Below are 118,952 nucleotides of genomic sequence, written 5' to 3' on the forward strand. Positions count from 1 at the left end.
AATCCTCCGCAAGGCTGAGAAGTTCGAGAGCTGGCTGGCACAGTTTCACTTGCTCATGGTGATGAGGCCGGACCTCTGTGGCTTGGCGTAGAGGACAAGCCCGCACGGGGGCATTGTGATTTCCAGTGTCCAGGTTGCTGGCAGATAGGGCATAACCTCGGAGGAGGTGTAATGCAATATTGTGCCACGTGACCATTTAAGCCACACTTGAAACAGTTTGCCTGTGAGGTTGTCTTAGGCTGGGCTCTATCAGGGTAGAGCCCTGTGGTTGGCATCCCTTGTCCCCATTCCTGTGACCTTAGGGCAGCTGCTAATGCCTGGGCCTGTAGATTGTTGTAGCTTTGTCTATCAGGAAGACTCAGCTTTTTGGGCATTAAAACTGTAAAGGCTATTTTCACCAATTCCCATATAGGAGTTTGGGGACCATCCTCAACCTTTCTTAACTCTTTCCTAATATTTGGTACTGACTGAGAGATAAAATGGGTAAGCAAAAGGATTAGTAGAAAAGGAACCTAGCCGCTTTTCTATCTGAGAGAGGTTTGGAAGAGAGAAGGGAACACGGAGAGGATTGGGAGGGACTAGCCCAGTGTGCAGAGGGGGTCCTAGGGTAGGGAGTTGAGGTAGGAGGAGGAGTGGAAGGTGGGTAAGGTGGAAGTTGACCTTGAACCAAGGGAAGTGGGCTCGAGGGAATGGGGGAGGAGCCAGTGCCTCTGGCAGCGTGGTTCTGTGAGACACTGGCTACTAAGAGGGAAGGGGCGAGGACAGAGCCCAAAAATCATGGAATCATGGACATATGTAAGCTCTGTCAATTTGTCCTTACAGGGACAATTTTTTTTTTTTTTTACTACCGGAGGGTGGTAAGCTCAAGACTTAGTACATAGGGAAATTAGCCGTTTGGGACACATTGTTTCAGACAGGCTCAATTTTAAAAAGATTTTTGTAGGAGGCATTACAGGGGCAACAGCAGATCTGGCTTTGAACTGTAAAGTACCCATTTTAGAGTCTATGCCCAACCACGTGACCTAAGTCCACTCCAGGGTATGCAAAAATGGCTCTTAGGTCCAAATGGGGCCGTGGAAATTGAATGCCTGGCATCCCAAAACAAACAGATCTCCACCTCAGCCAAGGCCAGCCCCGCTGGTCTGACCTGCTGTTGGGAATCGAACCCCTGGCGTGGGCTGCAACTTCAACAGAAATCCGAAAAACGACAAAAATAAGAATGAATGGGTCCCCCCCAAAACCCTATAGCATAGACAAGAAAAGGGACTCACCAAGATGCAGCCGCTGTAGCCCAGGTAGCGTGGCGTAGAGAACTCAGATTGTAGACTAGGAGGCTTTCAACACACTGCCAGCAGCGTGGATAGGGCCTGCCCTATCTTGGTGGGACCTCCAAGATGTTAGGAATAGTTTCCTAATGTGAGCTCTCTGCTGACGCAAAATCCCAATCAAACCAAATCAAAACAAGCCAAATTAAAAAAAAAATCCAGGTTTAATGGGAGTTCTGCACTCTCGGGTGGCCCCGAGGGGCTGCAAACGCGACCACCAGGAGAAAGGAAAAGAGACCACGTTTTCCTCTTTTGGAAATATTCATTTAAATACTCTTGGGAGTGGTCCTGACCGCCCTCACCCTCAGGGAGGGGTCAGGACCTGGCCTGCTGGGATCTGGAATCTAGACCAATACAAACTCTCAGGCCTGGAGATTGGGATAGATGCAAGGGGCTGGGGTCTACGCTCCTAACTGAACAGTAAGGAGAGATATCATTAAAAATTCAACTGCATGAGGGCAGCATTTGCTCTTAAAATGTCAGACTCTGTGTGTAGCTCCTCTTTCCCTTTACATATAGAAAATACGGCCCGGGGGCTGGAGAGATGGCTCAGTGGTTAAGAGCATTGCCTTCTCTTCCAAAGGTCCTGAGTTCAATTTCCAGCAACGACATGGTAGCTCACAACCATCTGTAATGAGGTCTGGTGCCCTCTTCTGGCCTGCAGGTATATATATAGACAGAATATTGTATACATAATAAATAAACAAATATTTTTTTTTAAAAAAAAAAGAAAGAAAATACAGCCGGGCAGTAGTGGGGCACAGCTTTAATCCCAGCACTGGGGAGGCAGAAGCAGGTGGATTTCTCTGAGTTTGAGGCCAGACTGGTTTATAGAGCAAGTTCCAGGACAGTTGGGGTTATACAAAGAAACCCTGTCTCAAAAATCCAAAGAAAAAGAAAATATGGAAGCGGGGAGATTTTTTAATTCTTTCCAAGTGTCTTAGTTACTTTTCAAGCTGTGAAGAGACACCATGACTAAGGTAACGTATAAAGGAAAGAGTTTATTGGGTGGCTTGCTTACAGTTTAAGAGGGTGACTCCGTGACCCTCATGGCCTAGAATATGAGCGAAAGGCATGCTGGTGGATCAGTAGCTGAGAGCTTAAGAGTTGAGACAAAAATCCACAAGGCCTAGAGAGAGCTGGGCATGGACTTTTGACATCTTAAAGCTCATTCCCAGTGACACACCTCCTCCAACAATGCCACACTTTCTAATCCTTTCTAAACAGTTACACCAACTGCTGACCAAGCATTCAAATACATGACTTAACATTCCAAGCTACCAAAACCATAAAAGTTCTAGCTAGACCTGTCAATCACCTGATGAAGAGATCATGCCTGATCCACTCTCTGTAGTGTAAAGTGATAGGAGGAATAATTACCCCTTTACATGGCTACTGTACTATGAATCCCTTACCCTGTCTCTAGCGCAGTTATGTGGAGCTATAACCATGCGGCTCTGCTAGGGTCTGCCCACTTTTCTGCGTCCTAACTCTGAAATGTGTTAACATTTCCTCCCCCTTCCCTCTCTTTCTTCTCTCTCCCCTTTCTGCCCCATGCTGGTTATGCCTGGAAATTCTTTCCCAAATACTCTGAATTTTCTCACTCTTTTTCTCTGAAGTTGTTCCCTGTCCCCACTTCCACCATGTGGCTACTTACAAACTATGTGGTTTTCTCTTCCTTTTCCAGTGAATTAAAAGCAACCTGTCTTACTCAGAGTTCAACTGCTGTGAAGAGATACCATGACCACAGCAACCCTTCAAAAGGAAAACTTTAAATTGGGCCGACTTCCAGTTCAGAGGTTTAGCCCATTATTGTCATGGCATGAAGCATGGTGGCGTGTAGTCAGACATGGTGCTGCAGAGGTAGCTTAGAGTTCTAACTAAATCTGGATGAGCAGGCATGGAAAGCCAATAGGCCAGGCTTAGGGTTCTGAGAACTTAAAGCCTGCTCCCAATTACATGCTTCAGCTAACATGGCCACACCTACTCCAACAAGGCCTTACCTCCCAGCCCTTACCAGGTAGTGCCACAAAACATTCAGATATATCAGCCTGTGGGGGCCATTCCTATTCAAATTACCATATAACCCTTGAGTTGAAGGAATCCCTGATCTGTGACAGGGAAATGGTGGGCAGTTATACAAGCAATAGCAATGCAGTACGAATGATTACTATAATAGAAATCAGAGCTATGTGGTAGCTTACACTTCTATCTCAAACACATGACAGACAGAGACAGGGCAATTGCCAGGGGCTCCTTAGGTCACAGAACCCCCTAAAAATGGCTGAGGTGCCTATTAACACATCAGAGTGGACACTAGTCTGCTCTCTCGGCATCAGTGCCTGTGGCTCCTCCCAGCTCTCCCAGCATCACTCAGTGCCTGTGGCTCCTCCCAGCATCACTCAGTGCCTGTGGCTCCTCCCAGCTCTTCCAGCATCACTCAATATCTGTGGCTCCTCCCAGTTCTCCCAGCATCCCTCAGTATCTGTGGCTCCTCCCAGTTCTCCCAGCATCCCTCAGTATCTGTGGCTCCTCCCAGCTCTCCCAGCATCACTCAGTGCCTGTGGCTCCTCCCAGTTCTCCCAGCATCCCTCAGCGCCTGTGGTTCCTCCCAGTTCTCCCAGCATCCCTCAGTATCTGTGGCTCCTCCCAGCTCTCCCAGCATCACTCAGCGCCTGTGGCTCCTCCCAGCTCTCCCAACAGCACTCAGCACCTGTGGTTCCTCCCAGCACTTCTCACCCTGCCCCCTACCCTAAATGTCTCCCTCCCAGAGACTGGGGTTCTGTGCTCCTCCTCTGCTCCCCACCCCCAAGTCATTTTGGCTACTGTGGCCTTGAGGGCTCTTGGCCCTGGGAGCCTCTCTTAGTTGGTGGCTCCTCTCTTGCTCTCCCTGCCCACTCTCTCTTCCCATGGTCTGGTTTAATCTGCCAGCCATGTGTAGCCTGGACTCTTCTCTCTGCCTGCTTTCTCCCTTATAGCTATGATAAAAATCTACCCCATACTTTAGGAGTAGTCATGTCCTTATCCTTTTATTTCATTTTTTATTCAGACCTATAACGCATAGTGAGTTCCAGACAAGCCTGAGGTGCATAACAAAACCTTATGTCAACAAAAAATAACCAGCCAACCAATCAACAAAACACAGTAGACATTAAAATAAAGCACCATAGGACAACTGAATCTAAGCAACTGATTTTGCCTGGAGGAGTTGGGGAACCATAACAGAAGGTTTATCATTTCAAATTAGGTTTTTAAGGATTTATTTATTAATTTATTACATATACAGTATGCTGCCTGCATGTATGCCTACAGGCCAGAAGAGGGCACCAGATCTCATTGTAGATGATTGGAAGCCACTGTGTGGTTGTTGGGAATTGAACTCAGTTATCTCTGGAAGAGCAGCCAGCGCTCTTAACCTCTGAGTCATCTCTCCAGCCCTCAAATGAGTTTTTAATGAGTTAATGAGCAGGTGTTTCACAGGCAAAAAAAGGGGGGCGGGAATTTTTTTTTGTTTGCTTTTTTTTTTTTAATCTGCTTTTCAAGACTGGGGAGGTTAAAAGTACTGGCTTCTCTGCTGGCACCTGGCACGCACATAGTGCACGGACATACATGCAGGCAAAACACCCATGCACATAAGATAGTAAAACACCTTATTTTTAAAAAGCAAATAAAATCTCTACTTTGCCGTATTTATTTTTAATTATTTTGCAGTGCTGGGGATTCAAAATCAGGACTCATACTAGATGAGATTCCATCTGTGAGCTATACCACCACACACACACACACACACACACACACACACACACACCTGTTTATCTCATTTAAAACATGAACAACAATTGTTATTCTAAACTTTTGATCCTTGATGTAACAGGTTTGGCTAGGCATGATTTGAAGCAGACGAGAAAGTTTGCAGTACTGAGACTCCATCCTTGGTGAAGACATTTTTCTGAAGAGCATCGATTCATTCAGAATGCGTTTAAAATTCAGTTGTACGGCTCTTTCCCTTCTCTCTTCTTTCTCGCTCTTTCTCTGTCTCTCTCTTTCTTCCTTCCCTCTACACCCCCTTTTAATAAAATTCACATTCAATCTCAAAAAAGCTTCAATTGTACCTAGCTTTATAATTTTAAAAGATTTGCTTACCTGTATCAGAATATCACATTGAACCTTACACATGTATATAATTATATCATAGTAAAATATTCCGTGATGATATTCATAGACATCTAATAGCTGAGAATAAACTTGTCTTGATTTTAGGTTAGAAAAAAATGTTAATCACAGGCAAAGGAACATACGATGATAGGAGCAGCATTATTTTAAAATATTAAAATTTTCCTCGATTCTTCTCTGATTTATGTGGCATTAACATAACTACATAATGGTGCGAGAAACTATAAAGATTTTATTGGCACTTGTTTGGGTTTTGCCAGTGAACTCACCCTGATTACCTGTTGTGTGTATCTCAAATTGAGTTCCGTAAAACATTTACAGCATACCACTCCATTTCCTACATTTTCCACAGAGACAAAAATTTAGCGCTCACAACTTTTAAATATAACAGCATCAGGATGTGAAAACTTGTGTCATTTATACCCCCCACCCCCCCCAACCCCCCCACCCCCCGCTGCTGGAAGAAAAGGTGATAAAGGTACTTCTCAGCAGGATCTGAGATTTGGCAAATTCCTTCCCCCAAGGAAAACCACTTTCAAAGATATCCTCGGTAAGTGCTTACTAGATTAACATAAAACTGGAAAGGTCACGTGTGTCCACACCTTCGAATTCACTTGTAAATAACCACTACTTTCTCTACTTCCCTACCCGGGAGCCAGGCTCCTGGCGTCACAGGTGCCGAAGGGCTTACACTAAAGATTACAGAGAAACAAAGGACGTCGGCGCCAGAGGGAAAACAAAAATCAGTCTGGGAAGGAAGAGCAGATCTAAAACCAGCTACTACAGAAGTCTCCAAGATAGTGTATTAACTTTATTCGGTCTTCCGCTACGCCTGTCCGATTTGCTTAAACCTTGGTGTTAGTCTTTATCTTGTGGGATAGATCTCTTTGCTAAGCACATGATAGGTGTTAAGCCAATGAGGATATTTAAAGAGAAGTAGACATTAAATCCAAGCTTCACGGTTACTTTTAACTTTCAAATTTTGGCTCTCCAGCCAAACGGTTTCTTATGATTCCTGAATTTCATTACTCACAAGGAGAAACAGCTTTAATAGGCACACCCTCTAAGTCATTAAATTACCCACACCACACAGCTTGGAAGTCAGATAAGGCAATGTTTGGGTAGAGTCCTGCAGAGATTACAAATCTTGAGCAGAAAACCCCAACACAGAGTGCATAGTGAGTTCAAATGTATTGTAATTAAAGTCATCCAGATGGTAGTTGGATTAATCAATGATGCGGCAGTATTTATCTTGGGATACAAGATTCTGAACTCCAGAGTGAGAAAATCCCCAAGGTGGGGGTGGAGACAGTTAATAAGCACCCCTGGGAAAGGCCCATTCAGCGAGGGCTGGAAAATTCGTTTGAATTTGAATCAATTTGAATAGAAATCTCCCCCAGGAAGCAGGAACAAGGAACCAGATCCTCTAAGCCCAGCTAACTTTGGGCAGGAAGCGAGTACTGCAAAGCAGCAGCCAGTCGTCTGCGGTTTGGGGCGCAGAGAAAGCAATCACGGGAATCGAGTGTTTGTCCTCCTTCAAAGAATCCTGGAGGGTAGAGTAACGAACTCCAGGCATAGCGTTGGCAAGCCTTTCCCGCTCCGCACCCACGCGGGTGCTCGAGGGCGTAGGCCTCGTCTCCACCGCCAGGGTGTCCACGGGGCAGCCCTCGTCCAGGCGGCCCCCGAGGCCGCTGCCCAGAGCGCGGGGCGCCGAGGGGGCGGGGCGATGAGCGGGCGGAGGGCGCGGGAGGTGCATCCTGGGAAATCCAACAACATGGGGCGCCTGGGCTGCGGGCGCCGTGGCCGCCGCGAGTACCGGCTGCAGGCGCCGCCGTTCGCCTGACGTCCGAGCCGAGGCCCCGCCAGCTGCAGCCCGGTTCCTCCGGCCCAGCCTCCCTGCGCCCCCAGGCCGGCCGCGCCATGTGAGGGGCGCTCCCGCCGCCGCCTCTTCCTCCCCGCGCCTCCCTCCCGCCCCCGCCGCCTCAGACCCCGCCATGGACGCGCACTACGCGCCGGCGGGCTTCGCGGAGCCTCCCGCGCCCCCCGCCAGCGCCGCCACGCAGCAGCCCGCCGCCCCCGCCTGGGCCTACGAAGCCCGGGTCCCGACCGCCGCCTCCAGCCCCGGCTGCAGCGGCAGCAGCCCCAGCCTCAAGGCCAGGTAGAGAGGGTGGGCTCGGGGTCTCACTGGGCCAGGAAAGGCCGCGGAGGCGCCGGGGCCTGTACCACCCCTCTCGGGGCCAGGGCCGGGTGGGGACCTTCGGGGAGCCTTTTCACCAGGGACTCAGGAGAGCCGGTGGATGACTCCTGGCGGGTGGTCCGGGCTGGATGGGGGCGCAAGGGGCAGGATTCTCGCCTGGGGCGGGTCGTGGCGAGAAGCTGAAGGGAAGGTCGGGTGGGAGAGGAGGGGCTCAGTCACCCCTCGGTACTGGACTCCCACTTGGTGAAGTTTAGGTGAACTCGGTTTCTGGGGAACCGGGACTGACTCAGGGGGGAGGCCTAGCGGGACATCGCAGAGCCCCGGGCAGTGACATTCCATTGTATTGGAACCTGGGTGGCCGATAATGTGTTGGGAGCCTTGGCATGGTAAAGGTGGGGGCGATGGCGGGGACGAGGCGCGGAACCGTGTTGCTGACACTGGGGGACCTGGGATAGCTGGTCTGCAAGGGAACCCCCAGGGCGGGTCGCGAACGCTGAGCAGGGGCTGGGTGACATATGTTTGCAGTGGTGGCTCTGTTCCACGCGTTCCAAGTTGCTCTTGGGTTTCCTCTCCTTTTAACAACGGCAGGAAGTCAAGTATCCCTCTTTGCTGTCTTGTGCGGGAGGGTGACTGACTGTTTGAGGGCTGGTGGTCAGAGAAGGCTCTAAAGGTCGAAGACCCAAAATATGTTTCTCCATCTCGGCTTCATTTTGTAGCGCGGGCGTTCAAGAGTCTTTGCTCCAGCATGGCCAAAGGACCCCAAAATGTGGACTCCTGTTTGATATTTAAGCTCGCGGGAAATGTGTAGTCGTACCATACTTTGAAACGGTCCCGTTCGAATGATAAGTGGAAGGCGTGGTCTGGTTTGGAGGTTTTGGGTGCCTGGTATTTTTAAAGCCGCCTCCCCTGAACAATACTGAATCTGGTAGGTGCCGCGTCTGATTCAAGAACAGGGGAATCCTGGCTTGCTAATTAATGACTTCATCCTCAGCTACCAACAGGGAGCTTCGAAGCCTCTATGATCTCACCAGGTTTCTAAATCATTTTGACGACACGAGTGAACTTTTTGTTTCACTCTACACTTTAGAGTATTCTAATTATCTTTTTATTTTTTTGAAAATGCTGCTTTCGTGATTTAGAATAGATGTGTAAAGAGTAGCTGGTCTTTGTCTTAGATTGTATCTTGGAATTATTCTGAAAGAATGAAAAAGTCGTGCTTCAACGAAAGGATAATACACCTCAGAAAATCTTAGCCCTTTTGTTTGAAAAAGCCAAGATTTTTTTTTTTTAAAAAGTGATATTCCAGTTTTGAGCTAACTGGTGATATGCTGAGGTCTTTTAGAAATAACTCATAGTTTTGTGTTCTATGTAACTAAGCCATTTTGAAGGATTTTAGTACGAATATTTGAACCTTGATTATTTTGGGTGCTAGGGGTTTTTTTGTCATTTTACATAGAGCGTTTTCATTGTCTATGAAAATTCACAAGTTTCTCTTCAGTCAACAGCAATGTGCAGCGTTTCTTAGCTCAAGTAAAAAACTCTTCTATTAGGCAAATAGACACTGAAATGCTGCCTAGTTATTGTCTGTTATTTCTTTGAGCAGAATACCTCCTAGACAAGAAACAAAAACTGACTGGCCATATTTTCCCAATGTTATCAGAGTAACCCAGAACGACTCCCCAAGACTGTTTGAACACAAGCTTAAAAGACTTTTGTTATTTTTTTAGATGTTAGTAGCACTTAAATGCAACCCCCTTCCAATGCTTTAAAACATTTTTGGAGGGTTGTGGTCAGTTAAATTATGGCGTGCAAAATGCAGCGTTCCCCCTCCCCCACAAAACCTGCTTTGTTAACATGTTGTGTTAGGATCAGGCCATCTGTACAGGGCTGCTCACACTTCTTAATTGTACTTTACTTTTCTTCAAATCTGGCAAATGTCCTCTTTGATTTCAGTTACATCAGAAGTACTGTATCTGTAATGTGCTTTCAGAGTCCTTAAAATATCAGGCATTTTGGAAGCTTAATCATATTTTTACAATGTTTTTTAAGAGTGTTTGATAATTCATGTATCAGTTGAATGTTTTTGTCTCCCTTTTGTGGCAGTTTCTTCTGAAGGTGCAAATGAACACTAGCTGTGATGATGTAACATGGATATTTATCCAGAAAGAATTAGCTTGTCTGTCACTTTATTTCCTGTAACTTATGCAGAAACTGACAGATGGCAATGGCATTCACTTGTTACTGACATGGGATTTAACATCCTACTTTATGTCTTTGCTTCCTCCTAAAAATGCATTTTCATCACTCAGTAGGAAGGTGCCTGGGAAATCATGAGCTTGAAATGATATTTTTCTTTGATACAGCAGCTCCGTTCGATATTGCTGTTTTTTGTTTGTTTTTGGCTAGTGTTTTTTACTTTTTGAGACAAAGCTGTCCTGGAACTCACTGTGTAGACCAGGTTGGCCTCAAACTCACAAAGATCCGCATGCTTCTGCCTCCTGAGTACTGTGGGATTAAAGGTGTGCACCACCACTGATTGCTGAAAGGTTTTTTGTTTTTGTTTTTAAAAATTTATGGAGAGGATTTTGAACCCTAAATGTTCATAAAGTAACACTTGATAACTACTTGTGTAGTTTGGCAATAGGTCTTATACATTTTGGGTTGTTTGTGTCCCTCAGGTTTAGAAACCAAATGAACATACCCTTTGCCTATCATCACGACCTTTTGGGGGTTGTTTGCTTTTGTGTTTTCAGTGGTCAATATGGATGCTTTAAGAGAGAATAAGTTAAAGGGAGTAAGAAAAAGCTAATCTGCCTTTAAAATTCGGGAGCTTTATAAACCATGTAAGTGAAAGATAGGAGCTTGTATCAACCCAGAATGGAGATGAGAAGTGAAGGTGTATTTAACAGTAGCACGGCTAGACAGGCATGGAAACCTATAATCCTAGGAGAAAGAAGGTTTGTTCTGAGTTCAAGGCCAGCCTGGTTTACAATGTCTCTGCCCCACAAAAGGCAATAAGGTTTGGTGACAACACACAGAACTCCTGGGTTTCTGGACTGAGCAACTATATGGCTAGAGGTGTGGACAAAGATGAGTCTGTAAGGAGAAATAGAGGTAAGATGGGTGTAAAAGCATGAGCTCATCATTAAATGACCTTTACATAGTCAAGTAAAAGGTCAGAGAGATGGTGGAATATGTGACTAGGTTCTCACAGGAGGTTTGAACTGAAAACAGATAAGGTCATCTCCTTTGAGATGGCATTTAAAAACACATCAGTCCCAGGCTTTGAGTAAACAAGAGGGATTAGTTAGAAGAGGAATTAAAAACTAGTCAAGAACAAGGAAAAGCTGTGGGCCAGAGATGATGAAGGAGAACCAGGAAAGTGCAGTGCGATTGAAAGAAGAATGTTCAGTCCATAGCGAAAGGACATGAAATAGGATATTGGTGTTGTTTGCTAGATCAAATCTTGAAAGCTAGCTTAACTGTCATGTGAGTGAGCGGTGCCATTAGACTTAACCATGCAGCATCACAGTGTAACGGCTAAACATAGACGTTCAAAACTCAGTGCCCAAGATTAAATCTCAGCCTCATCACCTAGAAGCCTTGTGACTGCAGATGTGTCTGTGCCTTAATGTGTACCTGTACCTTAGTTTCCTCATCCATAAAAGGAAAGTGGAAAGGTTGGACAGATGGCTCAGCAGTGAAGGGCATTTGCTACTCTTGCAGAGGACCCAGGTTTGACTCAGTTTCCCCCACCACACATATGACTGCTGACAGATCTGTAATTCCAGTTCCAGGAGATTTTGATGCTCTTCTCTGGGGGCACCATACATGCACATATATTCATTCAGGTACAACACCCATACATATAAAACTGTATTTTAGAAAAACCTGTTGCAAAGGATTTTTGTGCAAAACAAATAATTATGTGTGGCTTAGAACAGTGGCTAGTACAAATTAATTGTTCATGAAATAAATGTCATCAATAGCAATAATACTGTTTCCATGAGTTAATAGTTTTTGGAGTTGTTTTGTCTTTTAAAGATTTATTTATTATGTATACAGCGTTCTGTCTGTCTATATGCTTACTCGCCAGAAGAGGGCACCAGATCTCATTACAGATGGCTGTGAGCCACCATGTGGTTGCTGGGAATTGAACTCAGGACCTCTGAAAGAGCAGTCAGTGCTCTTAACCTCTGAGCCATCTCTCCAGCTCCGAGTTAATAGTTTTTGAACTCTAATAGTAGAAGTTTGATTGAAATAACCTTTTGTTAATTTGGGATTGTCTTTTCTTATAAATTGTGCTCTTGTAAGAGCTTTTGAAAACTTGAAGGACCCTCTAGCTTTAAGACTTTAGTCCAAGCAGTCAAGAGACAGAGGCAGGTGGATCTCTCATGTTCAAGGCCAGCCTGGTCTACAGAACACGTTCCAGAACAACCAGGGATACACAGAGAAACCTTACGACTCACTCAGGCTGGCCATGTAGTTCAGTGAGTAGCTTGCTTGCCTAGCATGCTGTAGGCCTTGGGTTCAATCCCAAGTACCACATAAAAACTGCAAATGGTGACTTTGTGTGGGGTAGGTGGGAGTTGCAGTGAACAGTATAGGTGCATCTCAGTCCCCTTGCACCCTATAGCAGGGACCAAAGTGAAGAGTTTGGATGTTTGTAGTTATTGAAGTATAAGGATATGGGCCGCTGCTTGCCTTCATATTTCCTTGCTGTGTTCTCTGGAGTGAGTACTAAAGTACGTCTGCCATAGCATACATGTATTTTCTTTTATTCATTAAATTGGTATCTGAGTACCTGATAGATGTGAGATACTGTAGCCTTTATTGTCAAATATATTTCTTTAGTGAAAACTCAAGAATCTTGAACTAAATCTTGAACTAAATAAATGGCATGCATTTATTCATTCATTAGATTGTACCAAGTATCTGAGTTCAAAATATTAGACCAAGTTCTACAGGGTACTGCAGAAATAGGAAAGACACTGCCCTGCCTCTTAAATAACTTGTGATTTACAAGGGCGACAGGGTAATTAATATACTTGTTACTTCTCTGCTTCGCTTCTAAACCCTGGTGTGAGCCGGGCCTTAGAGGTCCATCCTTCTCTCTCCACTCACTCAAATTCAACTTGATATGAATGAGGTGACATTCAAAATTATATCTTTATTTCTGTACCTGGTGCCTTACATCTTCATGTGGATATCGAATAGGTGTTTCGAACATAGTAATTCTAAAGCATGATTATCTTTTCCATCTTAGTAAATGCTGCTACTGTTTACTATAATCTTCACAGAAACTGTTGTGGTTTTTTCCTGTTGCTTTCTTTGCTTCTACTTTAGGCCCTCTAAATTTTGTTCTAATTATTTGTTGTGTGTGTGAGAGTGTTTTGCCTGCATGTATGTCTGAGCACAAGGTGCATGCAGTGCTCTTACACGTCGGAGGAGGTCTAGGATCCCTTAGAACTGGAATTACAGATGGTTGTGAGTCATCGTATGGGTACTGGGAATCAAACCCAGGTCTTCTACAATAGCAGCCAGTGCTTTTAACCTGGGCCATCTCTTTAGCTCCATTCCACATTTTGTTAGGTATAGATGGGCAGAGTTAACTTTTCACAACTCAAATCAGGTGATGCATTATCTTGATTAAAGACTTCCAGTGTTCCTCAAAGTCAAACAGATCAGATCCTTGGCCTATGAGGCCCTCTGTTTGAGCCACAGCTAATTCTGAACTCTTCTCACGTGGTACCATCCCTACAGTCAGACTGACTTTTTCTCCTGAATCATGCTGAAATTATGGCTTTCTTTTCAGCTGGAGTTGTCTTTGCTTTGCTGTTTCTGGGTGGCTCAGCTCTTTCCCAGATGTTTTCCTGACTGCCCTGAAGGAGGAACCTGGAACCTGGTAGTAGTTTTCATCAGAATACAGTTTCCCCTTCACGTCATCATCTTTGAACTAATTCTACTGGTTTTCCTGTAATTTTGTGATGTTGCTACTCTTTCCCCATCTCACTAGCCCTACTACTAGAATACAAATTTCACGAGACTAGGATTCATGTAGTAATTGACAGCATAAGCTAAAGAATGGGTTTGCATTTTGACTCAATTGGTTTCAGTATGATTTTCAACAAATTTCTTATGCCTCAGTTCCTTTTATAGAATACAAATAGTTTCAGGTTCTTAAGGACTAAGTAAAGTAACTTAGAAAAGCATTTAGAACCATTCATCATACAGAACAGTGCACACCGCAACATGTATTACCAACACTGCTGCATTCTGAGTGCTAAGATACATTCAGTGAATGGAATGGCTGCTACCAGGCACACACTTTGTTTCTTTTTGGGAGAGGTACAAATATGTCTGGGAGTACTTAGATTAAAAATTGTTCCTATTTAAGATGATCATGAAACATTTAATTAAATTGCATACAAACTGACTTGTATTGTTACTGTTGCCTAATAGCAAGGGATTCACAAAAGGAGGAGCTTCCAAGTACAAGTCCCCAAGAAGAAGGACTTGGACTCTGTTCTGCTATTTCGGGGCTCTTCTTTGAACTGGCATAGCATCACTTTAGTCAGTCTGTCAGTTTGTGAAGTCTCTGGTTAAGTTGTCATTGTGGGAGGGAGACTATACATAGGTATGTTTCATTGTGGGGGCTCACCAGAGTTATACTACCACGGAGTGAGCACTATATTTTAGGGGCTTTAGAATTTATTCTCTGTAAAGATTAGGACATTTTAGAGAAGGATGATAGTGTGGATGAGTTGGCTTTTGTTTTTAACAGTTTATTTTTATTTATGTGTATATATCTCTGCAAATGTATGCCACTTGTGTGAGTGCTGGACCGTGAACTCGAGTCCTCTGGAAGAGCAGCGAGTGCTCTTAAGTTTGAGCTATCTTTCCAACCTCAACCCCCACTCCCACCAAATTTAAATAAATCCTGCTGAGTATCTGTCTCTTTCTTTCTCTCACTGTCCCTCCCTCCCTTCCTTCCTATCTTTCTTTCCAACACTTTCATTTACTTTGAAGTATTTGTTCTTAGATGGCAAGACCAGAGAAGTGTGAATTCAGTAGTTTGTTTTAGAGTCAGTAAAGAAATTTCAGAGATAAAAGATTTTAGTGAGTGGAGTGTTTATTCTCAACCTTAACTGAAAACTGTAGTATTTACTAAGTGACAGATGTCAATGCACTGGCCTAATAATTTTAGTATGTGTGTTTGCTTGCATACCTGGTACCCTCAGAGACCTGAAAAGGGTGTTGGATCCCCTGGAGTTGGAGTTACAGATGATTGTGAACTACCGTGTGGGTGCTGGGAATTGAACATGGATCCTCTGGAAGAACAGCAAGTGTTCTCAACCACTGAGTCATTTCTCTAACTCCCGTGAGTTGATTTAATAGGATCAAATTGGCAGTTAATTGCAGAATTGTTTAGAATTAGCAGAAGTAGGAAACAGATTTTGAGATGAGAGACAATGTACCACATCAGTCAAGAGGGAGGTGATAGAGATTTATAATGATGCATAATGAGTCAGTGAGCCAACTCCATCTGTAAATGTGCTCTCTTGTAAGCTTGGTGACCAGAGTTCAATCTCCAGAAACTCTCCAAAGGTGGTTGGCAGGAGAGAACTGACTCCATTAAGTTGTCCTCTGACCATCATGTGTGCCCCATCGTACGTTTGCCACTTCTACAATAAAAATTAGAAGAAAAAGGAAAGAGTCAATGAATAAAGAGACAAAAGATAAAATCACCTGAGATGGCTGGCAGTGTACATATTAAAGGATAAAGAAGGGTACATTTTAAAGCTGCATAACTAGAAAAAATGGTGCAGTGAACAAAGAAGTTTTACTACACTTAATGTTTTTATTAATTTGAGAATTTCATGCTGTATTTTGATCGTACTCATGCACCTTCTGTTGTTGGGGTTTCTGTCCTGCCCAGGTCCCGCAGTCCTTAAGTCCCAAAGGAATCATACAGAGGTCTACATTAGTTATTAAACTGATTGGCCCATTAGCTCAGGCTTCTTATTAACTCTTATAGCTTATATTAGCCCATTCTTATCTGCACTACCCACATGCCTCAGTACCTTCTTCAGTGAGGCAGTCACATCTTCTTCTGTGGCTGGGTCACAACTGAAGACCAAACCTTCTTCCCAGAATTCTCCTGTTCTTGTCATCCTGCCTCTACTTCCTGCCTGGCTGCTAGCCAATCAGCGTTTATTTAAAATATAATTGACAGGGTACAGACCGTTGTCCCACAGCATTCTCCAACCCTATTTTTTTGAGATAGGGTCTTAGTATGTAGGCTAGTTAGCCTTGAATTCTCTATATAAACCAACTGACCGTGGTTACTTATTCACAGAGATCCACTTCTCTCTACCTTCCAATTGCTGAAATTAAAAGCAGGGGCCCCTTTTATTTTTCCAAAGGTATATGTATTTTTAATGTGTGTGGGTGTTTGCCTGTATGTACGTCTGTACCGTATGTATGTACTGCTTGTGGAGGCCGAAGAGAGCATACCCCAGAACTGGAGTTACTGGAAACTGAACCTGAGTCATCTGGAAGAGCAGCCTGTGTTTTAATACTGAACCATCTTTCTAGCCTCACCACCAATGGTTTTTGTTTTGTTTTTCCCTCGAGGCAGGGTTTCTCTGTAACAACTCTGGCTGTCCTGGAACTCTGCAGACTGGCCTGCAGCCCACAGAGATCCACCTACCTCTTCCTCACAAGTGCTGGGATTAAAGTGTGCACCACCACTGCCCATCCACCATTGTTTTTTTTTAAGTGACAGAAATTGTTCGCAAGTTTGTCAGCATTTAACGTGAGTTTTGTGTTATAAAAATGTTTGTATTCATGTCATTGTGCACTCACATGTGTGCATGCTTATCTGTGCGTACATGGAGGCTAGGGTAACTGGTGTCTTCCTATTACTCTCTACCGTAGTCACTGAACCTGGAACTCATAGTTCAACTCTCTGACTGGCCAGTGAATTTTGGGGTCTGCTTCCTACAATGCTGATGTAACAGATGCATACCACCATGGTTGGCTTTTTTTTAATGGATGCTGGGAATCCAAATTCAGCTTCTCATGTTTGAATACCAAGTACTTTACCAATCTCCCTAGCCCACCACCTATTTTGAACTATGTATGCATTTTGTAAACATGCTGATTGACTTTTGTCTGTAAATGCTGTCCAACTCTTGTAGGCGGTAGAGATTTGGTGGCAATTAATATACACAAAAGGTCTTTGTTCCTAGTTAGTCATAGTTATAATTCTATCATGCTTAGGAGGAGCTTAAGTTCCAGAGCTATGTAGGGAAACCTTGTCTTAGGGAACAAAATGAAAGTTTTGTGGGGTTTTTGTTTGTTTAATTTGAGATGGAGAGTCATTTAGCTCAGGCTGGATTCACGCTGGCTGTGTAGCTGAGAATGACCTTGAACCTCTTGATCCTCCTTCCACTTCCCAAGTGTTGGGATCACTCATGAATGTGCTACCGTTGAGCTTGTTGAGCTTAATTTAATTCCCTAGCTGCTAGGAAGTCAGAGGGGCAGTTAAGTGAGAACATTTTCTCTTTGAGGAAATAGCTAAGGAAGCAGCATGTGCAATGTCCTAAGGCAAGGAGTTTGACAGTTACCTTCCCTGGTACAATCTTAGTAGTGTTCCTGCAGAGTCACCTGAGGACTTGCTGAAAATACCGGCTGCTGGCCCAGAGTTTCTCAGTCAGTACATGTGGGATACAGCCCTATAATTCCTAAGTTCCTAGATCATTCTAACTAAGGACCACACTGAGAACACTGATGTGGATCTTATCTCTCTTGGCAGCTTGGTTAAGTTAGAGCTATCTCTTCACAGAGCTTTCTTGACCACCAAATCTATTTTTAAAATGTAGGTATCTTCCTGTGGCTATGTGATTGCAGATGCTATAGAGGTGTCCACACCATAGCAGCCAGGGCACAGAAAGCTGTGATCCTCCTGATTTGAGTGCTTGGAGCCAGCGGGTCCTCTGGGAGAGCAACAGGAGAAGCAAAATCTGAATCATCTCTCCAGCCACCCCTCCCCCCATTTAAATAGAACCCTTATTTACTTTGAAGTGTATGCTTAGCTGGCTAGGAGTGAGTTTGGGGGTTTATATAGACAAAGGTTTATATAGGCAGAGATAAGGTTTTAGGAGGTGACATTCTCAGCTTTAGCTGAGAGCCAATAGCAAGTATTAGGTTCTAGGTGTTGTGCACTACTCTAATAATTTTTGTGTGTATAAACTCAGCTCCTCTCACTGTGCAATAGGTATTATTGTTAACCCATTTTATAATGAAATTGAAGCATAGAGAAGTTAGCTTTCTTAAGACCATAATGTTAAGTGGCAGAAGCAGTATTTGAACTTTGGGTGTGGGAGAATATGTTGTTAATCACAAGGTGTTTTGGTTCTTCAGGGAAATTCCTTTTGTGAGGTGGAGGATCTAGGATAAAACAGAACTGTTAAAAAGTAAAAATGTATGGTAAGGATGGAAGACTTTAAAGACGGGGCTTTGGGGCGTAGCATCTGCGCTGAGGGGTCGGCTATGCTTCCGTTTGTTTAAAAGAACTGGGATTATTTTTCCTAGAGCATACTTTTGGTAAAAGTTTTTAGACCAAGGCCATCGGTTTCTACCAAATTGAGCAATATGCGATAATATGTGGAAAATACAGAAATATTAAGGTATGTTATTATAAGTACCTTTCAGTATACAGTTTTCTATTAATTTTTTCTCAGTTTCCTATGGAACCTCCACAGATTCTGCCTTATCTTCTCATTTTTAACTGGACACACAGGTTTTTCATTATGTGTATTAATTACTTGTTGCTGTGATAAAATACTTTAAAAGACATTTTAAGGAAGCGTTTGTTTTGGGTTATGATCAAGACTTTCAGGGAAGATCTGGTGGCAGAAGCAGGTGGAGGCATCCACAGGGAATGTGATTCATTCTTAGAGCCCACCCCACAGAAAGGTACTACTCATGTTTAGGGTGGATGTTCCCTGTGGTGATACTTTGTCTGTGTTTCAACAAATAATTAAAGCTTGCCTGAAGATCAGAGTGCAGAGATAAGCCACTAGAGGTCAGGGAGTAGTGACACACACTTTTAATCCCAGGATTCAGGAAACAGGCAGGTGGATCTCTGTTAGTTCTAGGCCACCCTGGACTGTAGGAAATTGAGCCACTCTAAAAGAGAAACAGCCAAGTGATGGTGGCTCATGCCTTTCATCCCAACGCTAGGGAGGTGGAGACAAGAAGGGATATGGCTGGGCAGAGAGGAATATAAGGCTGAAGGAGACCGAACTCGAATGCAGTCTGCAGATCTAGTCTGAGGATGCAGTCTGCAGATGCAGTCTGAGGTTTGGTAGAGAGACATTCAGTCTGATGATTTGTAGAGACAGGTTCACCTCTTTAGTCTGAGCACTACTGGCAGAGGTAAGAACTCTAGTGACTGGCTGCTCTGCTTCTCTGATCCTTCAGCTTTCACCCCTGATAACTGACTCCAACTTTTTATTATTAAAACCAGTTAGAATTCATACTACATCTTCCTATCTTGATTGATCTAGATAATCCCTCACAGACATACTCAGAAACTTGTGTTAAATTTGATTTGATTCAAAAATCTCATCAAATTGACAATGAAGTGGACCGTTACAATTCTTCCCCTTGTCAACTTGACAACTTTTGAACATCACTTTTAAGTTAATGCCTTTCCACTCCATATACCTATAGGCTCATCACCATCTCACTGAAAAATGAATTCAGTCCAACTTCAAACGTGCCATGGTATTTAACAGTTCCAACATTGTTTAAAAGTCCAAAGTCCAGATCTTATCTGAGATTCAAGGCACTCTTACTGTGAGTGCCTATAAACTGAAAAAGTTACACTCCACTGACGATAAACGTTCTCATTCCAATAAGGAAGAACAGGGCACAGTAAGAACTGTGGGATCAAAGCAAGACCAAAACCCAGCCAGGGAAAAAAGCGGATCCTGCAGCTAAACTATAAATTTTGAAGGCGTGTGCTAGCTTTCCATTACTGTGACAGAATACCTAATTACAGCATATTAATTCATGAGAAAAAATTTATTCTGGCTCATGATTTCAGTTCATGATAGCTTAAACCTTGAGCCTGTGATGCCACAAAACTTCTTGGCAGGAAATGTGGTAGATTCAAAGCCACTCACTTCTTGCTAGAAAGTAAAATTGAGAGGGGAGTCAAGTTTCATTATGCACTTCAAAGGGACATCCCCAGTGACATAATTTTTTTAAGGCTCCTCTCCCTTGACATTTAAGATCAATACCGGGGGCTGAGGGAAGGCTTTGCAGTTAAAAGGCACTGTTCCTCTTGCATAGGACCCAGGTTTGGTTCCCAACACCCACATTCTGCTCACAACTATCCTATAATTCTAGTCCCAGGCTCTCTTCTGACCTCCCCAGGCACGCAAGTGTGTAGATAGACACATGCAAGTAAAATACTCATATACATTGTGGTGGTTTGAATAAAAATGGCTCTATAGGCTCATAGGGAGTGGCACTATTAGGAGGCATGACTTTGTTGGAGCAGTTATGGCCTTGTTGCAGGAAATGTGTCACTGTTGGGGCAGGCTTTCATGTTTCCTATGCTCAAGATACTGGTCAGTGTCACAGTCCACTGCCTATTGCCCGTATATCAAGGTGTAGCTAGCTGTGGTGAAATGTTTGTATACTGTGTAAAGATAGAGTGATGTGATTGGTTTAGTAAAGAGCTGAACAGCCAATAGCTAGGCAGTACTTCTGGGCAGAAAGAAAAAAGTAAGAGGAGATAATCAAGGTGCACAGAAGATGCCTGGAGACACGGAGAGGAAACAGGAGGTGCAAGATGGAAGAGAGGTAATGTCATTGTTAGGACCTAGATTAATATAAATGGATTAATTTAAAAGAGCTAGTTAGGAACAAATCTAAACTATAGGCTGAGCTTTCATAATTTCATAATTAGTAAGAAGTCTCTGTCATTTGGGAACTGACTGGTGGGACAGAAGAGAACTTGTTACAGCCACCATCATGACTACCTGCACATCACCATGCTCCCACCATGATGATAATGGACTGAACCTGAAATGGTAAGCCACCACCTCAATTAAATGTTGTTCTTTATAAGAATTGCTGTGGTTGTGGTGTCTCCTCACAGCAATAGAAACCGTAACCTTATGTCTATACATAAAATATAAAATCTGATTTTTGTTTTGTTTTTGAAACAGGCTTTCTCTATAATAGCCCTGGCTATCCTAGAACTTGCTTTGTAGACCTGACTGGCCTTGAACTCACAGAGATCCACCTGCCTTTGCCTTCCAAGGCAAGGATTAAAGGTGTACACCACTACTGCCCAGCTCTATAATTATAATTTTTTTTTTAAATATCAAATGGTGAGATGGGTGTCTCACTATTGTAGCCCTGGATGGCCTTGAACTCATAAGAGATCATCCTGCCTCTGCTTCCCAAGTGCTGGGGTTCAAGTACTCAACCACCATGCCCAGCTTAATTTTATTACACTTTTTATATGTATGTATATGGATATGTGTGCCACAGTACTTGTGTGATCAGAGAACAACATGCAAGAAATAGTTCTTAACTTGCTGAGCCATCTCTCTGGCCCTGATTATCTTTTTCTATTGTAGCTACAGTACCTTGTAATTCTGTATATTTGTTGATTAAAGAAAAAAAAATGTATGCTTCTCTACTATGTACTTGTTTTTATTATATTTTGTAGACTAAACAATTGTATGTTGTGTAGTCTAATATTTTATGGCAGAAATCTTGTGTGTGTGGCAAAAATCCTTATGCTAGTATGTTTTACATGTGTATATTGAATAAACATAGGTTCTTGAGTTAAAATTTTCCCTTAGTAAAAATTTTGAACATAACCAAATAAGTACATAAGAAATATTTTATAGCTGCAGTTCCAGTCTAGGAGCTTTGTATAAATAAATATATATAATATATTAAAGCATTTTTTTCCTTTTTAAGGTTTATTTATTTGTGTGTGTGTGTGTGTGTGTGTGTGTGTACAACAGTTGTACCCTCAAAAGACAGAAGGAGGGGTATCCCCTGGAACTGTAGTTATAAGCTACCTTTGTCAAAGTCTCTGAAAGAACAGTATACATTCCTCCTCCTCCTCCTCTTCCTCCTTCTCCTTATCTCCTTCTTCTCCTTTTTTTGCACTGGTGTGAAGGTTTTGCATTTGGGGTTGCAGACAGTTGTGGATGCTGGGAATTGTGCCCAGGCCCTCTGGGAGAGCAACCAGCTCTCTTAACCACTGAACTATCTCTCCAGCCCCAGCAGTATACACTTTTGACCACTGACTCATCTCTTCAATTTTCCCCTCGCCCTGTGTTTTATTTTCAAATTTTTACTTAGAGAGAACACAAACCTCCTTATATATGTGTACCACATGTCACCTGATTTAATTTGATAGGCATTGAACCCAGGTCCACTACAACTGCTGAGCCATCTCTCCTCCCTTTCTGCCCTTTTTACGTGTGTGTGTGTGTCTGTGTCTGTGTCTGTCTGTCTGTCTGTCTGGGATTAAAGATATGCACACCACCACCTGTTACCTCATAAGAGTTTTTAAACAAAGAAATTTAAGATCAAAACTAAATAGAGGCCAGGCAGTGGTGGTGCACGCCTTTAATCCCAGTACTCAGGAGGCAGAGACAGGCAGATCTCTGAGTTCGAGGCCATCCTGGTCTACAAGAGCTAGTTTCCAGCTTCAGAAAAACCCTGTCTTGAAAACCAAAAACAAACAAACAAACAAACAAAAAAACTAAATTAAACAGACTTGAAAACCAAAAAAAAAAAGACAATTAGATATAGACCATAAATTGTCATTTTACACATGTTTTTTTCTTGCTTACTCTCAACTTTTCCTATGTCCTTTCTACCATTATTTTGTTTCTTGCTCTAGTTGACTTTGCTTTGTCCTAGCCTCTGATCCACAGGAGGGTAGAGAGGAGCTATATAATATAATTACATGATTAACATGTACATATTTTGGTTATGGTTACTCCCCAGTTTCTGTGTCTGAGCTCAGTGTAGAATTTATAAGTTTTGGAGATAACAATTCCTAGTTTAGTTCTGCTTTCTCATTCTCTTTGTGGGTTCATTTGTTATCTGTTCCTAAATCTGTATTTTTTGTGATTGACTGTAAAAGTGCAAACTGTGGTCTAGCAGTGTTGGCGCACGCCTTTAATCCCAGCACTCGGGAGGCAGAGGCAGATGGATCCTTGTAAGTTCGAGGCCATCATGTCTATAGAGCGAGGTCCAGGATGGCCAGAGCTGTTACAAGAGAAACCCTGTCTCACACACCCCGCCCCCCCACCAAACAAACAAACAAAAAACCCTGTGAATGGTGACTTGTTTTCTTTAGATAGAATAAACATGGTCCCTCTAATGTTTCCACATTACCTCTCTATGTAGACCAGACGGTTTAGAACTCAAAGAAATTGAGCCAGGCAGCAGTGACACACACCTTTAATCCAAGCCCTCAGGAGGCAGAGGCATGCGGATCTCTGTGAGCTCGAAAACCAGCCTCGTCTACGAGTTTCAGGAGAGGCTCCAAGGCTTACAAAATACTTCTTACGTGTTTAATCAGTTTACTTGTTTTTCCATCAGCACACAGGCTGCGTTTTAATCTCCTGTTTAGCCAGCAAGTGCAGCTCCACAGTTACTGACCCGCTTTTCTGTCAGTGCTCAGGCTGCTCAGGCTGCAGCCTGCTGGGAATTTTGTTCCTGAAGGCAGTGGCTGTATTGCTGCTGCTAAATATAGCTTTTAATTAAATCTGTCATTCTCTTTATCAGTAAGACATGGGAATCAAAGGCTGGGGTGAAAACCTGCTAGCTCAGAGAGGTTGAGTAGCAACTAGCTGACCTTCTCTCTTTGCCAGCATCTCCAAAAAGAGAGTGTCCTTGTGCTCCACCAAAATAAAAGAACCCACGCTACACTAAGTCCCTCCCTACTTCTTCCTGTGCATCTCTCTACTGACTTACAGATAACCTTTGACACTATGAATACTTTATGTCAACTAAGTGCTAACTCGGCTTTCTGACCCAAGCTTAATTTTACTTATTTAAACTCAAACTCCAGGTTTACAGTGTGATCAAATATCCCACAACATTTACTCTCACAACATCCTGGCAGGGCCAGGATATATTTTATAGTTGAGGAAATGAAAGCTTGTGTGGTTAGCCTCAAGTCACAGAATTTGTGTAGGCTGCACCCTGAGAGATAGTGACTGCACAGAGTGGACCAAGTAGTTGATCCAGTAGTTGATGGAACCAGATGCAGAGATTCACAGCCAAGCACCAGACTGAGCTCCAAGAATCCAGTTGAAGAGAGGGAGGATGAAATATATGAACAAAGGTGTAACACCTGCATCAGTTCGCACACCACTGTACCATACATGAGCCGGGCAAGGGCCTGGAGATTGAAAGAACACACAAGAAACCTGGGTCATTCGAAAGGAGATCAAATTTAGGGAAAACCTTAAATACCTAGCGGCTGCACAGTGGAATACCCCCCAGGCAGGCGGGAAATTACCATGCCCAAGGTGGAGTCAACAATGCCCGATAGCTAGCTAATCACCAGGCAGGGCAGAGGGAGCACAGGAACAAACAGAATGTTTTAGCTGGCTGACCAGAAACTGTCCTCGAGATGAACCCCAGGAGCAGGGGTAGACACATGGACCTTACACAAGGAGATCAAGATCATGATGGAGAAATCTAGAGACAGCTGAACCACGCTTATGGAAACTCATGAACTCTAGACTGGCAGCTGTGACTCCTCCATGGGACTCAACTAGGTCCTCCATATGTGGGAGACAGTGGGACCAGGATATTGCCCTAGTGCATGAGCTAGTTTATTGGAGCCCATTCCCTATGTTGAGATGCCATGCTCAGCCTTAATGCAGGGGGGAGCTGTATGCTTTAATAAAGCTTGCCTGAGGATCAGAGTGCAGAGCTAAGCCAGTAGAGACCAGGCAGTGGTGGCACATACCTTTAATCCCAGGACTCGGGAGACAGAGGCAGGAGGATCTCTCTGAGTTTAAGGCCACCCTGGACTACATGAGATTGAATCTGTCTAAAAGAGAAGCAGCTCGCACAAAGGTGATTCCAACACTTGGGCTCGTACGTCTTTAATCCCAGCACTAAGGAGGTGGAGACAGCAATGATATGACTGAGTGGAGAGAGGAATATAAGGTGGAAGGAGACAGAAGCTCAGTCTGAGGTTCACTCCTGCAGTTAGAGAACAAAGTTTGAGGAACAGTCTGAGAACAGGATCACCCCTTCGGTCTGAGCATTGGTAGAGGTAAAAGTCTCTCTAGTGGCTGGCTGCACTGCTTCTCTGATTCTTCAACTTTCACCCCCTAACTCTGGGCTTTATTATTAAGAACAATTAGAATTTGTGCTACAGGGAAGAACTTGATCCTGCCTTAACTTAATGTGTCAGACTTCGTTGACTCCCCATGGAAGCCCTTACCCATTGATTGGGAGGAGTAAATGGGAGGTGAGCTGGGCAGGGGGTGAGGGGAAGGCATAAGGAGGATTGGAAGGGAGAAGTGTAGTTGGAATATAAAATGTAATTTAAAAAAGACCTGCAGTCTAGTTGCAGAACCTGTACATTAAAAAACAAAAACAGAACCCAATAAAATACTTGTTGCAGAGATTCTTAATTATTTTTCATATTTTTAAATAAATAATCATTCTTAAGCTATAGGGCTTTGTTCTTTTAAGTCTCAGCCATGGTTAGCTAAGACAGTTTTGTAGAATGTTTGACTTGTAAGTGTGCTGCACATTTTAGGGCACAAAACAAGGTTAATTCAGTAGGTTTAGTGTTTATGTTTGTTCAGATTTGAAGGATTTATTTGTGTGTGTGTGTTGTATGTGTTGTGTGGTGGTATGTGCTTGTGTAAGTGAGGTACTCAGTTCAGAAGAGGAAGTCAGCATCAGATCTGGAGATGGAATTACAGCCAGTTGTGAGCTTGGGGTGCTGGATCCAAATTCAGGTCCTATGTTACCTCTCAACAGCTGAGCCATCTCCTTCCCAAGACTTTTTTAATTGAGAAAATATTTTGTTTTGCTTGTATGTATGTGTGTGCCTGGTGCCCATAGAAGCCAGAGGAAGGTGTCAGAAACCCTGGTTACCTGGAATTACAAATTGTGAGCATGCTGGGACCTGAACCCTGGTCTTCTGCAAGAACATCAAGTGTTAATCACTTAGCTGTCTCTCCATTCCCAAATTTTATACTGAAAAATAGAGAGAATGTTTATTTTAATTGAAAATGTTAGAACTATGAGGAACTTTGGGCCTTAGAGCAGAGAACCAGTGCTCGAGAAGCCATAGACTCCGCTCAGAGTTGCAGCGGCAGCTGTGAAATCAGGACCAAGACTTGGGCTCCTGACTGCAGTCCCGGGTTTTTATCTTCCTCAGCCATGGAAAGATGATATTGCAAAGGATTGAGAGAAATGAACTTTAAAGAAAATGTTGTTCTTTGTATTCTAGTTTCCAGTGGCTAAATTCTTTAACACAAAGAGAACAAAGTGACATAATTTCTTAGAACAAAATCAATCATTGATTGCTTAAGAAACTTAACACTTGTATGCAAGTTCTAGCTTGTTATCTAGGATTCAACGCATTTCACAGGGCTTTTGATTAATTGATTTTTAAACTTGGAATGTGCTTTATTCCTTAAGCATTATAAACATAGAGTTAGGCTACCAAGGGAAGGCTTAGCAGATAAAGATGCTTGCTGTACAATCCTGAATTTCAATTCCAGAACCCATTTAAAACTATAGGGAAGTTGTAGAGAACAAACCTCACAGATGTCCTTGACCTCCACGTAGGTATTGTGGCATCCCCCACGTCACAATAGTCATTCATTAATGGAACTTAGTGTTCTCGGTTAGCGCTAATTGGATTAAAACTTTAGGGAAAGATTATACTTAAAACAGGCTAAAGTGGCAATTAAGTAATGGTTTTGGTTTTGAGGAGAAAATTTTATTAAGTTTAAATGACAGCAACTAAAGAAAGACAGTAGTTTCTCATTCAAGGTTTTGGGTCCCTCCCATTCATTATTGTGTGTTGTAGGTGGACTTTTCTTTCCCACAAGCCCAAATAATCAACACAGAGACTTAATTGTAAATGCTTGGTTGATAGCTCAGGCTTGTTACAAGCTAACTTTTCATTTAAATTCACCCATATTTCTTATATACCCTCTGCCACATGGCTCATGGCTTATTGCCTCATTTTCTGTATGTCCTGCTTCCTTTTCATCTGTCTGGTGCCTCCTGACCCCACCCTTCTTTCTTCCAGAATTCTCTCTGCCTGGAAAATCCTAGCTGTCAATCAACTGTTAAACCAATTTGAGTGACAAATTTTTACAGTCCAGTGTACCAAAAGGACCATTCCACAGCAGTGTGGAATGGAGATGGAGGACTGGGACACATCTCTTTGTACATTCTCTTTTCTAGGCCTCAGCTCAAGGTAATGTTTACTGTGGTGGTGGTGGTGGTAATAAAGGTCTTAGGAAAGGCTATATGGAACCTTAAATACTTATACATCTTTTTCTAAGCTGATCCAAATACAGGAATTAGAAACAGTATCTGTGTTCTGAAGAAGTTTTTTTCACTCTATAGTTAAGAAAAAACAAATTGGCCATTGTTTAAAACTACTAGGAGTGGTACTTTTTTTGTGGTGTCTCCTCAGCCATTGGCTGTCAGAAACTCACTAAAATGGACTATGAGCGAAAGCTTGTTAGGTTCTGTGAGAAGTAAGTACATGGCCACAGGAGTAACTGCGAATGCTCTGGGTGAAGAGTGGAAGGTTGTGTCATCTGGATCAGTGTGGGAATGACAAACAAGGGGTTTTGACCTATGGCACAGTGTGCCTGCTGTTGAATAAGGTTCATTCTTGTTATAAGACCAAGGAGAACTGGAGAGAGGAGGTGCAAATCTGTTTGAGGATGCATTGTGGATGCCACTCTGAGTGTTCTCAATTTGGTTTCCTGGACTGAGAGATACTACTGTGCCTCGTTGGCTGGGACCTAAAAGAGCTAGTAGAATTAGAAAGTCTTTTAATCTTTCTAAATTATGTCCTCCAATACGTTTCCAAAAAGCCCTTAAATAAAGACGATAAGAAACCCAGGACTAAAGCACCCATGATTCGTTGTCTTGTTATTCCACATGTCCTGCAATAAATATGTGATGAATAGCTCTACAGAAACAACGTAGTAAGAAAAGCAAGGAGGCTTCAGAGTGTGCTAAGCTTTTGGCCAAGATAATGAAGGCAGCCAAAGAAAAACACCAGAAACAGATTGCCAAGAGATGTAGACTGTCCTCTCTGAGGGATTCTGCTTCTAAGTCTGAGTCCTGTAGTGATATTTTAATAAAGCTTGCTTGAAGACCAGAGTGCAGAGCTAAACCGCTAGTTAGCCATAGAGGACAGGCAGTGGTGGCCACACATTTAATCTCTAGTGTCCTGGCTGCTTTGTATTTCTGATCTTCATCTTGAATTCCAGTATGTGTCTCTGGGTTTTTATTATTCATCTGTAAAGTCCAGTCAAAAGTAAGTCTCTTACAAGTAACAATCGTATCTTGAAGGAAAAAAATTACTAGGAGTAGTGCACAACCAGCGAAGTGTAGTTCACTCCTGTAGTTCTATCAGTGGAGAGGCTGAGTCAAGAGAGGCCCCAAGTTCAATACCAGCCTGAGCTACAATAGAGTCATGCTGTTGCAACAAAATCAGCTTCAAGGACTACAGACTGGTAGCTCATTAGAATGTTTAGCCTTCTGAAAATTTATTTTAAAACTGTACAGATATATACAGAGTAATTAATTTTTGTGATAGGGATTTGTCTTAGGATTTATTTTTGTGATAAAAAACTATGACCAAAAACAACTTGGGGAGCAAAGATTTCATTTTAGTTTGTCTCAATCACATTCCATCTTGAGTGGAAGTCAGGGCAGGAACCTGGGGTCAGAAACTGAAGCAGAAACTGTAGAACTCTGCTTACTGGCTGCTCTACATGGATTGCTCAGCGTGTTTTCTTATACAATTCAGGATCGCCTGCCCAAGAGAGGCACTACCCACAGTGAACTGTGCCTCCCCACAATAATAGTTATTGAGGAAAATGCCCTAAAGGTTTGCCCATGGACAATCGGATATAGGTATTTTCTCAACTGGGGTTTTGCTTCCCAAATAATTCTAATTTATGTCAAGTTAACAAAAAAACAGGCAAAGGATAAAACTCATATCCTTGCACACATACTAGGCAAAGCCCCCAATCCAAGTGTTTTTTGTTGATTTCCCAGTGCTGGTATTCCAAACAAGGAATGGTGTATATTGAACAAGTATTGTGCAAATGAGCTATTTTATATCCCCAACTCTGTGTATACATGTTTAAAAAATGATTATGCAGTGTGTAGAGATGGGCCAGCCACAGGAGACTGACGTGTGTGCAGTAAGGCAGATCTACCATAGACTGTCTTCTTACTGATAATGTTGCACAGAAACAGTTAGCAGTGGTCACTGGATGGTCACAGGTTGTACAGCTGTCAGTATTGTCCAATTCTAAAGTATTTTTCTTATTCCATAAGGAACCACATTCCTATTAGCTGCTGCTTCCTGTTCTGTCCTAGCCCCAGTCCCTGACAAGCAGTGATTTTGTCTCTCCATGGTTTTGCTTACTTGGGAAATTTCATACAAATGGAATTTTGTATGACCTCATCTCTTTTGTGTTTGGTTTCTGCTTAGTGTTTTCCATGTTCATCCTTTTTGTGTCTGAATGGGGTACCATTTTATGTCTGTCTCACATTTTGTTTATTCATTTATTAGTTGGTGGGCTTAAAGTTTGTTTTTGTTAGGAAAATGCTACCAACATTCATGTGGTTTTGTGTGAATCTTTCATGTCTCTTGAGAGTAGAATTGCTGAACCATAGAGTGAAAGGAGCATGGGGTTTAATTGATCTTAATTCTGTGAACTGTTGTTAATTAAAAACTAACTTTATACCATATATAATCTTTGTTCATTCAAATAGTTACCAAATACAAAACTGCAGTCCAAGTGTCCTGGTGCACACCTTTAATGCCAAGATTTAGGGACCAAAGATTGGCAGATCTCTGCCTTTAAGACTGTATAGTAAAACCCTGTCTTACACACAGCTGGATCTCTGTGAGTTTGAGGTCAGCCTTGTCTACATAGTTCCAGGACAGTCCGGGCTACACAGAAACCCTGTCTTGAAACCACCACACACATACACAGCTGGGCACAGGCAACCAGGATCTCTGAGTTTGAGGCCATCCTAGTCTACAAAGAGAGCTCCAGGACTATATGTAGAGATCTCTCTCCAACTCTTATCTCCTCCAAGAAAGAAAAATAATGTAACTTGAAATAATTTGTTTAAATACACACAAAACAAAAAATACCTAATTTATAAATAAATTAATAAATTTATTAATAAAATTTGGGAAAGCATTTTTCAATGATATTTGTTGTATTGCTTTTTGTAACTTAATTTTATTTTGAGTATTGCTTCTGTGTATGTGTGTGTGTGTGTGTGTGTGTGTGTGTATGTGTACCACATGAGTGCTGGTGCAAAAGTGCCAGGTTATTAATTTGGATATGAGCTGACCCCGTGGCTTCATGTTTGAATTTTAGGTTCCCAACATTTAGCAAGATGCCTGTCAACTGAGTAGATGCTTAGTCAATGTTACTGAACATAAAATTTTAATTACTTGTAAGAATCTACAGTGTTATCAAATATAAATCTTTGTGCTAATGATAAAGCAGTGAACAGAGCAAAGACCTTGTTCTTGTGGAGTTGACATGTTTGTTAATTATCTAATAAGCAAACCAGGAAAGGTATAGTATAATGAATATTAGTAATCTTGTGGAGAAAAATAAAAGAGGGTTGGGGAATGAGAAGAAAGAATGGGGGAAATAATAGTAATATACCCCTTGCCCCAGCCGCTTGGAAGCCTGAGTTGGGAGAATCATGAGTTTGAGGTTAATTTAGACTGTATAGGAGAAGATACTTACAAAAGTCAAGGCCTAGGAATGTAGCTTAGTGTTATGTGTTTGCCTGGTGTGTTCATCCCCTGGATTCAGTCTAATGTTTGTGGATTCAGTCTAATGTTTGTCTATGTGTGTGAGGAAGGAGAATCCCAGCTATTTATATCATGTTCAAAAAATTAGCTCCAAGTGGAATCTGAAATCCAGATGTTTTGAACATTGCATAATCCTCACACATTTGTTGATGTTAGAGTGTTTGAATTTTGGATTATATATTTTCAGTTTCTAAAAGTATGCAGATAGTTCAAAAATCATAGACACTCTGAAGTATTTTCTTAATTTTACAATCTAGAATCACCAGGGGAAAGTCTCCAAGAGGGATTGTGTAGATCAGTTTGGCACCTGTGTGTGTGAAGGCGGGGAGGGTCTTTATTAGGTTAATTGATGTAAGTAGGCGTCACCACACCCTGGGTCTGGGTCCTGGAGGAGATGGCTAGCTGAGCAGCATATTCTCTGCTCCTGACTGTGGGTGGGACTAACTGCTCCAAGTTCCTGCTACCATGACTTTTCTGAAATGATGGGCTTGTGAACTAAAATAGACCCTTTTTCTTCTAAGTTGCAGGGTATTTTGTCACAGCAATAAAAGAAATTAAGAGTATCTTTCCACTTTTTCTTTCCTGCTGAGAGTTTGAATGGATGTTAAATACACTACCATCTACACCCTCAGTTCCTGTTGTTAGAGACTAATGAGCTATCCAAGTTGTACTCTTAAAATTTTCAAAAGAAAACTAAAGGGAGAAAAAATACGTTGAGACACTGGGTTAGATAAAGATTTTTACTTTAGCGGATGGTGATGTGGTGCACATGAGAGGAAGAGACAGGTGGACAGGTGGACCTCTGTGAGTTCAAGGCCAGCCAGGTCTACAAGAGCTAATTCTAGGACAGGCTCCAAAGCTACAGAGAAACTCTATCTCAGGAGAAAATATATATATTTCAGCCAAATGTCAAAATGTATTTAAATTAACACTGATATTTTGAAGATATTTTTAGAAAAATGAAAGCTATGGGTTGGGATAAAATATTTGTATCTGACCAAGGAATTGATTTTTGTTCTTGTTTGTTTTGTTTTTTTGAGGGAGGGTTTTACTCTAACCCTGGCTGTCCTGATTCTTGTTTTCTCTTCTCCAGTAGCCCTTTTAGGGTCTCACTGTTCAAGACTCTGGCTGGTCTTGAACTCACAGAGACCAACAAAAGAGGGTAAGGTGGGTATGGATATAATTGAGCATACACACCTTTAATCTCAGCACTTGGAAGAAAAGGCATGTAGTCAGATTTTTTCTTTGTGCTGACAGCTCACAGAAAATGGCATGAAGATTTATTATTAATTATGAAAGTTCGGCCTATAGCTTAATGCTTGTTCCTAAATAGTTTTTATAACTTAAATAACTCATTTATATTAGTCTATGTTCTGTCACTGGCATTACTTCTCTCTTATCTTGTACCTCTTGTTTACTCTCTCTGTCTCCTGGCATCTCCACCTTTCTCCTTCCCAGATTCTCTCTGTCCCCGGAAGTCCTGCCTAACATCTTCTTACCTAGCTATTGGCCATTTAGCTCTTTATTAAACCAGTCAGAAGATACATTGGCAAACACACGTCTTTGCAGTGTAAACAAATATTCTGCAACACAGGCAGGTGGATTTCTGTGACTTTGAGGGTAGCCTGGTCTACATAGAGAATTTCAGATCAGTTAGTACTATAGCAAGACACTGTCTCAAAGGATGGAAGGAAGAAAGAAAGATACATTATACACTAGAAAATCATTACGAAGCCCATTGCTTTGTACACTTAATATATTCTAATAATTTTTAAACGCAGCTTATTTCTGAAAATTTTACACTTACAATTTTCCTCCTAAGGTTGACTGTGAATAAGTAAAATATGAAACTGCAAAACAATCTGAATAAAACTGGGGAAAAGATTTGTGTTTTGGTTTTGCTAAGACAGGATCTCACTTTAACCCTTGCTGGCCTAGAATTTACAAAGATCCTTCTTCTCCCTCCCATGCCTGGCCTGGGCAAAACACTTGGGTAAAACTTTGTTTCTTGTATTCTCTGGATATTCTCTGCCAGGTGAGGATCCTGCTCTGTAGGTCAGCTATTTGCTCTGGTGACGGTTCCTTTGATGTATTGGAAGGAATCTTTTAGTTTTATGGAATCCCATTTATTTAATTCTTATTTCCTGAACTACTGAAGACCATTCAGAAAGTCCTTATCTGTGCCTATAGCCAGGTTATATAAAAAGTCAAAAAATTAAATACTACACACTAGAGACTGAAGAGATAGCTCATAGGTTAAGAGCACTTCCTGTTTTTGCAGAGGACAGGGTGGTTCTCAGCACTGACATGATGGCTCACAACTGTCTGTAACTCTAGTTCTAGGGGGGTTCCACACACTCTTCTGGCTTCCTAGTGCTCCTTATGTGTACATCATACACATACATTCATGTAGGCATAGACACATACACATAAAAGTAACAAATTTAAAACTACATACTAAGGTAGTAACCCAACCAATAAACAGACCAGTGAATTAAACATTTCTGTTTAATATTCTTAGCCGTCAGAAAGAGTATATCAAAACCACACTGAGATTGCATTTTACCCCAAGTTATCATCAAGAAAATAAAAGATGTAGAGGTTGGGAGAAGAGGGAAAACCTTTATATACTATCTGTGTGAATATGAATTAGTCCACATGCTGTGGAAATCATTATTGAGAGCCCTCAAAGACTTCATATCACCCTGCTATACTACGCCTGGGTGATATAGTTTAAGGCGTCAAAGTTAGCATTGGGCAGAGATACCTGCAGTGATGGGTATCTTGTTTAGACTATCAGTATTCATGTTAGCCAGGTTGTGATACTGGCTTAAGTGTCCGTCACTGCATGACTGGATAAGCCAAATGTGGTATAAGTAAATGCTATACATGTTCAAAAAATGTCATTGTGAAAACATTGTTTTATATAGTATTTATTATCAGATACTTAAATTTAATATATTCATAAAAGTATAAGACACAATATAGAACTTTCTTCCTTTTTTTTTTCTTTATTTTTATTGAGACAGGGTTTGTGTAGTGCTTGCTGTCCTGAAACTCACAGAGATTTGCTTGCCTCTGCCTCCCAAGTTCTGGGATTAAAAGCATTTGCCACTGCCTCCTTGGGGACTGTTTTCGAAGAGGAAGGTAAACTAGGATGGAGGCAGGGATGGAAGATGTGAATCTGGTGAAATATGAAATGCAGAGCATTATTCTGTCTAACCAATACGCTAACTTAAAAAGTTGTTTGGTATTGTCTATATAATGATTAATTTGCTTTGTGCTTATTAAACAGATATTAATTTATAGAATTTAGCGAACCTGGTTCTTAAAATGGGTATATTCCAGTATATAAACTATAATAAACTTATGCATGCATTCCCATCCCTAACTGTGAAGTTTATTTCTGTTTTATGCTTTGATTTTTGCTAGTTTCGTGTGTTTTTTGGGTAACACAACTTTTGCGACTGCTAGTTGCTCTCCTGTAAATATTCTGATTATCTCATTTGGGTGTGTGTGGGTGTGTGTGTGTGTGTGTGTGTGTGTAAAATTATTTTATATATTGTACTTTGTATTACGTACTTACTACATTTTATAACATAGAGTATATGTGTTGTATTATATATTTTAATACTGTCCTCTCTCATTTAAGCTATGAAGATGGACATCCCTCACAGTCTGAATCAGATATCCTTCAGAGACAGACATTTGCAGCCTCTCATCAGCTTCCTGGTTATGCTCCCACACCTCAAGCAACTGGTAATAGTCCTTTTGTTAAGTTTATGACTGTGGTTATACTGAGTGGATAAGAAAAATCAGCTTTCACATTTTGGTCTATAAACATAATATATAAGACATCTATTTCATGGAAATGTTATAAAATGAAAATGAGATAATGTTTGGCTTTAATGATAATAAACGGACACATTTTTCTTTCTAGCACCTTTGTAGGTTTAATATATACCTAACCAGAGTCACACATAGTGGCGCACACCTTGAATCCCAGCACTTGGGAGGCAGAGGCAGGTGGATCTCTGTGAGTTCAAGGCCCATCTGGTCTATATGAGATCCTGTTCAGCTAAAACCACATAGTGAAGTGCTGTCTAAAAAAAAAAAAAAAACACAAAACACATACATACACACACACAAACCTATAGAAATTGTAAAGAAGAATGCTGTCTTGAAATGTGAGTCTCTTACTTGACATTTCCTATGAATGGTTGATTTTTTTCATAACAATTATGTGTCTTGATGTTGGACAATTCAAGAGAAGTCAGTACTTAAAGTGCAAGAGATTTCTTCAATGAATATAATTTGGTTTAACAAAAGAAAGAAAAAGAAAACTTTACAGTGTTAACAACATCTCTGTTACTTTTTATTTATTTGTTAGATGTAGTCAATTTAGGATTTTAATTTTAAAGTTTTGTACATCTTACTTCATTATTTTGTGTGAGGAATTTGGAGTAAATTAACTGCCAGAGGGTTATATACACTTTTACTAACTTTTATTTTCATATGGCATTTATCCAGTTTTCCATGTGTAAACTTACTTTTTTAATTGTTATAGATATGAATTGCTGTTTATTTTAGGAATTTGATTTTGCTTTCAGAAAGCAGGCTAAAAGTCAGTCTGTGATAGTGCTTACCTTCAACCCCAGTACTCAGAAAGCAGTTCTCTCTGAGTTAGAGGCCAGCCTGGTCTGCAGAGTGAGTTCCAAGACAGATAGGGCTACACAGAGAAGCCCTGTCTTGAAAAAAAAGCAAAACAAACAAAAACAAAAAAGAAAGAAAACTAATTTTAAATGTAATTTTATTTTATTTTTTAATTGATATTTATTGAGCTCTACATTTTTCTCTGCTCTCCTCCCTGCCTCTCCCCTCCCTCTTTCAATCCTCCCCCAAGATCCCCATGCTCCCATAAATGTAATTTTAAGAGTTTACATACAGATCCAATTTTTAAGGCTTTTTATTAACCCATAGACATCTTGATGGGGTAAAAGTTGTCTTTCACTACTGTGTCAATATTTATTTAAATGCCTGTGCTATAATTACCTAAAGATTTTTTTATGTTTTCTTCATAGGCATGCATTCCTCAGCAGCAACTGAGCTATTTGTTACAGGACCCTTGCCAACCTCTGGAACACTTCCGCCACCTGTACTATCCGCTTATCAGCATCCTGCGACTTTTAGCAATAGAAACTTTGCGACCACCTCACCTTTGGTGCTTCAGGATTCATCTTTTAACACTACATCAAATGGAATTTTAAGCCCTCATGATCCTTTGCTACAAATTAAGACTTCCCAAGGAACTGTTCCAACTGCTTTGGCATTTGAGCGCCTGGGCAGTTCTGCATTAAGTAATAGCATACCACCTCAATCTTCAACATATCGCTCAGCTCAAGAGTCAGCACCACATCTCTTACAACCTCAGTTTAGTTTATTGCCTTCAACACTTGGGGGAGCCCAGCAAACCCCTCAAGGATACAGTTCAACTCTTTTTACTAGTTCTGCTGCTTCCATTGAAAGAGCCCTTCTTCGAGAATGTAGTGTTATTAAACACCACCAGCGGCCTTCAGATACCCAGTCTATTCAGGCACAACTGACTGTTTCACAGCTTCCCTTACATAGTTATCTATCAAGTGCAAGTATTGGTAATTTTCAGGAAACATCCAGGCAGTCAACTTTATCCTGTAGCTCAATTCGAGATTCTACTCAGGTGAGCAATGGAGCATTGCAACAGAAGACCCCTCAGGTCTCAGCAGAACATGCTCAGTCTTATTCATCTGTAATTCCATCATCAGGGTATCTTCCTTCTGCTACAAAAGTAGACGCTTGTTCTACAAAACAACCACTAACATCAAGTGTGATTCCTCCTGTACAAACACTAAACTATTCTAAACCTTTACACAACCAGAGTTCTGTAATATCAGGTCAAGCACAAATTTATTCTACAGCACAACTACCTAGTCTTTTATCAGTCAGTCAGTCCCAAAATTATGGCTTAGTACAGCCACATAATGTGCCATCTATTGTTCATTCACAGGTTTATAGGTCCAGCAGGGTTGAGAAATTGCCATCCTTATACAAAACATTGGCCTTTTCTGGGTCTTCTCAGCCTGTAACCTCTGAAAATCAGACACTTAGTTATTCATCCAATCAGCAAGAAGTATTATCTTTAGTTACAAATGAGAATTACCCTGCTCAAACAGGAGACCTGGCATCAGTCAGTCAGCCTCAGAATTATTCATCTGGTCACTCTCAGGGTTTGTCACCAGTTAGCCAAACACAGGTCAGTTATTCATCTCAATCACAAGTTTTATCAGTTGTTAGCCCTTCAGAAAGTTATGCATCGGTACAATCTCTGACATTAACAGCCCCTTCTCTTTCTTATTCTTCTGCCTCCCGGGGTCAGAACTTGCCAGATTCTAGCCCAACACCAAATTATATTTCTATGCATTCATCCCCAAACACTCATACCCAAGGATCTTCACCGCCTCAGCCCCAAAAGTTTTTGCCTGCTGTGCAGTCATCTTTTGCATCCTCTACTCGTGGTCAGGCAATGCAGAATAGCATACCTTCCCCTGATCCAAAGACTTACGCTGAGAGAAAACTTGACTCAAATGTGTATACATCTTCCGAGCAAAATGATGATTTTCCAATGCAAAAGTTACAGGCATTGCAGTCACAGGCTTCTCTTGAGTCATCAAGCCAAAGGCTGCCTGATGGAGAAGTGAATGCTCAAGAGTCAGTTTATAAGACGTCAAAGTCAGATGACCGATATTCTCAGAATATAACCAGAAACAACTCCCACCTTGAAGACCAAGTTGTTGGAGTTGCTCTCCAGGGTTCAAAACAAGAAGAAAACATGGTTGGTACAGTGACACAACTTAACCAGCAAAGTGGCCAGCCCAATAATGCAGTAAATACTGATCTTAAGAAGGCAACAAATTTAATGCCAGCACCACAGATAAGGTTGAATACAAAAGACCTCAACCAGCAGCATTCTCTCATACATAAGATTCATGAAGCCAAGGTTCAGGAACAGCATGATCTAATTAGTGCCTCATCTCAGATACAGATTTCAAATCATGCTTTGGGGCATAGTCATCAGACTCTTCCTAATACACCAGTCCTTTTAGATTCTGCCTGTGACTTACAGATTCTTCAGCAGGCTGGGATTCTACAGGCAAGCCTAGGACAAGCAAAGACATCTTTACAAGTACAGCGTGTTCAGAGCCCCCAACAGGTAGTCCACTCTTTTCTTCAGATGGATGGTCACATCATTCAGAGCAATGGTGAGCATCCACAACAGCAGCTCCATCCTCAAAATTCTGAGATTATGAAACTAGACCTCCCTGAACCTTCAAAACCTTTGCAGCAGCTAACAACGAAGGGCCCTTTCAGTGAAGCCAATCAACATGATTCAAAGAATCAGTTTGTTTCTCTTGGATCAATGTGCTTCCCAGAGGCAATGCTTCTCAGTGATGAAAGAAATATTTTATCAAATGTAGATGACATCTTGGCAGCTACAGCAGCAGCTTGTGGGGTTACACCTTCTGACTTTTCTAAGTCCACTTCAAATGAAACCATGCAGGCTGTTGAAGGTGGTGATTCTAAATCTCATTTTCAGCAGTCATTAGATGTCAGACATGTGAATTCAGATTTTAACTCCATAACAGCTACAGTAGGAAAACCACAGAATATTAATGACATTTCCCTAAGCGGAAATCAGGTTACTGTAAACCTTTCATCAGTACCCACCCTTCAGTCAAAAACAGTCCTCGATCAACAGCACATGGAAACACCTGGTCAGAATATACCCACAAAAGCATCTTCAGCCATGGTTGGACCAGGTCATGAAACGCAGGAGCAAAGTGCTGACCCATTTAAGAAACAGTTGGCTATGAATCATGAGTCAAAAGAAGATAGTGAAATTGCTGTTGAAAGTGCATTGAATAATAACAGAAACCAAGAGTTTGTTTCTGCTAGCCAGAGCATAAGTGGAGAGAGTGTAGCATCAGAGAGTGATTTTACCCTAGTAGGTGACGACAGCAGTATGTCGGCGAACCATCGAAGGAACACACTTGCACTGCTTGCCATGGCCCAGCCTGGGGATGCAGCTGGTGGCAAGACTGAAGATGAAAAGCAAGAAGCAGCATACTTTAACCTTCCAAAGAAAAAAGCTAAAGGAAAAGGACAAGGTAAAGAGGAAGAGGACAGTAGTCAGAAACCACCGAAAAAGTCTGCTCAAAGCAAGCGCCAGAACCCTAGGGGTGCAGACATGTATTTACCGTACACTCCCTCTTCCTCAGAAGGCTGTGATGAAGGTTACCAGCATCAAGAAAAAATGAGGCAGAAGATCAAAGAAGTAGAGGAAAGGCAGCCAGAAGTCAAAACAGGATTTATTGCTTCTTTCTTAGACTTCCTGAAGTGTGGGCCCAAGCAACAGTTTTCTACCCTTGCTGTTCGAATGCCTAGTAGGACCAGGCGGTCAGGAACCCAAGTCACTCATCCTTTCTGTGCCCCACCACTTGCAAAGATGTCACCTGCAACACCTGTGCCATTAGCGTTTGAGACTGGAGGGGTCAGTCCATCAGAGAAAGTTGACAATGAACTCAAAAATTTAGAACACTTATCTTCCTTTTCTTCTGATGAGGAAGATCCTAGCATGTGTGGCCATGATATCTATAAGAAAATCTCCGCTCCCTTATCTGCGTTGGATACCACTTCTGATAAGACAAAGAAAACAGGTAAAGTGTTAGACAGATCCACAGCTGCGACACCCTGCCGTTACTCTTTCAGCTATGCATGCATTTTAACCTCTCTAGTGTTAAGCACCTTGCAAGTATGTCTTAGGGACAAGAAAATGTCTTCGGGCTTTGCTTTTTGATATTACCTTACATGTAGAATTTTGGTTATACCACAAATATCACCTAACACAGTCGCTGTCTGCATTTCTACAAGTGTACAGCTATCTTAAGGCAGTTTTGGAATAGGAAGCATTATACCTCTTGTATAATATTTTCTTAATATTCCAGTTTTACCCAAAGGTTAGCATTTTACTATTAGGTGTGGTTTTATACAAAATGCATATTAATCTGTTCAAGAGAGAGCTTCAGGATTCTGTGCTGGTTTCTCACTATATTCCCATATCTTGGGATAGATACCTCACTTTTTCCTTCAATTAACATAAGAAAGGTTTTGAGAAGCAGTATCTTGAATAAATAGTTAACAGGGAAGTACATTCTTTCTCTCTTTTTTAAAATAGAATCTCATTTTATAAACCAAACTGACCTTGTACTCAGTGCTGAGATTAAAGGTGTGCTCCACCAGTTCAGTCACAATTTACTATTTTAAGGAACAGATTAAGGAAAAATACTACAGCAATTTATATAGCCAATACCTCTGTGCCAGGAAAAAGGGTTAGGAAATGTGCACACAGAAAGGGGCTGCAGAGATGGCTCCAGAGTTGAAAACACAGTGCTTTCTCAGGGGAGCTAAGTTTGATTTCTTTAGTACCCATGTTGGGCGTATGACAGCCACCTGTAACTTCAGCTCTAGGGGGTGTCTGATGCTTCCAGCTTCTTTGGGCACCTGCACTCTTGTACCTAGTTATAGATGTGCACATCATTAAAAATAAGTAAACTGAAAGAGAGATGCACATGTGATTTAACTGAGGGTATGTGAACTACTCCCACGTAACTAGTGACAAGTGACAAGGCCAGCTGTGAACCTAGGTTTCAATGATTTTAGAACCTGTAATCCTGCTAAGCTCTTGTATAAATAGGAGTTGTAAGACAAACTCTTTTGCAATATACTTATCTCAAATTGAGGCTATCTTCACTTAGGTGATTTGAAACAATTGGTATCCTAGATAGTTAACATAAATGTCTGATACTAAATATGTTTAAAGGATTCTTATTTGGAGTTTCATGAGATTTTCTTAAAAAACAAAATCTTGTATGGTGATGCACCCATTTAATCTCAGCACTCCGGGAGACAGAGGCAGAAGGAATTCTGTGAATTTACATAACAGTTCCTGACTAGCCAGTGCTGCTTAGCGTGAGACCTTGTCTCAAAAAAAAAAAACAAAAAACAAAACTTGCCCGGTGGTGGTGGCACATACCCTAAATCCCAGTACTCAGAAGACAGGCATGTGGATCTCTGAGAGTTTGAGACAAGCTTGGTCTATGGAGCAAGATCCAAGACAGCTAGGGCTATATAGAGAAACAGACAGAAAAAGGAAAAAAAATTCCTTTTTGAGACAAGGTCTCACTGTGAAGACCAGACTGGCCTCATACTCACAGGTATCCACTTGTGCTGAGATCAAAGATACATACCACCACATCCTTCAGAATTTTATGAATTTTGTAAATGACTTGGTAAATAATCCATAAATACAAAGAAAAAGCAAATATTACTTGGTATTATTACTCAAGTATATCTTCTAAAAAATTTCTGAAGAAGCCAGGTATAGTGGCACATACCTTCAATCCCAGAACTCTGGAGGCAGAGGGAGGTGAAACTTGGTGAATTTGAGGTCAGCGTGATCTACATAATGAGTTCCAGGAAAGCCAGAACTATATAGTGAGAGACACACACACACACACACACACGCTTGAAAATATAAAAGTAAATAACTAATAAATAAAATTTGAAAAGAAAGAAATGTTGATTCTTTCTTCAAGAAAAACATTTTACCTAGAGTTTCTTGTGGAGAGAGGTGCAGACAAGGTGGATCAGTGGGCTAAGGCAGTTATCAGGAAGTCGACAGTTTGGGTTTGATCCTATCCTCGACACAATGTAAAGGTGGAGAAAGAACCAACTCCAAACAAGCTTTGTAGCACACAACGCACACACAGACTATACACAATAAACAAAAATATAAATGCTTTAGGAATTATGAAAGTGATGGATGGCTGAAACAGGCATATCAAGATATTAGTGATTTTTTTTAAGGTTGGGTTATATACTTATAAGATGGAATATTCTCTTTCTATTTATTTACATGCTAGGCAAGTAATCTACCACTAATCTAGGTCCCCAGTGGTAATTTACTTGTTATGCTTTGATTTTTTTTTGTGATTAGGTGCATGTTTAGGTTTTTTTTTTTTTGAGATTGTATCTTTTCTCCGTTTTAGCTAATTTGTTACATTATTATGAGGCAAACTGTGAAGCCTCAGATACACAGGGATTGCCAGCCTCTGCCTCCCAGTCACTGGAGTTAAAGGTGTGTGTCACCATACCCAGGCCAGGTATATAAGATTTTTCTAGTTAGATTTTCTTTTTCCATGAAAAAAATGTATCCTTTTTTTCCCATTTAATGATTCCAGTTTTTAACATTGGCATCCCAATTTTGTTATTGCTAATGTTTTAAAATGTATTTTTTTCTATTTCTGTGTTTTCTTTTGGAACAGTATTTTTTCTTAAGCACTATAAATCACGTATGGAAATATTCAAACATGCAAAGCAAAATATTCAGTAAATTTTTCATAAATTTGAAAATATAGATACTGTCCAAGCTATCCATATTTCATGAACACCATATAGTAATTTCATGAGCAGAATTAGCATTTAGCAAAGAAAGGAACAAAGGAGGTACTCACCTTCCTAAATAATTCTCTACTTAAAACAGAAACTAAAACTGAATGGACACTGACTTGCGACAGGGTAGCACTGAAAACGAGGGAAGGTGGCTAGAATGTGGAGCAAAGGAGGAAAGTTTTCATAATAAACGCTGTTCTCTAGAAAGCATACATAGTAAGTTAAACCCACCATATAACCTATGAGCTCCCCACTAGGTGATTTGCTTTGCTTTTACACCTGCTTGTTGTATATGTAGATACACTGTACTTAGCTTTAATATCACTAGTAACACATTATATAGCATTGCTTCATTTTAGTCTCAGCACTTGAGGGAGAGACATGGGTTCAAGGCTAACTTTTGGTTCATTTGGATACTTGTTTGGTTTTTAATATATTTATTTACATCCTTTGTTTTGGGATAGGTCCTCATGTATCCTAGGCTGGCTTAGAACTCTATGGCAAAAGATGACCTTGAACTTCTGATCTTCCTACATCTGCCTTCTGAATACATTTTTTTCATCTCTATTAAATGAACTTTTATGTGTTTGTTGGTGTTTATTTGTTTGAGATAAAGTTCTAGAACTCACTGTGTAGATCAAGCCGACCTTGAAGTCACAGAAATTTACCTGCCTCTGCTTCCTGAGCGCTGGGATTAAAGGTGTACACTATCATGTCTAGCCTACTTACTCAGTCCTGACTGGCTGAAATTTAGTATATAGGCTAAGATAGCCTTGAACTCACATATTAAAGTTGTGTGCCACCATGTTTGTTTATTGATAAATTTTTATATTTTTCTCAGATATGTTTATATCCATGGGCCACTTTTAAAAACAGATTATTTTACATGTCTGTGTGTGTGTAATGTGTGTCGGTGAGTAGCTGCCCATAGAGGTCAGAAGCTTGTTTTAACAAGCTTCTGCAACTTTCAACAAGCCTTTGCAACTAGAGAGTTAGAAGGTTTGTGGGTCGCCCAATGGGAGGTGTCAGGATTTGTTCTCTGATAGAGCAGTAAATGCCCATAAACACTAAACCATCCCTCCAGCTCCCTTTGCCCATTTTTAAAATTGATGATTTCTCTTTTTATGATACAGCTGTAAGTGTTCTACATATATTCTGGATACACGTCTCTGGTAAACACCTAATTTTAAACACGTCATTCTCATCTATTTGGCTGGTGACAGCAGTTATAAGATTTACATATTTAATGAGGTCACCATTGTTTTTCTTTGGTCCCATAGACACTTGGTAGTATGCTAAAATTATAACCTAAGGTGGTAAGGAATTATGCCAGTTTGTCTTCAAATAATTATATGATTTTAGCTTTTGCATTAGGTAAGTGATCTGTTTTTATTTAATTTTGTATACAACACAAGGTAAAGGTTCAACATCACTCTTTCATAGGGGCTGTTAGTTGTCCTGATACCATTTGTTGAAAAGATTCATCTTTTGCCCTTTAATGCTTTGTCATTTTTGTGAAAATCATTTGGTCATAAATGCAGTGCTATTTGCTGGGCAGTGATAATGCATGACTGTAATCCCAGCAATCTGGAGGTAGAGGCAGATGGATCTCCGGCTTTGAAGCCAACCAAGTCTACAAAGTAAGACGGCCAGAACACAGAGAAACATTGCCTTGAAAACATATTTTCTCTCTCTCTCTCTCTCTCTCTCTCTCTCTCTCTCTCTCTCTCTCTCTCTCTCTCTGTGTGTGTGTGTGTAATACCTGTCTGTCCATATTTTCTTGATTATTGTTGCTTTTTTAATGTCTTTGAATAATATTTGATAGTATTTACAGTATAAATTCTGTAAATTTGATCCTAAATATTTTATTTGCTTCAATAAACATTCATTACAAATATATAGAAACAGATTTGATTATATATTTGCCTTAATGTGTCCTGCGTCCTTTCTGATCTTGTTTATTGGTTCTAATAGTTTTTCAGTAAACTCCTTAGGGTTTTCTATGGATACAAGGTCATGTCATCCACAGATAATTTTCTTAGTTCTTAGGGGGAAACACTCAGTATTCCTCTTTAGATATAGTGAATATTAGCTGTGGGTATTTTGTAAATATCTTTTAACGTTGAGGAGTTATTAATATTATTTCCTTCATAGAATTTAGCAGTCTCAGGGGCCTGTGTATTTTCTTTATAGGATGATTTTTAAATTTTGCTTATTTGGCTGATTATTTTACTTCTATTTTTCATTGTTCGTTAGTTCTTTTTAATAGTTTATATCTTCCTAGAAGTTTGTCTATTTCATCTAATTTATTTAATCTGTTAGTATATAGTGCTGTTTTGAAGTAATTGCTTGTTTTTTGTTGTTGTTGGGGGTAGTGTTTGGCTGCTTGTAAGTCTGTGCACCATGTGTATACCCAGTTCCCATAGAGGCCAGAGAGTACGTCAGATCTCCTGAAACTGGAATTAGAGACAGTTGTGAGGTACTGTTTAGTGCTAGAAATCTAAGCAGGATCCTCTGAAAAGTAGCCCAGTGCTCTTAACCACTGGGCCCGTCAATATCCAGTTATCTTTTCTTCTAGGAGTTATTAAAGCTTTGGTTATCTGATTCTTTCCTATTTTCTATCACGTTTGTGTGTCTCTTCCTTTTGAAATTATCTTTCTTGTGTTTAATGTAGTTTGAGGAACTGATAGATAGGTGGTAGGTCATAACTGCAGGTTTGCACTCCAGTCTTCCTGTCCAGATTCAATTTGCACATCTTTGATTATTAGATTAACATCTGTTTTCTTTATTTCTTCTCATGGAATTGTTTCCAAGCAATTGATTACAAAAATAACTTATGCTAAGTTTTTGGACCTTTCTCCAAACATTTGATTGTTTAAATATTTGTCATTGGTTCTGTTTGTGTTGTTTAGTTTCAGAAGCTCTAACTGTGACAACTCCTGGTGTATCTGCTGAGACTGCTGGTGCTGCACCCACTTCCTCCACTGCTGGTGCAAAACAAGACCTTCATTTGACTTCATCTGCTGTAAACACCCTGGAAAATGCAAACTCCACAGAACCCCCCAAAGCCATCGAACTTGATAGTCTTCCTTCAGACCAGTTTGCGAAAGGACAGGATACAGTTGCAATAGAAGGTTTTACAGATGAGGAAGATATAGAAAGTGGAGGAGAAGGCCAGTACAGAGAACGTGATGAATTTGTGGTAAAGATAGAAGATATAGAGACATTTAAGGTCAGTGAATGCTCCCAGCTTAAAGGACCTGGAATGCATGTCTTTTCATGATTTCAGTGGCATACTTGTTATGCTTTACAAAACACTAAAAATTTTATCAGTATCCTGTTACTGTGTTTTATAACATTGCACTGGATGTCATATTTTTAATTTAATTACTTTATTTAGCCTCTTACTCTGTAGCCCAGTTTGGCACTATGACAAGGGCTGTCACACCCAGCTGGTGTTGGCTTTTTGGAATGGGGGTCTTATATTGTGCAGGCTAGCCTTGAACACCCATGAAGCTGAGGATGACCTTGAGCTCCTCTAGCTCACCTATGAGATACTGGGATCATAGGCTTGTACCACCTTACACAGTTTTATGCAATCCTTTGGACTGAATCAGGGCTTTGTGTATGCTAGGCAATCACTTTACCAACTAAGCTACAGCTCAAGTCCAAAATTACATCAGTTTTGTTAATATTTTTTCAAGACTTCCAAGTGAGTATAAGAAAATGTTTATATAATTTTAAGAAAATAGCAGAACTAACACAAACATGAAATTGGATGATGTTTTATAATTTTGTTTTGTTTTTTGAGACAGTGTTTCTCTGTACCTTGACTGTCCTGGAACTTGCTCTGTAGACCAGGCTGGCCTTCAACTCACAGAGATCCGCCTATCACTTCTCACTACCTAATAGAAAGTCTTGGTGGGGGTGGGGGGGGTGAATCCAGAAACATCTTTCCTCCAAGTTAATTTGAGCATGATTTTCAGGAAATAGTGTTTCTTAAATCACTATCACTGAAAGCAATTTTCTTGCCATAATCACTCAGTGTTCCTACCCCCCACACACACACCTTTTTTGCATATTTAATTAAGGCCTTGAGTTTGATACTACTACTACAAGGGTATGTGTAGATGGGTGTTCATTATTGTAGAAACTCTGCCAAAGATAAGAAATGAAATGTTGTGCTAGAGATAGTGGTACACACTTTTAATGTCAGCACTCAACGGCAGATAATCTATATAGATTTAAAGTCAGCCTGGTACATATGATTTCCAGGACAGTCAGGACTACATACAAACTCTTCCTCACCTCCCCCCTACCACACACACACACACCAAGAGAAATGAATGAAGGCTGGAAAGATGGCTCAGAGGTTACAAACACTGGCTGCTTTTCCAGAGGTCCTGAGTTCAATTTCCAGCAACCACATGGTGGCTCACAACCATCTATAATGAGATCTGGCACCCTCTTCTGGCCTGCAGGCATACATGCAGACAGAACACTGTATACATAGTAAAATAAAATCTTTTAAAAAAAGAAAATAGAATAAAAAATTATATTAAGATTCCTCCTCACAGTAACATTCCATAAATATAAACATGTTGATATTTTCCTAAATATAATTAATTCTGCTTATTGTAGGAAGCTTTAAATATAGGAAAAGAGCCCCCAGCTATTTGGAAAGTACAGAAAGCTTTGTTACAGAAATTTGTTCCTGAAATTCGAGATGGGCAAAGAGAATTTGCAGCTACAAATAGTGTAAGTAAAATGTTTGACTCTATCAGCTTCTCTAAACTGACTGTCCGGGGTGCAGTGAGTGGGTTTAGATGCACTGACATTGTTTCTGCTATTGCAGAGGACCTGGATTGCAGCTGTAGGGGATCCTGTGCCTTCTTCTGATATCTGAGAACACCTGCACTCATATGTACACATGTACACAGATCCACATACCTAAATTTTAAAATAAATTAGTGAAATAACAGAGCTGGAAAGATGGCTCTGCAGTTCATAAGACATACTGCTCTTGAGAAGGACCTGAGTTCATGTTAGGAAACTGAAAACTTCCTGTACTTCCATCTCCTCTTTGGGATCCGCATGCACTTGTGCATGTTCCTTCTCTTGCTCCTCTTCTCACTCACGCATTCCCTCTCAAACAGATACTGTCTCCCCACCCCTGCCCTTCTCAAAATCAGGATAAAACTAGTCTGGGTAGGGGTATGTTTTGGAAAATGTAAAGGGTAGCTGGCAGTGAGGTCAATAAAGTACTATTTATGTGTATAAATTATGTAATTGTATAATTCTAATACTTCCTTCCTTAGTATCTTGGATATTTTGGAGATGCAAAAACTAAATACAAAAGGATATATGTGAAGGTCATTGAAAATGCAAACAAAAAGGAGTATGTTAGAGTGTGTTCCAAAAAGCCAAGAAACAAGCCTTCACAAGCTATCAGGTATTTGTTTTGTATGTAATATATTTATGTGCTTATTTGAGCATTGTTAGCATATAAAGGATCACATGAGGATGATGCAGTCCCTTTTGCAGTGACTCCTTTACAAAGAATTAATTGGGTGCAGTAAAGTAGGTACCTTCTTCTTTGCCTGGGTCTTTTGGTGTGACAGAGGTGCAAATGTTTTGGATCTACCTCTTTGTGAAAGAACCTTTCTGAATGTAAATGTCAAGTTTATAATAAGGTAATTGGGTGATGGGACACACACAGACACAGTAGAACTCCTATAATGGATCAGTGTGCCTGGGTGGTCTGCAGCATGAATTTGGAAGGTAGTTGGTATGACACTGATGGATATTGGATGTGCTATAACTCTCGGTACTCATCATTCTGCTTATCATGTAGCTCTATTTTAATTAAGATCATCACCTGTTTTCAGCTACTGGCCCAATGGTCATGATGTTGATTTTTTTTGTTTGTTTGTTTGTTTTTTGTTTTTTGAGACAGGATTTCATTGTATATATAACCTTGGCTGGCCTGGAGCTAGCTCTGTAGACCAGACTGGCCTTTAACTCACAGAAATCTGTCTGCCTCTGCCTCCTGAGTGCTGGGATTAAGGTTGTGCACCACGACTACCCGATGTCCTGATGGAATTTAACCACACAAATTTCTAGATTTAGCGTAGGAGTTCAGGGCTTCTCAGACAGATGCATATACATGTATTCCTTCATCAAAACCTAGTTCCACTAGAGTATCAAGGCTAGATTTGGCTTTGTATACCTCATCTTCTCTGGAAAATGAACCATAAGGGATTTGATGTGCTAAAATTGAGTTAATAGCACCTTAATAACAGCATAACGTGCCAGTGTCAAGCAATCTATTTCAAGAAAATGCTGTGGTTAGTCACTGTTGAATTGTACAGCACGTGAACTTTTTTTGGAACTGTTGTCCTGAGTTTATTTAATCTTCTCTTATTAATAATCAGATTGTCTCTTTTCAATTTTAAGAGATTTAATGATGTTAATGAAACTTGTTTTAACATTGCAGAAATGTTCCATCTAAGCCAAGTAGTAGCAGTAAAACTTCTGATCCACCAGTATCAAAAACTCCAACTACAAAAGCCCCTTCTACAAAACCCAAAGTTAAACAGCTCAAAATGAAGGCTGAGCCACCACCAAAGAAACGGAAGAAATGGAAAGAAGAATTTTCATCATCACAATCTGAATCATCTCCTGAGGTCCGTTCTAGCAGTAGTGAGAATGAGGGTGAGTTCCCCAAGAAATTAGTATTTTGACTCTTTCAGTGTGTAGGAATGGAGCAGCATAGTGATGACAACAGTTCAGATTGGATTAGTTGACTGGATAATTGTATTGTCCAAGTTCGTGTGTAGCAAGTTCTAATAGGTCTTAATAAGAAGATACCCATCATTTTCTCTGAAGTAGATTGGTGATGCCATGAGCAGACATGTCTCACTGTCATAAAAAAGAGAAAAGAACCTATATTATTAAAACAGCTTTAATTCCATATTTTGTAGTTCTCTGAAGTGTTTGAAGATGACCTGTCTATCTAAAATATATGTTTGACTTTGAAAACATACTTAATATGACTACAAACTCAATTGTAATAGGTGATTAATTACTTACCTACATTTTCTTATTCTAAATATTTGGTAATAATAACTTTCAAGGGCTAGAAATTTGCATTACATTGTTAAATGAGTTGCATGGGTACCGTACCTTGAATAAGACAGAAATGTATGTACAGTATGGTCTAACAAAAATAATCTCAAGAACTGAAGAGATGGCTCAGCAGTTAAGAGCTGCTCTTCCAAAGGTCCTAAGTTCAATTCCCAGCAACCACATGGTGGCTCACAACCATCTGTAATGAGGTCTGGTGCCCTCTTCTGGCCTGCAGGCATTCACGCAGACAGAATATTGTATACATAATAAATAAATAAATATTTAAAAAAAGAAAAAAATAATCTTAACTTTGTATCAATATATGAAAAAAATCCAAGCCAATGTAAGATATTAAGACTAGTAGTTGCTTTTTTTATTTAAAAGTAGATTTAATAATCTACCCTTTTATTCTATCATATGTATCCCCCCTTTTTTTAAAAAAAACAAAAACTCAAGAGCCTAATCTCTTTTGTTCAACTTCCTTCCTGACCATAACCAACAACAGCTTATAACCACCCCCCTAAACAATGACAAATATCCATAACTGATTGAATGACCAAAAACCGTCCACCTCACCTCTTGGGAATTCTTGTTGTATTCTTGAATTTACTTCCTGCTGTCTGGGTACAGTGGCATCTTTAAAGGATTCTAAAGAGAAAGATTTAGCTTAGTTGTCAAGTCATTGGAGAGGTAGCTATCATTTGTTGTCCAGTCTCTGTGTAATGGAAAGATGCAGGGCTTGTCTCACATCCTGGCTAGAGTGGTCTGTAAGGCTGAATCATCTTACTTAGCTAGCCACCTTGAAATCGTCCTGAGCAGTTTGCAGTCCAAAGCTGATCTTTAGGTGGTGTTTTTCAGTTTAGTGGGCTCCTATATGTAGCACAAGTTCTAATAGATTTTATTAATAAAAACCCAGAGTCAGATATTGGGTAAAATACTGAGAGATCAGAGAGATGAATGAGCAAAACCACAGACACCTTACCTACTCAACTTTCTGGCAGAAAAGAAACTGAGCTCCTTTCTCCTCCTGCCTTATTACTTCCTCTCTTTGCCCAGCAATTTCATTTCCTGTCTGTACAGACCTATGTTTAGCTAGTGTCTAGCTCCACCCTCTGATCTCCAGACAAGCTTTATTTGTACAAACCACAAGCTTTGTACTAATCACACCCAATGCAGTACATTTGACCTCTGTAAATTTGATGCCTTCTAGCCTGAGGAATGCCAATTGCCTACTAATTGTGGGGATTACTAAGAATCGTCCTAGTCATCAGGCCGGTGAGATGACTCAGTGGTTGAGAAGATCTTGCCAATTCCCAGCACCCACATCAGGCAACTCACAACTACCTGTAACTCCAGTTCCTGCACACACACACACACACACACACACACACACCTCATTACACATATACTCATAGAGGCATGTACGTGTGCACATAAACAAAAATAAATAAATCTTAAAGGAAAAAAATTGAGCCAGGCATGATTCATGCCTGTTGAGACAGGTTGATGAATCTCTCTGGTTTCAAGGCCAGCCTGGCCTACATACTGAGTTCCAGGACAACTGGAGCTTCATAATAAGGCCCTGTCTCAGAAAAACAAAAACAAAAAAATCCTGTAGTTTATGCCAGAAGGAAAATGGAAACAAATCTAGACCAAAAGAATTCAATCTATAATAAATTAGTACAATATGAAGTACATCTACCAATATTTGCTATAGTAGAAATTAAAACATGTACAATGCAAGAATACACAGCACACATTCCATTAGCTGTGGAAACATGGAGTATAATGCAAGAAATTTTAAGCAGTTCAGCAGAGGTCAGAGGCTTTTCACATTAACTTGGTCACTACCCAACTTTTATTTGGAAACATATGATTTCATGTAGTTGTTTCCTTCCACAGTAGCAGTTTTCAGTTGTTGGTATAGAGACCATGTGACCAGAAAACCTAAAATATTCGCCATATAACTGTTGTGGGTTTTTGTTTGTTTTGCTGTTATTTTTTCAAGACAGGTGCTCACCATTGCCTGGTGTCATATGACACCATACGACTCTTTACAGGAAATTTTACTGGCCATTATTCTTCTAAAATATGGTGGTGAGTTGGTGGTGGCATACGCCTTTAATCCCAACACTTGGGAGGCAGGTACATCTCTGTGAGTTCTAGGCCAGACTGGTCTACAGAACAGCCAGGGCACACAGAGAAACCTTGTCTCAAGAAAAAAACAAAACAAAACAAAACAAAAAAAACCAAGCAAACCAAAACCCAAACAAACAAAATAAGCTAAAATATAATGGTGAAGGCAAAGATGAAGGGAAAAGGGAAGGAATTTCAAGGCACACTAAAGCTGCAAAGCTTGGGTTCTTTATGAACAAAGCAAAGTTTTTGGAAGAATTTAAGTAAGAAGCAACATGATGAAATTTAACTATTAAACCTAGTTTCAGGCAAAAATGGTGTCAGAACCCAAGTAGTGGCAGCAGGAATGGAGGAAACAAATAATAGAAATTGAGGATTGTAGCACAAACAATAAAACCTAGATACAGATATTGGTGTTCAAGTTGAAGATCAGAAAAGCAAAGCAGCCAGCCACTGGCTCTTAGCTGTACCTCAGACTGAAATGGGCGATTAAAGGCATGCACCACCACCGCCCAGCTTCTATGGCTAACTAGTGTGTGCCACCACTGCCTAGCCTGTATGGCTGACTACTGTGGCTAGCCTTCCACTCCGATCTTTGGGCAAGCTTTATTTATTACAACACAAATAAAATGTCACTATAGAGGATGTCATCTGTACTCACATGAGGAATTAGTTGGTTATTAAGGATATAATTGAGATTGATAGGTGTTATTGCCTGAAAGCTGTTCATAGAAGCGTTTTGATAAAATTGGAGCCAGAATATATAAAGTCCTCAGTATTGAAATCTACTTTAAATATTTTGGTTTTTTTGAGACAGGGTTCTTTGTAGTCTTGGTTGTCATAGAGTTCACTATATAAACAGGCTATCTTAGAACTCACGAAGATCCTCCTGCCTTTGCCTCCTGAGTGCTGAGATTAAGGCCATGTGTGGTTTTTGTTGTTGTTAATTGTCCTCTGATCTCTATATGTGTTGTGATAAACATGCATTCTGTGCACACATACAAGAGAAGTAAGTGTAAATTAAATATTCATGGTAGAAGTGTGTATATGTGTGCCTGCATGTGTGTATAAGGGCATGCGCGCGTGTGTGTATTTATAAGGAAGATATATATTTAAGTCGTCATTTGTGCTTTTTCTGTTAACAGTACTCATTCCTTAGAATAAGAGGACTTGGGTTCTGAATTTAAGTATACAGATTCCTCAAGTAACAAGAAAAATTTTTCTTGCATAAGTAACATGCAGACCACTAGATGTCACTAGTTATGCAGCACATTTTGACTCTTAAGTCAGATAATATGGATTTATATGCTGATTCTGTTTTCACATTGCATGCATGCATGCCTGTGTAGGTGTGTATATGCTACAGCATACACGTGGAGGTCCAGGGAGCACACTTGGGGAATCAGTTCCCTCCTGCCATGCTGGGTCCAGGAATCAGTCCAGGTGTCAGGCTTGGCAGCTACTGTCTTTACCATTGAACTGTCTCACAAGCTTGTAGTTTTGTTGCTGTTATTATTTTATTTTGTTTAGTCTGTCCTGGAACTTACTGTGTAGACCAGGCTCACCTCAAGCTCACAGAGATCAACCTGTCTCTGCCTCCCAAGTGCTAGGATTAATAGTGTACACTACCATGCCTGACCTTACATGATGGTAATTTAAAATTTTCAGAATATTTTTATAATTTTGTAGTAAATTGTGATTAACAAACAGGCTCAATACATTTAGATTTACTAAGTAACAATTAAATTTTTAAAATGTTAAAATATCTTTTGAATGATCGATTGCTTATTAACACAGTGGGTTTTTTCGTGTCTGTTGTACATTTAGTTTGTTACTGTACGTCAGTTTGGCTAATATCTGAAGAGAGCATGATAGCAGAAAGTGTGTTGTTAAGAAGATAAGAATTTGAGTCGTCCTTTCAGATACTTAAACTTGGCAATAGACTTTTCCCTTTTTTAATTTTTTATTTTTATTGAGCTATATATTTTTCTCTTCTCCTCTCCCCTTCTGCCCTCTTGCCATGATCCCCATGCTTCCAATTTACTCAGGAGATCTTGTGTTTTTCTACTTCCCATGTAGATTAGATCCATGTATGTCTCTCTTAGGGTCCTCTCTGTTACTAGGTTCTCTGGGGTTGTGAATTATAGGCTGATTTTTCTTTGTTTTATGTCTAAAAGCCACTTGTGAGTGAGTACATATGATACTTGTCTTTCTGGGTCTGGGTTACCTCACTCAATATGATGTTTTCTAGCTCCATCCATTTGCTCTTTTAATAATTTCTTTACTTATGTTGATGAGTGTTTTGCCTGCATAAATGTATGTACACCATGTGTGTGTCTGGTCATGAAGATGCATAAGATCCCCTTGAACTAGAGTTACAGATGGTTGTGAATGACTCTAGGCACTGAGAACCAAACCCAGGTCCTCTACAGGAGCAAGTGCTCTTCTTAACCACAGTTCTTTCTCTGAACTCTGTTCATGCAAATACTGATTAGCTCTGTGATGATCTTATAAAAATTCATACATTTCATTTTTTATATCTAAAAAGTTTTGCTTAATATTTGCTATTATTAAGTGTATGTTATTCAGTAGCATTAATTATATCATTGTGGTACCGTCAGGACTACTTATTCCCATAACTCTTGTCATCCCAAATGTTTACTATATCAACAATGACTTTCCATTTTCCCCTATTCCAATTGCTGGCTTCTGGCTGTCCTAAAACTCACTCTGTAGACCATGCTGGCTCAGATTAAAGTCTTATGTCACCACCACTTGGCTCCATTGCTTGCTTATTATTTGAATGGTTCCTTGTCCTTTTGTCGTTTAATTTAGAATTTTTTGATATTTGTCTCTGGATTGAATGTGTTTTTGAAACAGGGTCTCTGTAATCCAAGCTGGCTTCCAATTCTCTGTATAGCTCACGACTGCCTTGAATTTCTGATCCTCCGTCTCAGTGCTGTGATTACTGTGTGCTTCACTTCATCTGTCTATATTCTTGGCTTTAAGCCTTTATTGCCTATATGATTTGAAATTACCTTCCCATTTTGTAGGGTGTCTTTTTAAATAACTTTAAATTCTGAGGGAGCCCAAATTACTGCTTTTGTTTCTTGTGCTTTTGCTGCGGTTAAAATTCCTTGCTAAATTCAAGGAAATCGGGTCTAAAACCTCTTATGTTTTCTTAGAGTTCTGAGGCTTTCGGTCTTATATTTTAGAATATTTACAAAATAACATTCAGAGTTGAAGGTGTGGCTTATTAGTAGATCATTTGCATGGCATTCATAAGGTATTGTCTTCAATAATCTGTTGAAAAATAAATCAGTAATTTCACTACTGATATCAGTAAGGCCTTTAAATATTGTGAAGCTGTCCAGCTTACAATAGTGGGTGCAAGTTTTCTAGAATTCTAAATTTTACTTGTAATGAACTTAATTTTATCATTAATACTGCCAGTTTTTAGAATTTTCTTTTGGTTTTGGTGTTGGTTTTTAAGATAAGGTCTCACTATATATGTAGGCCTTGCTGTCCTGGAACTACTATGTAGTCCAGGCTAGCCTCGAACTCACAGAGATCTGCCTGCCTCTGCCCTCACAATAGGACCTTATGCCCACAGAGGTCAGAAGAGGATTTGGATCCCTTAGAATTTGAGCTCTGTTGAGCATTAAGTAATCTATTTCTGGGGGTATTTTCCACCCATTTCCGTTTGTTCAGCATATTCTTTATAGTTCGATTTGATCTTTCTATAACTGCCTGAACTGTAGGATTGTGTGGTATACCGTATTATGCTTTATATTATAATAAGCAAAAAAATTGTTTTTATTTTCTTAGACACATATGCTGAACCATTGTCTGTCCTTATTTGTGCAAGTATGTACATGATGGCCATAACTTCTAATAAATGCGTGATTACTAAATCACCCTTTTCTGAGCTCAAGGCAGTTACCCATTGAAAACCTGAGTAAGTGCCAATGGTGTGGTGTACATATTTTAATTTTCCAAATTCTGTATAGTGGAACACATCCATCTGCCAGATCTCATTCCTTTGAGTACCCTTTGGGTTACTCCCTGCTGGTAATGGTGTTTGGTTATAGAAAGAGCAAGTAGGACATGTCTTTATAATCTCCTTAACTTGTTGCCATGTAATAAAAACTCCTTCTTTAATCCTTTGCTATTTAACATGATATTTCTTAAGGAATTCTGAGGCCTTCACCACACTTCCAATCAATAATCAATCAATTTCTGCATTACCTTGTACTAGAGAACCTGACAGACCTGTATGGGATCGGATGTGTGTTATGTATATGGGACAAAGGCTATTCCTGATTATATTTTATTTTGACCCTGTATGAATAATGAAGTAGATTCTGTATCATCTGGTATAAATTCAGTGGTTTCATTAAGCAAGACAACTCTTTCTGCATATTGTGAATCAGTAACTATATTAAGAGCTTCTTTAAAATCCTTTAGCACCATGAGAATAGCATATAATTCTGCTTTTTGGACAGAATTATAAGGGTTTTGTTCCACCTTACTTTTATTTTCTGATTTGTAATCTGCCCTTCCTGATTTATTTACATCAGTATAAAATGTATGGGCTCCAGTTATTGGTGCATCACATGCAATTTGGGGAAGAATTCAAGTAGTTCTCTTTATAAGGTTAATTCTATCACTTTTGGGATAATTGCTATTAATTTCTTCCAAAAAAATTAGCACAAGTTCTTTGCCAAGGTTCATTATCTTCCCATTAACTTTTTAATTTCATCAGCAGTAAAAGGAACTATAATCCCTGCTGGGTCTATATTTGCTATTTGATGAAGTCTCAATATTCCTTTTAAAATTTATTCAGAGACTTTTTCCACATAAGTTTTTAATTTTTTTTTCTTGGTTTCTTTGGTAATAAGATCCATTCTAAGATAATATCTCCCCTCTGCATTAAAATTCCTGTGGGGGAAATTCTAGGCAGCAGTATGACTAGGATACAACTAAGATTTGTATTCACCCTATGTGCCTCCTGTAATTTCTCTTCAACGACCATCAATTCTTTTTCCACTTCAGCTATTAATTCTTGGGACTATTTAAGTCTTTATCACCATCTAAGGTTTTGTTTAAATGAACTTTTAGATCAGGTGTTACCCCAACAGCTGGTTGTAGACTGGAAATGTCTCCTAATAATCTTTGAAAATCATTAAGAGCCCACAATTGGTCTCTCCTCATTTGTGCCTTTTGTGTTCTAATTTTCTGTAAACCTATTTTATAACCTAAATAATTGACAGAATCTCCTGTTTGTATTTTTTTTCAGGAGCAATTTGTAATCCCCATCTTGGGAAAACTTTCTTTACTTCTTCAACCAACCTTTCTAAAGTATCTGCATTTGTGTCAGATTAAAATATTGTTCATGTAATAGTAAATTATAGACTTAGAAGATTGCTTGCGTATTATTTCCAATGGCTGATTTACAAAGTACTGGCATAGAATGTGGCTATTGAGCATTCCCTGTGGGAGGATAGGTCCATTGGTATCTCCTAGTAGGCTGAGAATTTTTATAAGTAGGCATTGTGAAAGCAAAATTTTTCTCTATTATTTTCTTGTAAGGAGTGTATAGTGAAGAAACAATTCTCTAAACCAATAATTATAAGGCGATCCTTTTGGTAATAGAGAAGGCAGAGGAATTCTAGACTGTAGAGGACTCATAGGTTGGATAACCTTGCTGACAGCTCTTAAACCTGTCAGCATTCTCCCAATTTCCAGATTTCTTTTTAACAACAAATATGGGAGAATTCCAAGGGCTGGTTGATTCTTCAATATGGTGAGCATCTAATTGCTCCTGTACCAGCTATTCTAAATCCTGCAGTTTGTCTTCCGTTAAAGGCCATTGTTTAACCTATATGTGTTTCTCAGTTAACCATTTTAAAGTCAAGGCTGTTAGTACCTCTGAAGGTTTCCTAGTTGCTTTGTGTTCTTGTACAACCTGAATGGCTGGTGACCTTCGTTTATAATATCTTATAATATGCTTCCCTGAAACATGAGTTTTGGGAAGTGCAGGAATGTTAACTTGGATATTCCGTTGCTGTAATAGGTCATGGCTCCATAAATTAACTGTAATATTAGCTACATAAGGCCTCAGTCTTCCTTTCTCTCCTTCTGGCCCTATGCATTCAACCCACCTCATGCTTTGTTTTACTTGAGATAGGGTGGAACCTTATCTACCTCTTGAAGAGGCCAATCTGGATGCCAAGATTCTGGAGTAATGATTGTCACGTCCTCACCTGTGTCTAGTAATCCCTCAATTACAATGTCATTTATACGCATTCTTAGCTTTGGTCTTTGATCATTTATAGAAGTCTGCCAAAATATATGTTTCCTGTTTCCTACTGGAGTTTTTGACTCCGGGTCTATTCCATCATCCAGAACAGTATGGTTTTTTACAGTAGACACTAGATTGTCTTATTTTCCTGGTGAGACATGTGCTCCACAGTGACTGGGAATGACTGGACCTTGTTTGACATTGGGGCCTGTGAGAACCCCTCAAGAAGTTTCTCAGTGGTATAGGGTTTCCTTGTCTGTCTCTTGTCGACCTACATTCATTAGTTCTATGTCGGCCTTTGCCAAACCTCCTACATATACCAGAAGGATGAGTCCTCCTATTCTTGCCATTCCTAGAGGAAACATTATTCCTAGGAATTCCTTGTCTACAGTCCCTTCTTAGGTGTCCTATTCTTCCACAATTAAAACATTTGACATTTTGGTGTCTCCTCATGCCATTGGAAATTTCTTCTGCCCAAGCTTCAGTACTATAGTCAAATGTTTCAACATTCATTGTATGCAAGATCCATTCATCTATGGGTGCTGATCTGACCTTTAAAGACCCAAGGATCTTCTTTCATTCTATGTTGGCATTTTCCAAAGCCAAGAATCAATTAGTACATGTCTATCGTCAGGATCTGTCACTTCTAATTGTACAGCCTTACTTAATATTTGTAATAAGTCAGTAAAGGGTTCTCTCTGGCCCTGTTTAACCCTCGTATCTGACTCAATCCGCTTTCCTGGTTTCTGAATCCTGTCGCAAGCATTTAAAGCTGCTGTGCTACATGGGGGCAAGGTACATTCATCATAACGAGCCTATTCCTAAGGATCAGAGTAATGACCCTTGCCAAGAATTTGATCTTAGGAAGTCTCAAATCCTTTTGCTTTCCCCTGTTGCTCTAAAATTTCTGCCTCTTCTCTCCAATAACACTTTCAAACCAATTGAGCTCCATTTTCTAGGACCGCTGAGATTAATTGAATCCAATCATGTGGAGTTGCCTTAATGCTTGAAGCCCATGTTTTCACCATTTCCCTGACAAATGGTGAATGTAGCCCATAAGAAACTATTGCTCACTTTATTTCTTTTAGATCACTCATAAGTATTGGTTCCATGCATATTCTTTGACTACCTTAGGATACTTTGTGCCAGATGGTCTTTCTGAGAAAATTACCAGATATGCAGTTGATGAGGCTAAATTCTGACCTTGTACCTTCTGTGACTGGTCATCAATTTCAATAAATTCCTCAATCTTTTCAAATCTTTTTACTACTGCCTTTTTTAATGTCTGAATCTCCTGTCCAGTGTTCAATTCTAATGTCATCACTGAGGATTCCAAGGTATGAAACTTGTCCAATGAGGATAATGTATCATCATAACTTTTCAGCAGATTTTGATAGTTAGATTCAATAGCACAAATTCTTTTTTTTTAAATGTCTTCCCACTTCCTTTCTTTTTTCTTTTTTTAAGATTTATTTATACATACAGTATCCTGCCTGTAGGCCAGAAGAGGGCACCAGATCTCATTATAGATGGCTGTGAGCCACCATGTGGTTGCTGGGAATTGAACTCAGGACCTCCGGAAGAGCAGTCAGTGCTCTTAACTGCTGAGTCATCTCTCCAGCCCCAATAGCACAGATTCTTTTTTTATTATTATTATTTATTTATTTATTATGCATACAATATTCTGTCTGCATGTATGCCTGAAGGCCAGAAGAGGGCACCGGACCTCATTACAGATGGTTGTGAGCCACCATGTGGTTGCTGGGAATTGAACTCAGGACCTTTGGAAGAGCAGGTAATGCTCTTAACCACTGAGCCATCTCTCCAGCCCAATAGCACAGATTCTTTAAGATAATTTTGTCAAATTGATGCTATCCCTCTCTGTAGTATTGAGCCATTTTTTTAATGAGCTAATATTGGAAAGAAAGCTAATTCCTAGAATCAAATAAAGGGATGTAGAAGGAAAATCGGATAAGCCTTGCAGATTACTTTCCATACTATAAGCAAAATAATTATTGAGCCTCTGGATGTTATCAGTCATTTTTTGTAGTTTTTCAGATCTTACCTATTTTAAGGCAATTACAATAAATTGGAGTAGGTATAATAATAGTTATTGACCAGTAGGTGTCGCAGTTGCCGCCCCATGGCCAAGAGATGCTAGCAGCAGCCAACAGCACATGTTGCTTACTTAGGTACTGAAAAATATGCTTTGTTTATCAAATTAAGAGCAGTGATGTAGGTGATCAAACGATTCTGAGAGTTTGGGTTCAGGAAAAAGAGAAAACCTTTCCATCAGTGCATGTTGCAGACTGCGTGCACCGTGGGGATTTCAGGTGGCAGTGTGTGGGTCGCGATCCAGGGAGTGCTGAGCGGCAGCCTGCTGCGTCTGGGGTCCGGCTTGAGCCACAGGCATGAAAGTCAATGCCCAATGTGCCATGCAGCTTGCGAACTGATCCCAAAAAGTATGGACTGGTCTCTACATTCGGGATGATCCAGATGATCATGGACGCTACAAAATAATCTTACACTAGTTCAGAATTAAGTATAATAAAGGGGTATTTATTTAGGGGAGATTCACAAATCACTGTCCTAGATCACAGTCCTCTGCATGAATGGGGATCTGGAACAGAGTCTAGCAGCCAGAAGCGAGAGCAACCGCAAGCTGTAAAGCAGCATTTTATAGGATAAGAGACCACACCCAAGTGGGCTGCTATCTTAAAGGCTATTGGCTAAAGGAGCTCCCACAGCATTAAAAAAAAATTAAATACATGCCACTAGAATTCTGTAGTAATTTTATGTGTAGAAAAGAAAGAAGAAATATGTTTGTTCATGGTTGTCTTAATAGTGTTTCATTTCATTTAGTATTTTGTTTGGTTTTGGTTTTTCAAGACAGTGTTTCACTGTGTAGCCCTTGCTGTTCTTAAACTAGCTCTGTAGACCAGGCTGGCTTTGAATTCACAGAGATCTGCCTGCCTCTCCTCTCTCCCTCTCCCAGCCCAGCATGCTGGCATTAAAGGCATGTGCCACCACTGTCCAGCTGTTTGGTTTCTTATCAAGAGTTTCAGTATGTAGCCTTAGCTGGCCTGGAACTTATGCGGACCAGGTTGGCCTTGAGTTTTTAGAGTTCCTCCTGTCTCTGCGTCCCTTCACTATGCTAACTCTTTCCTACTTTACTCGACATAGAGAAATCATCGAGACTACAGCTACAAGAGGTAGCAGCAGGTGTCTAAGGTCACCTGGGAAGCTTTGTATATGTGTAAACTTTAATACCATTCTTAACTCTACTACCAGCAAAGGTTCTGCTTGAGAAAGCTACCAGTCTAGGCTTTGTTCTGTATTACAAGCTCTGCAGTGCTGGCCTGGTGATACACATCTATAAGATCAGCACTTGGGAGGTTAATGCTTTTGAAGACTGCTGAATGCAAAACCCTGAATCATCAGAACAAAACAAGCTCTACAATGATTTGCTCTTATGTGGGAACTAGGCCAGCCTTAGACTTGGTAAGTTGCTAGACCTTGAACTCCTCTTGTTCATTCTGCCTCACCTTAGTGCAGGTACTGCCACAACTATTCATCTGGGATATTTCTGTCTGTTTCTGTGCTAATGTGTCTTTACATATGTGCATGTGTAGGCCAGAGATTGGTTTCTGCTACCTTCCTCTGTTCCTTGCACCTTACTTTTTGAGACAGGATCTTTCATTGAACCTGGAGTGTGGTGATTGGGTAAGACTGGCTGACCAACAACCTTTAAGGATCCTCCTGTCTACACATTACCAACACTGGGATTAAAAGTGTGTGCCATCTGCTGGGCAGTGGTAGAACTCACCTTTAATCCCAGCACTCAGGAGGCAGACAGATTTCTGAGTTCGAGGCCAGCCTACTCTGTAAGAGCTAGTTCCAGGATAGGCTCCAAAGCTATAGAGAAACCCTGTCTCGAAGCGGGGGAAAAAAGTGTGTGCCGTCAAACTTGACTTTTGTTTGTTTGCTTGCTTTTTTTTTTTTTTCGAGACAGGGTTTCTCTGAGTAACAGCCCTGACTGTCTTACGACTTGCTTTGTAGGTCAGACTGGCCTTGAACTCAGAGATATGCCTGCATTTGCCTCCCAAGTGCTAGGATTAAAGGTATAACCATTGCCCGGCTCCCACTTGGCTTTTTAGTGTGGATAACTGAGGATCTGAATTCAGATCTTCATGCTAGCACTTTACTGACTGAGGCATCTCCCCAACTCTGCCTGGGTTGTCTCTAAACAAAGAATCAGGAAGATTTAAATGGAAAGAAATTGTGTCTTCAGTCTTGTTTATAGGCTACTGTTAGAAAGAAAAATAATATTAAAATTGTCAGGAAGGAAAAATTTAGTGTCTTTTCTCTTTCTTATTTGTCCTAGAATTTGATTCTCCAGCTCCCTTTGCCACTCGTTTTCTAAACACAAGAGCAATGAAGGAAACTTTCAAGAGTTACATGGAGTTGCTTGTTAGCATTGCTCTGGATCCAGACACGATGCAAGCACTAGAGAAGAGCAATGGTATGCCTACTAAGGAGCACACTCAAATTGTTTTTGTTTAAATGAATTTTCCCACTGGTGTCTATTTTATTTTGTTATTTATTCCTGGGTTTGTTGTTTTTTTTTCTATTGTCTATTTTATTTATATATATATATTTATTTATTTTGTTTGCTTTTTGAGACAGGGTTTCTCTGTGAAATAGTCCTTACAGTCCTGAAACTCACTTCATAGACCAGATTGGCCTTGAACTCACCGAGATCCAACTGCCTCTTGTATCCCAAGTGCTAATAAGTACTGTGTATGCTACCACACTTGACATTTCTTACCCTAATGCTTGCCTGTTACTTATTAGTACACTATTAAGGTATGGCTTATGTAATATATGCCAGTGCTATACTGGGAAATTAACAGTCTAATAACCTCAGGTATTTAATACAATATAAAAAATGATTAACTTATTACCATTGTGTTTTTACTCCCTCCCCCCTTTTGTTTTGAGGGGAGGTTGAGACAGGGTTAAAGGTGTCACCTTTTCTAGCATACCCATTTTGACTTACTTCTGACAATAGGTACACCAATTTTTCTTCCCCTACTTCATCTTTGCCCCATATTACAGTAAGTTAAGAATATCTCAGCTAGGTGTAGTGGCGCACATCTTTAATCACAGCACTCAGTTGTCAGAGGCAGGTGGATCTCTGTGAGTTCTAGGCCAAAAGTTCAGATCAGCTAGAGTTATAGTTTGACAAATAAACTAAGGAAATCTCTAAGCAGAGTTGTAGTTAATGGTAAGGCACTTACCTAACTAGTGTGTGCAAGGCCTTGGCCCCATGTCTAGTTAGTACTAGCCAGAAAAACAAATCTTGTTCATATTCAGTGTTTTATAGAATTTTAAAATGTTTGTATTTTGTAGTATTATTGCTAGATAATAAATGAGGTTTAGAGAAATTGATTATCTTTCTAGTGGGCATCCTTTTGTTTTACTTGAGCCAAGGTGCCAGGTGTGATGATGTACACATTTAATCCCAGCACTTGAGAGGCCGAAGTAGGTAGATGAAGGTAACCTGGTCTGTATAGCATATTGCATACCACCTTGGGCTACAAAATGAGAACTTTCTTAAAAATGCAAGACTGTGGCAGCACACCCATTGCTGTGAACAGTTGCTGCTTTCTCATTTGCTGTGATATAATCCGCTGTGCAAGCTGACCTCTCTTTAGCCCTGGCTATCTAGAATTAGCTCTATAGATCAGGCTGGCCTTAAACTCACAGAGATCCTCTTGCCTCTGCCTCCCAAGTGCTGGGATTAAAGGTGTGCACCACCAGTGCCCGGCAAATGCCTCTTTCTTTCTTTCTTTCTTTCTTTCTTTCTTTTCTTTTCTTTTCTTTTCTTTTCTTTTTTTTTCTTTTCTTTATTTTCTCTTTTTAACCTTTTTCTTTAAGATTTTATTTATTTATTATATATACAGTGTTCTGCCTGCATGTATGCTTACAGGCCAGAAGAGGGCACCAGATCTCACTACAGATGGTGATAAGCCACCATGTGGTTGCTGGGAATTGAACTCAGGACCTCTGGAAGAGCTGACAGTGCGCTTAACCTCTGAGCCATCTCTCCAGCCCCAAATGCCTATTTCTTAAAAGCTGTATTTTACATAAGCCAATGAATTTAATGTCTTCTAACTTACCAATGGTTTAAGGGGAAAAATGGGTATTAGAAAATATTTATGTTGATAGTTTATCCTATTGAAATAAATTCTTATTTCAGACGAGCTACTTTTACCACATATGAAAAAAATAGATGGAATGCTGAATGATAATCGCAAAAGACTTCTCGTGAATCTTCATCTGGATCAGCCATTCAAGGTACTTCCACTTGGTGATGCATTAGCAAACCCCTGTAGTAGTCAGTCCCAAGCAAGTAGAAAGAAAAATGCATTAAAGTCATTCTGTAATTTTATTTTTTGAGCACTGTTTTTGTTTTGTTTTGTTTTTGTTTTTCTCTAGAGCTGAGAATTGAACCTAGGACTTCGTGCGTGCTAGGCAGTGCTTTGCCACTGCTCTATACTCCTTCCCAGCACCACTGTAACTTTCTTTCTAAATGTAACAAGAGTTGTTTATTCTTTATGAGCTTGTTTATGTGTTTTTATGTTTTATGTGTTTTATGTTTAAATTGATTTTTTTATCATTTATGTTAAGTTCCTCCTGTAAAAATTTTTTAATGATTCCCAAACTTAATTCTCTTCAACTCCCATATTCAAGTCTTGTATTCCTTTTATTTCTTTTTTTTCTTTTTTTTTTCTTTTTTTTTCCTTTTTTTTAAACATTTCTTATAGTTTATTTAACTTTTATTTTATGTGCATTGATATGAAGGTGTCAGATCCCCTGGAACTGGATCTTCAGACAGTTGTGAGCTGCCATGTGGGTGCTGGGAATTGAACCCTGGTCCTCTGGAAGAGGAGTCAGTGCTCTTAACCACTGAGCCATCTCTCCAGCCCCTATTTCTTTTTTTTCAAAGATATATTTTTATTTTCTGTTTATGAGTGGGTGTTTTGCTTGCGTGATCTTCCTGCAAAATGTGCATGCAGTCTTACAACTTGCAAAAGCTTTCATATTGTGGGCTGGAGAGGTCGCTCTGCACATAAGATCATGTGCTGCTTTTACAGAGGTCCCACATGGTGACTCACAACACCTGTAACTTCTGCCACACTATTCACGTATATACGTTCATGAAAAACACCACCGTAAAAAAATAAAATAAACCCTGAAAATAATTTTAAAGTCGTTTTAAACTTACACATTTTATCTATAATTAAAGATTAACTGTGTGTGTGATAATATACCTATAATCCCAACACTTGGAAAGCAGAGGCAGAAAAATGAGGAATTCTAGTTTTTACTGTTAATGTATCTTAATGACATAAGTTGGTATTTTTGTTATGTGAAATATAGAATTGAAAGATACTCTGAATTCAGAAAATTTATCATAAAAGCTATTCAGTCCAGAAAACTTTCCAGACTTCCTTTTAATGTGTAACATCTGGGACTATTTGATTATGTCAACATGGGCAAAGTTTGTTGTTTTCCATTGATGGTAATTGTATATATTTATATAAGTTCAGCATTCTTAAGGTTGAGGCAAGAGGATGACCTTGAGTCCCTGTCAGGTTGGCCTGCATAATAACATTCTGTCTCAAAAACAAATACGAAAAAAATAATCTAAACAAAAGAAATATGTAATACAGAGCTAGAGAAGTAGGGATAGATATATATTTCAGTGAATTGTAGAGTATTTAAAACACATTAGGTCCCAGGTTCAGTACTCTATACAGCCCACAAATAAAGGAAAGATGTACTCTTTTCAAGTTCACAATACCTATTTGTGGAAACTGGAGGTCTGGAAGAGAATAGTGAAAGTTAAATTACATTCTTACCCATAACTAACAGCAGCACTTTTAACCCTTACTGCATAATAAGGGTTATATAGTAATGAATAATTCAAGGTCCTGTTAGCTAAATCTACTGTTAGGAAAACTATGATCAAAGTCACCACATTTGTAAACAGGGATCATTTTGTTACTGCATTTAGCTTTTCAGGTCACAATTACTTACCAAGCATGTAAGAACATAAAAGTCAGTGGGTTTAAAAAATAAAATAGGCGGTTCTGCCATGTGACCACTGTATCATCCGTGGTGGCACCCTGTCTGTGGTCAGACCAGCATCACACTCTGCTTTAGGATCTTTTCTCATAAGTGCTTTATGTCCAGTCAGAGAAAGCCAGAGGAGGGCAGCCTGAAACACAGCAGTCTTCTTACTGTCTTCTGTCCTTCTTGTCATTTAGAATCTGATGACTTCCTGGTACCTGGTTTGGCTCTGGTTCAGGGTTTTTAGTCAGGGTGGAAGCGGTATTGTGAGAAATGCATATATTCCTATTTTCCCTATTTCACAATCAGAGAGGCATTGCTAGTAGTAACTCAGGAGTTCCTTCAGCATGGTGTGCTGTTGCTCAAAAAAATCAGGCCATATAATTAGCCCAGATTCAAAGAGTGGGGAGACAGAATCCTTATTCTTTGGGAGAAGGTTCAAAGGATCCATGTATGTGTATATAAATTTTGAATGACTAGAAATTCAATTAGTTTTCTTCTGATGTCAGTTATTATCCTTCATTATTTTAAAGAATGCATTGGAAAGTTTTCCTGAACTTACAATTATTACTCGAGACTCTAAAGCAAAAAGTGGAGGATCTGCTATTTCTAAAATAAAAATGAATGGCAAAACTTATAATAAGAAAACGCTAAGGACTTCTAAAGCAACCACTAAGTCTGCACAGGTAAGTACATATTGCTTAATGAATAACCTTTTCCAGTTAATCCAGTCCCATGACACCATGGAAACTAGCAGATGTGCTATCGTGAGGTGTCGTCTTTGGGGGGGGGGGGATAAGCAGCTATCTTCTGAGGAAGGGGCACTCTTATTTCTCCTTTGTGTGCCGTGAACTGTACCTGGCAATAGTGAGTGTTCACAGAATTTATAAAATAGACTAATAAGGGAAATCATCTGATGTTTAAGTTTATATGTTTGCATATAGTTTTAAAGCTATTTTTAATTTATTAAAAATATTTATGTGTAATGTGTTTAAAGTATGTATGCATTGTGGAGTGATGAACAAGACAATTTATCATTTTTTACCTGTTCAAAGTTACTTGTGTATAGTTTGGAAACACATGTTTTGGTGTGTGTATACGCTTCCTAAGATTGGATTTTTTTTAAGATTTTATTTATTATGTATACAGTTTTATCATAGATGGTTGTGAGCCACCATGTTGCTGCTGGGACTTGAACTCAGGACCTCTGGAAGAGCAGTCAGTGCTCTTAACCTCTGAGCCATGTCTCCAGCCCCAGAAGATTGAATGTTAATATGTCTATAAAGTCACTAAAATGACATCTGTTTATCTCTACTGTATAAGTAATTACAAACTTTTTAGAAAATAATTTAGCAGTATAACCGCTTCACATCAAAAACTATATTTAGTAATTCAGGCCTGGTAGTACATACCTGAATCCCAGGGTTTGGTAAGTGGAAGCAGAAGGATCAGGAGTTTGAGGACAGCCTCAGCTACACTGCATTTTCAAGGGTAGCCTGGGTTGAGACCCTGTCTCAAAAACAAAGGTATTTCTTGTAAAATTCATTCACAAACGCAAAAAGTATGTACTTACTGCAAAGTAGTTTATAAGACTGGATGTGGTGTCATACACACATCCCAGAGAGAAGCAGTGGGGTATCTGTAAGTTCTTGGACAGCCAGGGTGATGTAGAGATACCCTCCGTGTCTCAGAAACAAGACTGTGATATTTAGTACTTTTCTGTTTTTTCTTTTCTTTCTTTTCTTTTTTGTTTGTTTGTTTTGTTTTGAGAGGTCTCGCTATGCCATTCTGGAACTTGCTGTATATACTAGGCTTTGCTTCAAACTCATAGAACCACCTGCTTCTGGAGTACTAGGATTAAAATCATATGCATGGTGCTTGGTTTAAAATTATTTACTTATGCAAAGAAGAGATAGACTCATTGATTGTCTCTCAGACCACTACAGCAAGCACTTTGTGTATTTGTACTGTGACAAATACAGTTCTAAGAACTAGGGGACTGGAGAGGTGGCTCAGTCACAACTGTATACATAATCAAAAATAATAAAGTAGATCTAAAGAACTAGGGGTATCATAGTCAAAAGCTAGTCAAAAATCCATGCTTTCTTATAATTTTTATTTAAGGGATAAGCATGGAATGATATACCTACAATAAACCCAAAGTTTTCTAAGTTATAGGTTAATAAAAATGCTGGAACTGCTGTGCGCTCGGTGTGTGGGTCAATTTGTGTTTGGTGATTCCATTATTGTCAGAAAATTAATGTTGCTTAAATATTTAAGCCTAGCCTAGGGGAAGAGCCTGAAAGACTATGTAACATGCCACCATCCACATTTATCTCTGAAGCCATAATAGAAATCTTTTACTCTGCATGTAGACTGGTAATCCTGGTAACAATTACATGTTATACTTGGGAGGCAGGTGGCAGGAGGATCAGGGGTTCAAGGCCAGCCTCCGCCTCATGGGCCTAGTTTTAAGAATATCCCACTGCTAGGGAGGCAGAGGCAGTTGTATCTGAGTCTCAGGTTAGCCAGAGCTACAGAGTGAGATCCTACCTCAAAAAAATAAGGCTTTTGTTATCTTATATGTTTCTATTTGGATTTTTCTATAGTACTAGTTTTTCAAATAACATATACTTATTAAAGGATGGATTAAAATATTATTTATATTTAAGCTTCTTCTATGTATATTCATACAGTCTCATACCTAACCATATAAGACAATTTAAAGGTTGTCATTCAACATGAAAAGTACCTGTAAACTTCTTTCTTTTTTAGGAGTTTGCTGTTGATCCAGAGAAAATACAATTATATTCATTATATCATTCACTCCATCACTATAAATACCATGTTTATCTAATATGTAAGAATGAGGTAATTTTGTTTTAATTATTTAAAATGAAATAACATGTTTTCCTGGATTTTCTGTTTGTTTTTAGGGTGTGTTTTTGTTTTTCTTTTTTTTTTTTGTTTTTTTCAAGACAGTTTCACCCTGTAGCCCTGGATGTCCTGGAACTCACTCTATAGGCCATGCTGGACTCAAGCTCACAAAGATCTGCCTGAGTGCTAGGATTAAGACATGTGTCACCACTGCCTGGCATCTGAATCTTCTTAAAAGAGACTCTAAGCTGGGCAGTGGCGGTGCATGCCTTTAATTCCAGCACTAGGGAGGAAGAGGCAGGCAGATCTCTGTGAGTTTGAGTCCAACCTGGTTTACAGGAGCTAGTTCCAGGAAAGGCCCAAAGCTACAGAGAAAAACCCTATCTCAAGGGGAAAAAAAAAAAAAAGAAGAAGAGGAAGGGAAAGAAGGAAGGAGGAAAAAGATAGAGACTCTAACTACAGTGTGTGTGAATGGATGCTTTAAAAAGAAGTACAAAATGTATGTGCACTTACTTGCCTAGATTCTTTTGTAAGTAATGCCCAGATATATCAAACCCTCCTCACCTGTTAAGATAAAACTGGTGCTCTGTGGTGGTGGTGCACGCCTTTAATGCCAGCACTCACAAGGCAGAGGCAGGCAGGTCTCTGTGAGTTCAAGGCCAGCCTGGTCTACAAGAGCTAGTTCCAAGACAGCCAGGGCTGTTACACAGGGCTATCTCCAGAAAAAGGAAAAAAAAAAAAGAAGAAGATTAAAAACTGGTAATTTTTGTAAGTTGGTAGCATTTGATTACAATTTCATAATACATGGTGTTTTGAGCCAGGCATGGTAGCACGGTTGTAGTGAGGGGCTGTGGGCAGGCCTGCTTTTTATCCCGCCCGGTTCCTGCATAGCTAGCTTAGCCCCGGAAATAACAACACACAAATTGTATTCATTTAAGCACTGTCTGGCCCATTATCTCTAGAGGGTTAGTTACTGACTAACTCTCATATTTTGATATTAACCCATTTTTAATAATCTGTATAGCACCACAAGGTGTGGCTTACCGGGAAAGATTCAGCATGTCTGACCTGGTGACTGGCTCCATGGCTTCTGCCTCATAGCCCTCTTCCCAGCATTCTGTTCTGTTTACTCCGCCAACCTAATTTTCTGTCCTATCAAGGGGCCAAGGCAGTCTCTTTATTGACCAATGAAAATAACACAATAGACAGATAACCCTCCTCCATCACACGGTCCTTTAGCTCCAGCACCCATGATGATCATGTCCCCTCCCCCCCCCAAAAAACAAAACAGGAAAGAAAGAAAGATTAGAATTATAAATTTTTTAGTGTTATAAATTTGAGATGGAAAAGTCATATGTGACATCAGCTGTTTTTTGTTGTTGTTGTTTTCCTCAAAATAGGGTTTCTCTGTATTACTGGCTGTCCTGGTACTCACTCTGTAGACCAGGCTGACCTTAAACTCAGTGTTTGTTTGTTTGTTTTTCATTTTTTTAAGGCTTAATTTTATTTTGCCTATATGTATATATGTGCACCATGTTTGTGACGTGTCTTCAGATGTCAGAACTAGAGTTCAGACAGTTGTGAGCCGCCATATGGATGTTGGGAACCAAACCCAGGTCTTCAAAATCAGCAACTGCTCCTAACATCTGAGCCCTCTCCAGCCTCATAGTATTGAGTTTTGTAATTACCAGGTTTAATTAGCACAGAGCTGCCCCTGATGTGTTGGGCAGTAGCCTCATATAGACAGATGGTCATAAGTCTAGAGGAGAAAGCAAAGATGGTGATACGAGCTATGTTGACTGTTTTTACAGTGATTAGACGGAGTTGACATCAGTATTTGTCCTTTGGGTGCGGGGGTGACTGGAGACAGCTCAGAAGTTTAGCACTGGCTGATCTACCAGAGGACCTGGGTTCAATTCTTAGCACCCATATGGTGGCTCATAACCATTTGTAATTCCAGTTCCAAGAAGTCTGACACCCTCATGGCCTCTTGTAGGTATTAGGCACGCAGGCAAAATATAAGTTTATATAAAACAGTATTTATCATCTGGGTCAGCCAAGAGAGTATCTTCCGGTGCATTAGTAAAGCCTTAGAAAATATTTTAGTCATCGGATGGTGTCGGGAGGCAGAGGCAGGCGGATCCCTGTGAGTTGGAGGCCAGCCTGATCTACAAAGCAGGTTCCGGGACAGCCACAGATGTTACTCTGAGACACCCTTTTTCGAAAAACCAAAAAGAAAGAAAGCTTCTAAGTCTTAAGAAAAGTGATCTTGTGTAAACTAATTCAACAAATTATTTCTTTATTTTAGATATCGTCTGTTCAGAAAAAAAATGAAGATTTAGGACAGGAAGAAATTGTTCAACTTTGTATGAAAAATGTAAAGTGGGTGGAGGACCTATTTGAAAAATTTGGAGAACTTCTAAATCATGTGCAACAGAAATGTTCCTAACATTTCCACAACATCCCACCTTTTTATAGCACTAATGAAATGTCATATTGTCACAGATAATCACATCTCCAGCAGTGGTGTCTTGCAGACATACCCAATACCATGGGGGACTTTGATCAGGACCTTGCTGAGGACAATGGTGCTGCCACGGAAGCCAGTCATTTTATCCTAATGAATGATTTTTCTATTTTTTAAACTGTGGGGTGACTGAGTTTTCATTTTCAGAAGCGTCTTTTGACAAAATGATAAAGCATGCACTAAGTATACCTTTACTGCTAGAGAGATGACACTGAAGTGGCCTGGCTCCCCGTGACTGGTGTCAGGACGAAAGAAAAGAGGTGGCAGGTATCATTCATGACTGGCCACGGTGTGGAAAGTATTGTACATTTTGTAAACTGATCTGGTATGGTGTGACATCCTATATGAGAATGTCTTGAGTTTAAAACATGAAACTCAGAAGCTGCGCTCTGCTCTATCGAGTCCTTTAACATGTCCAGGAAACTGGGTGTGGAACTGTGCAATCCTGTGACTGCTTTTTGTGTCAAGTTCAATTGTGATGATGGAAAAAAAAGTGACGTACTATTTTCCCTGTTTTAAAGAAAAGTATTTTTGTTTATAGTGTGTTTTTTTTTCCTTTGGAAAATTTTCAATTGTACATTTTATTATTTTACTAATAGTTTTATTTTTCACAGAGAAAATGTGGTTTTAATTTTTCTATCCATACTTCATTGTCTTCAGTATACCCTGTGTAGGTACTTATCATTTGCATTGTAGATTCTGTCTTGAGGTAGCCATTTTTGTTTTGCCTTAGTGTTACTTGGAATATTCATTTGGTGCTAGAATTAGTTTAGCTTTATAAATGGGACTGTGTGAAACACTGCACTAATTTCATATTTCATAAAATAAATTTCTTACCAAACTAGCACTTGATTTATACTGATTTGTCAAAGTAAAAATCAACTACTGCCAGATGGTAGTAGCGCACGTCTTTCATACCAGCACTTGGGAGGCAGAAGCAATGCAGGTGGCATTCTGTGAGCTCGAGGCCAACCTGGTTGAGTTTGAGGCCAGCCTGTTCTACATTGTATGCTTTTAGAAGACCAGAGCTACAAACTAAGACCTTGTCCTGAAAAAACACAAACAAAAAAACAAACAAAAACTTAACTGCTGATAATTTTGATGCCCCATTGGGTAAAGGCTCTTGCTGCCAAGCCTAACAGTTTGATTCCCAAAGCCCATACTTGGAAGAAGAGAACCAACTTCTGCAAGTCCTGTCCCCTGCACGCACATACATACACAAACTAATTAATAAGACGGTATGCAGTGTTACACACAGCTTTCCTAGCTCTCAGAACTGGAAGTGGAATTCTCCTTTGGTGCCTTTAACCCTTCCGCACCCTAGTGTAGCTTTCTTAAGTTTGATGACATTTCAAGTGGTTTAGCTGAGACAGTGAATGTATTAGGTTCATCATGACTTTTTGTTTCTTTTTGCTGCCAATAGGATGCCTTGTTTGTGAAGAAAATTTAATAGTGTCATTCTAAACGATCGCCATTTTTATTATTCTAAAAAAGTAACTCATACCTTTTTATTTCACCACCGTTTAGTGCCTTACTCCCTATCTAAAAAGCAGTGTTCCTGTTCAGTGCCCAAGTAAGACACACTTACATGGATAAGCTTGCTGTCTTGGTTTTTCGCAGACAGTAAACTGACAAGAATTGAAGTTAACATGCCACTTCATTTAAGAATAAAACACTGTTACATTGGGTGAAAATAAGCATCTGAGTTACGCTAACATATTTACTTCTGGTGATTTTCCTATTAAAAGCAATATCCTTAACATTTGTACCTGATATTAGACTCAGTAATACCAAGTAATGGAAGTTACTCTCCAGGGTCAAATGTACCACTTCTGAAAGTTTTAAAATGTTTATTTGACAACAAAAGCAACCTATCAGGCTTATTTTATGTAGCTCATATGGGAGATGCCCATGGCAGGAAAATCATGAGATTTGTTTTACAAGCAGAGGAGAGCAGGAAGCAGCCATATTCCATTCTTATTATTGACCCTGGGCACAGTAGGTATGTTTCCATCATAGCGTTGGCATGCTTATATACTTTTACCTTCATCTTGAATTATAAAGTATGAAGTATGTTTGAACTTCATTTTCACAAATGAATATAAGGTTAATCTTACCACAAAAATACACATTTCTATTTTTGTTTTTTGTTGTTTAAAGCAGGGTCTCACACTTTAGCCCAGGCTGTTCTAGAACTCACTATGTAGTCCAAGTTGGCTCCAAGTTCATTGCAGTCGCCCTGCCTCGTCTCCAGAATGCTGGGATTATAGGCATGTGCCACCATGCCTGGTTTTCCATTTCTTTTTGAACTGCAGTTGCCCTCCATCAGTTTATAATTGTATTCCCCTTAGAAAAATCAATTCACAAGTCCTCTGATCCTCCCTCAGAGACCCTGTTGTTTAGATGCATTCTCACCTCATTTATTCTATATAGCATAGGAAATATCAACCTCAGGCCTTAGCAAAAAGTAGAACTATATTATACCCATTTCTCTATAGGAAGCTGAATAAATAGTTAGTTGGTTAGTGTTTGCCAGGGAATTTGAAATGTATGGTATAGGAAAGCAGGTTGTAAAAAAAGATGAAGCACATGTTGCCATGATCTAGGAAGATGTTAAGAAAGCGTGAACTCTCCTACCTATAGCGATCTGGTGTTGGGATGTAGCTCAGTGCAGAGGCTCTGGGCTTCCTCCCGTCCCCCATCCCTCAGACGCACATAGAGATCTAGAGTGATTTCATGAAAAAGGTATTCTGTGTTGATATTTGTTACTAGCCCAGAAAAGTGGTTGCCAAAGGGGCCTCCTTGCTATTTTGATATAACTTAGTTACTACTTGAGCCCTAATATGTCTGAGTTTATGGTGATTTATCACGTTAAGTTGAACTAGAAGCTATGATTTTGCCAAATTGAAAGTATTGGTAAGATAGGAAATAATCCTATTCTTAAATGTTTAATACATTTTCATATAATTTTGAATGTTCTAAATTTATCTAAATTTCTAAAACATGAAATTTATAGATGTGTTTACACTTTAGGGCTATTTTCAGAGCTTCACATTTTAAAACTAATTTTTCTGTTTACTATTTATTTTTCTTGAAGCAGATAAATTCCAACCTATAGCTGTAAGGATATACCCATAAGTTGTTTTGGTTTGTGTGTTGGTGTCCTTTGCTGGTTCAGATGAGTGGTTCCCGAGTCTCTTCACTTTCCTTGTAATCCGATCTCTCTGCACTTGATTCCCTGACGACGTCAGCTCGGGTTATTAGTGCAGCTTTGTTTCAGATGTGTAGGTTACAAATCTTAATGTATTTGCAGAATGTAATTTTTGTTTTAAATGTTTTGTTTCACAACAATGCTTTTGAAATACAGTGAAGTAGCCCAGGCTAGCTGCTCCTGTGTCAGGTGTACTTGATAGCCCAGGCTAGCTGCTCCTGTGTCAGGTGTACTTGACACAACCGCACAAATGAACAGTGTGCAACTCTTATTTGTGCATTGACTCAGATGCACAACTTTTGACATCTGTGTTCACAAATGCACGTTTTCAAAATAACCTCTATTTATAAAACAAACAACTAAGCCTAAGGATACAAAGAAGCCTGCATTTGTAGTCCAGAGTTTTCAGCTGGTCCATTATACCATGTATGGAAATGTGAAAGACAATTTTGTATATTTGTTACTAACTCAGATCATTAAAATGAAAACAATTTTTTAAACAAAATCAGAATGTGCGTTTTTTGTTTGTTTGTTTGCTTGCTTGCTTTTGTTTTTTGAGACAGGGTTTCTCTGTTGTAGCTTTGGAGCCTGTCCTAGAACTTAATAGACCAGGCTAGCCTCAAACTCACAGAGATCCTGAGTACTGGGATTTAAGCCGTGTGCCACCACCAACCATCCGGCCTTTTGGTTTTAAGTATCATCATGTTCCCATTCCTCAGAGAATACATAGGGTATTACTCGTGTTGGTTGCGGAGTACCAACATTTGGAAGGCAAGGACATGTCTTAAGTTTGAGACCAGCCAAGGCTATACATTATAAGACCACGTCTCAAAGTGAACTAAATGCAGCCTAAGCATTTCAAGCCAAGTTATTGTCAGCATTTAGTCCTTTGTAACTAGTTTAGGCTACTAAAACCACTTGCTTTTAATCCCTTTATTTTACACAGAAAAGGCCTTACTGGAATGTGGTGGTTTGAATTAAAATAGGCGCCATAGGGAGCAGCACTGCTAAGACTACTCCCTATGGCATAGTCTTGTTGGAGGTTTCCAAGCTCGAACCAGGCCCAATGGCTCTGTGTCTCCTACTGCCTGGGATCCAAGTGTAGAACTCTCAGATACCTCTCCAAGCACCATGTCTGCCTGCATACAAAATTTCTTCCTTCCATGGTGATAATTGACTAAACCTCTATGCTGTAAGCCAGCCCCAATTAAATGTTTGCCTTTATAAGACTTGCTGTAGTCATGGTATCTCTTCAAAGCAAAAGAAACCTTAAACAGGTGCTATAGAAATGGCTCGGCCATTAAAAATACCTGTTCTTGCAGGGGACCTAGGTTTGATTCCCAGCACCCACCTTGCAGCTCATAGATATCCATAACTGCAGTTCCAGGGGTCTGACATCCTCTTATGACCAACACAGGCACCAGGCATGCAAGGTGTAACGTTTACACACAGACAAACATACAAATAATATTTAAAAAGTAATCAGTTACCTGCCAAAGTACTGACCCTATCCCTGAGACCCTGTAATGCCCTGCTCTGCTCTACTAGCTCTGAAATTGCTATTCATTCTACTGTTTTCCACACAATACTTTTTTTCCACACAATCATTCGTGGGCTGGCAAGAGAGCTAATTGCTTAAGAGCACATGATCTCCTAAAGAACCCAGGGTACTCTTCCCTGTCTCCATCAGGCAACTCACAACCACCTATAACTCCAGATGATCTAACATTCTCTTCTGACCACCAGCACCAGGCACACATATGCTGCACACACATACATGCAGGCAATACACTAAAAAAGAAAAGTTATTCTGGGCGTTGCTGGCACATGCATTTAATACCAGCACTTGGGAAAGTCAGAGGCAGGTAGATCACTGAGTTTCAGGCCAGCCTAGTTTACAAAGCATGTTCCAGGACAGACAGCTACACAGAATCCTGAAAGAAGAGAAAGTTACTCAAATGATCTGCATTGCAAAGCTAAAGAGTAGCTCTTACATTATGTTGCTTCATTATTGACATGTTCTACCTTGGTAAAATGTATTTCACATCTGGATTAGGGGTTTCTGTTGCTGTGAAGAGACACCGTGACCACAGCAACTCTTATGAAGGAAAACATTTAATTGGGATGGCTCACAGTTCAGAGGTTCAGTCCATCTTTATGATGGGAAGCATGGTAGCATACAGGCAGACATTGTGCTGGAGAAGTAGCTGAGAGTTCTACATCTTGCATGCAGCAGGAATTGGTCTGAGACACTGGGCACTATCTTAAGCATCTATGAGACCGCAAAGCCTGCCTCCACAGTGACAAATTTAACAAGGCCACACCTTACATTAGTGCCACTCCCTTTGGGGGCCTTTGTTTTGTTTTGTTTTTTTGTTTGTTTGTTTGTTTGTTTGTTTTTCTAGACAGGGTTTCTTTTGTGGCTTTGGAGCCTGTCCTAGAACTAGCTCTTGTAGACCAGGCTGGCCTCCGGAGTGCTAGGATTAAAGGCGTGCCCCATCACTGCCCAGCACGGAGGGGGAAAGCCATTTTTTTTCAAATCACCTCAGCATCTCAGAGAAGTTATCTGGGGTCAGTTATTTGACCCTGTCCTTGAGATAAGGACAGGTAAAACACTCCTTGCAAACCTGAGTTTGAGCCCTGGAACCCATGTAAAACTATAAGAAGAGCTGGTCTCTACAGAATTGTCCTCTGTTCTTCACATGTGCTCGTTGGCATGCTTGCATCTTCACCATCATACACAAGATTTAATTAAAAATAATACTTCTACATTCTATATTTGGAGACAGGGTTTCTCTGTAGCTTTGGTGCCTGTCCTTGGAACTAGCTCTTGTAGACCAGGCTGGCCTCTCACAGAGATCTGCCTGCCTCTGCCTCCCGAGCGCTGGGATTTAAGGCGTGGGCCACCACCACCCGGCTAGAAATATTTTAATAGGAACAAAAAGTCTATTCTTTGTTGTTAATGAAAGAAAAAGTTGGGGGGGGGATGGAGAGACAGCTCAGAGGTTAAGAGCACTGACTGCTCTTCCAGAGGTCCTGAGTTCAATTCCCAGCAACAACATGGTGGCTCACAACAACCTGTAATGAGGTCTGATGCCCTCTTCTGGCCTGCAGGCATATATGGAGGCTGAACACTGTGTACATAATAAATAAATAAATGTTTTTAAAAAAAAGTTGGTGTGGAAAAGACTATATAATCTTTTCCTCTAAAAAGTTGATAAAGTTTTTAGAGGAAAAACTTTGAAGATGCAAGTTGATAAAAGTTGAAGGCCTAAAATATGCCTTCAAGTCCCAGTATGGAGGAAGTCACAAGGCTTGGCATTATGGATTCCTCTCTTCTGTTGTTCAGCTTTAAGTAAATCATTTTCAAAAAGAAGCATGTTAATCAAAATGAAAAGTATACTCCATAAGGTAAAGCTGAGTGAGGTTAGTGATAATTTTTAGTTATGTATGTATCTTCATCTGTGCTCAGTGGTTTCAAATGAAAGAAGGTACAGTTACCTATTGGTCTGTTAAACCTTACCTACTTTCTGAGGTTACTCGGGAGTCAATGTATTTTACCCATAGCTGTGCTGCTATGGAGATTATTTACTTTGGCTTCTAGACATATTTAGGACATGGAAACAACAAAACTCGGTTAACTTCCCTCTGCCCTCTTACACTTCATTGCTTTTGACCACCACCTCCTTTTTTTTCAGATGTGTATGAGGGTTTTGTTTGCACGTATGTATGCATATTTTGTGCAAGATGCCCAAGGAGGACAGTAGAGCTCTGGATCCCCTTGAACTGTAGTTTTAAACTGCCATGTATGTAGTTTGTCCAGTTTATAACTGGGAACTGAAACCAGGCAGCATATGATCTTAATCACTGAGCCACCTCTCCAGTCCCCTCCCACCTCTTTTAATAAAGTAGCATACTGTTGTGGAATATTTTTTAGATGCGCTTATGCTGTGGAGCATTTGTTTAATGGTGCAAAGATATGTTGCATTCTTTTATGTTGCATTTGTTTACCTCTGTGAAGCATTGGCACTTTGTCTAAAACACCTGATTGGTCTAATAAAGAGCTGAATGGCCAATAGGCGGGCCTGGCAGACACAGAGAATAAATAGGAGGTGAAATCGGGGAGAGAAAAAAAGGATCAAAGAGCAAGAAAAGGAGAAGGAGGGGAGGACTCCAGGGGCCAGCCACCAGCTCTACAGCAAGCCACAGAGTAAGAAGTATACAGAAATAGAGAAAACTAAAAAAGCCCAGAGGCAAAAGACAGGATAATAAGAACAGCTGGCTAGCCTGGCAGTGGCGGCCCGCACCTTTAATCCCAGCACTCAGGAGGCAGAGGCGTGCAGATCTCTGAGTTCAAGGCCAGTCTGGTCTACAGCGCTAGTTCCAGAACAGTCCAAAATTACATAGGGAAACTCTGCCCCCACCCCCAAAAAAACCAAAGGTAATTAAAATTAAGTAAGGGTTGATACCAAATCCCATAGTAATGATAGCAGTTTTCTTTTAAACAGTCTCACTATGTACCAGACTAGTCTTAAACTCAGAGTAATGCACCTCTGCTGGAATTAGAGGTGTGTGACCACACCTGGAGAGGAAGAAACAGCAGTGAGAAGACAGCCTTTGCAAACTGAGGAGAGGCTCAGAGGAACGACACCGGCCAACTCGCTAATCCTGTTTAGTATTATCATGGTCGTTTTTCTTCAGGAGATGTAAACATGTGTCTGTTCACCCCGGATAGAGCACCAGTGATAGACCAAAGGTGTGCTTCCATGCAAGTGCAGCTTGGTGAACCAGAGTTGATCCGGCTCGCTTACAGGTGCATGCATCACTGAAAAGCCCCACTCCAGTATGAGGGATGGCTGTTTTTTGTTGTTTTTTTTTTTCCGTGTGTATGTGTATTTGTCTGCGTATGAGGAGGCAAATGTCAGATCCCCTGGAGCTGGGTATAGGCAGGAGTGATATGCATGATATGGGTGCTGGGAACTGAACTTGAGCCATCTACAAGAACAATGCATGCGCTTAATCACCGAGACATTTCTAGCACCCAGGTGATAGCTGCTTGAAGGCTGCTTATTTAAATGAAAATGTCTTCCCCCTTTTTAATTTATTTTTGTGAACAGGTAGCCTACATTGTCCTGGATCTTATGTAGACCAGATTAGCCTCAAATTTGGCATTAGCTCCACCCAAGCCTGCTGTGCTGAGATCACCAGGTAAGTCCCCTCACCTGCCTCTGAAAGTTTCTTGTAACAGTTGCTGTCTGCATGATACATTTTTCTGTGACTTTATTTTCTTTTTTTAATTATTTTTTATGGTTTATTTAACTTTTTTATTTTATGTGCATTGGTGTGAAGGTGTCAGATCTTCAGACAACTGTAAGCTGCCATGTGGGTGCTGGGAATTGAACCCCGGGTCCTCTGGAAGCCATCTCTCCACTGAGATGGTCCTACTGAGCCATCTCTCCAGCCCCTGTGACTTTATTTTCAATACATTCATTTGCTTACTGATGCTGACAGCCCTCACCCTTTCCTGAGGCTTATGACTGGTTTGTTCACTATACTGGCTGGCTTACTATCGTGAATTCTCCATCTTCGCTTCATAGCACGGAGATTCTGATGTCCACTTCTCCAGGATGTGCAGCTGCTGCTGCAAAGGCACAGCAATTCTCTGTGTTCCTTTACCCGGGTAACAGACTCGCCTAATTAATGTTCACCAGTGATACCCAGTGACACCAGATTTTCTACCCGCTAAAGAAATCAAGGTTCATTTAAGGGAAGTTTTTGAAGTCACTGGTATTTGTTCTGATCCCAAGAGACCTCTTCCCAGTGTTTAGAAACTGCCCTGCTCACAGGCTGGATCTTGAATCTCCTCCCAGTTCCTCTTGCTGGTTCTCGCCACTCTTGTTGCATGTGAGGTCAGTTCCTGTAGTTATACTTTTTCATTAACCACCAGCTCACAAGTAACAGATCTTGTTTCTACCTATTCTGTTTTTTTAATGACTTATGTATTATATATACAGTGTTCTGGCATGGAGGGAACCAGATCTCATTACAGATGGTTGTGAGCCATCATGTGGTTACTGGGAATTGAACTCAGGACCTCTAGAAGAGCAGCCTGTGCTCCTAACCTCAGAGCCATCTCTCTAGCCCATTTCTACCTATTCTTATGACTTAAACTAACCCATTTATACTAAATCTATGTTCTGCCTTGTGGCATTATCTGTCTTCCATCTTGCACATGGCTGACTAGGGACTTCACCTTTCTTCATCCTCTCTTCCCCAAGAAGTCCCGCCTAACCTCTTGCTGCCTAGCTATTGGCCATTCAGCTCTTTATTAAAACAGTCACAGTGACACATCCTCACACAGTGTAAAGGAATCCTGAAACAAGTTCCTTTCAAAAAGGTTAGAAATTATCTTATGATCTGCTTCTCCCTTTAAGAGGATCAAGGAAAGACAAGCCCTACCTAGCTAGGAACGAAGTGATGGTTGGAGGAGGAGCTCTCCGCAAGTCCTCTAGGCTTGCTTTACTGGCATGGGATCGTTGCTTCAAGGGAGCAGGAATGGCCAGAGTCCCAGGCCTCTCTCAGCATGGAGTAAGGTTGTATGAGCAGGGGTTCGGTAGAAGGAAATACCCACCTCAGCCATCCTGACCTGGAGCTTAGCTACAACAAGCAGCTGGGAAACACTGAGAGTCTGCTCCTTCAAGCAATGAAGCTCTTCAATTGGAAACTGGAATAGAGAAGGAGCTCTGGTGTGGAGCCTCTGCCTCCTGAGAGCTAGGGGAAAGTTTTACTTACTTGTTTCAGTAAATGTATCATTTGTTGCTCACCATTGCAACAATCTTCAATGGTTAGGTATATTTCTTAGCATTTATTTTCAGTTAAGTGTATGTGGGAGTATCTCTGTGTGGGTATGTGCACATAGATGTAGGAGGCTAGGAAGCCTGACCCTGGAGTTTTGAACTGTCTGACATTGTGCTGGAAACTGAACTTGGGTCTTCTGTTGTGTAGCCCTGGCTGTGCTGGAAGTCACTCAAACTCAGAGATCTGTGGGCCTCTGCCTCCACAGAGCTAGGATTAAAGGTGTGTGCCACTACTGCCTGGCACATCTTAGTTTTTATATGCATTGGTTACAGTGTTTTTAAGGCATAAGGCAAAAAGATAATATGTACCTTTAAACAAACAGTAAGTTACTTTTAGTATATTCATAAGGTTTTGCAGCCATCACCACTAAATCCAGAAAGTCTCATCAATCTAGAAAGAAATCCCTTATTATTATTCATTAATCTATTTCTCTCCCATCAATCACTAGGAACCAGTTCTCTGCCTTCTCTAGAGTCTGTATGTTCTAGATGATTATACTTATGGCATTAAATAAGTACGTCCTTTTATGATTGAGTTCTTTCACTTGACATAACATTTTCAAGATTCATTCATGTGGTATCTTGTATTCTCCATTCAATTCTTGAGCTAAATATTCCTGTGTAGATATGCCACATTTATTTATTCATCAGTACATGAACATCTGAATTGCTTCTGCTTTTAGCTATTACAAATGGTGTCACCTTCTTTCCATTCATTATCTTGAGCATATACCTTGGCCTGTAGTGTCTGAGTCATATGGTAACTGTAACTGTTTTGAGGAACTCCCATACTGTTTTACAAAGTGCTTTGCTGAGCCTAGCACAGTGGTGCACACCTGTAACCCCAGCCAGTACTTAGGAGGCTGAGACAGGAACATTTTTAATGGAGGCAGTCAGAGGTACATAGCATGACCCTGTCTCATAAAACAAAAGAAGACAAAACTAGACAAGGGAACTAGGGAAACAGCTCAATGGTTACAGTGCTTGCTGCACATGCAAAAGGACCAGACCAGAGTTTGTACCCCAGGAACTTGTGGAGATGGCAGGAGGGTATGGTGGCTTGCCTGTAATTCCACCCTCCAAAGGCAGAGATGTGTGATCCCCTGAACAAAGTGACTGAGCAGATTTGACCTGACCAAGGCTCTAGATGTGACTATCATACTACTTCAGTAAAATAGTGGGAGATCAACAAAGGATCAACCCCAGGTCCCAAGTATGTGTGTGTCCACACACATTGGAAAGCACATGCACTTGTGCACATACATACACACACACCAGGCATGCATATGAAAACAAAGAGAAAAATTAAAAGAGCATGACTTCAGAACTTCATATTCCCGCCAGCAATGTTTTAGGGCTCAATATTCTCCACATTCTTAGAAACAAGTATTGCTTAAAAAAAAAAAAAGTAAATATATTTTTAGGGTTTTCCCCCTTCCTTTATTTTCTTTTCTTTTGAGAAAGAAAGAAAGGTCTAAGTATTTAGCCCCAGTGGGCCTAAAACTCACCATGCAAATCAGGTTGGCCTCAAATTCAGAGATTCACCTGCCTCTGCCTCTTAAATTCTGGGATTAAAGATGTACCACCACACCCCAGCATAAATATATATTTTAAATTGGTTCATTTTTCTTAATCTTGGGGACCTAGCCTATATGTCACTGCAATACCTACTTCTGAATGATTTCTCTTAAATCATCTGTTGAATAACAGAAATAAGGAGTTTTCCAAAACTCCTGTCTCAGTGGATCTCTGAGTTTGAGGCCAGCCTGGTCTACAGAGAGAGATCCTGTCTCAAAACAAAAAAAAAAACAAACAGAAAGAAAGAAAAGAAAAATACTGTCATCTCTTCCAAACATAATACAATGCTACAGTAATCAAAACATTAGGAACAGACCAATGGATCCAAATAGCCCAGAAATAAACCCTTGATTAATGATTTTGGACAGGAATGCCAAAGCTCCACTACAGGTGAATCTCTGTGCGTTCAAGGCTAGCCTGGTCTACAGAGCTAGTTCCAGGACAACCAGAGTTACACAGGAAAAAAAAAAACCAGACGGGAGGTGGTGGTTCATGTCTTTAATCCCAGCACTTGGAAGGCAGAGGCAAGTGGAACTCTGTGAATTCAAGGCCAGCCAGGGCTATAAGAGCTAGTTCCAGGACAGGCTACAAAGCTATAGAGAAACCTTGTCTCAAAAAACCAAAAACAAAAAAACAAAACAAAACAAAAAAAAAACCACAAAAAAACAAAAAAAACCCAAAAACCAAACAAACAATCAAAAAAAAGTCATGAGAAGCTTGACAATATGACATATGTCTTTAATCCCAGCACTTGGTAGATAGAGACAAGCAAATCTCTGTGAGTTTAAGGCCAGCCTGATTGTCTTAGTTAGGGTTTCTATTGCTGTGAAGATACACCACTACCACGGTAATTCTTATAAAGGAAAGCAGTTAATTATGGTGGTTTGCTTACAGTTCAGAGGTTTAGTCCATTATCATGGTAGGCTGATGATGTGGGATTCCCCTCTGTATGTTATGAATATATTTTATTACCATTGGTTGGACCTCCAGTGGTGCAGTTGGTTAGCACATGGTACTTATTACCATTGGTTAGTAGTTTCTTTGGCCTATGGCAAGGCAGAATAAAGCCAGTCGGAAAATTCAAACAGAGATATATAGAGACAGAGTAGGTGGAGTCTAGGAGATGCCATGTAGCTGCCAAGGGAGAGTGACACCAGAACCTTACCAGTAGGCCACAGCCTCATGGTGATAGACAGATTGATAGAAATGGGTTAATTTAAGATGTAAGAGCTAGCTAGAAATATGCCTGAGCCATTGGCCAAACAGTGTTGCAATTAATTGATGGGGAAGCTCAGGCAATCTCATCTGGCTAGGGTGTGGCCACCAGGAGCCCAGGTAGATAAATGGGTAGATAGGTGCGCAGCCGGGAGCGGGAAAGGTGGCTGTGAATTTGGGAAGCAGCCTGCAGCTGAGGGAGAGAATCTGAACTGGATGCAAGCACACAGGCCAGAGGGAAGCCAAAGTGTGCGAAGGCGGGAAGCATGGAGGGGGGGTGGCGCAAAGATGCAGGTATCTTTGCCCAAGTGACTGTAGCTTGGCTCCAACTGGCCAGAGCAGTAAAGGGCTCTAAAAGCCCCACATTGAGCGCCAAGTGTAAGTGTTGGTGTATTTGATCTGTACGCTAAATAACCAGACCAGCTCAAAACAACAGATATAATTTAATAGTTGAAAAATGGGGAGACTCACGCTACCAGAGTGGAAGGTCTGAAGTCCAAACGGGTCCGGCGAGCACCGCGTAGAGAGAGCATGTACACCTATCTACCCCTGTTTATCTACCTGAGCTCCAGGTGGCCACACCCTAGCCAGATGTGATTGGCTGAGCTTCCCCATCAATTAATATAGTTTCTGTGTGATTATTTGGGTCTGGGCAGCCAGGAAACCAATGCACAATCTCCTTTTACAGGCAGACATGCTACTGGAAAGGTAGTTGAGTGCCCTAGATCTTGCAGGCTGGAGAAGTAGCTGAGATTTCTTGCATATTGACTCACAGACAACAGGAAGTGGTCTGAGACACTAGGCATTATCTTGAGCATATATGAGACTTCAAAGCCTGCTTCTACAGTGACACATTTCCTCCAACAAGGCCACACCTTCTAATAGTGCCACTCCCTTTGGGGGCCATTTTGTTTCAAACCACCACACTGATCTACATAGAGAGTTTAGATCTACATAGAGGGAGGTCCCCATAGACAGCCAGAGCTATGCAGTGGGACCCTACCTCAAACAAAGAAACAAAAGCATAGGCAAGAGGCCAGTCTGGGCTGCATGAGATTGAGTGTAAAACACAACAGGAATACACAAACAAAAGCAAACAGCAGGCAAGAGGAACAAACAGCAAAGTCAGCCCTGTGGGGAGAGTTATAAGCTATGAAATACAGATGTGAAATAGGGAGCTACAGATATTAGCTCAATTGGTAGCCCGTGGTTTAATCCCTAGCACTCAGTAGGAAGCTGAAAGATCAGAAATTCGAAGTCATCCCTGAGAAAACTGAGTTCCAGGCCAGCCTGGGCTATGTGAAACTCTGTCTACAAATAAATAAATAAACAAGTGGTGAAAATAATTGCAGATCACAAATCTAATAAAGAGTTAATATTAAAAAGAAATATAACTTAATAACAACAACAAAAGCAAAACAGGAGCCCATGTTGTGAGATAGTCTTTTTGTACACTGTGAAAATGTGTCACTCTGACTGGTTTAATAGAAACATAGGCAGGATTTGGGGGTAGAGAGAAATGCTGAGAAGGCCAAGTCATCAGCCAGATGCAGAACAAACAGGATGGGCACTATGGGATGAGATGATAAAGCTACAAGGCAAAAGGTTATAAGAGCGAGTTAGAAACAAGCCTAAGCTATTGGCTGAGCCTTGATAATTAGTAATAATTCTCTGTGTCATTTTTGGGAGCCGATGGTCCTGAAAAAATGTCTGACTATAGACCCAGACTGGAAAAATGGCTTAATTGTTAAGAGCACTGGTTGATCTTCCAGAGAACCAGGGTTCAATGTCCAGAACCTACATGGTAGCTCACAACCATCTGTAACTTCAGTTCCAGGGGATCCAACATCTTCTGATCTCTGGTTCACAGACATACATGAAGGCAAAACATCCATACACACACAAAAATTCAATTAAAATTTTTCAAAAGTGAGCTAATTCAAAAATGAGCAAAAGTTACCACAAATGTTTCTCATAGAAGACACAGAAATGGCCAGTAAGCATATGAACTAATTCTCAACATCATGTCTGCAATCCCAGCATGCAAGAAGTTTCAGCAAGAAGATCCCACACTTGCTGATCTAATGGGAGCTCACCAAGGCCAGCTGGACTGGGACTGATGGCGCATGTGATCAAACCGGACTCTCTGAACGTGGCTGATATGGAGGGCTGACTGAGAAGCCAAGGACAATGGCACTGGGTTTTGATACTACTGCGTGGACTGGCTTTGTGGGAGCCTGACCTGTTTGGATCCTCGCCTTCCTAGACCTGGATGGAGAGGGGAGGACCTTGGACTTCCCACAGGGCAGGGAACCCTGACTGTTCTTTGGACTGAAGAAGAGGGGGGGGAATGGGAGGAGGGGGAGGGAAATGGGAGGAGGGGAAGAGGTGAAAATGTGTAATAATAATAATAACAATAATAATAGTAATAATAATAGTAATAATAAAAAGAAGATCCCACACTTGAAGCCAGTTGTGTTATGTGGCAAGATCCTACCTCAAAATGAAACCAAAACAAGACTGGAGATGTAACTCGGTGGCAGAATGCTTGCTTAGCTTGTAGAAGGCTTTAAGTTCCAGCTCCAGCACTGGGAGGAAATGGAAAGATTCTCAGAACCACTAAATCATTAAAGACATGAAAATTTTAAAATATCAATCGTGTAGAAAAGTTTGAACTCTGGTACATTGCTTGTGGAGATGTAAAATGACGTGACCATTACTGAAAAAAAGAGAAGTTCTTAAAAAACAAAACTAAACAAGATTACAATGTGATAGGATGTCTTGCTTCTGGGTACACAGCCAATGATCTGAAGAAAGGCTCTCTGAATGTGTGTATTTGAGGGGATGGAACTCAGCCTCATACACACCAAGCAAGTGTTCTGTCACGGAACTCTTTCTCCAGCTCCAAAAATGGAATCTTCAAGAGATATTTACACACCCATGTTCAGGGGAGCATTATACACAAGTATCAAGAAGTGAAAATAGCCAGACGGTGGTGGTGCATGCCTTTAATCCTGGCACTCGGGAGGCAGAAGCAGGCCAGGGCTATACAAAGAAACACTGTCTGAACAAACAAACAAAAAGATGGGGAAACAGTTGGAATGCCCACTGATAGAAAAATGAATAAAGAATATGAGACACGTGGATGACAAAAAAGAAACAATGAAACCCTAACCCCTCAAATAAGCATTTTTCAGACACAGCAGGCAGATGCGCATATGAAGTTACAGTAACTATGCCACATACAAAACCTACCCAAGCTCAAGCCAACAAAAATCCCAGCATGGAGGAGGGAATGTGGGCACACAGTCCCACCTCTAGCTGAGATGCCATTGGTTTTTGAGAGCTGCTGGGAGAAAGCTTTTTTAAAGGTATACCCCTGGTATATGAACCACAGTCTAGGGCAGACCCTATCCCAACACAAACTGAGCTTGATAGATTTAAGGGACAGAGCAAGTTTACCCACAAGAGCATGCATTGAAGCATACATAAAGTTGGGGAGGTGGGGAGATGGAGGTGGATCTGAGATGGAGCGTTGGAATGGACAGAACATGTGATATAATGTAGTATTATTCCACCTTAAAAGAAAAAAGGTTCTGTTGCTGTGATGAGGCACTGTGAACAAAAGCAATTTGAGGAGGAAAAAGTTTATTTCGTCCTAAAGCCCATCATCCAAGAGAAATCAAGGCAGGAGCCATGAGACAGGAGCTAATGCAAAGGCTACGGAGTGCTCAAGAGACTATGGAAGAGTGTTCAAGGTGGCAAGCACCTCTAGTCCCAGCTAGTCAGGAGACTGAGGCAGGAGGATTGCTTAAACCCAGGAATTCAAGGCCAGTTTACACATGCCCTTTAATCCAGCACTCAGGAGACAGAGGCAGGCAGATCTCTGTGAGTTGGAGGCTAACTTAGTCTACCTAAAATTTCTAAGCCATCCAGAGCTACATTATGAGACACAGTCAATAAAGCAAATAAAGTAGCCGGGAGACAGTGGTTCTAATCCCAGCACTGGGAGGGAGAGGCATGTGGATCTCTGAGTTCTAGGTCTGTCTAGTCTACAAAGTGAGTTCCAGGACAGCCAGAGCAGTTAAACAGAAACCCTGTCTCAGAAACAGCAGAAACAAAACCAACAACAACAACACAAACCAGAAACCTTTATGTTGAAAAAGAAATGATAATATAATAAAACCTGCCTGGAGCTAGAGGTGTGGCTCAGTGGTATATAACCGTTAGCACATGAGTTCCAGGGCTGGAGCCCTAGCTTTGCAAAAACTACAAAAGAACCCCTCCCCCGCCGCCATCATCATCATCATCACCGTTTTTATATTGCTGGAGATAACAGAAGAGTATTCTCCTCTTCTTTTTTTGGGGGGGGTATTTATTTTTATTACATTCCAAAAGCCGTTCCCTCTCCCTCCTCTCCTTCCGGCTCCTCCTCTTCAAGATTCCTTTTTTTTATATTTGTGCCAGAACAGAATAGATTATGAATCATAAAGTTTCTGTTCTGTTTTCTACCTCCTGACTGGTTCAGGCAAGTTTGTTCTTAGACCAGTTTATAGCAAGTGAAGTTCTTCCCATGGGCTAGACAATACTGATTGGCTTGAGAAGAGCTAATGATAAAAGTGATTTTAAAGTATTCTGTACAAGGAATAAAAACACTGTTCATGAGCCAGCCCTGGGTGGGTTGTACCTATAATCCCAGGACTTGGGAGGCTGCGGCAGAACTGTCATAGGTTTGAAGCTAGCTCGAGCTCCACACACGGTGAGTGCCGAGCCACTGTGGGTTACAGAGCAGAACCCTACCTCAGAACAAAGTCTACAAGGGGAGACTGAATAATTATGCGTTTAATAAGTACTACAAATGGAGGGGCAAATCTGTGCAGTGAAGAAGGTGGGAAGAGGGGTAGGTCTCCCTGAGTACATTCAATGTAGATTCTTTTAAAAACGCCAGTATTCTAATTAGGAGGGACAAGACAACATAAACTCGTGGGGACAAAATGCCTCTGAACGACATAAAATACCAAAATCATCATTAGGCTAGCCTGCCAAAAGATTTAATGTTAATATTTGTCAAGATTTGTTTTTCCAGGGTACTTCAGTGGTTAGAACTTGCTGCACAGCCATGATCATGAAGATTTGAGTTCACGGAGGTCAGAAGAGGGCATCAGAAACCCTGGAGCTGGAATTATTGACAAGTTGTTACCGGTTGTGAGCCGGTATATGGGTACTGGGAACGGAACTCTAATCCTATGTTAGTGCAGCAGGAACTCTTCTTACTGACTGAGTCATTTCTCTAGCCCCCAAAGAGGGAGGGAGCTAAACAAAGGGCGAGCAATGCGGGCTGCATGCCTTTACTCCCAGCACTCGGAGACAAAGGCAGCCAGAAATTCTCAAGTTCGTGGCCAGTTTGGTCTACAGAGCATATTCAGTCAGTTAGGGTATAAAGACCCAGTCTTTCTTCAAAAGAAGAAAGGAAAGAAAAAAATAAATGGGCATGCATCCGTCAGTTGGGTTAATGATCTACACCATTCAGCCTTGGGGACTTACCCCAGGATTTGGCCTCTGGTTTCCCTGCCTCAACTACCCAAGAAACCCAGATGCTTCCAACAGCCCTCTCCCTTCTCCTCCTCCTCCAGCTTGCTCTCCCACTTTCTCCTTCCCGCGGCATGCCCCATGCTCACCAGACCCGGGGTTAATTTAGAATCATCACAGATTTCCTTGCCAGGCAGTCCCTTGATCTTTCGTGGCAGCGGTCCTCTCTGACCTCTGGACATTGCTCTCCTGGGCCAGATAAGGCTGTTTGCTCTTTAGAGGGACGGGATCTATGGGAAAAGAAAAAAAAAAAAAAAACAACTCGAAGCATTTATTATCATGACACACTTGGAAGCATTTATGGCCCAAATACTAAACGCTGAACGTTGGTTCAGGTAATCTTCATTAAAAAGCCCAGCCAACCTGGTCCTAAAACTCGCAGGTGAGGGCACTGAGACCGGGAGCAGTGGGGCTCGGGCTGGGGCGAGGGTAGACTCCCGAGGGGTCTAGCCTCGGGCTAGTGCCGAGGAGCCCTCGAAAGGCCGCGCTGGGAGAACTTTTTACCTGGGCACCACCCACCTTGAGTGGCCTGAGGCGTTTTGGAGCGCCGGGACCTCTGCCAGGGAGACGGCCGGCAGGACACGTGACCCGTAGGGGGCGGAGTCCCTGGAGCCCCGCCCCCAGCCCGGCCAGTTAACCCGAGGCTCGAGCGCGGGCGCGCAGTTTGCGGAGCAGCGGCGGCGGAGCGGACGGCGTAGTTTCTCCCGCCGCGGTCATGGCCACGGTTCGGGAGAAGGCGGCGGCGTTGGACTTGTCGGCTCTGCACAGCCCCGCGCAGAGGCCTCCGGGTGGGTCGGAGGGCAGCGCGGGGCGGGCGCGGGCTGTGGGCGGGCGGCGCGCACCGCGGGCTGGGCGACCGCGAGGATCCGCTTTCTCCCACGGGTGGGCAGCGAGCCACCGACCCTGCCGCAGCCAGATCCCGGCATTTTAGGAACTTTCCCGAGCTTAGCTCGTAGTGGGGCCCCGGGTGAGACTCCACAGCCTGACTTGTGACAAGCGCCGAGTTTTGGATAGCTTCCTGTCCAGCGTCTGGAGCACGAACTCTGACTGCATGGTAGGACCAGAGGTCGGTGGCTCCCCAGATTGGGAAGATGAAATATGTGTGTGTGTGTGTTGTGTGAATTTAACACTTTCTGTACAAGCAGTGTTTCAGCGAATCCGTTTTATCCCTTTTCCTTCCTTTCTTTGATAGTTACATGACTTTGGGAGGGAGAGAGATTTATTGAATCACTGAAGGCGGATTTAAGGTCTTTGAACCAAATCAGCTAATCTGTTCTAAAATTCCAACCCTATCATATCTCATTCTGCACATGGAGTGAGTCGGATGATTTGGGATATTTGGCTTCGTCTGGATAAGGTGCCACTTTTCCCCTTTCTGAAGCTGGAGAAATTGGCTCTCTACCAAAGCTTTTCATTTGTAAAATGCCCGTTTGTGAAACAGTGATTCCTTCCTCTCGGGCAGATGAGTGTATCTCAGTGGCCCCACTACTGTGTTTGACTTACTGATTAATACTTCATTAATTAATAGCATTAACATTTGGACCAAAATGTTAATGGCAGTTTTGCTAGAGAACTACTTGTCTTTGGTGCTTTCTCAGTGCAGATTATGAAGCGGTCCATATACGCCAGCTGTAGTGGCTGGTGCAAGCCCTTACTTAGTCCCAGCACTGGAGAGGCAGAGGCAGGCAGTTCTCTGAATTCCAAGTCAGCCTGGTCAACACAGCAAGTTACAAGATGAGACTGTCTCAAAAATCAAAGCAAACAAAAAACTGACCATATTCTGCTTTCATCGAAAAGGCTTCGATCATTCTGTCACTTGAAATGATATCTTTAGGCCCTCTGGTAAATGAGGTTTCCAAATTTACCTACTTAAACGCGACAGTCTTTTTTCTCAGCGGCAGTGTCAGTTCTGGACTTTGGACATTTGTGAACAACTTTTTAGATGGTGAGAGGGAATAAAATTTAAAACTGTGTAGAAGACTCACAGAGGGAAGAGTTGACTTGTGGGCTAGCATATTTTTATTAAAGGAAAAGATTGCTTCCTGTCCTCTGCACAAGGTACAGTGGGCTGAGGGTCTGCTGCCTGCTCTCATTGGCCTTCCAGCTGCAACTCCTATTTGTTAATGTTTATTCCTCTTCACCCTGGGTTGCTTTGTCCCAGTCCTCATGAGCGAGGTAATGGGAGCCTAGGGTTTTGGTTCCTTGCCATTCCCGTGCTGTGTGCTCTGGCAAGCAGCTCTGTACTCTTCCCTCTTCAGGGCTTAGTAACTCTTTCATACCTTCCACGGGCTATAAGCGCATTTATAACCTGATTGATGAGGAAGAAAAGGAGTTTTATGCTAATCTTCGGCCAGAACTAAAGACACCTGTCTTAATGCAGACCCAGAAGAAAGCGGTGTGTTATCTTGTTATCCCTTTATACTGTAACCCAAGTCTTCGAATTTGCCTGGTGTCACTTTTCCAGGGAGCTCAGAATACTTCCCATATGCTTTCTCATTAATCTCTGAAGTAAGCGGGGGCTGGTCCCTGCTTTTGTCGATGCTTGTCTTAGTAGTCCATGTTAAAATCATTCTTGTCAGCAGACTTGTTTTGTACCAGCAGCCAGCCTTTCCCAAGGCAGCACAGAGTCAGCCTCTCTCTGATGCCGAATAGGAAAACAAACTGGACTGTCAAAGGCAATATCCAGTAAAAATGTTGCAGTATCCGTTTCTGCAGTATAGGACAGTTTTCCACTTGGCCTCAGCTCCCCAGGTGTAGTAGAAACCTCTAGACTCTGTTTTCATGATGTTTCAGTTATTGTCCACTAAGCATTTCTCTGGGTAATTTTAAACATACTTTTTAGATATATTTATTTTATGTGTTATCAGTGTTTTTCTTGCATGTATGTTTGTTTGTGTACCACAAATGTGACTGGTGCCTTCGGAGATCGAAAGAGGGCATTGGATCACCTGGAACAGGTGTTACAGACAGCTGTGAGCTGCCATGTGGGTGCTAGGAATTGAACCAGGATCCTCTGGGAGAGCAATCAGTGCTCTTAACCCCTGGGCCATCTCTCCAGCCCTGAGTAATTTTTTTGGATTAATTTATTTCACTTTTTAAATGTATATTTGTTTTGCCTGCCTGTATGTATGTACACCATGTGTGTGCCTGGCGGCCAAGGAGGACAGAAGATGCACAGGATCCTCGAACTGGAGTTACAGATGGTTGTAGCCACCATGTGGGTGCCAGGAACTGAAACTGGGTTCTCTGCAAGAGCAGCAAGTGTCCTTAACCACCGAGCATCTCTCTAGTCTGAATAATGTGTTTGGAACTGCAATCAAGGGGTTGGAGAGATGACTCAGCCATTAAGAGGACTGGCTTCTCGTCCAGAGGACATAGCTTGACTCAGCACCCTCATAAAGTGTCACAGCTGTCTGGAGCTCCAGCTGCACGGACTCCGACCTCCTCTTCTGGCCTCTGCTGGCACCAGGCATGCATGTGGTGCTCAGACATAAATTAAGGCAAATACTAATGCACGTAAAACAATGAAACAAAATTGAAAAAAATAAAACTACTATGGGAAATAATTTCTCTGTGCTGGGGATCAAACTCAGGCCTTTATCCATGCCTGACAATGTTCTTTTACTGAATGGCACCCGAATTTTCAGTGGTTTTGTTGTTGTTGAAAGAACTCTATGTGTGTCTAAGTTCATGTGTGTGTGCCACGTGAGCGCTGTTGAGCACAGAGACCAGAGGAGGGCCTCAGATCTTCTGGATCTGAATTATAGGTGCTTGTGAGCTGCCAGCTTTGGGTATTGGCATCTGGATTCAGGTTCTGAAAGAGCAGCAAGTGTTCTTAACGTCTGAACCATCTCTCCAGTCTTCCAGCTTTTTCTTTCTTTATGGAGACAGGGTTTTCTGTTGTAGCTCAATTGTGCCTGCAGCTGGACCTCCTCTTCCCCCAGCCTTCTGTGCTTGCCGAGACTACAGGCGTGTGGTATTCCTTAAATAAATTTCCCTGAACTCCTAAATAATGGAATGGTGGTGCAAAGGTTTAACCTGTTCCTAGTTTTCTCACCTTTTGAATGGTCTTTGACTGGATTTGTTTTGGAACTTGACATCACTCTCCACATGGAATATCTTCCATGAGTATGGTCCTTCTGCGCAAGCCAATAAATACTGGAAGATGATTATTAACTAAAAAGCTCTTAATTTACCCAGATTTCTTGAGTGTGTTCTTTGTCCATTTTCTCTTCCATGACCCTATGCAGGGTATTATAGTCATTTTGCATTAAGTTGTCATGTCTCCTTGGGCTCCTCTAGATCCTGATAGTTCCCCAGTCTCTGCCAACATTCCTGGCTGGAACTGGACATCTGGTTATTGTTGTACACAGCCACATTAACATATATGATTGCAACAGAAGAGTTAGGTAGTTTACCCAGGGTCGTATTTTAGTAAAGGGTGGGCCCAAGAGTGACACACAGGTCCCTGGGACTCCCAAATCCATGCTGCTTTACACCGCATCTGTAGCATGTGACGGCGCCATGCCTGAACACAAGCTCCCACCCATGAACAGTGTGTCATCAGCCCAGGCTCTGCTGACCCTGTCTGTGTTGTGGGAACCATCCGGTGGATTGTAGGACTTTTAGCAACGTTTCTAGATGTCAGTAGCCCCTTCCATCCCATTGTGATAAATTAAAAATGCCTCCTAACAAGTCTGATGAGGGTGTAAAATAATCCACTGAGAACCCAGTGGGTTGACCATTACAAATGGCCTTTAGTAGTTAGCAATTGTCGACAACTAACAATGTTCATCAACCAGTGTGGAAGCAGTGTTGAGTGAGACCGCCCCAAAACCTGCAAAGTAATTTAACCTCTATAAAGAAACTTGAAACATATGCTCTATTTCTTAAAGCTTAAGAGGAAAAAAGAGCCATTTCAACGACTTTAAAAGTTGAGTTCAAAGCTTTGAAATGAAAATGTAGTCGCACATCTATTTAGAAGTAATTCATTTTCAAAGGGCGCGGTGGTGACACACACCTTTAATCCCAGCACACAGGAGGCCAAGGCAGGCGATTTCAGCGAGTTCCAGGGCAGCAGAGCTGCACAGCGAGACCATTTCAGCAGCAAACTAAACCAAGAAATAGCATGTTTTCCGTAGATCCATGTGCACATTACCTCTCGGTCGCAGTCTGTTTTAGAATGTGTGTGTTGATCTGCCGTAGGAGTCTGCATGATTGGAGTTGCCTTCCCGTAACCAAGCTTTCCCGGTAAGGTGACCTGATATTTTCATGGTTGGTCCTGAGTGTCCCTGTAACCTTGGAGTAGATGTCCTGTCCCACCATCGCTGATGTATGAGTGGCTTTAAAGGAATTATTGACTAATAACCGTATTAATTACTATGTATTACTAAAAATGGTGATGATCAGTATTTCAGATAAAGGTCAGAATTACCTTGATAATGTAACTCATTAGTAATAAACTTTTGAGGCAAGACAAGAGCTCACATATCCAAAGACGAGTCTTGCCAAAGAGCTATTCTTGTTTTCCAGCAAATAAAAAAATTGTGTACTTGCTTAGATTTAATCTAGCATTTACGATTGCAACCCGGGCGTGGTAGTTCATGCCTGCACTTCACTCTGGAGGGGGAGCCAGGAAGGTCAGGAATTCGAGCTTGCCTCAGCTATATAGAAAGGTTGAGGCCAACCTGGGCTTCATAAGTCAGCATCTTAACAAAACAAGAAAAGGAGATTATAATGCTGGGGACCTAGTTTAAAGTGATTTCTTAGCCTCTGGTTGGGCCACTTCTGAGGTTTTTACCCATAGTTCAGTGTGTTCCCATGTTTTATTTCTTTCCTATGGGCCTGTCATTCTGTTTGATATTCAGTGTTTGAATCTAAATTAAGGAAATGCAACTTCTATCTTTTAACTTCTTTTTTTCTTTTTCTGTTTTGTTTGTTTTTGTTTTTCAAGGCAGGGTTCTTTGTGTAGCTTTGGAGCCTGGAACTTGCTTCATAGACCTCGAACTCACAGAGACCTACCTACTTCTGTCTCTCAAGTGCTGGGATTAAAGGTGTACACCACCACCTCCCTGCTGTCTTTAAATTCTTATAATTAGCAGTGTAGACCTGAAACCAAGCTTAAATGCATTATATCAGCTATTGAGTTAGTTGGTGAAGGGCCTCACCTACAGAGCTTAAATCTCTTGACCAGAGCTACTGAAGCCTAATTTTAGATTCTTAGATTCTTTTGATCATGATGTTTTGAAATTTTTAAGTTAATTTTTATTTTGTTTATATGGGTGTTTTACCTGCATGTAAGCCTGCATCATGTGTCTTGTATGAGTCCGTAAAGGAATACGGGTCCCCTGGAACTGGAGTTGTAGGTGGTTGTGAGCTGCCCTGGAGGTGCTGCCCCTTGAACCCAGGTCCTCTGAAGGAGCAACCAGTGCACTTAACCACTGAGCCATCTCTCCAGCCCAAGTCGTGATGTTTTAGAACACAACTGACCAAGTGTTAGAAAGCTTCAAGATTTTTACTGAAGAAAGCTTCAATAAAAGTAGAATTTTATTTATTTTCATTTTGTTTAGGACAGGGTCTCTCTGTAACTTTGGCTGTTCTGGAGCTTAGAGATCGGCCTGCCTCAGCCTACCAAGGACTGGGATCAAAGGTGTTCACAGTGCCTAACTTCAAGATGTAGAATTTTCGTGTCTTGAGAAACCAGACAAAAAACATTGGAACGGAGAGGCTCTGTGAGTTTGAGGCCAGCCTCGTCTGGTCTACACAGAGAGTTCCAGGGTAGCCAGGGCTACATAGATAAATCCTGTCTCAAAGCAAACAAACAAAAAAGAAAGTGTGTAGAATCTTTGTGAGTTGCCCAACTCCTATGTACCGAGGCTTGAGAACAGACTGAGGCTTCGTTGTAACTGTTCAACTTACAAAACAATCACTGTGCGTTTTTGTCTCCTGATTCTGCTAGACATTACAGCGGGTCAGTTTTATTCTGCCGACATTCATGTCAGGTGTGGGTGGGCGATAAGCCCTTTCCTACCCAGCACTGGGGGATTTGTAGTCCACAGGGGAAGTCACCACTTAAGAAAACTGGTTATCCTGGTATGAGTTTTGGCACATTGACTTGTCAGGTCCAAGGTACAATATGTATTACTTTATCTGTGTGAACTTGAGCTTGGGGTCTGTGGGTGGCGATGCTCGAGGGGAAATATCCCTGAACACGGCGCTTGGGAATTAATGGTCAGTGAGAACAGAGGGGCGTGAGAGAACTGACTCTCATCATGCATGGAGGACTCTGGAAACATTATGTGGCACACAGGTGCCAACTGCCCTGCTCTAACCTGTTCTTTAATCTTTCCTGCAGTCTTATCCAACCTGTAAAACTTCCTGATTTCCCACACGTTAGTAGCAGGCTAATATGGGGAAGCTTATTCCTTGCTTCTTACTTAACTCCTGGGCAAGCATTAGCTTTCTCCATGCTGTCTGGCTGTATACCCCTCTCTGGCAGCATCCTTCAGTAGTTTTATTAATTTAAAATTAGTGCCTCCAACTTACTTTTTAGGATTTGGGTACTAACCTACTCTGTGTCTCAACTGTTTTAAGTTTTGTGTTCTGAACGCTATCACTAGCCCAGCTGGGTGAGAGAACAGTGTTTCTACACCAATTACTTGGGTCACAGCGATCTCTTGAACACAGGAGTACTGAACCAACCTGGGCAATATATTGAGAGTTTGTCTTTAAAAAAGAAAAGAAAATTACTGGCCTTAAAGTCTGTTTCACTTAACACAAAAGACAATCTGATCTCTCTAGGTTTCCTTAACTTGCTTTCCTGTCTTAAGCCTGTGTATAGCATATATTATAGAATTCACAATACTCTGTATTTTAGGAGTACTGGTTACCAAGTGTTTGTAAATACTTCTTAAAACCGTTGAATTTGTTTCTTCCAATCTCTTAGTTCTCTCATTGTTTTCTTTATTTGGAATCTCCAAAGAAAGATAATTTTTTCTTTTTGGTTTGGTTTGGTTTTTCAAGACAGGGTTTTTACTGTGTTGCTTTGAAGCCTGTCCTGGAACTAGCTTTTGTGGACCAGGCTGGCCTTGAACTCACAGAGATCTGCCTGCCTCTGCCTCCCAAGTGCTTGGATTAAAGTCGTGCGCCACCACTGCCCAGCGAAAGATGAATTCTAATCCTGTCTAGCTTCTTTTGACACAGTCAAGAGCCAACGTTGTCCATAAACTCTCTGCACGTCCAAGGTTGACCTTGGTTTTGATCCTCTTGCCTTCACCAGCGTGTGGACTGGCAGGCCACTGTGTGGCACCAATGCATTAGGGTTACTTCCAGGGGTGTGGGTGGATCACGTAAAAGAGCTAGGATGGAAGCAGCTGCAGCCCCCAGAAGTCCACCGCAGCTCACAAAAACTGAAGTCTGGAGCTCACTCTGTACTTGACCCAGCTTCATGGTCTCTGCCTCCTCAGAAGTCCTTAGTGCTTATTTAACTTTGGGGATGGAAGAACCACCTGGTGGGTCTAGCCAGTTTCCAGGACTTCCCGAAGCTCCTGATTTATGTACTTCCTCAGTCCTTTTTGTGTTGGTTTGGCTCTGTGTAGCCTTGGCGGTCCTGGAACTCGTTCTGAAGACCAGATTGGCTTCAGTCTGAGAGACTACTGTAATCAGAGTGCTAGGATTATAGCCGCGCTGCCCAGCTACTTCCTCAGTTTTAAGGAGCTTCCCTCCCTTTGCAACAGCCGTTCTCAACCTGCAAGTTTCAGCCCCTTTGGCAAACCTGCCTCCAAAAAATATACATTACCGTTCATAACTGTAGCAAAATTACACTTGTAAAGCAGCAGCAAAAATAACTGGAGTCAGCACGTGAGACTAGGGAGGTGAGAAGCACTGGAACCTAAGGAGCTTTGGACGTAGGTCTGTATCAACAGGCTGCTGGGCAGCCAGCACCCTGCCACCTGAGCCATGGTCCTATAACCTAATAACTCATTTGTGGTAAGTAATAAGTATTAGGAAAAGCTGGGACAAGTTTAGTACACTGAACTTGAGTTTTCTGATAATAGGATGATTAGTAACTTTCACAGAGACGTGGGTCTGGGTTAAATTAGAGAAGACAGTTTGTCATTGTATGTACTCAAATGGCAGGTAGTATTGACAATGATGCAGTGAAGAGGGAAGCCCACCTGCAGTCTCAGACCTTGAGAGGCTGAGGCAGGAGGATCGTCAGTTCAAGGCCATCAGCTCTACTCTGTAGAGCCAGGCCAGCCTGGGCTACAGAAGACTTTGATTAAAGGAGTGCGGCGCCAACACCGGTCTAAATGACTCCTGAGTCTGTGTTGGTAAATGGGACGAGAGAGACTTAGTTAAAATCTGCATTTGCTCGTTGTCAGCCTAGCCAGTCCCACCCGGGGTGCTGACTTCAAGGCCAAGGCTGACTTCTAGACAAAGACGGTAGTTAAAATATCAGTAGATTTGGGTGCAGTCCCTAAACTGATAGAAAAACAACAAAGCTGCAGCACCCTCCAAGAATTACTTAAATAGTAAAAACTAAGTTAAATCAAAACTCAAGCAATAAATGAAACAGTGAACTAACTGAACAGATAGTTCTGAAAAGTACAGATGGCCATCCATATATGAAAAAATATTTCAAGGCGTTAGACGTCAAGGAAATGCAAATTAAAACTACACTGAGACACTATCTCACCACAGTCAGGATAGCTGCTACCAGAAAGAAAGTAAACAAGCCAAGTGTGGTTGTATACACCTCTAATCCCAGTGCTTGGTAGTCTGAAGTTTTCAAAAAGGTTGTGGGCTGGCCTGGGTGACAGTGAGTTCCAGTCCAGACCCTGTCTCAATAAACTAGAAGAGAGAGGGGAAGGGGGTTGGGGGAAGGAAGGAGACACAGACACAGAGAAAACACATGAACGGGACCAACATGGAAGGATTTCGAATGGGAATCAGGAACTCTGCACACTGCTGCCTGCTACTGGGAATGTAAGTTAGTGCTACTATAACCACTGAAAAATCAAGGTTGAGGTTCCTCAAAATACAAGAGTAAAAACCTCCATGAATGTAAAACTTGGATCCTATGATCCTACTATGCCATCTGGTATCTGTCTAAAGATACCTCAGTCAGTACGTAACAGGTGTCAGGATTCACCACTCCTGTAGCTCTGCTCACAATGGCCAAGCCATGGAACCAGAGCAGATGTTCATCAAGATGGGACAGATGGTAGGAGGTGGTGGCGCATGCCTTTGATCACAACACTTGGGATACAGAGGAAGGTGGGTCTCTCAAGTTTGAGGTCAGCCTGGTCTATAGAGTTAGTTCCTGGACAGGCAGGGCCACACAGGGAAACCCTACCCCGTCTCCCCCAAAAGAAGGGAGACTAACACTTTTTGCTCATGTGACTGTGGATAGTGCAGCTAATGCTGGGTTCTGGGTACCAATTCTGAGATTCCCCGAACAGCGACTCTGGCTTTACTCAGCAGTGAACACTAGACGGCTGTCGGTCTAATTCTACTTGACTGTTTCTCATCTTCTCCATTATTTGACTCTTGAAACTGCTTACATAGTATTTGTAAGGCTGGCAAAAAAAATTACTTATCCTGTTTCCATTACATTAAGAATTACCTTAGTTTTTGTTTTTCTTTGCTTATTTTTTTTTTTTTTTTTGCGATAAGAGTCTCATTCTGTATCCTTGACTGAAACTCACTGTGTAGACCAGGCTGGCCTCCACCTCACAGAGATCCACCTGCCTCTGCCTCCAGAGTGTTGGCATTAAAGGCATATGCCACCATGCCTGGCTATCTTCATTCTTAAAATACAATTTTGAAAATAGAAAATAATCTCAATGATTGTTTTGAACTAACATAATAACGGATAGGTAATAAATTATTCATCTTTTGGTATTGAAAACCTGCAAATAAACAACAGGGATTTTTATGTGTGTGGTTAATTTTCACAGTAAGAACTGTTACAGTTGCTAGCAGTTACAAAGTCATGCCGTGAAGTAATATAGTACTCCTTACACTGTATGACCATCCCAAATGATGACCTTAAAGTCCACGGCCCTAGGGTAGATTTGGTGGCAAAGCAAATGCTGAGCTTGCACTGTGTCACTCAAGTCAATCCCAGTGCAAAAGAAACAGTGGGAAAAGCACTGTCTCCCTGGCATTACAATGAGTTTTAAGGAGAGAGACGGCTCAGCCAGTAAAGCTGCCAAGCCGATGGCCTGGGTTCTAGCCCAGGAACCACATTTTGGGAAGAGAACCTCCCTCCATATACATGCCTTGGCACGCACATGCCCACACACAGTGTTAAAAACAAAACAAAACTTGAACCGAGTGTTAATGTTCTCCAGGAGCTTGCCTTCCGTTTTCATCCCATGATAAAAACGTAGGAAGAGGGGCTGGAGCAATGTCTGCCCAATCGTGAGGACCGCACTTTGGATCCCAGCAGGCACACGGCAAGCTGGGCATCCTGTACCTGTCTCTGTGCCTCTGTGCCCACATTATTTCATACACACACACACACACACACACACACACACACACAGAGTTTCCTTCCTCTCCAGACAGTGGTTCCTTTAATGGTCAGTCTTCTCATTCCTTTTAAATTCTGAAAGGAAGTAGCAGGAACTCTGCTGCTGCTCTGCCAAGAGAACCTGACATACACGAAGCAGTGTATTTAACAGAAGCAGGGCTGAACTGGGGCTGCGGAGTCCTCAGAGGAGAGCACACACTGACTATGTAAGGAAGGCGGGGGAGCAGCGCAGTGCTGATAACCGGGTGACTAGGGTCAGGTCCGTAGACTTATTAAAACCCAAGGTCATTTTCTTTCCCTTCAGTTTTCCTTTTTCTGTATGCCTCTGCCAAATAATGTTTTATTTAAGGAAAAATATCATGGGAAATTTTCTCAAAATTTAGTTTACTGTGTGTGTGTGTGTGTGTGTGTGTGTGTGTGTGTGTAGGTCACAGGACGGTTTGTGGTAGTCAAACCGTCTTCTACCATGTGGGTTCTGGGGACTCAGTACTCGGGCTTGGAGAAACAACCTTTACCTGCTGAGTCATCTTGCTGGCTTGGAAAATTTTTTCTTTTACAATAAAAAACAAAACTTTAAAAAAATAAGTTTGTGCGTGTGGAGGGCGGAGGACAGCCCTCCAGGCTCAGTTTTCTCGCTCCACTGCGCTGGGTCCAGGTTTCAGCTCTGGCTCCTCCTTCGGTAGCCCAATAGGAAAACTTTCAAAGCTATTTTTTCCTGTTTGTGTTGGGCAAAAATCTTGCTTTATTTCTGTGTTCACCCTTTTTTTCTCCCACATAATTTTTTTTTGTTTTTACATCCTAACCAAGGTTCTCCTCTTCCCTCTTCCCAGTCCCTCCCCCTCCCCCTTATCTTTTGCAGTAGTTAATAAACTCCTATTGTTACTTTACTCTGCTTACTAAGTATTTAAGTTAGAAGCCTGCTAAACAGGAAGCTTTAGAAATATTAGTTTGTTCTTGCAGCCTGGTGTGTGTGTGTGTGTGTGTGTGTGTGTGTGTGTGTGTGTGTGTATGACCATGAGTCAATTTCAGAATGATTCAATATGCTTAGAAGTGGAACGTAATCTGTGAATAAATTTTGCATCCCAAATTCGAGATGCTATCTGCTTAATAGGTTTGCTGTTGAAGACTGGATAATTGGATAATCTTGCATGTGCTGGTGGCAGCTCTACCCCTCCTTGATCTCACTTCCTGCTAGCTGAGTGTATGCCCCTGGGCTTGGATTTTCTGTTCTCTGTTCTTTCCTCTGGTGTCTGTACAGCTCACTTCCTGGTTTTACACCAATCCCTATTAGATATAACAGTTGAAAAATGACCCCTGGTTTTTCAGCCTTGATCTTTGTGATTTTTGTGTCTCCAGAGCTGGGAACTGAACACAGGGTCTTTCACATGCTAGGCAAACTCTACTACTGAGCTAAATCCCCAACCCTAGAAGAGTCTTCCTGACACTCTATTTAAAATAGTGTTTTCGCTAGCCAGTGGTGAAAATTAAAATTAAATACCTTTAGTCCTAGACTTGGGAGGCTGAGGCAGGCTGATCTCTGTGTGCAAGGTCACCCTGGCCTACAGAGTGAGTTCCAGGACAGCCAGCAATGTGTAGTGAGACCATGTTGATAAATAAAAGATTCTCAGGGGAAAGAAATGGCTCAGTGGTTAAGAACTTTTCCAGAGGACTCAGATTCAGTCCCAGCCCCACATGCAGCTGCCAGTCACCTGTAACTCCAGTTCCAGAGGATCAGCACTCTCGTCTAGCCTCCTCAGGCACTAGCAGGACACTCATGCACAAAATAAAACAGAAGTAGTCATCTCAGGCCATCACGCCAGCTCGGCACGTAGATGCACTGCTGCCAAGTCAGATGGCGTGAGTTCAATCTCCAGGACCCACGTAGTGGAAGGAGACAACGTGATCCTGTACATTGTCCTCTGACCTCCTCATGAGTGCTGTGGTACACATGTGCCCACTTGTAACCCCCCCACATGTGTGCCTGCACACACACAATAAATACATGTAACAAAATAGCGTTCTCTTGCCTGTGTGTGTCTGTCTCTTTCTTTCTTGACCCAGTCTCACTATGGTTGGTCCCAAAATTTTGATCCTTCTGCCTCAGCCTCCTGAGTATTGGTGTCACGGGTGAGCTGCCCTGCCCCAAAGCTATTTTCTTTTCAGCACTGATTGGCCACATACAGAATATTTGGATCTGCCCATAGTGTCTTTAAATATGAGAACAGACTTTACTTTTGTAACTGCAAACTTTACTTTTGTAACTGCCGTGTCTACCGCATAGGACAGCATTCAGTATATAGCAGACACTCATTTTTAAATAAATTGCCACTGATGACGATATTTCAATAACCTTCCCTTCTAATTCACCTTATGTGGGCTTTTGGAAATTGCTGCCTTCCTCCTAGGAGTTGCTTAGACCTCATCATAAATAAACAAGTGCTGATGCACTGCCTCTCGGATTTCTCTCCTTTTAGGTTTCAGTGTGGCGCAAAAGCCATTTGGAGCCACGTATGTGTGGAGCAGCATTATAAACACCCTACAAACCCAAGTGGAGGTGAAGAAACGGCGGCACCACTTAAAGCGGCACAATGACTGCTTCGTCGGCTCAGAAGCTGTGGACGTCATTTACGCTCACTTAACTCAAAATAAGTTCTTTGGTGATGTCGATATCCCTCGGGCCAAAGTGGTGAGAGTATGCCAGGCTCTCATGGACTACAAAGTGTTTGAAGCAGTTCCAACCAAGGTCTTTGGAAAGGACAGAAAGCCTGCATTTGAAGACAGCACTTGCAGCCTTTACAGATTCACAACAATCACTAATCAGAGCAACGAGAACAACGGATACTCACCTTCCAGGTGAGCGCCCCAGGGTTAGGTTAGCATGGGCATATTAGTGGATTTTTTTCCTACTTTTTAAAAAGATCATAAGTGATAATTTTGGCTAAAATCCAAATCCTGGTAAATTTAGTAAAATATAGCAAAATGTTGATGTAGCAGGCGCATCCTAGACTTGATTTGTTCGTACCTGTATTTTGCAGGAACAATCAACAAACTTTGTTTTCCTGTCTTAAGTTATAGTAGCAGTGTAAAAAATGGAAATTCATGTACAAAGTGGGGTGAGAACAGAGAGAAAGGAAAGGCAGGCAGAGACACCCAGCTCTTAGGGCATCACTAGGATCTAGAAAGTGGCGGGTATGGCGTGTGAATGCTGAACGAGAGCTACAATACCCACAGCCTGTGTGACATATTACAGGATTTGTGTGATTTTAGTCTGGCAGGGTTTGTTTTTAATTCTTGAGACAAGGTCTCCCTAAATGTCTCAGTCATTAATGGATTCCTAGGCGCAAGTCATCCGTCTACCCTACAGGTGTGTGCCACTGATCTGGAATGGTAAGGAACTTGGGACTTGGTCATATAGGTGTTGGGAAGGCCACAGAAGACGTTCAGCAGGATCGGACTGTGTTTTAGAAAGGTCATTAGGTGCCGGAAATGGTGCTGGAAATGGTGCTGGGTAGAACTAGGTAAGCAGTGTTGAAGGCTAGGGAAGACGAGGCTAATGAAACATGGGGGAGGGGAGAGGGGGACCAGTGACCTAAAAGAGCTTAGGTGAGGAGCGCATAATGAGTTTGTGGAGCTAAACTGTAGAGGAGACAGTCATCTGGTGCTCTGGTTCAGCTCTGACCTGGCTCAGGGTCTTAGGGTATTGACTTTCAACTATTTTTGACTCTCTCAGTAGAATTTACATCCATAGACACAGCAAAGGAAATAAGAGGGCAAAGTAGAATTTGATCCACACTCTTCAGATGCATCTCCATGCTTCGTTTGAAACCGGCTTGACCCAAAATGTCTAGTAATTTGCAACTATGGCGATTTCAGAAAGAACGTTTTGTGCATAAATATTGTACAGCACTGCCGCAGTCTTCAACACTGGTAACGAAGCACATTAATGTTTCTGTGACAAAGGAATATTCATACCAACTAGGAAACAAAGACTGACAATTTCAGGATTTTTGTGGGTTTTTTTGGTTTTTGTTTTTTTGGTGTTTGTTGAGACAGGGTCTCCCTGTGGAGCCCAAGCTGACACATAGCTTGCTATAGCCAGCAAGCCAGGCTCACAATAACCTCAAAATTCTCTTGCTTCTGCCTCTGGAGGGCTAGAATTGAAAGTTTTACCACCAGGCCTGGCTCATTTTATATTATGTTTTAAAATTGGTTATAATATTGTGGTCACTGAGATACATCTAAAGAAAGGTTCACAGGAGAGTCTATCTAGAATATTTGCATTCGAGCAGAGTGTAGTGGTGCCTGCCTGTATTCCCTGGATCTGGGGTGTGGACGCCAGAGGACCAGGAGTTTAGGGCCAGCTCCAGCTCATAGTGAGTTTGATATCACTTGGACTGCAAGAGACCCTGACCCCAAACAAGCAGCGAGACTGAGTGTATGTTTGGGTTGAGTAAGACCTTGAGAAGAATTTGCATTTATCCTGTTCTGGTTTTGAAACATGAGCTCTCTAGGCACCTGCAGCTCTCTAATCATTTGTGACACACTAACCTTATTCTAGGTACTCAGATGCATTATTTAAGTCACCTGATATCCAGTCGGACAGTTTGGAGGACCTGTGGGAAAATCTGAGTTTAAAGCCTGCCAACTCCCCTCGTATAAACACCTCTACCAGGCTGTCTCCTCAAGGTAAACCAATGGTGCAAAGAGAGACATGGGTGTTGACTGTGTTTTCCCCCAGCCTTTATTTGAATTTTAATGCTGAAGCAGAGAAAGAGTGTGCTGTGTAAAGCTGGTTATGTTAAACGTCAACAGAAGTCTATTATCTTGAACAACACATCAGTGTTACAGCTCTTGAACACTGACTTTTGTCCATCAGCTGGCAGAGCTTCAGCTCTGAAATGTTTTGCATGCAGATTCTTACTCAATATATTCTCTCAAATCGTGCTTTCCCTACGATTTTATTAGGTTACACGAAAAATTAAAAATCATATTTAAAGTATCGACAGAATTCTTATGTTCTTCCTTGTGGCCATGGAAAGCAGCCTGATGATTTTGATTTCCACCCCTCCTTCCCCATCCTGGTTGTGTGGAAAACCCGAGTGGAATATTCTGCAGCCAGGAGATTCAAATGAGTCTTGAGATTGAATGAACCATTCTTTCTTCTAAAGCCCTTATTAACATCGTTATATGGCTTGATCTCTTATCTCTGACATATTGCTTTATATAGTACAAAGAATGACAGGAATTCCTGTCCACAGCCTGTTCTCCTACACTTTAAACAAATCTTGGATTGTATTTATCTAAGAAAGCACTCTATGATAAGGATGACCTGGTACCCTTTCTGCCACATACCGCGATGAGCACGGAGTAACTCAATCGTTTCCTCCCACTTTGTTCTCCGTGTAGTTATTAACGAAGTATGGAAAGAGGAGACAATTGGACGTCTTCTACAACTTGTCGACCTTCCCTTTCTGGACTCCTTACTCAAGCAGCAAGAGGATGTACCTAAAGTCCCTCAGCCTAAGAGACAACCTGACATGGTCAACACCAGTAACTATCTGGACCGAGGGATTCTCAGGGCCTATGGTGACTCTCAGTATGTGTCAATAACATAATTATTTCAATATGCTGTGGGTAGAGTGTTTGCTCAGTGTGCACAGAGCTCTGGCTGGGTTCCAGAGCTAAAATTAGGTGTAGTGTAATTTAATTAAAATTAAAATTAGGTGTAGTGGCAAACACCTGTTATCCCAGCACTTGGGCGGTAGAGGCAGAAGGATCAGCACTTTAAGGTTACCTTCAGCTACATAGCTAGTTTGAGATCAGCTTGGGTTACACGATACCTCTCAACACCAAGCAGCTCTGTCAGTTTGAGACCAGCCAGTCAGGTCCTCATACATACTGAGACTATGTCTCAAAGAAACTGTGTGTAAACTGGGCGGTGGTGGTGTACACTTTTAATCCCAGCACTCGGGAAGCAGAGGCAGGTGAATCTCTGTGAGTTCGAGACCAGCCTGGTCTACAAAGTGAGTTCCAGGACAGGCTACAAAGCTACACAGAGAAACCCTGTCTCGAAAAACCAAAAAAAAAAAAAAAAAAATGAAGTGTGTGTATAAATCTTAAGATCTGAAGTGTTATAGTGTGAAGAGCAGACTGTTTTAGCTTAAGAGTTCCATGTTCTTCATAACTCGAAATATTCTTCTAAGTAAAATTATAAAAGGTTAAAATCACTTCTGTGATTTTAGTTGATTTAATGTTGAATTATTTTGCCTCAGTAGATAGTGTTCCAATCCAGTTAAGGAGTATTAAAGAGCCAGGTGTGGTGGCTAATCCCAGCATTCAGGAGGCAGAGACAGCCAGATTTCTGTGTCTAAGACGAGCCGTAGAGTGAGTTCCATGACAACCAGGGCTACATAGAGACACCCTGTCTAAAAAAAAAAACAAAAAAAAATAAAATTTAAGGCTTAAAGCCATATATGAAAGTGTTGATCTTAACATACTAGCTGTTAAATTCTGCATATATAATAGGAAGTTCATTCTATATGCTTACATTTCTATAACCTAAAGCAATGTAGAAAAATATATATAATTTTATTTGTTGTTGTTTTTCAAGTCTTTGTGTAGCCTTGGCTGTCCTAGAACTAGCTTGTTGACCAGACTGGTCTTGATCTCAGAGATCTGCCTGTCTCTGCTTCCTGGGTGCTGGAATTAAAGGAATGCACCACCACCACTTTGAAATTTTTTGAGGGGGGGTTGATTTTGTTTTTTTGAGACAGAGTTTCTCTGTGTAGCCCTGGCTGTCCTGGAAGTAGCTCTGTAGCCCAGGCTGACCTCAAACTCGGAGAGATTTGCCTGCCTCTGCCTCACAAGTACTAGGATTAAAGGCGTGCGCCACTGCCTCCCGACGGAAATATTTTTGTAATTACCTAAATAATCAGAATTTCTTCTAGAAATAACCTTAATGATAATCTAGCTTCACCTTTTTATAAACCCTACCTGTCTCAAGTCTGTGGCAGTAGAAGATATATAACAAATTTATTGAAACACATTTTCTGATGTAGATCAATTGGTAGAATGTTTGCCTCCCATATATGAAGCCCTGGGTTTAATCTCCAACATCATAAATGGCCTGTAGTCCAGGCACTCAGGGGGATCGAAAGTTCACAGTCATCCTCCCCTGCACAGGGAGCTGAAGACCAGCCTGGGCCACAGAGACCTAATCTCAACAAGAACAGTTTACTCACTAATTCAGTATTTTGAAATGTCATTTTTGTCTTATTGTATTTTGTCCTAGCTAAAGCTAGAAATAACACATCATACAGGTTACCTGAAGTTACCAACATTGTCTGGTAGAATTACAGCTTTCCTTTTTTTTTATTTTTTATTTTTTTCAAGACAGAGTTTCTCTATGTAACAGTCCTAGTTGTCCTGGAACTCGCTTTGTAGACCAGGCTGGCCTCTGCCTCCGCCTCCCAAGTGCTGAGATTAAAGGTGTGTACCACCACTGCCCGACTAAAATTACAGTTTTAGGAGTCAATCTGAAAACAGATGTAGATGATATCACACATCTGTAATTTTAGCACTAGAATTGGGTACTGTCAGATTTTCTTTGGGGACGGTCAGTCCCCAGTAATGACACAGAAGTTTATTAATTATGAAAGCTTGGCCTTTAGCTTAGGCTTGCTCCCCACTAGGTCTTACAACTTAAATTAGCCTGCTTCTATTAATCTGCATTCTGCCACGTGGCTTTTACCTCTCCTCCATTCTGTATGTCCGCCTCCCTCTATATCTCGCTGGTGTCTCCTACCATGCTATATTCTGAGTTCCTCTCTCTGCCTGGAAGTCCTGCCTATTCTCTCCTGCCTAACTTTTGTCCATTCAGCTCTACGTTAAACCAATCAGGTGCCTTAGGTGGTCAAGGTAAAATATAGACATGTCTTCATGCAGTGTAAACAAATTTCCCACAACAGTTGGGAGTTCCAGATCAAGCTTTAATTTTGATGACCTTCACATATGGCAGTAGATGATATTTTTACACACAAGGAAAATGCAATTTAGCTAATTTCTTTGACCTGCCATACACAATTTAGATATATAATAAATGATTTTACTGTATTTGAGGGTGAAAATTTTATCCTGGTGGCATGAAATAACTTGGGAATTAGATGCTGTGTGTCTGTTTGTTCGCTTTGTGTTTTCAGATAGCCCTTCTCCTTTGCTCTAGGGCAGATGAATGGATCTCTGCAGCCATTGACTGCTTGGAGTATCTTCCCGACCAGATGGTTGTGGACATAAGCAGAAATTTTCCTGAGCAACCAGACAGAACAGACTTAGTAAAGGAACTTTTGTTCAATGCTCTCGGCAGATATTATAGTACCAGGGAGCCCTTGCTAAACCACCTGGGTGATGTTCACAATGGAATAGCCGAACTCCTAGGTAAGTGAGCTCTTCCGCACTGGTACCAGACAGAGTTCATCTTTGGAGGGAAAAAAGTTAATTGTCCTCAAAGTGAACCAAAATAGTGCTCTGTGAAGCTGGGAGGGGATCTGGTCTAGTCAGTAGAAAGTGTATTTATTTTAGCACATCTGGGGGTCCCTTGAGACCTGAGCAGCTCTGAAGTTAAGTCGGAGCATTGCTGCCAGTGTTGCAGGTTTAGGCAGGAGCAGCAGTTCCATGCTTTAGAGTAGTCACCAAGCAGCATGACCCTGCAGCCCCCTCAGAAGGGCGGCACTCCGCTCCCCTGATCTGTGTGATCACACTGTTTCACGTGGATTTTGAAAATAAATTCAGAGAACCTCTTCTATTTCTCTCAGGTACAGTTATCGGCATTATATACACAGTACACTTTCATAGTGTGTTAGTGGGGAACAGTAAGAATTTAGGACGCCCAGAGTTATTTAACACCCTAAGACAGTATATGGCAAGGGCCTACAATATCAATTACTGATTTGATAACAGGCTGTCCCTATGATATTGGTCACCCATTTTATTTTTATTTGTTTGTGAGTGTGTATGCACGTGTACATGCGTGCTGTCGCACATATGTGAGGTCAGAGGACGGCTTGCTGGAGTTGGTCCTCTCCTGGTTTTATTCCCGCTTTGTCTTTGCTTTTGAAAATAACTTTGAAGAGGTGTACTACTTAGCATAAAGTGTAGCAAGTTTTGTTCATTTTAATATAGTTTTATTTGGTCAATTAAGCATTTTTTTCTTTTGGATAAAGTAAATGGGAAGACAGAAATAGCATTAGAAGCGACTCAGCTGTTTCTGAAGCTTCTGGGTTCCCAAAATAGAGAAGAATTTAGAAGACTGCTGTACTTCATGGCTGTTGCGGCACATCCTTCTGAATTTAAACTACAGGAAGAAGTAAGTCTGTTGCTAAATGTTAATCACACTCAGTGTCTGCAGCATCCAGTGTGCTGTAGTGGATGGCAGCTGTTCATATTTGATATCTGCTTAGCACTGACCTTAGCCTTTTAAATATGGACCATGGGGTATTTTTTATTCTTGCAGAGTGACAACCGGATGGTTGTGAAAAGGGTATTCTCAAAAGCTATTGTCAACAATAAAAACTTATCCAAAGGTAAAACCGATCTTCTTGTACTTTTCTTAATGGATCACCAAAAAGATGTTTTCAAGGTAAGACTCTAACAATAATCAGTCATATTTACTTGTAACAGATTTAAATGCACTTTGAATAATGTCCTGTGTTCTTCTTTCTAAGATTCCCGGGACTCTACATAAAATTGTTAGTGTTAAACTTCTGGCCATACAAAAAGGAAGCGACCCTAATAAAGACACAGGTAATTTCAGAGAGTTAGCTGCATGGTCTTCTTTTTAAAGGCACAAACTCATTGTGTTCCAGGCTGGCCGCGGAATCAAAGATGACCTTGACGTCCTGGTCCTCTCACCTCCACCTTCCAAGTACTGGGATCACAGGTGTTTGAGGCCACTCCCAGTTTAATGTTTCATACCTTTGAAAGACAAGTCCATAGTGCTGGGTTGAAAGTATTTTGCTATGATTAGTTTGAACTAAATAATTTGAAACATTCCCCTAAATTTTTTTAGGCTTATCAGAGTTCTTCCTGGGTTAAAACAACTTCAGATTCTCTTTTCTTGTGTGTTTTAAAACCTTTAAAAGTCACATTTGTTTAATCTTTTCCTCTCTTCCTCCCTCCCTCCCTCCCTCCCCTCTTCCCCCCTCCCTCCCTCCCTCCCCTCTTCCCCCCTCCCCGTGTGTGTGTGTGTGTGTGTGTGTGTGTGTGTGTGTCAGAGGACAGCTTTCAGGAGTTGATTCTCTGCTTCCACCAGAAGGATCACAGGGATTGAACTCAGGCTCAGAGGGAAGTGCCTTTCCCATGAGCCATCTTGTAGGCTAGGTTAAAACGTCTTGATTGACAGCCAGTGGTGGTGCCAGCTTTAATCCCAGCACTTGGGAAGCAGATGCAGGTGGATCTCAGTGAGTTCAAAGCCAACCTGGTCTACAAGAGCTAGTTCCAGGATAGCTAGGGCTACAAACCCTGTCTTTAAAAAACAAACAAACAAAAAACAACAACAACAACAACAACAAAAAAGTTGACCGGGGTGGGGGGGTCCTTATCATCTTCTTTAATGCATTGTATAGAATGTCAAAGTGGGGAGAAGAAACTACTGCATGTTTTTTTTCCTAGTTAAAGTGGGGACTAGAGTCATTAACTGGGACTTTTTGCTTTTAAACCTTAAGGCTATATTTATTGCCAGAGAATTGATGAAAGTGACCGTGCTAGCGGTACACAGAAGAGAACCAGAGACGAACTGTTGAACTTACTAAAGACGGTTAATGAGGACTCACAGCTCTCTGCCAAAGAGAGAAAGAAGCTGCTAGGCCAGTTCCGCAAGTGTCATCCAGATGTCTTCATTGAGTATTTTGGAGACTGAGTTTCTAATGTCTGTATATATGTTCACTGTTTATTTTAAGAGCAAAAAGTTTGGATGTCTATATATGAAATTGTACTTAATAAAAATTTTATACCCTATATGTCAAAAACCATTGCTCAACTGGTGTAATTAATGCTAAGGAGTAGGTGAGTTGGCTTATAATTATGTTCAATTTATAGAGAAAACCATAGGAATTTAGAGGACATAGGAGTAATATGTTTATGTAAGAAAGTACTGGGACTAGAGAAATGACTCAGCAGGTAAGAGCACTTGTTGCTCTTGCAGAAGACCTGGGTTAGGTCCCTGCAACTACATCGAGGCTTACAACCATATGTGACTCCAGTCTCAGGGGACCCAACGCCTTCTTCTCTGTGGGCAATGTACACTTCTATATACTCATTCATATAAAATAAATACACCTAATAATAAAAGTACTTAACAGGAAGTCTACGTATTTAGTAAGGATATGTTTTTGGTTTTCGTTAGCTTTGTTTTCTTTCTTTTTTTGTTTTTTTTTTCTTTCTTTTTTGAGATAGAATATGGTGGTAGAAAATGGCCCCCAAAGGGAGTGGCACTATTAAGCAGTGTGGCTTTATGAAGAAGGTATGCCCTTGTTGGAGGAAGTGTGTCACTGTGGAGGCAGGCTTTGACGTCTCATATATGTGATACTCAGTCCTCTTCCTGTAGCCTGCAAGTTGTAGGACTTTCAGCTACTTCTCCAGCACCACGTCTCCCTGCACACCATGTCCCACCATGATGATAATAGGCTGAACCTCTGAACTGTCAGCGAGCCATCCCAATTAAATGTGTTCTTTATACTAGAGTTGCTGTGGCTCAGTGGGTAAAGACACCTGCCACCAACCCTAAGGAACTGAGTTCTACTGTATGATGTTTTACTCCTTTGGCTTTTTGAGGGGCCCGCCACCCAGCTCCCAAATAAATCACATACAGAGGCTTATTCTGAGTTATACCTGGCCTTTGCTTGACTTGTTTCTAGACAGCTTTTCTTAACTTAATTAACCTGATTACCTTTGCCTCTGGGCTTTTATCTTTCTCTATTTCTATATACCTTTCTTTACTTCTTTTCTGTGACTTGCTGTGTAGCTGGGTGACTGGCCCCTGGTGTCCTCCTCTCCTTGTTCTCCCTTCTCTCAGATTTCTCCTTCTATTTATCCTCTCTGCCTGCTAGCTCTGCCTATCCTTGCTCCTGCCTCACTGTTGGCCACTCAGCTCTTTATTAGGACCATCCGGTGTTTTAGACAGGCACAGGAACACAGCTTCCCAGAGTTAAGCAAATGCAGCATAAACAATAGTCGCTCACCTGAAAATAATATTCCCCAACAAAGTTTGATCCTTGGGACCCACATGGTAGAAGGAAAGAACTAATTTCCATAAGTTTCCATCTGACCACATATGTGCCTTTGTACAGGCGCCCACACGCATACCCACCCACACATACAAAGTCAGTAAAGTGGTAGGGAAGACTTTAAGAATGCCCCAATCCTCTGGCATACTATGAGTGATTTCTTATTTTTTGACATAACTAATATCAGCTACCCTTCAAACAGAAGGCTGAGAGCTACAATATATATGGTACTGGTTATCTTAGGAAAGCCAAGTCTTTGGCACATTTAAGAATAGGAGGCAGCTTTAAAAGTGGTGAAAGAAAAGGATCATGGCTTAAGCGGGAGAGGAAGTTTGAGGAAGGAGCCTACACTGGTGAAGTCACAGTCATCAGAGCAGCTGTGCACAAGCTGCAGTCTTTGTTCTGCGCGTAACTAAAGCATGACTCTTTGGCTACCAGAACTACCACTTCAGGAAAAGACAGAACATTCAGTTTCTAACTGCTACCATTGCTCATGCCTTGTTCTTTTAAGACGGTATCTCTGTGTAGCCCTGGCTGTCCGGGAACTCACTCTGTAGACCAGGCTGGCCTCGAACTCAGAGATTCATCTGCTTCTGCCTCCCAAGTGATGGTATTAAAGACTTTTACCACCATGTCTGGCTTGTTCTTGTGGTTTTTTGTTTGTTTGCTTGCTTATTCTGTGTGTATTGGTGCTTTGTTTTGCCTGTGTGTGTGGTGCCTAACAAGGTCATGAGAGGGACTCAGATCCCCCGGAACTGGAGTTATATGCAGTTGTGAACTGCCGTGTGGTAGCTAGACATCGAACCCGGGTCTTCTAGAAGAGCAACCTGTGCTCTTAACTGCTGATCCATGGCTCCATCACCTGGTAGAATCAACATTCTAACAGAATGTTAATTTCATGGAAAACATCAAATAAAATCACAGCTTAAAGCCAGCTATGATGGCCACTCTAATCCCAGTACTTCAGAGGCTGAAGCAGGAAGATTATGAGTTGTAGGTTAGCCTGAACTACACAGCATGTTCTTGTCTTGGGTGGGGATGAGGCAGCTTGCCTCAAATTTCTTTCTTTTTTTTTTCTTAATACCATTTCTTTATTGTCTTTGGGAATTTCACATCATGCATCCCCTATTTCTGCTCACCTCTCAGGCCCTCTATATTCTCCCCTTATCCCTTCGGTGCCCCTGAAAAGAAAATACAGAACAAAGACAAAACAAGCAAACAAAAAGCAAAACTACTTCACTCCTGCATCTTTCTGCTTCTCCAACACCTCTTCACATCCTGGTGGCATTGGGAGCCTTGGTGTAGCACACTTTTGTCTAGTCAGCTTTACTTGTGCAAGTTCATTGCAAGTAAGTCTGGTTCAAGGCCCCTGGTTTCTGGTTCACCATCATCACTGGATCCTCACTGAAACTCCTCTCGGATATCCCACGGCCACCCCAAATCATGGAGATCCTGCAGGTACCTTCCAAAGGACCAGTTCCTTCACGAGCTCCAGCAGGTCCTAGCTGGGGTAGATGTTAGAGTAGGCCAACCCCAAGCCTGGCTGTGGGCCTGCGTGATAGTCAGGCTGGTCAGTCCAGGCCCCTGCAACCACCCCCTCAGGCAAGGGGCAGAGCCAACTAGCTCCCCTACACCCATGCCATCAGGGTCAATTCTCCCTTGCCTATGGTGAGGGACAGGGGCCAACTATCCCAGGACCAGTGAAGGGCAGGTCGGCTCAGCATGGCCCTCTGATTTCATCTCGCATGGTTCCTGTGTTCCCCTGAGGTGAGATGGGTCACAGACATCAACACAGACCCCAGCTGATGCAGAGCCACAGATCCAGACTTGGTTCTAGGCAGCAGCTTGGGCTCCCATGGCATTCTGACTCTTGAGTTTCCGGAACCACAGGCTACTCAAATCAGAGTGGCTCTGGTGGTAGCACAGCCCCTGGATACCAACAAGGCCACAGATTGCAGCCCTGAGCCCGAACTTCCATGTAACCTTTAGTGGCAACATGGGCCTTGGATTTCAACACAGACACTGACTGCGGTAGAACCATGAACCAAGACATGGTCCTCGACAGCCCAGGTCTGGCTATCACCATGGCCCCAGATGACAGCATAGGCCATCCAGACTGGATGGCAGTGTGGCCCCTGGACTCCAACCTGGTCCCAGGTGGTAACCCAGACCCTGGGGATCTGCATGGCACTTGTGGTAACCGGAGCCATGTATGCCAATTCACCCTGGCTGCAGCCTGGGGTCTGGATGTCACCAGGTGGTGGTGCAGGTCACCCAGATCAGCATGGCACCAACATGGCCCCAGGTGGCAGCGCAGACCCCAGGAATCCACACAGACCCTGGCTGCAGTAAGGCCATGTACCTCAAACTTAATAAGAATTTAAGAAATATTGCGTTTGCTTATGCATGTGTGCGCATGCATGCACTCAAGTGTTCGTGTCAACATCAGTACAACTTGGAAGAGGAGTTTTCTTCCACCATGTGAGCCTGGGATCAGATTCAGGCCATCAGATTCTGCAGCACTCACCTCTACCATTGAACCAGCTGGTCCAAGAATAGGATATTTGGGGGCTCGTGAGATGTCTTAGTAGTTAAGAGCACTGACTGTGCTCCCAGAGGTCTTGAGTTCAATTCGCAGCAACCACCTGGTGGCTCACAACCATCTCTAGTGGGATCTGATGCCAAATTCTGGCATCAAGTTGTGCATGCAGATGGAGCACTAATATACATTAAAATAAATCTTTAATAAGAAAAAGGATATTTTAAGGGATAGTCACACTGAACCCCAAGTTTGTGTTAATTAAATAAAATCAAGCTTCTCTGATCTAGCAGGTTTTCACCCCCACATTTGATGTCCTTGTCTTTGTTGGTAACTAGAACGATAGAGACTTGGTTTTAACCTACATATCAAGACTGAGGCAGAGCCAGGCTGCAGGACTGGAAGACCCTCCAGGCTGTGGCCTGGGTGGCTGGCAGGATGCTGACTGTGTGCCCAATAGGCCACAGATGATAATTAAAATATCAGATTCATGTGCAGTCACTAAACCTACAGAAAAATGTCAATAAATCATCATTTTCTAAAGACATAGACTTCAAGCCCTAGGGCCAGTGCTACTCTTGGGGAACTTTGCTGGCTTATTAGAGTTGTCCTCACTGTCAGCTCGGTGCTCTCATTCATTCAGCCACGAAGCCTTCTACAGGGCCTAGCCCCATGTGTGTGCTCAATGCTTAGGTGATGGTGAGCTTGGCCCCTACTCTGAGGCCAAGTGCCTCATCCAAAGGCAGCCTCCTGTAGACTAAGGAGACAGGCTTCATGCAAAAGTCATCCTGACTGGCCAAATTCTACCCAGGCAAATCTAAGTCACAAGGGAGCAGCGCCAAGCCAGAAACAAGGAGCAGGTAGAGAGATCCTGTCTGTTGCAGGCGGCTGCCAGCAGCAACTTACCCGCAGGACAGCTGGTCCCTTTCTCCTTCCAGACCGCAGCCTGGCATTGAACTCCCTTTATCTCAAGGTTAGTTTGAGTTTCCAGTTCTTACTGCCAAAGGTCAGACTGGCACATGTGTGAATGTTTATAATACTTAAAGGAACATTTTTCGGGATTAAGAGGTTACAGATGAATCATCCCAAATTAGAACGGAATGGTTCTGGTATCGTCTTATCCTTTCCAAGGGACACTTGGTTGGAGAAACTTTCTTCAAGGAAGGCAGGTGTCTCAGGGTATGTCTGTGTTCCTCTGGTTGCATGGTGGAATCGCCTGGGAAGTGGTTCTTCTTCTTGCCTGGCATCACCCATATAGTTTTCAGATGACACAGTTTTAGAATTTCTGCTTCTATTGGTCGACACGCCTTTAATCTCAGCACTTGGGAGGCAGAGGCAAGTGGATCTCTGTGAATTTGAGACTAGCCTGGTCTACATAGTGGGGGGGGGGGTGTCCCAGGCCAGTCAGCAGCTACATAGTGAGAGATCTTCTCAAAAAACAAAACAAACAAAAGCAATGACATCATGAAATTTGCAGGTTGGATGGAATTTGGATGGAACTAAAAAACTATCCTGAGTGAGGTAACCCAGACTCAGAAAGACACAGTATGTACTCAGTCATAAGTAGATATTAGCTATAAAGCAAAGGATAACCAGACTATAGTCCACAGCTCCTGAGAAGTTAGAGCCTGCTTCCAGTAACTGATGGGACAGATGCAGAGATCACAACCAAGCACCAGGCCGAGCTCCAGAAATCTAGTCAGAGAGAGGGAGGAGGGAATACATGAATGAGGGAGATCAAGATCAAGATGTCCAGAGACAGCTGAACCAAGCTCGTGGAAACTCAAGAGCTAGCTTGTTAGAACCCATTCCCTATGAGGGGATGCTATGCTCAGACTTAATGCGGAGGGGAAGGGCTTGGTCCTGCCCCCATTTTAATGTGCCAAACTGTGTTGACTCCCTGTAGGAGCCTTTACCTGTCGGGAGGAATTGATAGGGGATGGGATGGGTAGGGGGCAGAAGGTGGGGTAGGAAAGAGAACTTTGGTTGGAATGTAAAATGAAATAAAAAAAATACATTTAAAAAACAAAAACAAATCTCACCAACTAGGTATGGGCACATCAGTCTGAATTCAGATAGGAACTTGTTGCAGGATATTTGAGCAAACTGTAAAGATGTGTCACTGTTTTACCTTGCCTGCCTAAGGCACATGATTAGTTTAATAAAGAGATGAATGGCCAGTAGCTAGACAGGAGAGGTTAGGCAGGACTTCCAGAGAGAGGGACTTGGGATTATTCTAGGTGCTTGAGAGAGATGCCAGCGAGACAAGAAGGGAGTCAAACATACATAACAGAGAGGTAAAAAGCCACATGGCAGAATGTAGATTAATAGAAACAGGTTAAGTTACAAGAGCTAGTTGGAAACAAACCTAAGTTAAAGGCCAAGTTTTTTTAATTAATAAGTCTCCATGTCCTTTTGTGGGGGCTGGAGGTCCCAAAAGAAAGTCCTACCAAGAAAGACCTATTACAAGAACTGAATGTTCAATTAGTTGACTATCTTTCTTTAGCTGTATTCTCCTAAAGTGAATCATCTGAGAACTATGGTATTTTTAATCGGTGTGGGCACACTGTGTGGGCACACCAGCCACGGCTCAAGTGGAGGTCAGGAGACAACAGTGTGGTATCAGTTCTTTTTCTGCCTTGATGTG

At 41.4% G+C, this 118,952-nt stretch overlaps 2 protein-coding genes and 1 long non-coding RNA gene across 8 annotated transcripts; 2 read left to right on the forward strand and 1 right to left on the reverse strand.

Moving 5' to 3' along the window:
- The first annotated feature begins 7,346 nt into the window (after positions 1–7,346).
- Qser1 (glutamine and serine rich 1) lies at positions 7,347–75,215 on the forward strand. Of its 4 annotated transcripts, XM_048443672.3 has the most exons (13): positions 14,818–20,577; positions 20,684–20,807; positions 34,497–34,603; positions 35,926–39,594; positions 45,301–45,620; positions 47,030–47,146; positions 47,707–47,840; positions 48,885–49,102; positions 62,341–62,478; positions 64,219–64,316; positions 66,629–66,781; positions 68,871–68,966; positions 71,281–75,215. In XM_048443672.3, the coding sequence occupies exons 2-13, from the start codon at positions 20,749–20,751 to the stop codon at positions 71,419–71,421; spliced, it is 5,250 nt and encodes a 1,749-aa protein (XP_048299629.3). In that variant the 5' UTR covers positions 14,818–20,577; positions 20,684–20,748; the 3' UTR covers positions 71,422–75,215. The 4 variants fall into 4 exon arrangements, with proteins under 4 accessions (XP_048299630.3, XP_085552836.2, XP_048299629.3 ...); XM_048443673.3 differs by lacking the exons at positions 14,818–20,577; positions 20,684–20,807 and adding an exon at positions 7,347–7,656; XM_048443671.3 differs by lacking the exons at positions 14,818–20,577; positions 20,684–20,807 and adding an exon at positions 27,095–27,223.
- On the reverse strand, positions 48,831–90,568 carry LOC125406629 (uncharacterized). Of its 3 annotated transcripts, none has more exons than XR_007233974.3 (4): positions 90,469–90,568; positions 90,039–90,179; positions 50,093–50,164; positions 48,831–49,309 (listed from the first exon to the last, which is right to left on the reverse strand). It is a non-coding gene; the product is annotated as an uncharacterized LOC125406629 (long non-coding RNA). The 3 variants fall into 3 exon arrangements; XR_015004155.2 differs by having other exon boundaries at positions 90,454–90,539; XR_015004156.2 differs by lacking the exon at positions 90,469–90,568 and adding an exon at positions 90,313–90,447.
- A 15-nt stretch (positions 90,569–90,583) lies between these two features.
- Depdc7 (DEP domain containing 7) lies at positions 90,584–112,509 on the forward strand. Its single transcript, XM_048443675.3, has 9 exons — positions 90,584–90,737; positions 103,963–104,341; positions 106,047–106,174; positions 106,895–107,084; positions 109,710–109,921; positions 110,707–110,849; positions 110,997–111,122; positions 111,208–111,286; positions 112,207–112,509. Exons 1-9 carry the CDS (start codon positions 90,665–90,667, stop codon positions 112,398–112,400), a joined length of 1,524 nt encoding a protein of 507 aa, XP_048299632.1. The 5' UTR covers positions 90,584–90,664; the 3' UTR covers positions 112,401–112,509.
- The last annotated feature ends 6,443 nt before the right edge of the window (positions 112,510–118,952 follow it).

The sequence above is a fragment of the Myodes glareolus genome, chromosome 10 (assembly GCF_982192425.1).
Source record: "Myodes glareolus chromosome 10, mMyoGla1.1, whole genome shotgun sequence".
NCBI lineage: Eukaryota > Metazoa > Chordata > Mammalia > Rodentia > Cricetidae > Myodes > Myodes glareolus.

Coding starts and splice junctions, on each gene's coding strand:
- Qser1 (XM_048443673.3), top strand. CDS start 7,493: ATGGACGCGCACTACGCGCCGGCGGGCTTCGCGGAGCCTCCCGCGCCC. Junction 34,604..35,925: donor TCCCACACCTCAAGCAACTG/GTAATAGTCCTT, acceptor TTTTCTTCATAG/GCATGCATTCCTCAGCAGCA. Junction 62,479..64,218: donor AGCACTAGAGAAGAGCAATG/GTATGCCTACTA, acceptor TTCTTATTTCAG/ACGAGCTACTTTTACCACAT.
- Depdc7 (XM_048443675.3), top strand. CDS start 90,665: ATGGCCACGGTTCGGGAGAAGGCGGCGGCGTTGGACTTGTCGGCTCTG. Junction 104,342..106,046: donor AACGGATACTCACCTTCCAG/GTGAGCGCCCCA, acceptor ACCTTATTCTAG/GTACTCAGATGCATTATTTA. Junction 110,850..110,996: donor AATTTAAACTACAGGAAGAA/GTAAGTCTGTTG, acceptor TTATTCTTGCAG/AGTGACAACCGGATGGTTGT.